Source organism: Dromaius novaehollandiae, chromosome 3 (genome assembly GCF_036370855.1).
Source record: "Dromaius novaehollandiae isolate bDroNov1 chromosome 3, bDroNov1.hap1, whole genome shotgun sequence".
Classification (NCBI taxonomy): domain Eukaryota; kingdom Metazoa; phylum Chordata; class Aves; order Casuariiformes; family Dromaiidae; genus Dromaius; species Dromaius novaehollandiae.
In genome coordinates, this window is record NC_088100.1 from 84,502,921 (window position 1) to 84,619,271 (window position 116,351).

The following is a 116,351-nucleotide window of genomic DNA, read 5'->3' on the forward strand; positions in this document are numbered from 1 at the left end:
GGGAGGCTGCACCAAGAGCCCTCCCACGACTCCTTGTGGATCTGGGCCAGACATGGCTCTGGGGGGCTCCAGGAGTGGCCGCACCAGAGATTAGCACTAGGGTTCGGGTTAGGGTGAGGGTTAGGGTGAGGGTTAGGAGATGGAGAAACCCTTGAGGAGCAAGTGGAGTGGGGATGCAAGGGGCATGCCAAAGGAGATGGGAGGCTGCAGCAAGAGCCCTCCCACAACTCCTTTTCCTTGTCAGCCAGACAGGGCTCAGGTGGGCTCCATGTGTGGCCATGCCAGAGCTTAGGGCTAAGGCTAGGGCTAGGGTTAGGGTTAGGGTTAAGAAATCGAGAAATCCTTGACGGACAAGGGGAGTGGGATTGTGAAGGGTATGCCAAAGGAGATGTGAGGCTGCACCAAGAGCCCTCCCACGACTCCTTGTTGATGTGGGCCAAACATGGCTCTCGTGGCCTCCGCGTGTGGCCCCACCAGACATTAGGGCTAGGGTTACGGTTAGGAGATGGAGAAATCCTGGACTGCCAAGTGGAGTGGGGTTGCAAAGGGCATGCCAAAGGAGATGGGAGGCTGCACCAAGAGCCCTCCCACGACTCCTTCTTGAGCTGGGCCAGATATGGCTATGGTGACGGGCTACTGTTGCCTCCGCCAGAGCTTACGGCTTGGGTTAGGGTTAGGGTGAGGGTTAGGGTTAGGAGATGGAGAACTCCCGGACTGTCAAGTGGAGCGGGGATGCAAGGGGCTTGCCAAAGGAGTTGTGAGGCTGCACCAAGAGCCCTCCCACGACTCTTTGTGGATCTGGGCCAGACATGGCTGTGGTGAACTCCAGGAGTGACCCCGCCAGATATTAGCAGTAGGGTTAGGGTTAGGGTTAGGGTTAGGGTTAGGAGATGGAGAAATCCTGGACTGTCAAGTGGAGAGGCAATGCAAGGGGCATGCCAAAGGAGATGGGAGGCTGAACCAAGAGCCCTCCCACGACTCCTTCTTCAGCTGGGCCAAACACGGCTCTGGTGGACTCCGGGTGTGGCCCCACCAGACATTAGGGCTAGGGTTAGGGTTAGGAGATGGAGAAATCCTGGACTGCCAAGTGGAGTGGGGTTGCAAAGGGCATGCCAAAGGAGACGTGAGGCCGCACCAAGAGCCCTCCCATGACTCCTTTTTCTTCTGGGCCACACATGGCTTTGGGGGGCTGCGAGTGTGGCCTCACCAGATATTAGGGCTAGGGTTAGGGTTCGGGTTAGGGTTAGGAGATGGAGAAAACCTGGTGGCGCAAGTGGAGTGGGGTTGCAAAGGGCATGCCAAAGGAGATGCGAGGCTGCACCAAGAGCCCTCCCACGACTCTTTGTGGATCTGGGCCAGACATGGCTCTGGTGGCTGCCAGCTGTGGCCTGCCAGAGATTAGGTTTAGGGTTCAGGTTAGGTTTACGGTTAAGGTTAGGAGATTGAGAAATCCTGGAGGGGCGAGTGGAGTGGGGTTGCAAAGGGCATGCCAAAGGAGTTGTGAGAATGCACCAAGAGCCCTCCCACGACTCCTTTTCCTTCTGAGCCAGACATGGCTCTGGTGGACTCCGGGTGTGGCCCCACCAGACATTAGGGCTAGGGTTAGGGTTAGGAGATGGAGAAATCCTGGACTGCCAAGTGGAGTGGGGTTTCAAAGGCCATGCCAAAGGAGTTCTGAGGCTGCACCGAGAGCCCTCCCACGTCCCCTTGTGGATCTGGGCCAGACATGGCTCTGGTGGCTGCCAGCTGTGGCCTGCCAGAGATAAGGGCTAGGGTTAGGGTTAGGATGAGCGTTAGGGTTAGGAGTTCGAGAAATCCTTGACGGACAAGGGGAGTGGGGTTGCAAAGGCCACATCAAAGGACATGTGAGGCTGCACCAAGAGCCCTCCCACGACTCCCTTTCCTTCTGAGCCGAACATGGCTGTGGTGGACTCCGGGTGTGGCCCCACCAGACATTAGGGCTAGGGTTAGGGTTAGGAGATGGAGAAATCCTGGAGGGGCAAGGGGAGTGGGGATGCAAGGGGCATGCCAAAGGAGATGGGAGGCTGCACCAAGAGCCCTCCCACAACTCCTTTTCCTTGTCAGCCAGACAGGGCTCAGGTGGGCTCCATGTGTGGCCATGCCAGAGCTTAGGGCTAAGGCTAGGGCTAAGGCTAGGGTTAGGGTTAGGGTTAGGGTTAGGGTTAGGGTTAAGAAATCGAGAAATCCTTGACGGACAAGGGGAGTGGGGTTGCGAAGGGTATGCCAAAGGAGATGGGAGGCTGCACCAAGAGCCCTCCCATGACTTGTTGTTGATCTGGGCCAAACATGGCTCTGGGGGGCTCCAGGTGTGGCCCCACCAGACATTAGGGCTAGGGTTAGGGCTAGGAGATGGAGAAATCCTGGACTGTCAAGTGGAGTGGGGTTGCAAAGGGCATGCCAAAGGAGATGTGAGGCTGCACCAAGAGCCCTCCCACGACTCCTTGTGGATCTGGGCCAGACATGGCTCTCATGGCCTCCGCGTGTGGCCTGCCATAGATTAGGGTTCAGGTTCGGGTTCGGAGATGGAGAAATCCTGGACTGTCAAGTGGAGTGGGGTTGCAAAGGGCATGCCGAAGGAGATGTGAGGCTGCACCAAGAGCCCTCCCACGACTCTTTGTGGATCTGGGCCAGACATGGCTCTGGTGGCTGCCATCTGTGGCCTGCCAGATATTAGGTTTAGGGTTCAGGTTAGGTTTACGGTTAAGGTTAGGAGATTGAGAAACCCTTGTGGGGCAAGTGGAGTGGGGTTGCAAAGAGCATGCCAAAGGAGATGTGAGGCTGCGCCAAGAGCCCTCCCACGACTCCTTTTTCTTCTGGGCCACACATGGCTCTGGCAGACTCCGCATGTGGCCTGCCATAGATTAGGGTTCAGGTTCGGGTTCGGGTTAGGAGATGGAGAAATCCTGGACTGTCAAGTGGAGTGGGCTTGCAAAGGGCATGCCAAAGGAGATGGGAGGCTGCACCAAGAGCCCTCCCACGACTCCTTGTGGATCTGGGCCAGACATGGCTCTGGGGGGCTCCAGGAGTGGCCACACCAGATATTAGCACTAGGCTTCGGGTTAGGGTGAGGGTTAGGGTGAGGGTTAGGAGATGGAGAAACCCTTGAGGAGCAAGTGGAGTGGGGATGCAAGGGGCATGCCAAAGGAGACGTGAGGCCGCACCAAGAGCCCTCCCATGACTCCTTTTTCTTCTGGGCCACACATGGCTTTGGGGGGCTGCGAGTGTGGCCTCACCAGATATTAGGGCTAGGGTTAGGGTTAGGGTTAGGGTTAGGAGATGGAGAAAACCTGGTGGGGCAAGTGGAGGGGGGATGCAAGGGGCATGCCAAAGGAGATGCGAGGCTGCACCAAGAGCCCTCCCACGACTCCTTTTTCTTCTGGGCCACACATGGCTCTCATGGCCTCCGCGTGTGGCCTGCCATACATTAGGGTTCGGGTTCGGGTTAGGAGATGGAGAAATCCTGGACTGCCGAGTGGGGTTGCAAAGGGCATGCCAAAGGAGATGTGAGGCTGCACCAAGAGCCCTCCCACGACTTTGTGGATCTGGGCCAGACATGGCTCAGGTGGGCTCCAGGGGTGGCCGCACCAGAGATTAGCACTAGGGTTCGGGTTAAGGTGAGGGTTAGGGTGAGGGTTAGGAGATGGAGAAATCTCGCAGGGGCAAGTGGAGTGGGGATGCAAGGGCATGCCGAAGGAGATGTGAGGCTGCACCAAGAGCCCTCCCACGACTCTTTGTGGATCTGGGCCAGACATGGCTCCGGTGGCTGCCAGCTGTGGCCTGCCAGAGATAAGGGCTAGGGTTAGGGTTAGGGTGAGCGTTAGGGTTAGGAGTTCGAGAAATCCTTGACGGACAAGGGGAGTGGGGTTGCAAAGGCCACGCCAAAGGAGATGGGAGGCTGCACCAAGAGCCCTCCCACGACTCCTTGTGGATCTGGGCCAGACATGGCTCTGGGGGGCTCCAGGAGTGGCCGCACCAGAGATTAGCACTAGGGTTCGGGTTAGGGTTCGGGTTAGGGTCAGGGTTAGGAGATGGAGAAACCCTTGAGGAGCAAGTGGAGTGGGGATGCAAGGGGCATGCCAAAGGAGATGTGAGGCTGCACCAAGAGCCCTCCCACAACTCCTTTTCCTTGTCAGCCAGACAGGGCTCAGGTGGGCTCCATGTGTGGCCATGCCAGAGCTTAGGGCTAAGGCTAGGGCTAGGGTTAGGGTTAGGGTTAAGAAATCGAGAAATCCTTGACGGACAAGGGGAGTGGGATTGTGAAGGGTATGCCAAAGGAGATGGGAGGCTGCACCAAGAGCCCTCCCATGACTTGTTGTTGATCTGGGCCAAACATGGCTCTGGGGGGCTCTGGGTGTGGCCCCACCAGACATTAGGGCTAGGGTTAGGGTTAGGAGATGGAGAAATCCTGGAGGGAGAAGGGGAGTGGGGTTGCAAAGGCCACGCCAAAGGAGATGGGAGGCTGCACCAAGAGCCCTCCCAGGACTCCTTTTTCTTCTGGGCCAAACATGGCTCTGGTGGCCGCTGGGTGTGGTCCCACCAGAGATTAGTGCTAGGGCTAGGGCTAGGGTCAGGGTTAGGAGATGGAGAAATCCTGGAGGGGCAAGTGGAGTGGGGATGCAAGGGGCATGCCAAAGGAGATGGGAGGCTGCACCAAGAGCCCTCCCACAACTCCTTTTCCTTGTCAGCCAGACAGGGCTCAGGTGGGCTCCATGTGTGGCCATGCCAGAGCTTAGGGCTAAGGCTAGGGCTAGGGTTAGGGTTAGGGTTAAGAAATCGAGAAATCCTTGACGGACAAGGGGAGTGGGATTGTGAAGGGTATGCCAAAGGAGATGGGAGGCTGCACCAAGAGCCCTCCCATGACTTGTTGTTGATCTGGGCCAAACATGGCTCTGGGGGGCTCCAGGTGTGGCCCCACCAGACATTAGGGCTAGGGTTAGGGTTAGGAGATGGAGAAATCCTGGACTGCCAAGTGGAGTGGGGTTGCAAAGGGCATGCCAAAGGAGACGTGAGGCCGCACCAAGAGCCCTCCCATGACTCCTTTTTCTTCTGGGCCACACATGGCTTTGGGGGGCTGCGAGTGTGGCCTCACCAGATATTAGGGCTAGGGTTAGGGTTCGGGTTAGGGTTAGGAGATGGAGAAAACCTGGTGGCGCAAGTGGAGTGGGGTTGCAAAGGGCATGCCAAAGGAGATGCGAGGCTGCACCAAGAGCCCTCCCACGACTCTTTGTGGATCTGGGCCAGACATGGCTCTGGTGGCTGCCAGCTGTGGCCTGCCAGAGATTAGGTTTAGGGTTCAGGTTAGGTTTACGGTTAAGGTTAGGAGATTGAGAAATCCTGGAGGGGCGAGTGGAGTGGGGTTGCAAAGGGCATGCCAAAGGAGTTGTGAGAATGCACCAAGAGCCCTCCCACGACTCCTTTTCCTTCTGAGCCAGACATGGCTCTGGTGGACTCCGGGTGTGGCCCCACCAGACATTAGGGCTAGGGTTAGGGTTAGGAGATGGAGAAATCCTGGACTGCCAAGTGGAGTGGGGTTTCAAAGGCCATGCCAAAGGAGTTCTGAGGCTGCACCGAGAGCCCTCCCACGTCCCCTTGTGGATCTGGGCCAGACATGGCTCTGGTGGCCGCTGGCTTTGGCCTGCCAGAGATTAGGTTTAGGGTTCAGGTTAGGTTTTCGGTTAAGGTTAGGAGATTGAGAAATCCTGGACTGTCAAGTGGAGTGGGGTTGCAAAGGGCATGCCGAAGGAGATGTGAGGCTGCACCAAGAGCCCTCCCACGACTCTTTGTGGATCTGGGCCAGACATGGCTCTGGTGGCTGCCAGCTGTGGCCTGCCAGAGATAAGGGCTAGGGTTAGGGTTAGGATGAGCGTTAGGGTTAGGAGTTCGAGAAATCCTTGACGGACAAGGGGAGTGGGGTTGCAAAGGCCACATCAAAGGACATGTGAGGCTGCACCAAGAGCCCTCCCACGACTCCCTTTCCTTCTGAGCCGAACATGGCTCTGGTGGACTCCGGGTGTGGCCCCACCAGACATTAGGGCTAGGGTTAGGGTTAGGAGATGGAGAAATCCTGGAGGGGCAAGGGGAGTGGGGATGCAAGGGGCATGCCAAAGGAGATGGGAGGCTGCACCAAGAGCCCTCCCACAACTCCTTTTCCTTGTCAGCCAGACAGGGCTCAGGTGGGCTCCATGTGTGGCCATGCCAGAGCTTAGGGCTAAGGCTAGGGCTAAGGCTAGGGTTAGGGTTAGGGTTAGGGTTAGGGTTAGGGTTAAGAAATCGAGAAATCCTTGACGGACAAGGGGAGTGGGGTTGCGAAGGGTATGCCAAAGGAGATGGGAGGCTGCACCAAGAGCCCTCCCATGACTTGTTGTTGATCTGGGCCAAACATGGCTCTGGGGGGCTCCAGGTGTGGCCCCACCAGACATTAGGGCTAGGGTTAGGGCTAGGGTTAGGGTTAGGAGATGGAGAAATCCTGGACTGTCAAGTGGAGTGGGGTTGCAAAGGGCATGCCAAAGGAGATGTGAGGCTGCACCAAGAGCCCTCCCACGACTCCTTGTGGATCTGGGCCAGACATGGCTCTCATGGCCTCCGCGTGTGGCCTGCCATAGATTAGGGTTCAGGTTCGGGTTAGGAGATGGAGAAATCCTGGACTGTCAAGTGGAGTGGGGTTGCAAAGGGCATGCCAAAGGAGATGGGAGGCTGCACCAAGAGCCCTCCCACGACTCCTTGTGGATCTGGGCCAGACATGGCTCTGGGGGGCTCCAGGAGTGGCCACACCAGATATTAGCACTAGGCTTCGGGTTAGGGTGAGGGTTAGGGTGAGGGTTAGGAGATGGAGAAACCCTTGAGGAGCAAGTGGAGTGGGGATGCAAGGGGCATGCCAAAGGAGACGTGAGGCCGCACCAAGAGCCCTCCCATGACTCCTTTTTCTTCTGGGCCACACATGGCTTTGGGGGGCTGCGAGTGTGGCCTCACCAGATATTAGGGCTAGGGTTAGGGTTAGGGTTAGGGTTAGGAGATGGAGAAAACCTGGTGGGGCAAGTGGAGGGGGGATGCAAAGGGCATGCCAAAGGAGACTTGAGGCTGCACCAAGAGCCCTCCCACGACTCCTTTTTCTTCTGGGCCACACATGGCTCTCATGGCCTCCGCGTGTGGCCTGCCATACATTAGGGTTCGGGTTCGGGTTAGGAGATGGAGAAATCCTGGACTGTCGAGTGGGGTTGCAAAGGGCATGCCAAAGGAGATGTGAGGCTGCACCAAGAGCCCTCCCACGACTTTGTGGATCTGGGCCAGACATGGCTCAGGTGGGCTCCAGGGGTGGCCGCACCAGAGATTAGCACTAGGGTTCGGGTTAAGGTGAGGGTTAGGGTGAGGGTTAGGAGATGGAGAAATCTCGCAGGGGCAAGTGGAGTGGGGATGCAAGGGCATGCCGAAGGAGATGTGAGGCTGCACCAAGAGCCCTCCCACGACTCTTTGTGGATCTGGGCCAGACATGGCTCCGGTGGCTGCCAGCTGTGGCCTGCCAGAGATAAGGGCTAGGGTTAGGGTTAGGGTGAGCGTTAGGGTTAGGAGTTCGAGAAATCCTTGACGGACAAGGGGAGTGGGGTTGCAAAGGCCACGCCAAAGGAGATGGGAGGCTGCACCAAGAGCCCTCCCACGACTCCTTGTGGATCTGGGCCAGACATGGCTCTGGGGGGCTCCAGGAGTGGCCGCACCAGAGATTAGCACTAGGGTTCGGGTTAGGGTGAGGGTTAGGGTGAGGGTTAGGAGATGGAGAAACCCTTGAGGAGCAAGTGGAGTGGGGATGCAAGGGGCATGCCAAAGGAGATGGGAGGCTGCAGCAAGAGCCCTCCCACAACTCCTTTTCCTTGTCAGCCAGACAGGGCTCAGGTGGGCTCCATGTGTGGCCATGCCAGAGCTTAGGGCTAAGGCTAGGGCTAGGGTTAGGGTTAGGGTTAAGAAATCGAGAAATCCTTGACGGACAAGGGGAGTGGGATTGTGAAGGGTATGCCAAAGGAGATGGGAGGCTGCACCAAGAGCCCTCCCATGACTTGTTGTTGATCTGGGCCAAACATGGCTCTGGGGGGCTCTGGGTGTGGCCCCACCAGACATTAGGGCTAGGGTTAGGGTTAGGAGATGGAGAAATCCTGGAGGGAGAAGGGGAGTGGGGTTGCAAAGGCCACGCCAAAGGAGATGGGAGGCTGCACCAAGAGCCCTCCCAGGACTCCTTTTTCTTCTGGGCCAAACATGGCTCTGGTGGCCGCTGGGTGTGGTCCCACCAGAGATTAGTGCTAGGGCTAGGGCTAGGGTCAGGGTTAGGAGATGGAGAAATCCTGGAGGGGCAAGTGGAGTGGGGATGCAAGGGGCATGCCAAAGGAGATGGGAGGCTGCACCAAGAGCCCTCCCACAACTCCTTTTCCTTGTCAGCCAGACAGGGCTCAGGTGGGCTCCATGTGTGGCCATGCCAGAGCTTAGGGCTAAGGCTAGGGCTAGGGTTAGGGTTAGGGTTAAGAAATCGAGAAATCCTTGACGGACAAGGGGAGTGGGATTGTGAAGGGTATGCCAAAGGAGATGGGAGGCTGCACCAAGAGCCCTCCCATGACTTGTTGTTGATCTGGGCCAAACATGGCTCTGGGGGGCTCCAGGTGTGGCCCCACCAGACATTAGGGCTAGGGTTAGGGTTAGGAGATGGAGAAATCCTGGAGGGACAAGTGGAGTGGGGTTGCAAAGGGCATGCCAAAGGAGATGGGAGGCTGCACCAAGAGCCCTCCCACGACTCCTTGTTGATGTGGGCCAAACATGGCTCTCGTGGCCTCCGCGTGTGGCCCCACCAGACATTAGGGCTAGGGTTACGGTTAGGAGATGGAGAAATCCTGGACTGCCAAGTGGAGTGGGGTTGCAAAGGGCATGCCAAAGGAGATGGGAGGCTGCACCAAGAGCCCTCCCACGACTCCTTCTTGAGCTGGGCCAGATATGGCTATGGTGACGGGCTACTGTTGCCTCCGCCAGAGCTTACGGCTTGGGTTAGGGTTAGGGTGAGGGTTAGGGTTAGGAGATGGAGAACTCCCGGACTGTCAAGTGGAGCGGGGATGCAAGGGGCTTGCCAAAGGAGTTGTGAGGCTGCACCAAGAGCCCTCCCACGACTCTTTGTGGATCTGGGCCAGACATGGCTGTGGTGAACTCCAGGAGTGACCCCGCCAGATATTAGCAGTAGGGTTAGGGTTAGGGTTAGGGTTAGGGTTAGGAGATGGAGAAATCCTGGACTGTCAAGTGGAGAGGCAATGCAAGGGGCATGCCAAAGGAGATGGGAGGCTGAACCAAGAGCCCTCCCACGACTCCTTCTTCAGCTGGGCCAAACACGGCTCTGGTGGACTCCGGGTGTGGCCCCACCAGACATTAGGGCTAGGGTTAGGGTTAGGAGATGGAGAAATCCTGGACTGCCAAGTGGAGTGGGGTTGCAAAGGGCATGCCAAAGGAGACGTGAGGCCGCACCAAGAGCCCTCCCATGACTCCTTTTTCTTCTGGGCCACACATGGCTTTGGGGGGCTGCGAGTGTGGCCTCACCAGATATTAGGGCTAGGGTTAGGGTTCGGGTTAGGGTTAGGAGATGGAGAAATCCTGGAGGGGCGAGTGGAGTGGGGTTGCAAAGGGCATGCCAAAGGAGTTGTGAGAATGCACCAAGAGCCCTCCCACGACTCCTTTTCCTTCTGAGCCAGACATGGCTCTGGTGGACTCCGGGTGTGGCCCCACCAGACATTAGGGCTAGGGTTAGGGTTAGGAGATGGAGAAATCCTGGACTGCCAAGTGGAGTGGGGTTTCAAAGGCCATGCCAAAGGAGTTCTGAGGCTGCACCGAGAGCCCTCCCACGTCCCCTTGTGGATCTGGGCCAGACATGGCTCTGGTGGCCGCTGGCTTTGGCCTGCCAGAGATTAGGTTTAGGGTTCAGGTTAGGTTTTCGGTTAAGGTTAGGAGATTGAGAAATCCTGGACTGTCAAGTGGAGTGGGGTTGCAAAGGGCATGCCGAAGGAGATGTGAGGCTGCACTGAGAGCCCTCCCACGACTCTTTGTGGATCTGGGCCAGACATGGCTCTGGTGGCTGCCAGCTGTGGCCTGCCAGAGATAAGGGCTAGGGTTAGGGTTAGGATGAGCGTTAGGGTTAGGAGTTCGAGAAATCCTTGACGGACAAGGGGAGTGGGGTTGCAAAGGCCACGCCAAAGGACATGTGAGGCTGCACCAAGAGCCCTCCCACGACTCCCTTTCCTTCTGAGCCGAACATGGCTGTGGTGGACTCCGGGTGTGGCCCCACCAGACATTAGGGCTAGGGTTAGGGTTAGGAGATGGAGAAATCCTGGAGGGGCAAGGGGAGTGGGGATGCAAGGGGCATGCCAAAGGAGATGGGAGGCTGCACCAAGAGCCCTCCCACAACTCCTTTTCCTTGTCAGCCAGACAGGGCTCAGGTGGGCTCCATGTGTGGCCATGCCAGAGCTTAGGGCTAAGGCTAGGGCTAAGGCTAGGGTTAGGGTTAGGGTTAGGGTTAGGGTTAGGGTTAAGAAATCGAGAAATCCTTGACGGACAAGGGGAGTGGGGTTGCGAAGGGTATGCCAAAGGAGATGGGAGGCTGCACCAAGAGCCCTCCCATGACTTGTTGTTGATCTGGGCCAAACATGGCTCTGGGGGGCTCCAGGTGTGGCCCCACCAGACATTAGGGCTAGGGTTAGGGTTAGGAGATGGAGAAATCCTGGACTGTCAAGTGGAGTGGGGTTGCAAAGGGCATGCCAAAGGAGATGTGAGGCTGCACCAAGAGCCCTCCCATGACTCCTTGTGGATCTGGGCCAGACATGGCTCTCATGGCCTCCGCGTGTGGCCTGCCATAGATTAGGGTTCAGGTTCGGGTTCGGAGATGGAGAAATCCTGGACTGTCAAGTGGAGTGGGGTTGCAAAGGGCATGCCGAAGGAGATGTGAGGCTGCACCAAGAGCCCTCCCACGACTCTTTGTGGATCTGGGCCAGACATGGCTCTGGTGGCTGCCATCTGTGGCCTGCCAGATATTAGGTTTAGGGTTCAGGTTAGGTTTACGGTTAAGGTTAGGAGATTGAGAAACCCTTGTGGGGCAAGTGGAGTGGGGTTGCAAAGAGCATGCCAAAGGAGATGTGAGGCTGCGCCAAGAGCCCTCCCACGACTCCTTTTTCTTCTGGGCCACACATGGCTCTGGCAGACTCCGCATGTGGCCTGCCATAGATTAGGGTTCAGGTTCGGGTTCGGGTTAGGAGATGGAGAAATCCTGGACTGTCAAGTGGAGTGGGGTTGCAAAGGGCATGCCAAAGGAGATGGGAGGCTGCACCAAGAGCCCTCCCACGACTCCTTGTGGATCTGGGCCAGACATGGCTCTGGGGGGCTCCAGGAGTGGCCACACCAGAGATTAGCACTAGGCTTCGGGTTAGGGTGAGGGTTAGGGTGAGGGTTAGGAGATGGAGAAACCCTTGAGGAGCCAGTGGAGTGGGGATGCAAGGGGCATGCCAAAGGAGACGTGAGGCCGCACCAAGAGCCCTCCCATGACTCCTTTTTCTTCTGGGCCACACATGGCTCTCATGGCCTCCGCGTGTGGCCTGCCATACATTAGGGTTCGGGTTCGGGTTAGGAGATGGAGAAAACCTGGACTGTCGAGTGGGGTTGCAAAGGGCATGCCAAAGGAGATGTGAGGCTGCACCAAGAGCCCTCCCACGACTTTGTGGATCTGGGCCAGACATGGCTCAGGTGGGCTCCAGGGGTGGCCGCACCAGAGATTAGCACTAGGGTTCGGGTTAAGGTGAGGGTTAGGGTGAGGGTTAGGAGATGGAGAAATCTCGCAGGGGCAAGTGGAGTGGGGATGCAAGGGCATGCCGAAGGAGATGTGAGGCTGCACCAAGAGCCCTCCCACGACTCTTTGTGGATCTGGGCCAGACATGGCTCCGGTGGCTGCCAGCTGTGGCCTGCCAGAGATAAGGGCTAGGGTTAGGGTTAGGGTGAGCGTTAGGGTTAGGAGTTCGAGAAATCCTTGACGGACAAGGGGAGTGGGGTTGCAAAGGCCACGCCAAAGGAGATGGGAGGCTGCACCAAGAGCCCTCCCACGACTCCTTGTGGATCTGGGCCAGACATGGCTCTGGGGGGCTCCAGGAGTGGCCGCACCAGAGATTAGCACTAGGGTTCGGGTTAGGGTGAGGGTTAGGGTGAGGGTTAGGAGATGGAGAAACCCTTGAGGAGCAAGTGGAGTGGGGATGCAAGGGGCATGCCAAAGGAGACGGGAGGCTGCACCAAGAGCCCTCCCACAACTCCTTTTCCTTGTCAGCCAGACAGGGCTCAGGTGGGCTCCATGTGTGGCCATGCCAGAGCTTAGGGCTAAGGCTAGGGCTAGGGTTAGGGTTAGGGTTAAGAAATCGAGAAATCCTTGACGGACAAGGGGAGTGGGATTGTGAAGGGTATGCCAAAGGAGATGGGAGGCTGCACCAAGAGCCCTCCCATGACTTGTTGTTGATCTGGGCCAAACATGGCTCTGGGGGGCTCCGGGTGTGGCCCCACCAGACATTAGGGCTAGGGTTAGGGTTAGGAGATGGAGAAATCCTGGAGGGAGAAGGGGAGTGGGGTTGCAAAGGCCACGCCAAAGGAGATGGGAGGCTGCACCAACAGCCCTCCCAGGACTCCTTTTTCTTCTGGGCCAAACATGGCTCTGGTGGCCGCTGGGTGTGGTCCCACCAGAGATTAGTGCTAGGGCTAGGGCTAGGGTCAGGGTTAGGAGATGGAGAAATCCTGGAGGGGCAAGTGGAGTGGGGATGCAAGGGGCATGCCAAAGGAGATGGGAGGCTGCACCAAGAGCCCTCCCACAACTCCTTTTCCTTGTCAGCCAGACAGGGCTCAGGTGGGCTCCATGTGTGGCCATGCCAGAGCTTAGGGCTAAGGCTAGGGCTAGGGTTAGGGTTAGGGTTAAGAAATCGAGAAATCCTTGACGGACAAGGGGAGTGGGATTGTGAAGGGTATGCCAAAGGAGATGGGAGGCTGCACCAAGAGCCCTCCCATGACTTGTTGTTGATCTGGGCCAAACATGGCTCTGGGGGGCTCCAGGTGTGGCCCCACCAGACATTAGGGCTAGGGTTAGGGTTAGGAGATGGAGAAATCCTGGAGGGACAAGTGGAGTGGGGTTGCAAAGGGCATGCCAAAGGAGATGTGAGGCTGCACCAAGAGCCCTCCCACGACTCCTTTTTCTTCTGGGCCAAACATGGTTCTCGTGGCCTCCGCGTGTGGCCCCACCAGACATTAGGGCTAGGGTTACGGTTAGGAGATGGAGAAATCCTGGACTGCCAAGTGGAGTGGGGTTGCAAAGGGCATGCCAAAGGAGATGGGAGGCTGCACCAAGAGCCCTCCCACGACTCCTTCTTGAGCTGGGCCAGATATGGCTATGGTGACGGGCTACTGTTGCCTCCGCCAGAGCTTACGGCTTGGGTTAGGGTTAGGGTGAGGGTTAGGGTTAGGAGATGGAGAACTCCCGGACTGTCAAGTGGAGCGGGGATGCAAGGGGCTTGCCAAAGGAGTTGTGAGGCTGCACCAAGAGCCCTCCCACGACTCTTTGTGGATCTGGGCCAGACATGGCTGTGGTGAACTCCAGGAGTGACCCCGCCAGATATTAGCAGTAGGGTTAGGGTTAGGGTTAGGGTTAGGGTTAGGAGATGGAGAAATCCTGGACTGTCAAGTGGAGAGGCAATGCAAGGGGCATGCCAAAGGAGATGGGAGGCTGAACCAAGAGCCCTCCCACGACTCCTTCTTCAGCTGGGCCAAACACGGCTCTGGTGGACTCCGGGTGTGGCCCCACCAGACATTAGGGCTAGGGTTAGGGTTAGGAGATGGAGAAATCCTGGACTGCCAAGTGGAGTGGGGTTGCAAAGGGCATGCCAAAGGAGACGTGAGGCCGCACCAAGAGCCCTCCCATGACTCCTTTTTCTTCTGGGCCACACATGGCTTTGGGGGGCTGCGAGTGTGGCCTCACCAGATATTAGGGCTAGGGTTAGGGTTCGGGTTAGGGTTAGGAGATGGAGAAAACCTGGTGGCGCAAGTGGAGTGGGGTTGCAAAGGGCATGCCAAAGGAGACTTGAGGCTGCACCAAGAGCCCTCCCACGACTCCTTTTTCTTCTGGGCCACACATGGCTCTCATGGCCTCCGCGTGTGGCCTGCCATACATTAGGGTTCGGGTTCGGGTTAGGAGATGGAGAAATCCTGGACTGTTGAGTGGGGTTGCAAAGGGCATGCCGAAGGAGATGTGAGGCTGCACCAAGAGCCCTCCCACGACTTTGTGGATCTGGGCCAGACATGGCTCTGGTGGCTGCCAGCTGTGGCCTGCCAGAGGTAAGGGCTAGGGTTAGGGTTAGGGCTAGCGTTAGCGTTAGCGTTAGGGTTAGGAGTTCGAGAAATTCTTGACGGACAAGGGGAGTGGGGTTGCAAAGGCCACACCAAAGGAGATGGGAGGCTGCACCAAGAGCCCTCCCACGACTCCTTCTTGAGCTGGGCCAGATATGGCTCTGGTGACCGGCTACTGTTGCCTCCGCCAGAGCTTACAGCTTCGGTTAGGGTGAGGGTGAGGGTGAGGGTTAGGAGATGGAGAAATCCTGGATTGTCAAGTGGTGTGTGGATGCAAGGGGCTTGCCAAAGGAGTTGTGAGGCTGCACCAAGAGCCCTCCCACGTCCCCTTGTGGATCTGCGCCGGACATGGCTCTGGGGGGCTGCGCTTGTGGCCTGACGAGACATTAGGGCTAGGGTTAGCGTTAGGGTTAGAAGAGGGAGAAATCCTGGAGGGACAAGTGGAGTGGGGTTGCAAAGGCCATGGCAAAGGAGATGGGAGGCTGCACCAAGAGCCCTCCCATGACTCCTTGTTGATGTGGGCCAAACATGGCTCTGGTGGACTCCGGGTGTGGCCCCACCAGACATTAGGGCTAGGGTTAGGGTTAGGGTTAGGGTTAGGAGATGGAGAAATCCTGGTGGGGCAAGTGGAGTGGGGATGCAAGGGGCATGCCAAAGGAGATGGGAGGCTGCACCAAGAGCCCTCCCACGACTCTTTGTGGATCTGGGCCAGACATGGCTGTGGTGGCTGCCAGCTGTGGCCTGCCAGAGATTAGGTTTAGGGTTCAGGTTAGGGTTACGGTTAAGGTTAGGAGATGGAGAAACCCTTGAGGGGCAAGTGGAGCGGGGTTGCAAAGGACATGCCAAAGGAGATGGGAGGCTGCACCAAGAGCCCTCCCACGACTCCTTCTTGAGCTGGGCCAGATATGGCTATGGTGACGGGCTACTGTTGCCTCCGCCAGAGCTTACGGCTTGGGTTAGGGTTAGACTGAGGGTGAGGGTTAGGAGATGGAGAACTCCCGGACTGTCAAGTGGAGCGGGGATGCAAGGGGCTTGCCAAAGGAGATGTGAGGCTGCACCAAGAGCCCTCCCATGTCCCCTTGTAGATCTGGGCCAGACATGGCTCTGGTGGCTGCCAGCTGTGGCCTGCCAGAGATTAGGTTTAGGGTTCAGGTTAGGTTTACGGTTAAGGTTAGGAGATTGAGAAATCCTGGAGGGGCGAGTGGAGTGGGGTTGCAAAGGGCATGCCAAAGGAGTTGTGAGAATGCACCAAGAGCCCTCCCACGACTCCTTTTCCTTCTGAGCCAGACATGGCTCTGGTGGACTCCGGGTGTGGCCCCACCAGACATTAGGGCTAGGGTTAGGGTTAGGAGATGGAGAAATCCTGGACTGCCAAGTGGAGTGGGGTTTCAAAGGCCATGCCAAAGGAGATGGGAGGCTGCACTGAGAGGCCTCCCACGACTCCTTGTGGATCTGGGCCAGACATGGCTCTCATGGCCTCCGCGTGTGGCCTGCCATAGATTAGGGTTCAGGTTCGGGTTCGGGTTAGGAGATGGAAAAATCCTGGACTGTCAAGTGGAGTGGGGTTGCAAAGGGCATGCCGAAGGAGATGTGAGGCTGCACCAAGAGCCCTCCCACGACTCTTTGTGGATCTGGGCCAGACATGGCTCTGGTGGCTGCCAGCTGTGGCCTGCCAGAGATAAGGGCTAGGGTTAGGGTTAGGGTGAGCGTTAGGGTTAGGAGTTCGAGAAATCCTTGACGGACAAGGGGAGTGGGGTTGCAAAGGCCACATCAAAGGAGATGTGAGGCTGCACCAAGAGCCCTCCCACGACTCCCTTTCCTTCTGAGCCGAACATGGCTGTGGTGGACTCCGGGTGTGGTCCCACCAGAGATTAGCGCTAGGGCTAGGGCTAGGGTCAAGGTTCGGAGATGGAGAAATCCTTGACGGACAAGGGGAGTGGGGTTGCGAAGGGTATGCCAAAGGAGATGGGAGGCTGAACCAAGAGCCCTCCCATGACTTGTTGTTGATCTGGGCCAAACATGGCTCTAGGGGGCTCTGGGTGTGGCCCCACCAGACATTAGGGCTAGGGTTAGGGTTAGGAGATGGAGAAATCCTGGAGGGACAAGTGGAGTGGGGTTGCAAAGGGCATGCCAAAGGAGATGTGAGGCTGCACCAAGAGCCCTCCCACGACTCCTTTTTCTTCTGGGCCAAACATGGCTCTGGTGGCCGCTGGGTGTGGTCCCACCAGAGATTAGCGCTAGGGCTAGGGCTAGGGTCAAGGTTCGGAGATGGAGAAATCCTGGAGGGACAAGTGGAATGGGGATGCAAAGGGCATGCCAAAGGAGATGGGAGGCTGCACCAAGAGCCCTCCCACGACTCCTTGTGGATCTGGGCCAGACATGGCTCTCATGGCCTCCGCGTGTGGCCTGCCATAGATTAGGGTTCAGGTTCGGGTTAGGAGATGGAGAAATCCTGGACTGTCAAGTGGAGTGGGGTTGCAAAGGGCATGCCGAAGGAGATGTGAGGCTGCACCAAGAGCCCTCCCATGACTCTTTGTGGATCTGGGCCAGACATGGCTCTGGTGGCTGCCATCTGTGGCCTGCCAGATATTAGGTTTAGGGTTCAGGTTAGGTTTACGGTTAAGGTTAGGAGATTGAGAAACCCTTGTGGGGCAAGTGGAGTGGGGTTGCAAAGAGCATGCCAAAGGAGATGTGAGGCTGCGCCAAGAGCCCTCCCACGACTCCTTTTTCTTCTGGGCCAAACATGGCTCTGGTGGCCCCCGCGTGTGGCCTGCCACAGATTAGGGTTCAGGTTCGGGTTCGGAGATGGAGAAATCCTGGACTGTCAAGTGGAGTGGGCTTGCAAAGGGCATGCCAAAGGAGATGGGAGGCTGCACCAAGAGCCCTCCCACGACTCTTTGTGGATCTGGGCCAGACATGGCTCTGGTGGCCACCGACTGTGTCCCCCGCCAGAGATTATTGTTAGGGTTACAGTTAGGGTTAGAAGAGGGAGAAATCCTGCAGGGCAAGTGGAGTGGGGTTGCAAGAGGCATGCCAAAGGAAATGTGAGGCTGCTCCAAGACCCCTCCCACAACTCCATATTGATATGGGCCAAACATGGCTCAGGTGGGCTCTGGCTGTGGCCTGCCAGAGCTTAGGGCTAGGGTTAGGGTTAGGAGATGGAGAAATCCTGGACTGCCAAGTGGAGTGGGGTTGCAAAGGCCACACCAAAGGAGATATGAAACTGCACCAAGAGCCCTCCCACAACTCCTTGTGGATCTGGGCCAGACATGGCTCTGGTGGGCTCAAGGTGTGGCCCTTACAGATATTAGCACTAGGGTTAGGGTTAGGGTGAGTGTTAGGAGATGGAGAAATCCTGGAGGGGCAAGTGGAGTGGGGTTGCAAGGGGCATGCCAAAGGAGATGTGAGGCTGCACCAAGAGCCCTCCCACGACTCCTTTTTCTTCTGGGCCACACATGGCTCTGGTGGGCTCCAGCTGTGGCTCCGCCTGACCTTAGGGCTATGGTTAGGCTTAGAATTAGGAGATGGAGAAATCCTGGAGGGGCAAGTGGAGTGGGGTTGCAAAGGGCATGCCAAAGGATTTGCTGACTCCCCCCCTCTATTCATCCACAAGTCAATACTACTTTCAGTAGAATTAATTAGTTTGCCACTTATTACATTATTGATAGAAGTTACTAATTTCCTTATATATATTTGTTTGCTGGAAGGTCTCAGTGTAAACATTTCTGAAAACATTCTACTTATGTATATAGTAAATCTGACAAATAGGTTTGGGGTTTTTTTTTTAAGCATTGAACCAACTGCTTCCCTTTCCTGCAAAACTTAAAAAACTATTTTGCTTCTGTGAAAACAAAGTGAACTGTAGTTAGACTGCATCATTTCTTCACACACCACAGCGCCAGAGACGGTGATAACTGCCAGTCCCAGCCTAGTATAATGATGAAATATATTAATTTTAGTAATGAAATAAAGCATATTATTTTCCATTACACCTTTTTAGCACCATGCACAGTGTAAAAGTATATCTGAAATTCAGCTGCTCCTGTGCAAGACTGCAATAGTCAAGACAGTCATAAGCAACAGTCAGGAAAGGCATTGGGTATATGAATTAGACAGGACAGCATGGGAAAACCCTGTGTTACGAGGGAAAAAAATATATTAACTCTCTAGGGTTAGAGGAAAGAAAACAGAAAATCCACATTTTTAATGTCTCATTCAAAATACTGCTGAACATTTAAGTGAAAAAATAGAACAGGTTGAGACAGACACCCTGGAATGGCTAATGCCAAATCTCATCAAAGGACAAGATCCCTCCCCAGACCGTGATTAAAATATGGAATTCAACACACAGGATGCTTTAGAAACCAAAAGATGTAGCAAGATTCAAAGAGAAGGCAGATGTTTTCAGAATAATAAATCTCTCAAGTGTCAGGGCCTGGAGCACACTACCCCTTCACTAGCAGCTTAGCTGGTTGTTCAAGGCCAGCTGGTTGATAGGAAGTGTGAACAAAGCTAAAAGGAGCCTCAGAGAGAGCAACCCTCCTTTCCCTGAGGGCTGCTATAAAACTGAGACTTTCACCCTGGGCCTGCTTGAGCTGCACCGTAGCTTGTGCCTGGTGATGTACTCCACTGATCCAGACCCTGACTCATGGACTTTCTCCTTGCCTTGACCTCAGACCTGCCTCATCACTATGGACTTGCCCGGCAACCACTGGGCTGTGTCTGACACTGGTCACTGTCTCCAGACCTCATCCTCACCCTGACTCAACTTACCAGCTGACTTTAGACCTGGTCCCTCACTTCCGACTTGCCTGGTCACATCTGGTCTCATGGCTGAACCTGACTACCCTCACTTGCTCCCCTCACATGGACACTGGGGGATTGGTCCCTTGCTGGTCAGGCCACTACCTCTGCTGGCCTTGTTATTATGCTCCATACCTGCCTCCCTTTCCATGAGGGAACAACCTGCCCTTGCTGCACCCTGACAGAGTGACAACAGCTGAAGCTAACAATGAGCATTTGCTGAGAAACAAAACCTGATGTTCCAGCTTTAAAAAAAGCTTCTCATTTTTAGCGCCTGGAACCCTGAAGGTTTTTTCAGAGCTAGGTGGTCTGCCACATCTATACTGTTGGCACGGATCTTCTGAAGCTTCTAATCTCTAATCTAGTACTCTAGTGCTAGCTACTGTCAGATGTGATACTGGACTTAACAGATAGCCATTCAGTCTAGAAACTCAGTTCATACTAATATTGTTTCTCTCTACTTTACAGACTAAGTCAGAACTCACATATTAACACTAAAAGTTCTGTATACTGAGGTGCATTGTCTTTGATGTCTTTGTCATTGCTCATTGCTTTGCATAAATTAACCAGGGTTTAGTAAATAGTAATTTTCATAATGCACAAGGAGGAATACTGTACTGGTTCAAACACAAAGCAGGCAATTATCAATTTTAAAGGATCAGAATTAAAAAAAACAAAAAGCATTTAGTAAAGAACAAGCCCCATGCACACTCTAAAGGCCAGACACCCTGCAGCTCCCTGTGTAGCCCCCAGCATGGCTCAGCACCAATCTTCTCCTGCAACTCCACACAACCCCTTAGATCCCAGCAGCCCTGCTTGCTGTCTCACTGCCCCTCCTCCCCCACAGTTCACTTGCCAGGCATGCTGTTCTCTAGCTGTCAACCTTAGTAGTAGTAAGTCCATCTGCTCAGTACTAACATACAGCCTTTTGCTATCCCCACTGAGACACTGACTCACTGTAGCAGTAAAGGTGCAGGAGCTTAACCCTCAGCATCACCATCTCCAACAGGCCATACTGCAGCTAGCTTGCAGTTGTCCTGCAGGCACAGCAAACCTGCAGCCACACCGTGCCGTGGTGTCAGGCAGCAAAGCAACCCCATCATTAAGCTCTAGCTGCATGATGATGCTGGTGGGGCATCAAAAAAACAAACTCAGCACTCAGAGCATCTCTGAGCAGAGTAACAGATTCTGCTCCCCACCCAATCTAATCCTCCCCATATATTTGCACTAATGTAGAAGTTTAAAGTACATATAACTGAACTAGGTTTACTTGACAATGTTAAGTAGCAGTTAACGACTAATAAGAAGTTTGTGTCATCCAGGTCACAGAACAGAGGAAGCTGCATGTTCTTTAGGTACTCCCACATATTTCTTTGAATAAAAGTATCCTACTGATTTTAAAATACAGCAGTTTTTCCCTATACTGCTGTGTCTTAGAAAAGAAGTATCATCACTGGCTATGAGAGTTAGCTGAAAACCAGAACTGTACAGGAAGCGGAGACACCACATATCACTTCCTTCTGCAGGTAGTTTGTTTTTTTTTTTAATATAGAAAATAAAAAACCAAAAATCTTTATTGGCTGTACTGTAGATACCTGTACAGAGTGTAAACTTTAATATTTCACCAGATATGCAAATAATTCTGGAGAAAGAGTTATCAAGCACCTTCATTTCAATGCATTTTTGATATTTACACTAAGACATACCTGATTAAGTGTGTGAGTAAAATGAATTAACAGGTATAAAAAGTTATACAAAAGAACTTAAAATATTTTATATAGATTGTTACTTTTATGATAAATATATAATTAAAGAGGAAGTTGTCACATAGTTAAGACTCAGAATTGTCTCTGCTTAATCTGTTAAGACCTGGAGGAGAATTGCCCAGGGACTGTAGTGTTTGAAGAAGAAGTGGGGAAACGGGGATGTTAATAGCTTACTGCTCAGATCACCAGACTGTGAAGGGTAGTGTTCTGACAGAAGGCTCCCAAGCCCCGTTTTGTTCTGCTGTTGCAGGTAAGCTGCCCTCCCAACACACAGTGTGGAAGCTAAACTTCACTCCCAGATACATAGCACTACTTTAACATAAGAACGTGCATTTTCATTTTCCCTCCCCACTCCAAACTGATAACTGGTGATAATAAAAAGATTTCACCTTTGCTTTCATTTCCAGTATAGCTTTTTGCTGTTACTGAACACTGGCACATGAATGGAGCATCACCATCACTTATTTTCTAAAGCCCCAAGACACAGGTGACCTTTCTGAAAATCAGGTTTTTAACTGTCATGGTTTCTCATGGTCTATGAAAAGGCATGTCAAGTCTGCTAAAGAAGAAAGATGGCTAGCATGAGATTCAAAGATCATTTTCTGGCTTATAATATAGGATCAAACATAGAAACATTATTAAAAAATCCTCAGGAAACAAACAGATGTGACTGTCTCTTTGAAAAACAAAGACCTTTAAATGAATCAACACCCATTACTTTGATGAACAATCAACAATTGAGATCCATATCTAAAGCCTGTTTTGTGGATTTTAGGAAACTACTCCGGAACCCACATCAACCAGATGAAAAATATCTCTCTTGAAAACCAGTGAAAATATTAAAAACAGACAGGGTAAGAACTACCCTGTCAGCAAATGGATAAGGCATTTCTGTAGCGCTTACAAGAGTCAGAAGGTAAATTTCAATTTTTGAAAATGGGAGGATGCTGGCAGTGGAGGGAATGCAGTTAGGTGTTAGATGTGTGTTATTACTAGGTGTTCTGCCCCACATCTGTTCATCCTTGGGACCCCATAGTTGCTTCTCAGCTAAAGCTGTGGCCCAGATGCACTTGTGCTGAACTAAGCATGCCACTATGCAGATGAACTGCCACATGCTCCAAGGTACAATCCAGTCTCAGGATTGAGTCACATCATCCTCTCTCTATTCTGTAGTTTAATTTTGCCAAGAGACACTACCTCCTAGCCCAGTACAGGTGCAACTAGATCCCCACATTCATTCTTAAAAGCAAGAAGACAGTATCACAAGGAACAAGCAGCTGGACCCAACCTGGGCAGCCCAGTCTTGCCTAACTGGTACGAAGTGGTTATTGCTAGTGTGTGTGGCTGCAGGTGTCTGTTGTGGCCTGCCGTTGGCAGCATAGAGCACTTATCTTTATGGTGTGATTGTGCTGACAGGAGTGAAGTATTTACAGTACATTTCCAAAAGGAGCCTGCTGCTCTAGCTTGTTTTAATGCTCAGTTTCTTTCTATACAATCCACTCCAACTACGTTGTCAGGGCAGCGGCAAGAACGGCCTCCTGGGGTAGCGAGGCAAAGGTGAGTACAACCACCATTATTCACCATACAGTAGTTATGTCCTGAAAAAGAACAGAGATGTAAAATGTTAAAGAAAAAAAAGAATAAAACCACAAAACATCTCCCAAAAGTGCAGATTTCATGACTACACTAAGACGACAAGCCACACTGAGGATCAGAGTGAAACTCTGGGGAGATGGGAGTCATCCTATCCTTTGTATCAACTTCTGATACTTACCTCAAACAAAGATCCAGATATCTGTGACAGAGCAGGAGAAGCAAACTGAAGAAACTGGGCTGTCCCTGAAATGCGCTTTATAAATTGGCTGAGTGGTCACACATGCGTTAGAATGAACAGATAGTGAGTGAAGAAATATGGAAGTGAAACAGAAGAGGACTGAGCCCAAAATTCTACAGGATATCACCCCTGGATAACAGCCACTAAAAAAAACACGGAGGAATGATCCATTAAAACAAAAAACTAGAGGCATGGGAGAAAAACATTGATGTTCAGGGATAAAACAAAAAAGAAGACAGTGTCGCGGAAAGAAGGTGACAGGAAATCAGTCCGAGAGAAACACTTAATAGACATATGACGAGACAGCAATGATGCTAAGGTTCTGAATAATATAAACATAAGCATTTACTCAGAGCACACAATGTTGTTTTGTCATACTCATACAGTGCCTACTACAATTGAACTGTGATTAACTAGTAGTAGCAAAGTTTCTCAAGTATGATATTATATGCATCTTTTTATACTCTGAACAAAACATTCCCTTACATTATTCAATATGTATAATAAAAAACATATACAATTTGAACACAAGTTATCTTAGGGTTTTTTTTTGGGGGGGGGGGGGCGGGGGGGTTGAAGTAAAAGACCAGAACCACTACAAGTCTAGCAGCACTGTAATAATAAAAATGCAAACTCTTCTCCTAACTGCAATTTGCTAAAAACAACATAAGTGAGCAGCGGTATTGCTTCCCAAAGAACAAGCTGTTATTTCAAGACTATCAACCTCCTCTCTAAGCTTCACATGAGGCTTTTCAATAATACATCTGAGAAGCTTAACATTCACAGAGCAGAAGGATCAGTCCACGCACCCTACCACCTGCTGTTTTCTGAAAGTTCCTTTTTAAAAACACTGGATCTCATTAAGGACATCTGGAAGACCAAGATGTTTCTATAGTTTTAAGAATAAGTAAATAAAAGGCCCTAGCCATGAATATAGCATTTAGTTTAGACGAAGGCAGTGTAACAGCTTTTGTTATATCAGATCTTTTTCTTGTTCAAAATCCTCATCTTGATCTTTCCCTAAAGGACAAGGGAGGCCCCTTTTCCCCTCCCCGTTCTGGTTCCATATGGCAACTACAACAACTGCTTTTATGGAACAAATTTTAAGTGGTTTTTAATTTCTCAGCAAACAGAAATCTAAGCAATAACCAGTTCTTCACCAACTACCTAGACTGGCCTGCAGGCCCCCAGTGGGAGCTGCTGGTAAATTCATCTACATGCTGAGGTGCTGCACAGCTAGAGAAACTTGAGGAACATCTGGATTACCTCCTGGGCACTGAGCAAAGGCTGTAGTGATTCCATAGAGACGAGAACGCTTGTGAGGCTGGAAGTTATCATTTTCTATTGAAATTGAGCGATCCACAGCTACAACAGCATCCCTTCAGTATGCAGGAGAGAATACACAGAAGTGAGATGAACTTGGAAGTACAGGCAGTAAAAAAAAAGGGGGGGGGGAATCTGCAGCTGCTTTTTTTTCATGATTAGGCAGTTACTTCAGAAACAGAAATCCCTCAAGACTCCATCTTTCCTGGACAACTCCAACACATTACAACCCTCACTCTAGGCAGCAAAGAGATCTCGCAGCAGGGAGCCACTTCCAACATAGAGTTATGTCCCTCTAAAGGAACATAACTGTTGGTAATTTTGACGAACTTCTCCGTATTCTGCCTCTCCAGTATTTTCAGTGGCACAGCTGACATTAGTTATTATGCATAATGATTATGAACAATGTTGTATTTCAGCTGGAGCCTGATATCCAGAAGGCAGGAATACAGCTATTCAGAAGCAATCATTTCTTTCTAGAAACAAAAGTGCAGTCAACTGACAGAACTGTAACACTGTTTCCCATTTATACAAGACTATTCTAGAACAGTATTTCAGAGCTATTACATTCTAGCTTGGAAATTCTTACACTTATTAATAGCTCTTCCTGCTGCAATTGATGGAATCATTTGTGTAACAGGTTTGCAGACACAGCCCCTATCACTATTAACCTCAAGTAAAAATACAGATTTAAAAATACATGATCTGTAATTTTTTCTGGGAATTCTAATAAACTCTAATGTCTAAATGTTTTAAATTGTTTGCAACAAAGACAGTGTTGTCGAGACAGTAAAAGTGTCTTTTCCTTATTTCTTTTTGAACATGCAGTTAATACTGAGGATAGAAAGCCTCAAATGACTAATTTCTGCCCTCTACATCACAGTAAGTACAGCCATAAGGCAAACAGGTTTACTCCCACTCCTTTTCCAAAAATCTTCAGGGTTAAAATCATTTTATTAGGGGACAAACTATTAGGTTGACAGCCCCTCCCCCCAGTTAACTGGCAACATCAACAGGTCAACTCTACATATCCACTCCGCCCTGCATCAGCTATCGCCAGGAAAGAAAAAAAAGGAATGCGCAAGTGGTCAAAAATTAGAAACACAGTATTTACTTCAGTTTTTGCCAGAGGGAAGAACAGATTAAAGCACTCCATAATTTCTTTAGCAGATAACATACCTTCTCCAGTCTGTGTAGTATAAATTCTTCCCATAGCTTGTAACACTAAAAGGATACTGAATTCCTTCAACGATCTTTCGTCGACCAAGCTGATTAGGGTTCATGCATTCCAGTCTCTTGGTGCCTGAGTACAGTGAAACAATAAAGTCTTTGTACAAAACCAAAAGAGCCCTCATGGGGGATGAAGGATAAGCATAAGCACACAGGCACGAACAGAGTAAAACTTCCTGGAAGTCTTCTAGCATCCTACTTGGCCAAAGCCCTGCCCATGCCACATATCTGTATGTGCCAAAGATGGGATGGGAAAGTACTTTGGTGTGACAACGTTCAGCACAACACCTAAGTTACAGGTTCTCACACGTGCAATATAGCCATGGCCATCACTCACAAGATGACTCTCTTGGTACAGATACAAGCATCCTACTACACACCCGGAGAAAACCACCAGTGAGCATAAACAGCCATAGGTTTCTCTTAAGTAGGGGACTTCAAGATTAGGGAAAATATAAAAAGAGACAAATGCAACTTTGTAATGACAGGATGATATTCTGTAGGGCTGGATTAGATGAGCCAATGTATTTTTCTGGTCTTAAACTCTTATCTGTGAAGACAAAGCTTCCTACACGAAGGGCTAAATACTATCTAAAAATATATCTGCATATAAGAAACATAAATGTAAACCTGTTACATTTCTAGAAAGTTACCTGGTCAGAATTTAAATCTTTCAGTTTGCACATCTTCTCATGGGAATTCTACAGTGCTAATAACAAAGTGTGACTATTAAAGCCAAAGAGCAAGGTGTGAAGTCTAAGACGTAGCCCAAAGAACTATAAACATTAATTAGCTGTCTAACTTTTCAGGACTGGACATACTTAAGTCTTCTATTATTATGAAGATACGTTTCATCATCTCTTTACCTGCATCTACCCAGCACAGCATTGAGGAGTAAATATCAAATGTCAGCCCATTTGGTAACCCCAGATCATCTTTAACAAGAATTCTTCTGTTCGTGCCATCCATGTAGGAGGTTTCAATTTTGGGAGCTTCTCTGTTCCAGTCAGTCCAATACAAGTTTCTTAAGAGGAAGAAAAAGGCAAGAATTAAAGCCGTAAGAAGGACCATATGGCACTTGAATACAGAAGTAAGAGTAGTAAAGATGCATCAAATGTTATAACTCCCATTACAAAACAGAGAAGTGAAGCACACGCACGTGCGCACACACACACGCAAAATGCTTTCCCTACATTGTGTATATTATTTGCAAGATGCCAGGCAAAAACATCTCTATTTCAACAGTTCTGAGTATTATTCAGAATGTACACCTAGAGCTTCCTTCCTCACTGCCCATAACGTCTGCTCAGGTTAAGCAGGAGGAGCATTTGGCAGGCATTTATAGGATTCATTCAAAATTACATTTTCCTTTTCATTTCCTTTTCACCAAATAAGCAATTCACAACAGAACTGATCAGAGTAGCTTATGGTCATGAGAAAAACCCAGACAGGGTGATTAGTTCATTAATGCTTTATTATTAATGGTGATTTGTTAGTGACCATTTTTTCTTTAGATGCACTTTCTGTGGCTGTGAATTAACATGGCCCCTAAAAGCAAGCACCTTTGTTGTTCATTCTCTAATATTAAAAAATAAATCTACTGGGAAACTGAGAAGTCTGTATCACTTGACCTGAACCCAGAGCTATGCCAGAGTCAGTGAGGTTGTGCATGGAATAGAGGTCTCCCCTCAGTCTGATTATGCTTGTGCCTTCCCCTTCCCTTCACACGATTAAGTGCATTTGTCTTCTCTACCCTGCTGTCACTTATGTTCATCCACAGATGTTTTCACCTTACAATTATCTGACTTAGGTGAAAGGTTTATATTATGCTATGTAAATGAAAGAAGTCAGTACCATTACTTTTTCATTTTTCAACCACCTGCGATTTCAAGTACTGTAGGCATTGTTTTTTCACTACAAATCTTGTTTGCAAACATCTGGAATGAGGATGCATCTTCCAAAAATCTCTCACTGAACAATACACTACATGTGTTCACAAATGAATTCTCACATAACAGCATTCCAAATGCCTCACATCAACTGAGTAATCATTTATTAAAGCTTTCCAGCAATTCATGGCCAAAAAGAAAGCCTCTCTGCTTCTGTGCTTCTGAGTATTTTTGACTGAAATGTCTTTTCTCAACAGTGGCCTTGCTGCAGAAAGTTGCACCAGGATGATAGCAGACAAGCTCAGAAATTAATGAACACCCATTCAGCATTACCATGGGCGCCCTATTTGTTTAAATTTCCCCTGTATTTCTTCCAATATTCAGGGAAAATAACACATCAAAGACTACATAAAAGTATGTCTGCTTCTGTTTTTGCAGACTGGGGCCATAGCCTGAAAAAATTTAAACTCTCCTGCTGAAACCCCACAGGACTATTTCTGTGACTGCATTTTACAAGCCCAATTTTAAAGTATATAGTTATCTGTATCTTCAGATAAAAGCTTAATAGGACCTTCTCCAGCAATTGAATGACAGGAATGAAAATGATGACAGGAAAGACACTATGAAGTTTTTGAAGAGGAGACACTGTACAGGAAAAATGTCTGTCACTAGGGAAATGAAAATATCAAATTGCTTAATCTAGTATTTTAGTCCAGTAATCTTGGAAAAATAAATTCTTTCACATAGGGGAAATGCTTTTCATCTTGCAAACAATGTACTGATAGCAAGGTACAAACAAGCATTTGATAGTCCTCTCAATAAAATATCATGGGATTATGTAGTTGCATTTTAAACAAATTTTATTTCCAATATACTACTCAGATACAGGACACTCAAGTAGTTTACTCAGTTTTTGTTTGTTAGTTGTTTTAGGAAAACACAGTCCTATCATTGTCTGAACACAGTCTAAAAACATGGACATAGAGTATATGCTCATGATAAATAAAATAAAAAACTCAAGCTTTGCATGCGTATCTTGAAAACATATCCGTACCCTCTCACGGGATCTGCTACAATTGCTCTAGGGTTCACCAGGCCAGTGTCAAAGAGGACACGACGTTGGCGCCCATCCAGCTTAGCCACTTCTATCCTATCAAGTTGAGAGTCTGTCCAGAAGATGTTGCGACCTAGATGATCTAGAGCTATCCCTTCAGGGCTTCCCAAGTCTGCAAGAGAACAGAGAAAGCAACATTAGCCATCGCATTTATTCCCAATATACAGTATCAGCCTCATAAGCATTCCCAGCTTTTAACTGAGAAGAGTCTTCTTTCAGTTTTCTGACCGTGGTCCAACAAAAGCCACTTCATATGGAATATGGTAGCACGTCAGAAGAGGAGTATGTATTTTGCCCTATGAAGTTTAAATACATAGAACTCTTGGAGATGTCTCTGATGCATAAATAAGAGATCTATAGTCAGGAAAAGACAGCAAATCCTAGTGCTAATACTTACGTCACTACTGAACACATCAGAATTTTGTCTGGAATTCCAACACACCTTTAAGTGGTTGGAGCACTGGAGTGCCTCGTGAGCTCAAGGATAGCAAAATGGCAGGACAGCAACCAGGCAGCAGCCTCCTCAGCTCTTCGCTTCTTGTACTACATGGGCATTGATTTACTAAGATGCAATAACCAAAGCAGGTACATGACACTGACAGAGCTGCACATCTCTCTACTTAGGGTCACACTGCCCAGATGCAAGCCAACAGAAACTGCTGTTTAACATAAAGGGCTTGCATCAGTCAGTCTTCTGTTCAGTATAACAGGGTTTCATCAGTGTCTAACCCAATTTACACATAGACTGCTCTGCTACACCCTGATCCTAAGAGAGTTGATGGCAGAGAAAACAGACTAGAGTTTATCAGAATCTTTCTTTACCCTCTTTAGCAATCCAAGACATAGAATGGATTTTATAATCTTTAATGTTAATCCTTCTTTGCTACTGATATACACGGCACCCCTCTGAAAACTCGATTTATTCTAATTTTAGCTAATGCAATACTTAAAAGATAATCAAGCTCCAAAGCACTAGAGATAATGACATTAGCTAACTGATGGAATTTAGATCCATTTCTTTGTTTTTTCAGAGCAATTTTTTTGGACCATGTTTTGGTACTGTATGTGCACAGCTTTCCTTGGACAGTTAGCTGTTCCAAAAGCAACAGGAAATAACAAATAATGACCATACTGCTTTAGCCTTAGTAGTTTCTAACTCAGATGAAGGATGCAGAACAAATATATAGCATGTAAAGGTTTAATTTAGCCAATGCAAAAATTGTTCTATCCTTTTCAAGGTCCATATATCCATTGACAGAGAACTACTAGGCTGTGTGGGATATCAGGGAGGTAGGTACAAATAGACTTTTAACTCCAATTCCAGTTCCAAAAGAAATAGAAAAGACTGCATGTGGTCATTTCCAAAAGAGGCAAAATGACCCTTCGTACCAGTTAGCTGTCAAGGAAACTTTTTTTCAAATGCAGATCCACACAGCATGTAAACATCCAAGAATGAGGGAAATGTGGCATGTTGGCCTTCTACTAATTCTCAAGTTTATGCATTGATAGCCATTAAACAAACAATGTGTGACACAAACTGCATTTCTGGAGAAGACATTTGGGCCAGAACACTGGATGGAGCTCGTTTAAATTTGCTACTGCAACTTTGTTGTGATTAAGTTGCATAATACTCTGAATAGCCTCTGCTCTCTCATCTGGATAGATTAAACTTGTCCTGGACACAGATCATTTTGAATGTATGTCCATTGTTGAAGAGGTGGAAATGAACAAATAAAACGTGGGCAAGTATCCCACTGCTTCTGACTCACAGCTCACACAGAAGGGGGCTCCCAACAAAGTAAATACTAATCAGCCCTCTCTTTACTCCTCTCAAGGGCACTTAGACATACTTTAACGTAGGTGCACTGACCTCACACCACTGCTTTTACTTCTGCAAGTGCCCACGTGGAGCTAAACCTGTCATCTGCAAGGAACCACATCACATGCAAATCAGACCCAAAAATGTTCCTACCTCCTTTTTGCTAAAGGCAGGAGCTGCTGAGGGTGGCCTCATTGTGAGGTGTTAGGGACAATCCCCAACTAGCCTCTGGGGTGAGGAAAAGATCACTGAGTGAATGGTAGCAAAAGAGTTCCCAGTCTCTTTTAGAAAACAGAAGAAGGCAGCAGTTAAGAGATCTACTGCCACTGGTTCCCAGGAGCCCCCGTTCCCTGGCCAACTTCCTTTTTCAGCTATGAGCCAGGACAGTTAAAATAATCTAAAGTGAATTTTTTTCCTGTCTGGTTGACAATCAGCCAGAAGAAACTGGCCTCCACGAAGAGGTAAGGAAATATACAGACTTCATATATCAAGCCTCCACCTCAATGTATTTCCAGGAGCACAACTGCGTTCCTGCTGTATCACCGTAAGGCCAGGTCCTGTCACAGGCTCTGTCCCTGGGAAACAGACAGGCTTGTACAGATTATGTGTGTCTGATAAGATTTAAGCAATTATGACAAAGGGGAAAGCTCTCCTTCCAGACCTGTCTCCACAGCTGCAGAGCTCAGAAAGCCTCCACAGACTATACAGCTGCCGAAGCAGATGAGAACTGGATGGGGCCCCACAATAAAACATGTCTCTGCAAAGCAACTCAACTTGAATCACAAGAGCTTAAACAAAAAAAAAAAAGTGCATTCCACAAATATACATGTGAACTGAAGCAAGCAGCTGCAGCTCATGGGGGAAAAAGGCAAAGATCAGAACAAAGTCAGAAATTCTCATGGGTCTTCTGAGAGAGAGAGGTTTTCCTAGTTCCCAAAATTTTTAAAGTTTCAGTTTTGGCCAGCCATGCTCAGCAAAGATGACATCCATTCAAATACTGAGTACTCAGCCTTGTTTTGCTCTGACTCCTTATTGAAGGGCCAGTTAACTTTCCATACAGAAAGTAAAAAGCAGCATTGTTTAACGTGTCTCCAGGAATGCCATCCACATCTTATACAAGCAACAGGACAACAGAAGTCATGAGATGCCTTTACATATATAATGTTTTTGCAGATGATGCAAACCACAACATTATTATTTCCATATGGCATTGCTATGTTGTAAGCACCTTGCATAACCTAAAATAATCAAATTTAGTTGAAAGTTTTCATAAATATTTCTAAAATATATTATACACTATATATATACACACACACACACACACACACTATAAAATATATTGTACCCATGAAAGATTTTCAGTGCACTCACACACACTCTCTCCCAATCAATAGTGGAAATTAGAAACCCTTCCCCCACTGAATTCATAGTTAGAGGCATACACTCGCACTAGGAGTTAGTCTCTTTTAGATTAAACATGTCAGGCTGAAAAGAAAGTCTCACAAGTATCTCAGCCATCAAGTTGGACAGAACGACCAAGTTCCATAGCTGCTGCAATAGTTAGGGATGGCTTTAAGCTCTCCCTTTTCCCTTCCTGGGGCAATGGTAGGATCCAGCCTGCTCCCATCTCTCTACTACCCCTGAAAGCCTACATGCAGTCATAGCAAACAATGGCTATTCTGAAACACAAACTCCAAATGCAGATACTTAACATACCTAAAACAAAACAAAGGTAAATTTGTTGCAGAATTTTAAAATTGCTTGATTGTTTTGCTAAAATAATTTCCTAAGTTTTTGTGACAACAGCTGCAAAGGATCAAAACCAAGGGCAACCTACTCCAGTATCTTGCTTTTACTGTTCCAGTATCCTGAGGACTCTAGTACTCGGAAAGTTCCTCCCGCTACATTTGCTGTTGTTTTTTTTAAGGCCTTCACATTCACTTGGTTCCCCACCTGTCCTTCTGCTCACTCCACTCCACTTACAAAAGGTTTTTATGTTCAAGATGGGTGTATACCTATCCATCTAATGAAAATGAACATAGACTGCAGTCAGCAACAAAGGCTTTGAGGAAACAGAAATAAGAACAACACATGAACTGTAAAAGCACAATACCCTCTAGCCTAACTCGTGAAGCCTTGAGCAACTTCAAGGGTCAGAAATGAGCAAGATGGGTTTACTCACTTTTCTTTTACAACTTTAATGATAAGCAAGGAAAATCACAGCTGAAACAGTTTCTAACCACTTTTCAGCTGTTTGATCCTCAAGCCCAGGAACAGAGAAGAGTTTTCCTCTTCATCCTCCCTTCTTACCAGTCCTTTCTCAGCAGAACAGACAGCTGTCAGAGGCAGAGCACAGGAGAGAAAAGGTCTATATATAACCAAACCTCACCTGGCCACTGGATTACCTTCTTCACTTGTCAGAACAAAAATCTAAGAGTCACACACACGTATGGTATTCTGTGTGAACATATCAAAATATGAGACCTTTCTGCAACTCTTTAGTCAGCTTTGGTTTTAATTATATTCAATACCTGTCCAACAGCAAACTGACAACTCACCATTCATCCCCTTTTCCAGATCACAAATACACTGAACAACATGGGTGGGCCCCAGCATATGACCTAGGATTTAATGATAACTTACTTCCATTGTGAACATCAGCTATTTACTGCTACTCTTTGTCACTTATCTTTTAATCAGGCAATAAATAGCTGTTAGTCCACCATAGGATCATCCCCCTAATCTCAAGACAACTTAGTCTATTCAAAGGCCCTTTGCGAAGAACTTCACTGAAGCCTTTTCAAAATCCAGGTACACTGTACTTACTGCATCACCCTTACCTGCACACTCACTGATTCTGCTGAAAAGCTCTCACAGATAAGGCGTGATTTTCCTCCATAAAAAACTAACCTAAACTATTAACTCTTCCCAACTTCATGTTTATTTATGCTTTTTTCCCTTCTTCACATAATTACATCTTGGAGCCATTAAATCATTGTAACTAGGAATGATGTCTCCATCTACAGCAGTCGCAGCTTAGGCTAAATATATGTTCCACTCCTCATGGCCAGGGACACTGGAGCCTTTCAGAAAAGATGCTGGACCACCCTTTCCAATCAGTATGGTTGACATAACATTACTATAAAATAGGTGGGCTACACAGAAGCTGTCAGGCTGGGCATAGCATAGCATAGCATGGCCAAACATCACAGGAAAGTGAGGTCCTGAGCGTGTGTCATGACCTGGGGAATTTGCCTTGGAAGTACTAGTCGTCCTGCCCTTGCCCCACCTTGGTGGCACCCCAAAGGTTGCCACCACAGGTGGACAGTGCTAAAGGGTGGTGAGTAAGACCTCGAGCCTGCCTCAAGACCCCTTCCCAGAAGTGTCAAATCATCCAAAGGAGGCTTTTTTTTTTTTTTTTTTTTTTTTTGCTCTGTTCAATGCAGCAAGAACGTGAGCGTAGTCTAGGACCGTAAAATGGTAAGAAACCCTCTAAACATTTGTGGGAGGGTCAGCTGGGGCACACTCAAAAGCCCAAACTGCGAGGCTCTGAACCCCGCACCTGTTAGTACCTTCACATGTGCTTTAAAAACACCACAGCAACTTGATTCACCCTTCAAATCCCCCAACCTTCCTTTAAAATATTCCCAGTGATGTTCACAAAACATGCAATGGTTAGATAGGTACAGTATCCTGCAACAGCAACTGTAAGAAAGCATAGAAACATATCACTGATGAGCTGCTCCTGTTCCTGGCCTTAAACTTAGGTTATATAAAAAGAACAGACTTCTTGCCCATCTCAGGAGGGAAAAGCCGATGAAGTACTATTGCAGAGGAAATAGATTTTATTTAGGTTATCCACACTTTTTTGTTCTTGATTATCCAACTAGTACCAACTTGTAATGCTAGAGCTCAGGCAAAACCTGGAAAGTGTCTGTTACTAAATTCAAGTCCCTACTGCCATTCCTATGGTGGAGCAAGGTGGAGCAAGATGAAGAAACTTATGTTGCTACCTGTTTTGATGATGGTTGTTGGCTCTCCACCATGCAGGCTAGCTCTGCTGATTGAAGGGCCACTGATGTCTGTCCAGTAAACCATCTTGTCCATGCAATCATATGCAATTCCAATAATAACTTTGTCCTGTTGGTCAACAAGCAAATTAGCAGAGCTCATACTAAATAACAATTATTTGCCAGCAGTACTAGCTTATGGGTCTAAGTCTCAAGCCTGAAACAACATTCTTGGACAGGGTTGGGGGGAAAGGAGGGCAGAGAAAAGGGTAGGCTTAGAATAATATTTTCAGTTATAAGTCCCTTTTAACTAGCAGACACCATTTACAATTCTTTTATTTCAAAGAGGTATTGTACCTATTAGTGCTGAACTGCAGATCTCACTTCTACAATTTCATCTGCATGTCCTTTTAAAGAAGGTTCATGCTGTTATTTTACTGTGTTACTCCTCATCTGCTTTTACCTCTCAATCATTTTTAACCTTCAAGGAGGGATAATGACTTCATAAAGTCTCACTGCTGTTCTGTGTTCACCAATCCACGCACAATGGCTGCATTTCAGCAGTGCTACCTATGTACCATCATTAGGCTCAAAAAAACTCTAGCAAAGTAAGTTTTAACATAAAAAAAAACCAGTTTATCCAGTAAAATAAATACTCCATAAACCATTCTGCTGCAGGGAATACGCTCAGGAACATGGAACATATATATGTAATAGTTTAGGCAGAAGAAAATGGGACTAAAGGTTGAATTTAGAGTTGAAACTCTTTCCTCCAAGCAAATGAGAAAGACTTTCTGAGCAAAACACTAATTTCACATTGATTTCTCAGCCTGTGTCTTTTGATGCTTTTGTAACTTAAGATTCTCGTTCACTGGATGAAAAATGGAAGATCAGTACCTTCTTAGAAAGTTGCTGACTTTCTAAGCACGCTTCTTCCCTAAACATGCATTAAAACAGAGATTTGCTTATTTCTGAGCCTACATTAAAATTGTACACTATAAAACAATCTGAACATCTCCTCGCTGCTATGCACTGTCACTTCCCAAATACACAATGCTCTAAAATTTACAGAAATGTATATTTTCTGAAAAAGAAAACTAAAAATAGAGACAGCACTGTTAGCAGAAAAAAAACCCAAAAGTTTAATTTTAGTTGAAAGTTTTAACTAACAGTTGCATCTTATCTTTTGGAAGCTCTTTCCTGAAGGTACTCTTAATTAATTTATTTAAGCTAGATCAGGTAGGTAATGAGACTAGCTGACAAGGATTCAGAATTATACCTCTGTATCAGTGTAATTACCCTATTTACACATCATATTTTACTGAAAACATGACTGTAGCAGTGCTTTAGACAAGGGACAGAGCTTGATTTTTCCCTTACATCACAGCACAGTTCATAGTACTATTCACTGAACTGACGCTGTATAATTTAGTCAGTATTTAGTTTAGCAAATAGTCACAGCAACACACAGAAGATGCCAGGCCCACTACCTGGTAACTATTATAAATACAGTAACACTGGAATGAAAACAGAAATCCCATGCTTCAGACAGAACAAATGCATGTGATGAAGCTGGAGGTGGAAAGAGTTAGTGTGTCACCAGTGATGGAAAAAATAGGTTCTCAGTATCAGGGGTTCATTTTCAAGGAAGAAGATTTTCAAGACAGTGGTGAGAAGTGTGGGAAAAGGATTTATCACCCACTGGGCCTACAAATGGAGACAGAAACAGGAAAAAAAAAATCTATATATCTATAGCCAAGAAGTGCAGGGTACTAACTGAAGAAAACAAAGAGATTAGGACTTAGGACAGAATTTTGAGGGAGTGTGAGAAAAAAAATGCCTCTCCTATTGCTTTTCTAGGTCTCTTGGGGTTTTATACCAGAGTCAGAAATGAACAGAAAGCCAATGAAAGTGGGAGTGCTGCAATGTTCGTATGATAAGCTTTTGGAGGCACGTAAGATCACAAACATTAGATTTTTGCTATGTGATCCATTCCTTTAAAGGCAAATAGTTTTTTCTGTAGTTCAGTTTTGTGGTCCTTCACTAATCAGGTCAAGAATTTTCAATGACAAAGTGACAGGATACTGAAATTTTAATGAAGAGTAAAAACTGAGTTTGGAACTTAAATAATCAAATGGCATAGAAAACAAAACCTCTCACTTTCATCTTTGTTGCAGTGCTTTCCAGCGCACAAGGCCCTTTATAGAGGAGTACTTACTGGAATATGCAAGAGTGCTTTTGCTCCGTTTTTCTTCATGTTGTTTCCCTCTAGAGGAACATGTTCAATTTTCCCACTTTGGGCAAAGAGCAAGTGTGTTCCAGGTGGGAGAGGTATTGTATCTGGTCGAACAGAGGGCCCAATAACAACAGGAGGAGCAGCTGTGCTCAAACCTTGTTGAACAAAAAAGAAACAGATGGAAATAAAGTTAGCTTATACAACATAACAAGGCTCCATGTTATTTACAGGGACACAATTATAGCTAGGCTTCTTAGAAGGAAACAGCCCTCTAAGTGGAAACTAATAACTACAATCAGGTGCAGAAAGCTTCTCAGTTTTTCTCCTTAGATGACAGAAAAGGAGCAGCTGACATAATACTCTTTCCATGTTTAGCTCTTTAATTGTTTTCCTTCAAATGTCTGAAAAAGCTTATTTGAACATTCCTGCCATTTTGCAGCTGAAGTGAGGATGCTGTAGGAAGGAACATCCTTCGTATCCTGAGGCCACAGTCAGTTGCCACACATTCAGATTTGCCACAGCTCCCAGAAGGCAGGAACTACAGAGAACCCAGCGGTTTCAAGGCAGGGAAGAACAGAGACAACCATCTTATTCAGAGCTCACCACAGCTGTCCAAATGCGCTGGCTGGAGGAACAGTGTATGTTGGAGTTACCAAAGGGCTGCAGCGCAAGGCATATGATCACTGGGATAACAGAGGCCTGCATTGCTCCAAGTCAGCACTGTAACTCAGGAGTGTGACCAAGCCCTGGGAAACAATGCACTCCAACAGAGACATCCCCACAAGAAACAAGTGCTTTAACCACTTACATGGCGGTTGAACTCCTGGGCCACTTCTGGTGCCATCAATTTCATTTCCATCCCTATCCACACACCAGCAATATCCTGTGCTGGAATGGCACTGAGTGGGTAGGTAATTCCCATGCTCATCACACTGGGGAATGAACTGACCAACTCTCATTTCTCTTGGGAAGAAAGTGCCTCCACTTCCAAGAGCTCGTTCTTGTTCATGCTGACATTTGGTCTTTTCCACTTCTGTAAAAAGACACAGTTCAGTGAATACTCTTCTTTTTAACTAATAACCTTGTTCCATTCACAGTTAATGTACACTGACCAGTTACAACGTAAGCATTCTCATCTTCAGAGGACCATGGCACTGTTACAACCCTTGAAGGCGTATGCTTTCAGGGCACCTTCAGGAACAGTCTGCCCTATGTAAATGTGACACGTTTGCCTTAAATTTATGTCATTTTCAGCGTCGCCCCCTGCAGCTTCCTACCCAATAGAGCCCTAAACAAAAGCTGGAAATCCCTGTCTTTTTCTCTCGGGGCACATCAGCAAGAAATATGTGAATGGAGGTGAACTAAGCTTATCCCAATGTCTAATCAGTTTGCATTTATCCTGGGTCCTAAAATCTGACTAATTAGCCAGGCCAATACAGTGGATAAAGCTTTTCTGTGTAGTTAAAAGGAGAGTCTCCATTCAGAGTCACAAGAGAAAATCATGCCGAGTTCTCTATAGGACTTGAGAGTGTGACAACTCATTGCTCTGACGCATGTTAGGATTTTGAAAGTTTGGGCATCAAATTTGAGCATCCATTTCAGACTTTTGGACCAAAGAAAGGAAAGGCAAGGACATACTGTCCAGTGCCTGCTATGCATAGAAACACACATACACAGAGAAACATATGCTACACAATGGCTACATCACCTGCATATGTGTTATTGTAGTGATTACAGAGGACAGATTATCTTTCAAGATCCTAAGGAAATTCAGGCATAATCAGTTCTCTTGGTTTTAATTTTAGAACAGTCTGGATATGCTATTATTTCTCATGCAATAGGGAACATGATTTTAGATCAATACATCCTTACAGATGCCAAACAGCCTAATGAAATTAAAACATTTATTAAAGTAACCTTTTCCCATCTCCAGATAAACAAATCTGCGTCAGTTCTACCTTACACTGGAGACCCTTGAAGCGCTCTATGCATTGGGAGAGAAAGAGCTGTAATTATGGAGCCTATCTTCTTCCTATCAATGGTTTCCATAGACAGTCAGAAATACTTACTGCAAACTGCCTGCTGAAGAGGCTTAAACACCACAGTTCCATTTATTCCTTTCATGCTTTTATACATGGACTGCATTGATGGACAGCATTAGTTATGTGTGGCTCAGGCCAACCTCAGGCCTGTTAAACACAAAGCTAATCCCATGTGCCTGCAGACTACTGTGGTGTAACAGTCACACAAATACAAAACAGCATAGTTGGGTTTTTTATTATTTATTTACACTAGTTATGCAAGCAAAAGCTTTGGACAAGTTTCATGCACCTGGACACAATTAGAGAAATATAAATGTCTGGAGAACAGCTCACTCTAAACAACTGAAATATTTGGCCTCAGCTTTAATGTGGGTGGTGGAGAGCCTTGAGATAGCCTGCACAACCAGACCCCAAAGGAAGGCATTCATTATCTACCTCATACTTTATTTGCATGCATTCAATGAAACTTATAGATAAAAAGTACTGAATTCCAATAATAGATAGTTTTGCCACGCTGCTCTTTTAGAGGCCATATTATGTGCACCATTACAAGAGAAAGCAGCGGGGTATGCAGTATTGGTAAATTGACCCCATCCTGTTTTTGTTTTGCAATCCATCTGTGTTATCTTTGAGATGCACTATTAGCTTCTCCTAAGCAGGGATATAAAAATAATTCTAGAAGCTGGCCATTTGTCCTTCCTGTCCCCAAATCCCAGAATTAGAAAATCTCAAACATCTTATGAATGGCTTGCAATTTTTCAAAGACTCGATAAATTTTATGAAAAAGGAGTTAACAAATACAAACTATGCAAACAAATGTATTAACTGCCAGCTGGGACCCAGCTACGATACACAGAATATACTCCTACAATTGGGAACTTGAAATACTGATGCTTGTTCAAATTTCAAGACAACTCACATTTATATCTGCAGATTCGAAACAGGAATACTGATAGCAGTTTTGAAGAGTACCTATATTGCAATGATCAAACCTACCTCACAAATATCCTGCTTATGCAATTAGCCCTACTAAAGTCAAGAGACTAGTCAAAAACTAGTTTTCAAAGTCAGAACTATGTTTCTAGAAGACTGCATATTATATGTTTTCTTTTTTAAAAGCCTATCAACACAGATTTTCCACTGCATAAAGACATGCTAAATACCCATTTCCACTCACTTTCAGTGATAACTAGATCTCTTACTACCTCTGCTGCTGACAGTCTTTCTTATAGCTATTTATGATAAACATTATTAATAGTATAAAGTACAATATGTTGTCTACCTTAAAGAAATATTCTGAAAGGAAATAAAAGCAGTGTCATCATTTCCATTCAGCGAAGACTCAATCATTTTAACTAGTCCTCCAAGGTTGTTTTCCACCAATTTCAACTCATAACCATGAATTTAACTAACATTACAATCTATAAATGGAAAAAAAACCTGAACAAGTTACGTCAGTCCAAACCAGTCAGTTAGTATCCATACTGCACTTTTTTTTCCTCTTTCTCTCTGAATCATGGGAAGAATTACTATGCTCCATGCTACAGCTCACTAACTTGCAGGAAGGCATCTTTGCTAATCTTCCCTCAAAACACATTCAGAAGAAGGGAAAAGTTAGTCCTACTTAAACACTTTTTACCCAAGAGATCAGCAGTGAGAGTATCTACCCTTCCTTGTTTAGCATTTGCCTGGTAAAGATCTCACACATCCTATAGCAGCACCTTCCCTGTACCTCTAGGCACACTGTGGGGTGACTGTTTTACCCCCTCCTACTGCAGCCATTCCCTTGAGCATGTGTTAGTCAGATATCACTGGGCCAGCAAACACAAGAAAAAGTCTTCTTAACCTAAGAGTTAGGGTTCCCAACTAGGAGTGGGGAGTCTGACTAAGTGTGGGTACCTAGATCATAGCGACAGTATCCTTTGAAGTGGAGAGAAATCCAGCCAACATAGTCGAGTGGATTATCCAGAGGGTAATTCATGTTATCCTGCGGTAGGCACCAACATCTGGTTAGCTAAATTAAGCCCTGAACTAATTGCTGCTTAGATTTCCACTCACTATAAAGACAGTCTCAACAGCTAGCTTAACTAGAGACACTTAAAGGAAAGCAAGCTGAACCCCAGCCCAGCATTGTAGCCTATGCAGCAATGAAAGCACAATAAACTTACATACAGGTGACAGCTGGTTGTGATAAACAGTCTGCTTATACACATTTTCTCAGTGTTCTTAAGACAAGATGGTCTGATTTTGCAAACCTTAAATTGTTTAATTAACTGTCTGAAATGAGGCTAGCTATGACTGAGTTTGGAAGATGAGATTCACACAGTAAACAGAGTACACTCCTACCCTTGATGAGTTAACAATACAATTTAGACAAAACATACAGCAAGAGTTGGCATGTATTTAGGTAGCACAGGGGCTACTTTAAGTCAGCTTCCAGACAAACATTATGGCTAGCAACTTTTCCTTCCTTCAGCACACCCATCTGAAATAGGTTCTTAGTGCTTCTCTTTTAATATAAGTATAGCAATATTTCATCTAATCGAAGTTCTTCAGAGATACAGAACAATTAACATTAGGACAGTTTTCTGATCTCTTTGACTCTTGCATGATGAAAACTTCCACTAACTACAACAGGAATTAAGAGCAAATAATATTTACCTGGTATAACTGTGTTGTTGCATCTACTGCTATTCCTGATTCTAGAAAATGGAAAATAAGTCATGCCTATTTCAAGGCTCCATTTGTATTTCTATATGGCATTCTACTTGGGCCTACAAGACAGTGTTATTTTTTAAATAGAACACTATACTGTAAGTTATCTTAATTTGATAAATGATTAAAACCTGAAAAACACCTGAGTCAATGGGCAAATATTATGAAGTACTGGTATCTTTAGTAAGTTCCCACCTTATTTTAGTCTTGGTTTTAAATTTCCTTATTAAGAAATTTAATTTCTTCATTAGGATTCTGGAGGAAAATACGCAACCATAGGTTGCATGATTTGTGGAAGACAAATAAGCTGCAAAAGATGAGAACGACAGGACCTGGTGACTAGATAAACTGAGCTCATTAAATTAACAGGTCATTTCACACAGTCAAATGGAAAGTTATACTTTTAGCAATACATTGCACAGATCAGCTTCTAAAGATGGAGACTTATCTTGGAAAATGATGGCTAAGAAAAGCTATCAGAAGATAGTCAATTCAATGTGACCACCCAGCTGAATGCCATAGGGAGTGTGAGGGGATGTAAAAAAGAATTCAGCGTATACACAGGGAACACTGCACAGGTATAGAGAAGCAATACTATTGCTGTACATGGGATTCATGAGATAATTCATGGATTACTGTGTCCAGTTCCGGTATCCAAAGTTCAAGATATCAGTGAAAACTTGAAATGGTGTACAGAAAATTGCTCCTAACAGAGAAGCTGTAGCTCAGAACAAGGATCATAAGCCAGACAAAGTAGTAATGTTTCATGGACGACATTACACACACGTTGGACTAGATACATAAAGTGGTGCATTTTGAATTCAAGCAAAATAAATTACTTTCCTCAGAACATTAAATTTGCACTCTATGTTTTAGACATATTTTTGCATTTGCTTTATAAACCACAATTAGCAATCTAGAATTTAAAAGTCACTAAAACATATCATGGAACTTGAAAAAATGAACTGAAAATAGCATTGATACTGAAGGTGGGTCAGACTAAAAATACGTATATACACATTCCCCACATAAGCAAAAAACAAACAGAATGTGGAAAAAATAAAAGCCATACATGAACATTCAAAGTCTTTCTGGTCATGAAGGAAAGCTCTTGCAGCAGCACTGCACAAGATAGTTTATGAATTTTTCCAGAAAGATTGAGGCTGAGAATAAAGGGTGAGAAACAGGAATGTATAGGACATCTTCCCTTCCACTTTGCAGAAGGAATTAGAGCCTGATACATTATACCAAATTCAATTATTTAGTTTTGCGATATCATTCAAAAATTTGTAAAGATCTGATATAGCTAATCAAACGGTTTACATTGAAAAGCTAAAGCTACAGAAGTGCTTTAAAACTGAATCCAGAATCAAAGAGTATTTTTAAATTTATTTGTATCACTTCATTCCTCACATATCACAAGGAGCTATACTAGAATTTTAATTGCTGTTCTCAGACATGGCCAAAAAAACAAGAGGTAAAAACAAAAGAACACACTTCCCTTTGTCCATTCATTTTGGTTTGCAATCCTTTACTTACAGTGTTGCTCTCTAAGTGCATTTCTCATGTGAAATGCATTGTATATAGACTAACAGGACTAGTGTATGGCTCTTAATGATCATACCCCCAAGTCCAGGAATCTGGATTTGTTTCTGTTTAGTAAACAGTGTCTGGGGTCTGCAGGGGTAGAAACACTCAGACATCTGGTTTTTTGAAATGGAAAAATGAAGCGTGAGGAAATAATGAAGCACAGACATTCTTAATAGCTGCAAGCAGTGGGACATTCCAACATCATTAACTCTTTCATTAACACAATGGTTTACTGTGGAACAATTACAATGCTACCGACATTTTCCTGCTTTGCCTACAAGACTTGAAAAGTGATTTCTAAAGCCAAAACTGATAGTTTTTTGTAAAGTTCTGATGCAAGTTCTAAATGTGCAACTCAAACTCATTTTACTTCTCAGGTCTACTTGTTTTAAGAGTTCCTGTTCAGCAGTGGCTATATTCAACAGTATGTTTGATAAAATAAAGACACCAAACAAACAGCAATTGTACACATGGTTTAGAAAAAGATACAGCAAAAAGAATTGAGTATTTGGATGAATGAAATTTTCCATGCTGTTAACAACCAGGATTTCAGTGACTTAGCTGAGCCTAATTAGAGCAAAACCTTAGTGGATAAAAAGGAGAAGAAAGAGCCTCTAATTAAAGCTGAATACAACAGATTCTCATGTGTAAGTCTTGGAACAACTTGCTTTGCAAATTAGGTGCTAAAATAAACTAAGCCACTTTTTGTTAGGCTTCAGAAAGTGTACTTTGAGTTTAACTATAGGAAATGATTTAGCTGTTGGATTGTTGGATATATGCTTGTAAAAGTACATATTGCTTTAGCAATACATGACATCCCAAGGGCAGCTATTGTTCCATTACCTCTCCTCTGAGGAAAAAGCAGCTAACTTTATCATGAACATTGCCATTGATGCAGACTAGCAAGGCGAAAGCAAGAGTCTCCTGTGCAGGATTCAGCAAAAGTGAGATTTCTCATCTATCAAGTTCTTCTGCTCACAGCATTTCATGAACAGAACCAACTGATCTAAGTGTTTCTAAAGCATGTTCCAATGGTAGTGCAAAACAGCATTAAAAAAATAGGCAGGCACAAATGAATATTAACAAAACCTGGCAGATCCCCTCCCATTGAAACAATAGATACAAAGCCGTCCAAAATAATTTGTTATTACCATTAACACCATTTTGGGAGAGATCCCCACTCAAGATACAATTGCAAAGAGTATGGAAAGTCAAGAAATCTACAGCAAAAATAATACAAAGCTACTACTAAATAGTAGACTGTACTTAGCAGTTTAATAGATACACTAACTACTATATGCAAAAAGATGTTGCTTTCAATGAAAAAGTTTAAATATACCATCATGTATACGCAGAAGAAATTAAATATGACCTGGTAATAAAGCTAATTTGTTAAATTCAAGTATCACAGCCTTCCAAACCACCTGTTTCAGCTACAAGAAAGGGGATGTGCCACACATGAAATATTTCTGCCTCTGCAAATCTTACTGAAGAACTGTAAGCTTTACAGTTTGATTTTGCTTCAAGCTACCCACATGAAGCTTCTCCTCTAGGAAGAATAACCCTGCAGGTTTATCTGCAGCTTGGTTGGAGAAATATTTTAACAGAGGCCAGAAATACTAGGTAATTCTCCATTCATTTGGCATTAAAATGAAAATACAAATGGGCATTCATGCATAAAAAAATAAGTTAAAATAACACTGAAAGACTGGCATAAACTGACAAAACCTATAGCTTCAAAGCTAAATGCTGCAAAACCTCCTACAGCCTACTATGAAAGAAAAATCTACAGACACTGGATGATTTGACATACCAATGTGTTCCTCAGCACATAAGGAAGTGTCATATAAATATGACCTATAAACAGAAATCACCTTGCAATTTTTTTTTTTTTTTTTGCCTTTCCAATGAATGCTCCTTTGCCTTTTTGGTTCAAGGCATTTGTACCCAATTGTGCAAAAAAGTAAAAGCCTCAGAATTAGGGATGATGGTGGCAGGCAGAGGGCCAAAGAAAGAATGTATGTTCCAGCTACAGAGCAGGTAGTGATGTTGTGTCATGCAGACAAGCACGTTTAGGGAAGCATTTCAATTATATATTAAAAAAATCCTATGTTAAAAGAAAAAGAAATCACAGCTTTGAATTATCAAAGACTTTGGACATCAGTAAGACCACGGTGCAGAAGTAGATTTATAAAGACAGCCTACTCAGTCACACTGCTTCTTGCTTTCTTTCCTTCTGGTCCTATGACTTTTGTACTCTTGGCTGCATAGTTTAGAGTAGCAATCTGTGTATAGAGGTACAGGCTCTCTTGCCTGATAGCAAGAATCTTAGGCAGCAGGAAAAGTGGGTTTGAATATGCTCAGAAATTAGGCCTTATTTCCTGAATAAGAGTATGCACCGTTTCACAAAACTTGAGTGCCGTCTACTGGTTTTGCCACGCTTTTGAATGAAAATAACCACAGCAATGCTACTTCGTGCTTCAGTGTTCCTTATTTCTTATTTTTAGCATGCCTTCAAGAGCAGGAGTTTAGTATTTCAAGGCCCAAACTACAGGGCATACACGCAGGAGCAGAAGTGCAGTGGAGTGAAGAACCTTCTGCTGAACAGGGAACAAGCTGGGTGAAAACAGAAACATCTAAGTGTTAGTCAGAAACTGGAGTTAGGCTTTCTGGACTCTTATTGGCTATACAGTGGAAATCAGGCATCCAGGTCCCAGTGAAGACATCAGTGCAGGTACTCTGGTCTTATCCTTCACTTTCCTCTTGTAATTCTTCCGCATACACAGTAACCATTTACCATAAAACACCTGGAATTGTTGATAATGTAAATGAAATGCAACAAAGCAGTCAAAAAATCAGTCTGCTGCCAAATGTTTACGTAATGCAACCAAAAAATACCACCAGCTTGGGACTAAGGACTGCTGCAAATAGAACAGTTAAAACATAATACAGAGGATATTGAGCAGGAAGAGGGATAGTAGCTAAGAAACACATTTTAACACAAGCTTGGTGAAGTTCAAAACTTGAGAGACTGTGGGAGAAAGAATAAAGACCGCAACAAGAAAATACACAATTTGTTCCAGAGATGAACCAAATTAACATATGTCATCCAATTCCCAAATTATATTTCTGGTCCTACTTTCAAGAACTATAAAATTTTACCTCCTAACACACACCGGAAACCATCCCCACGATAACCTGCCTTACACTGGCAACTGAAGGACCCAGGTGTGTTGTAGCAGAAAGCATCTGGATGACAGCGGCCCTGTTGACATTCATCTACATCTGTAAGACAGCAGATCAGTTTCAGATAACTGTTCTTCCTGATGAACAATAACTTACAAATCAGAGTGATGAATTAAAGTACAAATCTGTTTCATGACTTTCAGGCACCTATTTGAGGATATCTGATTAGAATTATACACTTACTTAGAATTATTAGAATTTGAAATAACGTCTGTACAGAAATGCTAAGAAAAGAAAGGTATGCATGTATTTTAGACTCTGGCTCTTAACAAATCCCTGCACCCTCCTATTCTTAAATCAACAATGTTGATGGGTAACTAGCACTGTTAACTCAAAGTATTCTAGAATAACATGCCCATGTTTTGCAAGGAACAGATATACAGATAAACACAGTAAGAGGGGTAGGATTTGGCCAGAAAGATTTCCAAAATGTCAGCTGAAGTTTAGTGGGGAAGTAGCCTTACCCAAAGAAATGAAACACAGTACAGCATTTCTACAAATTCAGAATTCTAAGCATCGTGTGTCACCACCTTAATAATATAAAGCAGTATAGTGCAAACAGTTCCAGCAGATGACAATCTACTAACTGCAACTATTGCAATTTTTATACCTACCTCATCTCTGACCAACTGTAGCACAAATATTGAAGAGTGAATTCTAACATGGGGGGGAGGAAAGGACAAGAGCTTAATGAAGTGCATGCCTGGAGGGCTTAAGCTATGATATTTCCTACTTTAAATCAGAAGTAACTACAGGACATTGCAATAACAAGACATGTTGCACAATAAAGAGTATTTAAAAAAAAAAAAACACCACATAACAAATAGTGCTACCCACCCTCACAGGCACGCCCATCACCAGAGAAGCCAGGGAGGCACGAGCAGATGTAGGCAGACCCTCCGGTGTATACACACTGGGCGCGCTGAGGAATGTCGCAGTTGTGTGTGCCTGTCTGACAATGGTTTATGCTATATTCGACAGCTGCAGGTAATATGTAAAAAAAAAATGAGATGAAAATTTGAATTTCTCTCTTCAAAGTCTAAAGCTTTTAATACATTTGTAGAGACAGAACAGCTGTGAAAGAAGCATACAAAAGGGAAAGGAAAGGGTTTTTTTGCTGAGATCTCCCTTTTCACTGATGTTACATGTTTAACAATGTTTTACAAAGAAAGGGCCTGACTCCTCTCAGCATCTCACAAATGTTTGTTAATATGCAATATGGCGGAAAGGCTACCATAGTCACAGACTAACATCCAAGATACTTTCGTTTATAGAAGAGAGTCCTGGATGAAATGTAAGGAATCTCACAGAGACACCTTACATACTAGCTAAGTGGCCAGTTCACTGCACTGGGAATTATTAGAGATCCTGCTACACTAACCTAGCATTGACCCAGGGTTGTTGTCACTTGGCAACAAATAGAAACTGTGACTCACTCAATAGGAGATAAACACATTTGTCAACTAATGGAGTGATTTTGACTAATTGTGGCAGCTGGGGCCAGTCCTGCAGCTTTTCATAACTTACTTTCTCAGTGTTGACAGCAGTGACTCTGAAGGCATTTCATTGTTTTACACACAAATATATTTCAACCAGTCTCCAGAGCTCTCCCCATGCTTACCTGATATGCCAAAGAAGAGTAAAGGAGACCATGATATTTAAAAAAGAAAGAGGCAAAATACTACAAAATTCTTGATCCCAGAAATACACAAGTCTGCAGCATGCGCATCGAGGAATAGACTTCCAACTGCTATAGCAAGGAGTCACCGAGGCTTTCTTTACACAGTTCTTACTAAGAGCTGTCAGGGTGCTGAGAGCAGACTCTACAATTTTCCTTTCACCACATACACAGATGGAAACTACCACAGTATCAGCATGAAAATAAGAAAATCTTGCAATCATAGCAAGATCTGGAAACCACCATTTTCTCCATTTCTCTGGGGGAGATGACATTGTTAGAATCATTTAGGAGATCTGTTCTATTTGATGAAATAAGTTTTAGACTGCAAAACTACCTATTTAGAACTGCATTCTAGTGCACTCATTTTAGACTTGGAGTTCCTGGTAAGTCCCCAAGTCCTTCTACTCTTCAGTCTACAAATAGCAGAACAGCATTTATTTACAACTCTCTTATGCCATTTGGTGAGTCACAGGGCTGGTATGAAAAAGCTGCAGTTCTAGAAAAGCTGAGTCAGAGCTGGTATCCCAGAGCAAGCAGCAAAAGCACAAAGAGGGTGACTGCTGTCTCTTCAAGAGTTCAAGTTGTCTACGGGCTGTAAACCCCTCCCCTGTGGGAAGGGGAACAAGAACAACATAATATTTATTTTCATCCTGCTGGGAAAATACATTTCATCTTCTGCCTGCTCAGTCTTACGGATGTAAAGTTTGGTTTTGATTGAAGAAAGAGATCAAACTGAAATCATTCAAACTAAGCAAGGAATTACATAGCATTTGGAACAAGTGTGTCACATCAGCTTCATGGGAAAGTGGTAGAATGATGCCAGTGGGGTCATGCCTGGAGAGAAGAAGGCTTCCTGTCAGGTTGAAGTGTCAAAAGGGCAGTGGTGGATAAAATGGAAATAATATAAAGCTCCTCTTCCACATCGCACCCTATCCTTTCCAGTATCTCGGCAGAAGTTTTTTTTTTCCAACTGTTCTGCAATAAAGGGGACGGTCAGGGTGCACTGTGAGCAGATGCAAATGGTAATTCCTACTGGACCAGAGAGATGGACTTGTGTTGCAATGTTAATACCCAGCTTGCAAGGTCACACACCTAGGGGAAGTAATGCAACTCTCTGATGTAAGATGGAGGCTCTTCAGTTGGCAACAGCTATGATGAGCAGAGACCCAAACAGACTAGCTGATCACAGGGTAACTCAGCTGCCACCATGAAGCAGTCACAAAAAAAGCAAAGGTGACCCTGTTTCAGTTATTTCCAAAAGAGAGAGGAACTGGTCCAATCACACTGTGTACAGGTCTTGTCATCCAGGTGCAAGAAATATGAACTCAAACTTAAGCATGCAACATTACTAAGCTAAACAGAGAAGTAAGAAAAAAAGTAAAAGGAAAGGAAAACGAAAAAAAAGCCTATTTTAAAAGATGAGGCTAAAAGGGCTTGGCATGTTTGTAATAGTAAAACCAAGGCTGTGAAAGCATGTAATTGTTTTTTGCCCTTTAAACTTGTTGACTTGTCCCTTGATATCAGTTATGGAGAGTATGGTGCAAAAATAGGTGTCAATGAAAACTGTCAGGCTGCAAAATTAGGACAAAAATTCTAATTAAAAAAGCTAATCTATAGCCTATCCTCTCTGCCCAGAGAAATTTCCCCACTAAGAAGACTTCCAAATTGGAAGCAGATAAGATATCCTGCCTTAAATATTATTCAACATTCAAACAGCAAAAACAGACAGTTGAAGCTCTAGCAAAAGAATCATAACCCCTTTTCCATCTGCCATTTGTATATTTTGGGGATTTATAGCCTTTGATATTTGCAATGTAACTGACACCCAGAAGAACCCACTTAATGTTCACTAGGGTAAAGCTCATGGGCTTTCCCTCTATAAGGAAAATTCGCTTTCAATACACATCCCGCATGAACACCTTCAAACTCTGCAGCTACCACATGAAATGTTTATAATTTTAGTGAAAAAACAGAACAAATACGAAAAAAAAAGAGCTCTTGGTAAGAGAATCTAGTCCAGCAAGTACAGGTTAACTCCGGCTTCCTCTAGGGAAATTTTTTAAAAACATTAAATAAACATAATTCACTGACAACTACTGAATTTGGAGTTTTAATGATCCATTATCACACCAGTCAGACTTCCTCAGAATCTCAAAGATTTTAACAGTGAAATGATCTGTAGTTATAATTTCTTTTCAGCATGGTTAACAATCACTTCAGGATAAGCCTGCAAATAGCTTAGACACGCTTGTTTTGACCTGGGCACTGCCTTACGTAAGTGACGAATCAGAAACATTTATTTCAGATTAAGATGAACAAAGGGGAAAAAAAAAAAAAAAAACCAAAAAGCCAAAGCTCAGGACTACAGAAAATGATTTAAGTGATGGTGTAATAAATGTAATACCTAGTCTTGAGAGTGAGATGCTGTAAAATAAGGGCAAATTAATAATGGCTCCCATTCAATTTTTTCTTCTACAAATTTGAATTTCGCTTCTGTGTGAAATCTGCAGCTAAATAACAGTACAGCAAAGGTAGAAGCAATCAATAAACAATTCCATTTTATATTTGGATAAAATATGAATGGGCAATTTTTATGAGAGGAAAACAAAAGTACTTTAGGCACCTTCTTTGGTTACCTAATGGATTGTAATCAGTAACTACGGCACAAACTCCTAAATTCAACTCAAGTTAGAAGTAGCACAGCTCCTAGAAGCTCTGTCTCCTGGTTCTGTGAGATGAAGCACAACCCAAAATCATCCAGGCAGTGCTTTGAGAAATCTGAAACTCACCAACACACGTCCGCCCATCTGCTGCAAACTGGTATCCATCAACACACTCACATCGGTAGGTTCCCCGCTGGTTACTGCACACTGCATTACTGCCACATAATGCTGGTTGCTCTGAGCATTCATCGACATCTAGATTATTGTAACGATTCCAGTTATTACAATGCTGCATTTAATATAGATGTCAGAAAAAGAGAAATGTGCAACTGTTGAGTAACAGCAGCTTTCTGTATTCAATCCACACCTTGGATAGATCACACCTCTTACGTTAGTAACCTGAAAATAAGTTTTCAAGTAACTGTGCCCTCAGTTAATCTGCACAAAAATCAGAAGAGGTGCTACAGTGGGGTACTAAGGACAAGAGACAGGAAATCAGAGGGGGAAGAGGAGGAAGCACTGAGAAAGAAAATGCAGGCTACAAAGTGATTAGAAGTAGCGATGGCTACTGGGAGAACAGGAACATTAGGGAAAAGTTCCCTTTTTGTTATCCGCATATATCTCTAATCCACTGCGATTCAGCTCACAGGTCTGGAAGACTGGGAGGGACAGTTTGGCACTGTTTTCATTTGTGATTTTTTTTTTTTTTAACTTTGTTAATTCAAAGGGATGCATATCTCATTAACATACTCATTTTGAAGAGGTGAAAATGTATTTGTGCTGTGGTCTGATTGCGAGACAAAAAACAAACACCTTAAAAAACACATGCTCCACAAATAACCTGCAAATTCTTTTTAAGGACAGGAGACAACACACACAGAGAAATAATCTGTATTATTAAGTTAAGATATGGACTAAACTAACACTGGAGATAAAACCTTTAAACGTGGTTTAAAAGTACATATTTTTGATCTTACATGCAATAACCACGTTTATTCCAAAAGGTTACTGTCTGCTAATAAATCTGCACACACATGTAAGAGGTAGAGATCTCGTGTTCAGAGACTAAAATGATCTAAGTTTTTACTAAATAGTGCTACATAACAATCACCAACTGGAAGTTAGCTAAACTTAACATATGGAAGACATTTGCTCACGTGGAAATTTTGTTTCATTACCTTCTGCTGCAAGCTGTGTACCTCATATCTTGAATAATCAGATTTTAAAAGCCTCCAGTAAGCAGGGGGCCTTTCTTAAGTTTCTAATATGATCTGGGCATGCAGAACAGATTAAAATATGGAAGAGAGGGAAACTTCACACTGCAAAGCAATCCTGGTTTTGTCAACCTAACAACACATTTCATGATAATCAAATGAAGAAGCGGAGCTTAAACTTTTTCTCTAACTCTGACAAAGCATCTCAAAATCTTGTCATATACTACAGAGAAGATTTTAGGCAACAGGAATGCTGAACAGAGCTGGAGAATACAAGATTTCTTGAAAGGAAGTTTCAATTTAGAGCTTGAAAAAGATGTTTTCAAGGGGTTCCATCACAGCCCTATATCCTATGCACCTGTGCTCTGTATGCATGGGTATATGCCATTCCTCCTCTTCCTCAAAAACTTTTAATGTAGCAGACTGATTTTAACCAGATTTTACAGAACAGTAAGATTCTCACAGGTTAAGTTCCTACAAGTTTTATGAAAACTGGAATTAGGTAGGAAAGATGACTTGTAAACTAGCAAGAAATACTCAAGTTTGACCCTTCACAGGAGTCAAATTTGCTTAATTTGGTTATTCAGATATGCCACCTGTTCCAGCATCCCTCTAAACTCTCTCTCCCAAAACCAATCTCTTAGGACAGTTCATTTTACTGGAATAACTAGTCCTGAAGGTCAATACATTCCAAAGAAAGCAGATTCTGTGTTAGCTGTATTTTGTAATGAAAGGCTTCTCATACCATAACAAACACGTCCATCTCCACGGAAGCCAACTGAACATTCGCAGAAGAAACGATTCCCTGTTCCTGGACGACATATTGCATTGGTGTCACAGTTATGGGTACCAGTGTAGCAAGGATTCCGGTTAATATCAGCAGAACCATCTGACAAGAGAGACCATGTTTAACCATAATGACTCTGTCCACATAGAAGGACCAAGATACAGCCCAGAAGATTGCTTGTAGTGTGCATCAAATAAGGAAAGAGAACATGTTTTGCACCAGGAAGAGGTGGCCCCTCCAGGTGATATGCAGGACATGAGTCCCAAATACGACAACAGCACCTGTATTCTTCGTTACTTCTGCAAAGAATTGTTGAGCTAAAAACAAACAAACAAACAAACAACTGAAAAACTGACAAAGATAAAAACTGACCCTAGGCCCCAAACATGATTCTTAATGCCCGTTTTGTTCATTGTAATTCGTGGAACTTTATCTTTGGAATAAAAATAGATAGATAGATAGATAGATAAAAAAGGAAGAGCACAGTGCTTCCTGCATTTTCATGAATGCATGCATTTTCAAGTTGTTCCTTTGCTTTCTTCTGATTTTAGTGCATTTGGAAAAAACTGGAGACAGGCTCACAAGCAACCTTCTTGGGGGAGGGAAAAGAAAAAATGAAAACTAAGGAAATACACTGACAAAATGCTAGCAAGTTTTCAGCTAGTCTCAATAAGACATTTCATAACCTGCCTAACTTCCAAAGATATAGTGTCATGTTTCAAGATGAACTATAAAAACTAGTCTTTCCAATGGCAGATCTTATTCCCCTGTTTTATCCTTTGTTCTGTCAATACAAAAAAAAAATAAAAGAAAATAAAAGAACTATAATTTAGGTAAAGATCAATGCTACATTCCATGCATCTAAGCAGCAATAGACTCAAGCTGATATGTGGACGGTATTTCAATGAATGCAGCACACAAACTCCACTGGATTTCAAGAGGAGATAATCGCTTAATTCTTCTCCCTCAAGTAAAAATACACCCCTCAACAGTGTTATTTTTCTTCTTAACAGATGGAGCCAGACTTTCGGTGACCTATGCAACTAATTAATTTAATTCATTAGCACCGAGCTAAGTTAGGCTAGAAGAATATAAAAGCTTAGCTCTTAACTATTCTCAAAAGAGAAAAAGAAAGATTTCCAGTTCATACATACCACTGATTGGGCCTATGGAATTACTCATAGCATATCGCAGAATCTGCTCATCTTTGTTATACAGGACAAATATACTGTCTACTGAGAGCTGCTGAGTAGCAGAAGCAGCATGGTGAGAGTCATCATGAATGCACTCATCAAAGGAGATGGTTTGTCGCCACTGATAGGCAGCCGTGTACGAGGAAGCAATCCCATCCTTTTCTGGCTCTGTCACTGTGTACTCCCTGGTGGACGATGACGTGATCACTGCAGAATGGCAACAAACAGCAAGAACCTATTAAAGCAGACCTATTTCCAGGCAAAGGAATAAAATGTCACTTGACTAGGCTTCTCAGATACCAAAGCCTTGAAAAAATAAGCCATATAATATACCTAGACAAAATTTAAAAATTGAACTTTACTCTGTGGGGTGACACTTCCCCCAGAGCGGACAGCCTTTCTGCAGGGCAAGCAGATGTTCAACACAGCATACACTGCCTACACAACTCCTCCGAAACAGTGAAGTAGTTTCACACAAAGTGGAAGCTTCGTCTTGCCTCCAAGACATCACAATTCACAACAACAGGCAAAATAAGAAGAGGGGTTCAAAACTGGCTACTGAGGCCAGACCCTAGTGGAAGTAGAGCAGCAACAATGCAGCCACACCACTTTGAGTTGTCTCTAGCAATCAGAGCATGCCCTTGGAGCAAAGCGTATTCTCCCAAGTATCCAAACGCACTCGGGTGCTCGGGTACACCCCAGGCTGCTGCATCTTTATTGCTCTTTGACAGCAGGGCTGGCTGGCTGGCAGCAACACTCCAGCCACACTTTGATTTTGTTGTGTTGGAACACCCATGATTTTATCCAAGAAGATTGCTCTTATCAAATCTCAGACTTTGAAAGAAGGAACTGAGAGAAGCACTGAAAAGATGGTGGGAAAAAACTGGTAATGAAATTAAGATCGTCTTAATTTTCCAGTCAGTCATTCAAATTAAATTGAAATGATATCAACAAATCTTGTTACCAGCACAAGGCACGGTCATTGCTGTGCAGCTTACGTAACATGTACTGGTGCATAAACAGTCTGTACGCTTTCGCTGGACAAGACCAAAGCCTGCTTAATGACAAAATCCCTACAGATAGATATATCCCACTCTAGCTCCTACTGAAGAGCTGTGGACACCACAGAAAGTTTTGTAACTTGTATAACTGCCATCAGCAGTGTCAGAATAAGAGCAATGGAAAGGGAATCTGGTATGTTTTGCAAACATTGGTTCAGAGATAGTTAAACTCAGAAACTCTTCAAAGATTAGAAGTACTTGCATTGTCTCTGTTACAATTCACCTTTTCCAGGACCTGCTCCAAAGAGACAAAAAGCAACTTTGTATCAACTGAAGGGTCAAAAATACACCTGTGAAGAATGTAATAAAATAACATTTTTTCAGATTGTCTTACATTCCACTCTGAGAAATGTGTACTCTCATATCATTTCCTAGGGCATTCTTAAGGCACCTTACCAGAACTAGAAGTGTGATAGAGCTCAGTGTACGGTTCTATATGGACAGATGAACCAGAGAGGATCTCAGGTATTCTGCCCTCCATTTCTGTGCTGATGGTAAGGTGACCATGCTCATCAATTCCACTGAATTTCTGTTTGATAACCAGCTTCTCGTTGTTGCCAAGAAAGGTTACTTCAGTTTGCCGTGTAAACTCACCACCTAAAGAAACAGTATTAGTTAAACCACTTAATAGTAACTTCTGAATCCTTCTATCAAGCTATTGTTTCTAGCAGCTAAAATACAAACGAGTATTTTCTGCAAGCTTTTATGCAGTGTAATTGCTAATGTTTTGGGTTCCTACAGAAATAACTTCCAGAGGTGTATAGATAATACCCTTGGATACTGTAAGTAAACTATCTTAAGTACTGAACATGCTGAACCGCACATAAGCCTGAAGAAGTAGTTGAAAACAAAAAATCACCAAAACTTTAGATTTTATCATATTAGTTAAAATGGGAAAGGAGTTGTACATTTTAGATAAAATATCTCAATTGAAAATACAGCCAGTTAAAGAGATTCAATACACTTATTTCCAAATCAAAATCAAGTGAAATGCATGTTGTAAATTCCAGGAAAAACGTCAAACACATAAAATCAAAAAAAAAAAAAAAAAAAAAAAAAAGATGTTATGCTCAGCTAACACAATGACAACATTGATCTAAATTCACACTACAGTACTGTAAAGGAGAAAAAAGAAAGCACATGTTCTCCTAAAACAGGCTGGACCTACAGCTTAAATTCATATGCTCGAGTCCAGGCCCATATCTACCTATGAAGAGCCTTAATTCTGAAATGGTGCTTCCATCAAAAAAGTTAAAAGAATCATTAGCATCTCATGCAGAAATGGCTTGTTTAGAATTTCGGACTTTCATGAGGTCAGACTTTCATTGTGTTTTTCACCCTTGGCACAATCTAAACCAGACCTAATTAGATATTAATTCCCTGAAAAGAAGTCTGTCAGGAGAATGAAGTCAGCAGCAGAGATGGCAGGCAGCAAGGAGGTAAAAACGCTGCTAGGGTGCAGCTCTAGAAGACCACTGGCAATTAACATGTTACACCTCTTGTAGATTACAGGCATGTTATTGCAGTACTTCTGTATGCTTTGATATGAAAAAAATCAGATAATTTCTAACAATCTGTTTCTTATACGGGAACTGGCCAATTCACTCTCCTTGGCCAATCCGTTATCCTTCTCTGTAAGAGACTTTCATGCTTGTACACTGATTGTAGAATAAAAATCCCAATATCTATACAATGTAAAACCGGAAAAATGATAAGTTTTATGACAAAGCAATCTATTTTCAACTCAGAACAAGTAAGTTTTTCACCCTGTATTGCTTCTAGATAAACACTTCTTTTTTCTCAAGCCAGACAAAAGAATAACACCATTTTTAAACACTGTTTTAATTAAAAAGTTACCAGTAACACTGAATCCATTTTTATATCCTTCCTGTTCCACAGCAAACATCCATCCTATGATTCCTCCAATAGAGGCAAGAGGCAGTAAAGAATACCCCAAAGTCTCTGGGATTGTGCTGATGGCAGTGTAGGCACGCCCCTGGTTCATCACAACGTAGGAGTGGAGGTCAGTATTCTCAAATATAACTGGAACTGGGTTATTTCCTACAAAGATTCTTCCTTTGACTTTCCCATTGACCCTCTGAGGAGATCCTGGCAAATCAATACAATGAATCAGAATAAAATGACAGTTCTCACACACTCTCCAAGAAACATGTTCAGAGCCTTTGCTATGTTCAAACAAAGATATTAACATCAACATGAAGAGCAAAAAAAAACAAACAAGCAAAAAACTAAATAGACAGGCTAGACAGGAAACTGCCTACAAGTAGTGTGTGAATTTGGTTGTATATGTTTTTGTCATTGCACAGTGACTGAGTGGCTATAACTGCCTAAAGAGATGTTTGTCATCCTTATTAACAATTTTTTGTCTGTGGATAACTCAATGAACAGACTAAGTTGTGACAGTATCTCTGACCATAAGTGGCATACAGTAATTTCAGTGGAAGACCACACTGCACATCAATACCTCCTGAATGCAAATTTGTCATCCCCTAGTAGAAGGTTACCACCATTAGACATTCAGAATAACTTGATTTTTACCTGAAGATGTGGAAAATAAACCCACTTAGGAGAAAAAATGTTTTAAGAAGAAGTACAGAGGTAGTTACTTTGGATTACTAAATTTCTTCTGTATGTAATTTCCTAAGTACCTAAAATAAGTTCAAGTTGCATTATCATCAGAGGCTTTGTTTCCTTCTTTGGAAAATCCATTAACTGAATGCTAAGCAGTAGATTTTGCTTTCCTGCCTTATAAAACAAAGTCTGCAGTCAGCTATTTCAGTTGTTGAAACGCATCTATAGTCTGAGTCAAGTCACCATAAGGATTACAAGTGTATACATAAGAAATTCCTTCATGGATCTTACACATGAACGAAGTTTAAATGGATATCTAACAAAAATCTAGCAGATCAGCCCTTTAGTAAAGCAGCTTAAGAATCAGATAAAGAAAAGCCATGCTTTTTACTTTGATGATCAAAGTTAATTTGTTCATCCCTTTTAAACTGTCCATTTCTAGAGTGGGGACCAGATCAGATTATACAACACATTGGAACTTCATGACTGTAATTCCAGCGATAAACACTGGACGTTATGCTATCGATTAAATTCTGTCTGTTATATGGAGTTTATTTGTTCTAAAAAGTCATGCTAAAATATAATGCATTTAATTGATCACCCAAATTAATCTGCTCCATTTAAAAGCCCAATCCTTTTTTTAAAGTATAGTTCACTTCTTAACACACCTTTCAAAACATCTCTATTGATAAATCTTTTAAGAAGTATTTACCACATATCCTTTTTTCACTCTTGAAAATAGGTCATCTCATTCAAAAATGTCATGTGTAATTGCTGCATGTTTGTCTAATTTTCAAAAAGTTACCTTCTGCTACACATTGTCTGCCATTTCCTTTGTAACCAGCAATACAACTGCAACAAAATCCATTGGAATAATCTTTGCAAATAGCATGAACGGAGCACTGGTGACGGCTGTTAGCACAAGTCTGTTGGACATCCGTGTGGTAGCGGAATACTGCAGAAAATAAGATCAGCCATTTAAACTATGAGTAGCTACTATAGTATTCACGCATCCCAGGTGCGGTTTCAAAGTCCCTGTAGACTCCCTGGATCAGGGTTTTCATTTTGTCTTTACAGAAAACAAACAACTGCAATCGACTTTTGCTAACACTGCAATACGCAAATAACAGTCCACTATTTTCCAGAAAACATCAGGGCTTCAGATGTTAGAAGTCTGTGTAGTTCTATTGACTTCAGTGGATCTATATTAATATACAGTGGTTTACAAAACTGTCTTGGTGAAACTAAACACATAGACAGTTTAACATGTTCTGGTTTCAAACCAAAGCAAAAAGCAACCTCTCTAAATTCAGAACAAACCCCATCGATACAGTACTTCGGAGCCTGAACTAACTGATGAACTCTGCCATCTCTATGAATTAATGGGGTAAGCCAACCAGAATTACAATCTTCTCATCTGGTTCAAGGAACATTTAACATCTGGGCAATCAGTCATACTGTTTTGAATTTTCTGCAAACACTCCCTCAGAAGTTACATTTGCCAATCCTGTCCTTGTAAAACATGAGGCCACAAAACCCTAAGCTGACAATTTTTACAGCAGATGCTGTTCTCAGCCTGTATTAAATCACTTGTACTCAGTAGCATGTCTACGAACGGCAAAAAACTAGGTTTCAATAGAACTGATCGTAAAATCCTTACCAGGAACAGCCAGTTAATGCAGCTACTGCAGTTCAGATCATACCTTTAACAACAGTCCTGGGCAAAAGACATGGATAAAGTAGTTTTTTTACCAAGAATGTGTTGGCTTTAGAAATACCAGTATCCCTTCGGGAAGTTTGCCTTAGGACAGATTCAGCTCTCACAGACACTTTGCAGACTTGCTCTCCTGTAAGCCTGACTAGTAGGATTAGTTGACTAAACTGGCAGGATCTGAATCAGAGGTAACATCCAACTTAACTGCCTCCACGAATAACACAAACTCATTAAATATGCACAGATATTCAAATACGAAGGTAGTGAGAAGGAAACAGATTACTCCTTTAATAATTCAATCTCATGTGCAACTCTGATTTTTTCCAACCTATCCCCGATACAAGGACCCAAGCACTATAAGAGATATTACCTATCCCAGTTTCATCAAATTCTTCCACATCTATGACCTGGGGTTGCTGTGGGGGGAACTGCTGGACTTGGAACTGGCGAGGTGGAGCTTTTGCTGTTGGGAAATCTTGCTGACCATAAAAAGACTCAGTTGAAGGTATTTCTGTTACATCTTGGTATGAAGTCATAAAGTCTTCTGCAGCTAGGTGAGGAACACTATACGTGATGTGGTGCTGATCCCCTTCTGTACTGTCCATAGCGCTGGTTACATGTTCCAGTCTTATTTCAGTGGAGCCATAATCTGACATAAATGCTTTTGAAGTCATCTCTTGGTCTTGTTCACTGGACTCTAGGCTCTCCAAAACACTGCTGATCTTGGCAGGCACAACACTCTCAGACGAGCTACCAATCTCAAACACCCAGACACCTTGCCTGCCAGCATTGCTACTTCTGTCAAAGAGAAGCATATGCCAAATCAAATCAATCAAGTACAAATTCTGTGAGATTCACATCCTACACATAAAATGTTATACTCTGCTAAGAAATACCAAGACAAAATTCCTGAGTTATCTTTCTCTATATAGTACTAAATAGGTACAGTTTATTAAGCTATAAGACACCCCTGAGAGTTTGGGCAGTATTTCCCTTCCACAGCCAGAGCTCTCCTTGAGAATTTCTACCCTCCTTGTCTCCAAAGAGATGGGAACAAAAAAAGGAGACATTTGAGCCACAGAGATCTTGTTAACAGTTGTTAGAACTTTCTAACACATTCCCTTTTCTTCTTGCCCATATTTTTGCAGGAAAGACTGTGCAAGTAAAAATATTAAGTTCTAAACAAGTGGTCCAATCTTTAGAAAGGCTAACTATACAGCAGCTACCAGTGACACTAGGACTATGGATTTCTGACAAATTAGATCACAGTTCTTGTATTCTTTGACAGGGTGTATATTTAACACTGGCAGGCAGACTTTGCAATTTCTCATGCAATCACTAATGGCATCTTGTTATTTCCCATTGTCTCATGCTGCAATTATTAAAACAGAATGTGGAACTCCTTGGTGTTTCTTGGGAAGTTTAAACAAACAAAAGAAGCATACTTCTGTAGGTTTCTGATGGTGTCTTCATCATTAGCAATGACATTGTAGGATCCTGGTTTTTCCCAAAAGTAGTAATTTGTAGAGGCTTGACTAAAGCCAACCATAGCAGGAATCCTTCCATCATCATTCTTGGAATATGTACTATAGAACTGCAAACTATCTTCTGGATAAAGGAAAATAGCATAGGAACTGGAGTCAGAAGAGGCTAAAACAGCCTGGAATGTGTTTCTCTGCGAAGAAAATTTAAAATCCACTTACTCATGGAAAAACAGTCAAGATAGACAACAGGACGATATTTTATAAACACAGAGTCAAAATCTGAGTTTCCATAAGCGGTAATGTATCATGTACTTATTATAGATTGGTCAATCAACTTTTCAGATAAATCAACATTAAGTAAGCTTACATTTTGCTATGGTAGTTTTTTATTAAATATGTATAAATATTAAAAGGTAAGTTGAAGGTGTTACAGAATAGTCATAGAGGCTGCCTAAAACACAACAATCCTACATTTTATAACATGCAGAGCATGCTAGACAGTCTCCTTAAGATAGAGTGATGTGCTAGACTAATTAGAAAGATGTATAAAATTGATATGAGTATATTTATAAACAGAATATTTAAAGAAAACTTCAAGTTTTATGCTGTTGCAACTCTGTCATTCTCTGCAGGAATACTCCTACATACTATAGGAACTATCAAGACAGTACCTCATGCATCAGCTATTCATCACTACCACAGTGTGGAACCATTAATCAAGTCAGGCACAAGAAATTATGTTAGGCGAAACAAGATATGCTAAGTCACAGTGATGGTATCAACATACTGTGAGCAGATTCATCAGCTGGGATTATTACAGTGCATAGTTACACATGTTCTGAAGTCTTTGCAGGATGGTACCTAACATGTTTCAAAAAGGGAAAATGAAATACAAGTATTACAAAGAATAAACTTCTTCCAAATAAGCTACCTACTTCTTCGTTGAAGGAAGATAAATAGTCTCCTACCAAAATAGTAGCCACAATATATGAGCTTTTTGTGAATGCAATGTCATTCATCAAAAGTGAGTTCACAGTTTAGTATAATTAAAGTTTCTATTAGTCCATATACCTATCACATTTTGGATAGTTTGATGTCAAATAAAATGACATAAAAGTCGTTGTACATTGCAAGCCAACTGGATTATACTGCACAGATATAGGGCAGGACATCCTAGTATTTTCGGTTATTGCCACGTCCCAACTAACAGATTCAAAATAAGGACTGTCAGGCAATTCAAGGAAATTCATCTATTTAGACTTAAGCATTTTCTTCTAAATGACTAAAATACTATAAAATAAAAGTCAAGTAAAGCTCTGGAAACTCCCATCTCGCTACATCCTTTTCAACAACAAAAGAATATGTTCTTAATCGTACAGGATTTATTTACATATAAAGGAATTCAAGCCTTCAGAACAATAAACTTCTTCTGAAGTTAAACTTCTGCTGAACTTGCTGTCCAACATGTACTAAAACTCTGCTTAACATTCACCTTTTCTTTCAAAGTAACATCTCCTCCAGGTGCCTGGTAAGGAGCCACAAGCTTCCATGTAACAATCACAACACTGCTGGGATCAAATGTGGTCTCAGGAAAACATCTTTTGATGTAGTCTGAAGCAAGTTGTAAGACATCTGGGGATGAATCTTCTCTGTAATACACATTTCCACGTCCATCCGTTGTATCCAGATCAGCCATAAAGGGAGCGATAGCCCCAAAACTGACTGGGAATCGACCAAGATATTCTTCTTCATTTGAAGGTTCATTCACTGCAATAATCCCATTAGTGGCAACCTAATAAAAAAGTGGAAATTGTAAGATAAATACTGTTCATATGGCTGTCTCCCACATCCATGTGCTTGAGATCATGGTGTTTTCATTGCATTTCTAAAATAAATTAAGCCAAAAGTCAGTCTGGTATTTGTGAAGTAACTGGAATTTTACAAGTTTTGTTTTGTTTTTATATCCCAAGTCAGGAGTCTTGGGATTTCAGCTCCCCCAAAAGAGTCATCTACTTTAGGGATAAACCAACCTTCTTCTCCCAGAACAAGATTTTAAGTATTTAAATTTTGAATATTTATTGCCTCTTCTAACAAAGATGTACAAAACCCCCACCTTTCACGTTTCCAGTTGTCTCACAGACGAAGACTCACTGCATCCCTTCAGTGAGTCTGTCAACAATTGCGCACAGACCCACTTGGATAATTATAAACTTGTCTCACTTTTTCGCTGTTACTCTTTCGCCAAATAGTTTTAGAACAGCATGACTGGGGATGGTGGGGAGGGAATCATTGAAGATACAGAGCAAGTTGTGCACAGACTAATGCTTAATATTCCTGAAGAGATGATGCAAAAACATCTGTATCCAAGATGACATCAATAGTGACAGAAATGAAGACGGAGGCCCCCCCCCACACACACACACACACGCACACACCCTTACCTCTTCTGCAAAATTGCTCCTGCAGCAAAACAGGAAAGAGACGAGTCTTTCAATATGTCTCACAGAAAGCGAAGTGAGACTGCAGCACATTTCGACATACCTGCTGTAGGCTTATTTAGCACAGGTAACAACAGTAAGTGACCAGTGAGTGTGGGGTGTGCAAGTCTGTCAAGGATCTTGGCTGCATACGTCTTGGCAACATCCTTTAAAATGCAGACCTCCATTACTACTGCTATATACAGCAAATCACAAAAAGGGTGGTGTGGGTACTTAAGCTACAAATTACTCCTTCATATATTGCTCACACCTACCCCTTTAGCTCTCCTTTGACCACCCAGGGTCAGAATATGTGCCCTGCGAAAGGCCAGTGGTCAGTCATCTTGATATAGGATAATGGTTAACATGAACCATTGCCTCAACTTTGCAAATAGCTATCATGGTATATCAGAAGTGATTGAAAAATGATTAACTATATGGACTATGTCATCACCAGATGCATAAGTAATTCAGTTGTAAGTTATAAATCAGTACTTAGATGCTACAGTGAAAAATATTACAGCAAAAGTTAAGATCATGTAAAAAACAGGAAGTTGCCTTTATTTATAAACAGTATATACAAGGTATTTAAGCACTATGTAATCTGCACAAGCAGGATGGGAATGCAGGTCATGTTAGAAAAGGGGAGAAGAAGCAAATAAAATGATCATTTTTCTTCTATTCTGTTTGTGACTTACAGTGGCCAAAGACCCTAAAGCGAACTATGAACGTTAGGAACACAGAACTAGAGAGACAATGTGGGTTAACCCAGTGTAGACGCTCCAACTTCAGGCAGCCACGCAACAGAAAGCTAGTTCAGAATGGTTCCCAGGACATCTGTTACACCTCCACACCATAAAATACCTTTCATCACTGTAAAACAAAGCTAAGTCTTATCCTAAAAATTAAAAGCCACCAGCTGTATTGTACCACTGGAAGACAGTAGGAAAGATGGTGAGCATTACAGTGGGCTTGCTAAGGCAATTTTACCACAGAGGTGGACTCCACCTTTAAAACTGGCATTTAAGAGTACCTGTTGCAGGCAGAGAGTTAGAATTTATAGTGTCAGGTCTAAGTTTTTCGCTTCTTTCTCCTTGCTTATACTTTTTGTAAACAAGCAGCCCAAATCCCACTCTAAATCTTCTTGTGAGAGACAACTGGTGTTTCAAAGAGCAGAGAATTAGTATAAGATATTTATCAGAGTTAAAGTGCGCAGACTTTGTGTCTATACGGCCCCCCATTTATGGCACAGATTAAAATAACATGAAGAGAAAATTCAATCAGGACTACTAAATATTACAAAATCGGGAGTCGAGATCAGAAGGAGCCATCTAACACCTTTTTTTCACCTATTAGGGGCATGCTTCTGGCTATTCATTTCTTAGACTGCTAAAAAACTAACTGTACCAAGTAATTTTATTAAGGAGATACAAAAATGCCAGCCATTTTCATTCTATGCTTGTAGCTTATAAATGAGACAGTTCAGATCCAATGTTAAGGCAATACTCAATTGAAAACCTTGCAGGTTCTCTACCACCTAGAAAACATTTGCAAGCCATTAAATGAGAATAAATAAAAAACTGAGCATTTTGTAAAGAGATTCTAGTGTAGAGAATGAACATTCATCATTATTGAAAAAATCTTTTTATTTTTCATATTTAACAATACATTTATATTGACACAGATAGTGAATAGTATGATTTAACTTCACCCTGTTCCTTTTAAGCTCACATTGATAAGTTAAAGTGTGAACCCCAAAATAAAGATAAGTAATTCAGAAGTAACTCAGTAAGCACTGGGTTTCATTAAAGTAGCATTCCTGCCAAAAGGGAAAGAAAAGAAAAGTAAAAGGCCTTAGGGGAGCGTTGTCTCAAGACCAGCTCTACTGTACATCTTTCCTTTTAGGGTATAATTCTATTTAAATTGGCAGGAACTAAAACAGACGTATTTTTAGCATGTTAAACTTCGGGATGACACACATAGTTAAGATACATTCATGGTTTGTACCAGAACAAATCACACACACACACTCTATAGATAGTCCTATCTCAACTAAGTAAGTGAGGAAAAGGAGGCAGAAAAAAAAGCAACAAAATACTTCGGGGAAAAAGAGGGGGCGAGAGAAAGAGAGAGAGAAAAAAGCATGTCTATGCATGTATAATACAAAATCAAATATTCAGACAAATGAGAGATTTTTCCCCGACCAGTTACCAGGCATTTGAGGACGTGAACTTTTCTAGGTAAGAGAGTTTAGAACAATTGAATTTGTTTGTATAACCAAGTGCCAGCTGAGTTAAAGCAGTAAAACTTTCTAATATAAACATAGCAAGTTAATACTCATTTAGCAAGTTAATAAAAGTAGCAATTAACGAATTGATCCAAGCTTGACTTATAGGACTCTCGTTCTTCCCTAAAAGGAAGCAATCCCAAATCCTTCAGCTTTTCCTCCTCAGTGAGCCCTACTGTAAACAAGATAAAACTTTACTAAATGTGTCCTACTAAAACAAATAGATCAACACAGGTTAGGGATAGGATTCAATATTATAAATTTTGTTTCATTTTTGCATAGGAAAACACCACATTTTCCTTGAAAATACTCTGTGTGAAAGCCTCATGTTTCAATTTATATTAAAAAGTTACTATCTCTTCTGGCTATAAAAAGAAAAAAGTTTTGTTGCCAGGGACTTTAAGACAAGTCAGTACTAAACAATCCTTCCTTAGAACTCCCTGCCTTATTTATTCATATGTAGAGCTAACTCAAACAACTAAGCTTCTTAACTGTTTGAGAAACAGAGGCAGAACGCCAAGCAAATTTTGAGCTGATCAAAGGTGAAAGCTGCAAAAAGTCAAGCACTCAATAATTAAGACAAGCTTTTCACATTATTCTGATCAACCATACAGAACCATGTATTTCACCACAACAACTCAAAACCTAATCTACGAATTTCTGGAATAACTGCATGTTAATAAACTGTAATATCTACTATCCAATAATTGCTAATATTTACTATCAACTAGCAATACTTCAGTAAATTCTGCTTACAAAATAATACCATGTAGCTTAATAAGTACTTACAATCAATATACAACAAAACTGTATATTGTGACCATGCATTTAGGACTGTTCAATACATTTCTGTAACAGATATGCATCTCCTTTCCCTATCCCCCTACTTATTGTACTGTGCTTCTATTTTGTAATACTTCTGACAGATTAAATGCAAAATAAAGTCTCTGGGTATTATATAGACTGATACTGAAATATCATCATCAGACTCTGCCTATATGAAAACCAACCATCCTTACTATTCAGTAATTATGCTGAAATATCCCGAAAAGTGATTCTGGAGTAGCCTTACACAGGCTTTCTTCCAGATCCAAAAAAAAAACCAAAAAAACAAAAAAACAAAAAAACCTAAAAGCATTCCTCTGCTTTACAGCATGAGCAAGTAACAAGATCATTAAACTAAAGAAACCCTGTGCTGTTAGCCAATTCAATCCTCTTTGAAAAAACTCTGTCCCCTTTCAACCCTTATTCTACACATTACTTGTTATCTGTGCTTCTCAGTGACAGGATACACAGCCCACTATCTTTCAAGATGTCCGTATAGCCAAAAGTGTATTTTTTTACTTGGGTTGGCTAATCAGTTACCAAACTTAGAGAAGTGAAGACATGATAATGAACCAATGGTCAAACTGCAGTCTGAACTCCAGTTAATACTTGCAAACTACTTCACCTTCACCACTAGTGTCAGTAGTTACAAACATCCCTTTTCGACAGAGGCATAACTTGAATACCTCTGGATCCTGGATTTCAGACATGATTTCAGAGCTTATCTAGGTAGGGACAGTGTAGAAAGTGAAAAGGGCGCAACTTAAGGGGTAATGATAGTGTAATTCAATGTAATTTAAGCATGTTGAATCCTCATGTGAATACCTTCATACGGTAGTAAAGACAGACTCAAATACATGTGAACTGCACCAAACTTGGAATGGCAGCGGCCATGTGAAGGGTCTTGCATTCCTTACAGCAAAGGAATTAAGAGCTGTGAAGTTACATTTCTTGAGTGTCTCCATATAGATGAGCCCCAAAAGTCGTATCTTAGACCCATGATGATAAAGCATGTTGGCTTATCTGGACAGGGAGGTGGGTTTTAACTTGATCAGATTAGCATGTTAAATACATTGGGCCTTCCCTACTAAGACTCTTCTAAATATGCTAGTTAGCAGCTTGTCTTCAGAGCTTTACTAGAGTCCTGGCTTGTGGCTCTGTCTGTTTTATCACTGCTTCTTCCTTTCCCCTGAGGCCTCATCTTGGCTGGCAGACGAAGATGCTATCTTCAGCATTTTCTTCTGGTTACCTTTGAGCAGTTCTGCTCCAGGCAATGTTTCCAATACCCCCCATGAGCTGTAAACACACACACACAACTCCAGGATGCAGATTCTGCTACGAGGCACACACGTCAGAGGTCGGTCTGCAGCATGAAGCCTGCAGTTGCTCTAGCTGTGCATTCCCACACGCCAGCAGACCTTCAAGCAATGAACATCACGCTGAGAGCCCCCAAGACATTAAGAAAAGGGACAGAACAACACTCACAGTGCTAAGAGATGCCAGTGTTGGACACGTCAGGCTGCTGATTACACACCCAACGTTGAAGTTGTGTGACTTGGGCACAATCGAGCAAACACAGACCATGACAAGGACACTTCTTAGCTGTTAACGTATCCCATGCAGAAGGCATAGAAGTTACCTGGGGATGGCGTTCGTTCTGGGTAACTGGTTAAATGCTCCTTTCCTTTTTACCACCTGTTGCATCGCCTCCCAGACAGACTGCATGTACCACAAAGAATCAGCAACAACTACAGTGCTGAGAAGTGAATGTGCACAGACCCAATACAACTCAACCGGAACCCGCAAGCTCTTTCGACCAGAACCACCACCTGACTGTGCCGCTAACGCAACCAACGCAAAACCCAACAGGCACCACCACACATCGACCCAACGCCAGGCAGGGCCACAGCGAATCCCTGCCAGCCTGTCCAGCCCGCCGAAACCTCCCAGCCGCGCCCGCACTCACGTAGAGGGAGCGGACGGCAGCACCGTAGAAGCGCAGCACCGTGCGCAGCCCCAGCGCCGCCGAGCGTGCATCGTCGCCAGGATCCAGCACAGCGTCGCCCCGCTCCACACCGTGCGGCAGCAGCAGCCGCTCCGCGGGTGCGGCCAGTGCCAGGCGCAGCGCCAGGGCCAGGAGCGCCCAGCGCGGGCAGCCGGACACGGCGTGCATGCTGGCAGCTCCCGGCTCGGCGGCGCCGCCGCGCAGCGCCACCGCTATAAGTGCGGGCAGCGGGGCCGGCGGGCGGGGGCCCGGCGCCACCGCCAATGGCGGTCAGGGGGCGGCCCAGCCCCGCTGCAGGGCGCTGCTCCCCGGGAAGCCGCAGGCTCCCGGAGGTGGCGGGGGGAGCGAGGCCGAGCCCGACCCCAGCGCAGGGCTTCCCTCACGGCCGTGCGGGCTGGCAGACTAAAGCTGCGGGGGGAAGGCCCGTGCGTCGCCTCTGCGCAGCACCGACCCGACAAAGGCTTCTGCGCTCTCACGGCTGCAGCATGTCATGCTGGAGCGAGGAGCTTCGGGCTGAAGTCAGTTCAGTTCTTTGGGAATCTGGCAGGCGTTTCCAAAGCTATGGCTCTGACCCAGCACTGGCGGGTTTTTGCATTAGTTCTGGAAATGCAAACTCTTCTAGTGGTAGCCGCACTGAAAGTTTTTCCAACAGCTGCAGTATATTAAATAAAGCATGAAACAAAAATCAATACAATACAAATATGAATTCTTATATTGTTTTCTGAAATCTTTTCAACACCAGCTGCTTATTACTGGAAGAAACAGGAGAAATACACTGAAATGTGTTTCATAATTAACTCCATCAATGTCAGAGCTGTATTTAATTGTAAAATAAAATTCAAAAACCATCTGTAAATGAAAATTTATTAATGATACAAGATATATACAAAAGAAATACGGAATATCTATATAGGACCTTTCTGACTCTGTCTTCCTGTCTCACAGTCTTGGTCCTACTCCCAAGAAACGCTCAGGATCAGCTGAAAAATGAGTGCATTTGATATCTTTTCCTAAGCTCCCAAGTAAAGATATTTCTAGAAAAGAGCAGTGTTTAAGGAGTCAGTCTTGTCCAGTAAAGCATACACCATGGTATTTCAACAGAATGGTTATAGCAGAAAAGCACCGGAGGGAAAGCAGCTGACGCTACTCATACACGCTTTTTACATAGTCAGATGCAACACCACTTTTCTTTAAACACCTGCCCATTCCATTTCTCTCATTTGTCCCATTAGTATTTGCCTTTCACTCATTTGGTTCTTTTTCCTAAAATCTTATAGAAGTTTTTTTTGGTAGGAAAACACAGTTTTGCATTTGGTAAGTTACAAGAGCACAGGACACTCCAAGGTAGTGTTGTAACTACGCCTAAGTAGAGGGAAACCCACTTATATATCACAAACATTGTTATCACTAGCAACCACTTACAGTTGACTTTTGTATTTCAGGGAAGACAGCCACAGAGGCAAGTAGCACAGTGGTCTGGGAAGAGAAGCCTTCTCTGCACACAACGCAGAGCTATCTGTAGCTTCTCCTCCAACTTCTCTGTATTTTCACAGCTCAGAAGACAGTAACTGGTAGATTCAGGGGTATCTGGCCGATCAGTGCTAGGCAAGTAGACTCTTGGCTGGATCACCACCATACCTGAGCGTAGTCATTGGTTTATCCTCAGAAGATCCATGTGAGGTCTTTCCCCTCATTTGACAAAACAGATACCTAAACTACAAGCAATTAAGCAGTCTGTATCTCCTCACCCATGTAAGCATTTACCCTGTAATACCTTCTTGTAGTAAATTTGAAATTGATTTGAATGCTAGAGAGTTAAATGTATACAGCTCTGTATTTAAATCACTAACAGTTTTGTAAATCCTCTGTCCATGAGTCAGTATATTGTGATTGTTTAGTCTATTTTTCTACTTAGAGGATCGCATTGTTTCTGTCATAATTGAGTAAGGTTACCTCATATGCAGCTCCCACTGTGATGAGTAATGAGAATCACTAGTTCCAAGACTCAAAAACATATTTTATTTAAGCTGTCCCTTCTAGCATCTTCATTGATGGTTTGGAAAAGGGGTGGAAAAGCATGCTCACAGATGTTGTAATTAACTTGGGAGACATTAATTGCAAACACCAATCAGAACGGAGAATGCAAAAGACTTTAGTGAGATTAAAGATGAAAAGAAATGTATTCAGATACAAACTGGAATAACGCCAGCTAATATACTTGGAGCAAAATCTTTCAAAACATAGATATTAAATGCCAAAGGAACATCACATTTTTGGTGGATAACAAATTAGGTGTGACAGCAGTTTACAAAGCAACACCATGTCCAGAACAGCCAATTAGATCCTGTGCTACAAATAAGCAGGTTTTATTGTGTTATAAGGAGGCGAATGACCTTTTCTAAAGGGACAATAATGGCACTGCTTTTCCAGAGATTGTTTGTGAGATGAGAGATCTCACAAAAAAATGCACCACTGGAGAGAATTCAGAGTGAAATAATGAAAAAGTTTAGAGGACCAGAGGGAGTGACTATACAAAGACTTACTAAAGAACAGAGCATGTGTACTTAGCTAAATGATAACAGGGAGGAAATTTAATTACCATCTCATATTAAAGATATGAACTGTCTTCAACTCAAATATCTGAAGGGTGTTACCAAACAGAGGGAGGAATTGTACGTACAAGTTTGAGAAGTACAGATAACTAGGGGATCAAAGTAACTAAAAGAAACCACTAAACCAAGCATCAGAAAATGCTTCCTAACCATGGGGTCTATTTTCAGAAAACCGTAAATTTAGCATAGTAGAAGCAGAATGACAAAAACCTTTGAGTTGCCCAACACTAGGTTGATTGGATTACTAAAGAACAAACCTTGAGAAATAACCCTGTATTGGATCCTGGGATGAGATAACTCATCAGATTTTTCACTTGAGTTTCTATGTTGATATGCTACTTAAATAGTTCAGAGATACACATGCATATCTTCGAAAATTTCCATTGCCTAGATGTGAGGAGATGCAGAAAAGGTGACTGCAGATATGGCTTCAGATGTCACCCTCTTGACCTTCTCAACCTCCTCCCCAGGTTCTATTAACAGAGAAAGAGAGCTAAAATGTTCCCTTTGCTGGCATGATTGGAGGAAGGAAAACAATGACATGGGCCTCTCATGAGGATCTTCAGCTGTCCAAAGATGATGAAGCATTCTAGTGGATGGATCATCAAAAGTAATCATGTGGTAATAAACTGGAAAGAATTGGACAGTTGGGATAATGACAGGAAAGAATAGGACCGAGGTCTGCTGAGAAGGAAAATTTTTTAGAGACACAAGGTCATGGGAATCAGAGGGTCACAAGCAAAGGCAAAGCTTGCAGGAAGATCATGGAGTGAGCTTCATAAATTTAAATCAGTCTGGCTTGGCACTTAATGTTTGTTGTTCATTAGAGTGGAACACTACGAGATTCCCTCTTTAACTCTAAATGAGCCCTAAATGATCATTAAGGAGGTCACAGAATTTAGGAACAACACCAAAAAAAGGATATTTTGCAGCTGTACTCTCTACAGAGAGAGATTAATTTTTGAAGCACAGTTAGATGCGTAAGAGATATGGATGAAGGCAATACTGTATCATGCCCTCTGCATTAGTACAGGTATAAAAGATTGTAAAGTGCCTTCTTTTTCTCTCGTGTGGAAATATTACAAAGCAACAAAAGGACAACTTCCTTGGGACCTCATATCCTGTTCTGGAGAACAGCTGGACAGGCATGGGGATGTGTAACACTTGGCTGATGACCTGGTCAGTACAGAAGAGATATACTACTGGGATATAATGGTACAGAGCAGCAACCCATTATTTACTGCCTGAAGCAGGGGAAGAAGCATGGGAGAAACAATAGTTCTCAGGCCTTTGTTAGGTCTACTGCTAGGAGAAACTATTTACATTTCTAAGGTTACCTTCAATTATTTCTGTGCCCCATTACTAGAACTGATAACTGTATCAAGGGACAGAAAAAAATTATCACAGACGAAGCTATGCAGTGAAATTATGCTTGTACAGAAGCATGAACACTTTCATTCATGACAGTTTATAATCTCAGAAAAATGAGATGGAAAATGGAACAGAAAAATAACAGCTTCACAGCAACTGGCTACTTAAAAAAAGCAGTCTTACAATTCTCCCATCTGTGATTTAGCTACATGACAAATATGAGGCTTTCTGTCAAACATAAAAAGATATCCTTCTTACATCCTAATGCCTGCTGTCTCTCAAGAATGGAGTCTCTAACCCAGGAAGAGTAACTGGACTTCTTTTGAAGTAAAAGAGAGTTGGAATAGGGCAAGAAGAATATAGTTAGCCTTCTATTCAAAAATTCAGCACAGCACAAAACTACTATACCTGTTCTGAGTCTTACTGTTTTGTCATTATCTAAAAGTTTAAGCTCTATGCAACAACAGACTCCAAACAAAGTCACTAAGAACAGACTTCAGCCTTGTAAAAAGACTCACAGCAGACAGGAAGACAAAAGGTACAACCAGCTTCTCACATATGTAAAAAACTGACTACAATATGAAGGGTCATTGTTTCTAAACAATGGGAATGGGATGTGGAAAAGCAAATTGAACAGGACAGGGAGACAGATATGGAAAAGGTATCCTTTATGTCCTATCTACTTTGAGACTAAAAAAATAAGTACTCTGTCTCTCTGATATCTTACTGTATCAGACAGAACAGAAATACTAAACACAGGGAAAATATATCTCCCTGTATTCTGGTGACAAGATGGTATTTAACGCATCTCATGTTAAACCATCACTTCAGAATAAACATGCACCCAAACCAAATATATTGCTAAATTTTGCTTTCTGTTTTTCTTGGGCATCCAGACTTTAACTGCTATGAAAATCAATGTGAATTTCAGCTGCACAGGGAGTGCAGGTTTTTTGCAGGAGTCCCAGCAGTAAAGCCTCTAGATGGTAATGAACAAGAAAAAAAAATAAGCCAGGTGCTGGTCTGATGTTAGTGGTGGCTAGAAATTCAACTACAAATGATACTACAGAAGCTCAGCCTCAACTATTCCATGAAGGTAAATTCAAAAAGGGCTAATAAAGCCTGAAACATTGGCACAGATTTTCACGTGACATCCAAGCTATTATCTCACAGTTTACTGTTTGCAGTATGTGCCTTTACAGCACAGTCTCATGGAGCCTAACTCTGACTAAATTCTCTGACTGCTAAAATAACACAAGCTAAAACACTTGTAATTTAGAAAGGGAGCACATGGTTTCTCAGATGAGTCTGAATAACCATGACAAGTTATAAAAGGCACTTACTACTTTTTCCCCATCCATAATTTGATGGTCGCTTTTAGAAGGAAAAGGACTTTTTCTCTGAAACCAATTTTCTGAAGTGGAATCCATTGCCTAAGCTGGTGAAATTCATCAAGAAGAATATATCATTAACTTGGGCAGCTGTGAGTAAAGCAGAGAAACAGATTTTCAATCAGGGTAAATGATGCTGTGGAGCAACAAAGGCCAACAATCTTAATTACCGTTTTTCACAACAGGATTGGATAAGGTAAGAGATCTTTAGTAATCAGCTGTTCTTATGATGTGATCTCAAAATTATCTGGTGGCTCATCTTTACATGTAGAGACAGTTGTGAAAGCCCTGCATAGATGGAGGACAGAATTCCTTATCTGAGTCTATCCTTGGCCAGACTGAACACTAGGTGTTAATATTGCCTACAGTGAGATTGCTTGTAAATGTTTTCTTTGTTGGACAAGATCTACTAAGAAAGAAGGAACTTCCTCCATTAAGAAAAAGAAGATATTTGTGTTTCCTGACGTCTCCTGGTCAACTGTTCATTTATCTATATTGAAAGTTTGTCTTTGAATGATAAAAGTAAAGCAGCTGTTTCACATGTTGTAACTCTAGAAGCAGTGGAACTTATGAAGTCTATTTTTATGTCCCTTGATGTTTACTGATGAATGATTATGTATCTAATAATATGCAAGCTTTGACCAAATTTCTACACTCATTACATTGTGCATCTTCAGCAGTGCGATGAGCCTTCTCAGTGATGGACTTAGGCATGTGCTGAACAAAAACCTTTCTGTATTAAGGAATCCACTCAGCATATATCAAAGTTTTCACCAAGTTACTGAAATTTATTTGTGAGCTTAACATATTTTGCTGAAAGAGGATGGACTTAAGCATGTGCTTAAAGGCTAAAATACCCTCTCTCAAAAGCTTGCCTGAGGATGGTTGAATCATAACCTTAGTCTCCAGGAATAGGCAAAATATTGGAGAGACATACAAAATGTTAGTGAAAATTGGAGGATAACAATTTAGTATTTTCAGCAGTTTTTCATCCCTCTTTAATTTTTGTCCTCGTAAGATTTCTAGTCCTTGAAGTTAAAATTGAAGCTATGAGATGCTATAAACATAACCATTTCCTCTTAGATTAGACACACAAAAGCTTAAGAACTTACTGTACATTTTTAGCCTGAAGAGCTAATTTCTGTGCTTTGAGATAAACTACATTTAAAATTAGTTGGACACAATGCATATAGTTGTCTATAACATACTATGCATCTATAATGCTGAGTAAAGATCTCTCTCTCCTTTTTTTAAAAAAATTGTTTTGCATCAAGTTTGTGAATTTTCCCCTAGCCTGGAAGAATCCAGATCCAAGAACCAGAAGTAATTCAATGCATTACAGCTATTTATTCTCCCTGACCCAAGGACTTCATGTTGCCGTTCACTTCACTTGGAAACTGCAGACTAATATAAACAGTGGCCCATTCATTTCTTTCCAAACCTAGTTTAATGTTTTAGCTTAGCTCTCAACATAGTTTTGTCACAGAGCAACACTAAAACATTAAGATCTGCACTGTAGCAACTCTGCACAGAAATAATCACTGCCCCTGGGAAAAGAGGCATTATTTGCAAACACAAGGGCTGATGCAATAACTCTTATTCATTAATGAAGTTACAAGGCTGGTGCAAGAAGAGCAGGAACTCTCTTCCCTGCAAGAGTTTGCTGAGAGCAGACTCTGCGGGTAGTCTATACTCCTAATTAGAAGAGGGACAGACCGTGATCCCCGAAGCCAAGTAGCAAGGACTAGATTGTATCCCAACTGCTTCGTGCCATCTCCTAGAGCATTCTGGCTGTGTCCACACCACATAGCATTTGGCCCCAGATCTCTGCTGGGTCCTTGTAGCCCTAAGACACAAAAAAACCCCTTTTCTGGTATGCTCTTTCAGTTCAAAGTGACTAAAATAAAGTGAACCATTATGCAGTCCAGAAGTGGTTTAGTTACCAACAGGAAACTGAGGGTGCATGTCACATGCCAAAGGCTCTGACATGAGGGCATGTACAGGTATTTGAAGTTGCAAAGCTTTTGGGTTTGTTTTCAAAGATTGTGTAGGGTATAGACCAAGACCTGTCCTGGCCTGTGCACAGCTGCCTTTTGAGCATGGTCCTTGAAACGAACTGTCCCCAGACCGCTCCTGGGCTTTGTCTTGGAAACAGCCATTTGGAGCAAGCAGGAAATCAGCTAACACTTGAGCAGTTTGGATATTCAGGGGTCTAGTGCATGAAGGAGATCTCTGGCCCTCTTCTATTTAACATTACAGATGTACCTAATAAACTCAGGCTGCAGATATATCAGAGGCATATTTACAGGGAGTTTTTCAAGCAGGTGAGGCAGCAACTGAGAAGTTACACTTACAAAAGAAAAGGCTACCAAAGCCATTTTTAGGTAATTATTTCTTCTTGTTGCTCACCAGTCACTACTGGACTTCTGTCTAAGTGATTTTTCTTGTCATGTCTCCTCTCCTTTTAATGTTCCTTAAGGTCTTTGAACCATCTATAACATCCTCCTCCTTTTACCTTTTTCCCCACAAGAGCCCTTAATTCTGTACCACTATGATGTTCTTTGTTTCCTCCCTCCTCTCCGTCCAGTACAGGCTTTCTATTAACCCTTTGGGATCTTAAGGTTGACCTACTTTATGGCTCACTGACCAGTTCTCATTCCTGGAATTCTTTCTCAGAGAAATTCACGTCTGTTTTCCTTTAATTGCAAAATCTTTTATGATTCTCTCAAACTTCCTGCATGGAAAACATTTTAATGTCTTTCAACAGGACAGACCTTTAAAAGCCCAGTCTGCCAGCGCTGGCTTATTTACAAGACCACTAAACTTAAGGAAATTACTCATTTAATAATAAAATATTATTTAAAATAAGATTATCTTAATCTGGTCCTTAATTGTCTATTTTTTCTTGAAATACAGTAATTCTAATAAATGCTTAAAATGTATTTAATGCACTTGTCCCCTAAAATAAGGATCCAATCCAGTAATCCCCATCAACCTTCATAGCTATTAAACACGATACAAAATTGTCATTTAGAGACTCCTTTTCAGCATGTGTATACAGTTTATACAATCTGAAAATATTTGGACACACAATTATTGAAAACACACACTGTGGAAAATGTGCATTACATTAGACATAAGTTTTAATAAAAAGATTGATTTTGTGGATTTACTGATACTTACATTTTTATCGTCAGGGAATCTAAGTTCTGAAAAATGAGCCACGGCCTTTGAACAAACAAGACCATTGTGCTCTTACTGAAGGAAGTCTACTGTACTCTGCTTCTTCCATATTAGTAGTGTGGCGGACAGATGAGTGAACTTTTGCCTTAAACATTTCTTGGTACATAAGGTGCAAGCAAACCAAAACCCCGAACAAGCCATCTGTTCCCAGTGGAAACAGGACTGAGCTGCTGCGACCCCTGAAATGGTCTCCCTGCGACCATTCGGGACACACTGAGCCTGCGCTGAACCAGACCACGATCGGACAGAGACTCTGGGACCTGGACTGCAAATTACTGCCGCTTAGCACAACTTCTATAAAACTTGCTTAGCATGAGTAGCTAAATTTGCTGAAGCCTTAGGCCGCACTCCCTAGTTCAGTGAGAAAGGGCCCCAGAGCTGGTGCAGACTGGAAAGATAAGGGAGTTACAAGCAGTTTGCACGTCACACTCCAGGAGGGAGGATGTCAAGGCTTTGAAATAAGGCCTGCTTGGGCGCCAGGACCCTGGGAAACAAAGCCTCCCCTCACTGCTGAAACAGTGTTAATTTGGGGGGGGGGGGGGTGTCTGGATTATATCCTCTTCGTCGGGACCTTGGAAGATAACACCTACTGTCACTGCTGGGGCAGTGCTAATTGCTGGAACAACACCTGTTTGTCAGGGCCCTGAGAAAGCAAGGCAGAACCCGAGGAATCAAAACACGTTTGTCAGCAGAAACCGCAACAGTAAAGATAAGGGAGAAAAGCAGCCTGCCTGGGAACAACGATGAGACCCAATAGGGAGCAGGAGACCCCAGACCCAAAAATTACTATTGGTCTGAACTACCGCATGAGGGGTAGGAAACTTAATTTGAAAAAGCTGTAATTGCCCAGGGATTTCCTTGTTCAGAGTCCCTCTTCGGAGGCACCCAACTCGAGCTGTAACTACTGCACGCGTGTCATTACAATTTATTTATTTAATTTGCCTTGATTTGGCTCTGAACTTTTCAGCGGGAACCTAGGGTCAGACCCTGCTCAAGTTGTAATTACTGCACGCGCATCGCTAAAATTTACGCCCAGGGTGAAGAGGACCAACGGGACGCCACTGGATCCACGGGTGGTGATATCTCTTTCTCTCTCCCCCTTTTCTCTCTCTCTCTCTTTCTCTCTCTCCCCCCCTTTGCCTTTCCCTGCCTTTTCTCCCCACTCCATGGAAAATAAAGTTAAAAGGTTGTACGATATTTGACCGGTCTTAGTGTCTTAATCTCATCCTTGGGATCGTAACGAACCCCCCCCCCCCCCCCCCCGCGATATTGGATCAGGACAAGTAGCTACGATTTAGTACTCAGCACAGGACTTTGCCTCTTTCAAAATGTAACTGTTTTCTGCAACTTATTCCCTGCAGTAGCATAAAAGCACAAAGCAGATTTTCATACGACAATCACGGTATAATAGTCTCAGCACCCCTTCTCATTAATACTGGGTCAAGTCTCAGAATCTCCTCTGTTGACTTAAAAAACTGTCATTACCTTGCTTCACAAATAGAAAAATGAAGGCAGCAAAAGACTACAGCTTGTCCATCTAGTGAATCCGAAGATACACAGGAAACTCAGTGGAGATTTCCTGACAAACAGAAAGCTTTCTGAACTGCACTAGATCATGTTTCTTCCCAAGGCAAACACCATTTCAACTATTAACCATCTCTGCATGTATCCAGAGTGTGAAGCTGTGTTTTTACTCTTAATGCTCAGATACCTCAGGAAAGCTCACCCACTTCAGATAATTCAGGGGGCTACTACATGGCAGAAATAAATGAAAAAAATCACAAGGAAGATTTACAGTCTTTTTTTTTTCCCTTAAGATGAACATGTAATGAAGAATGCTGCTGCTGCCTGATAAATTCAGCCTTACTGGCAAGTAGAGAATTGATAAATACAATTGAGTATAGAAAGATCTAAAACTTTTGCAACAATTTCCATTTTGTGTGGTGGAGGCATTAAAAGGGTGGCCTTAAATAACTGCAAGCCAATTCTGATCTCCATAAATTCTGCCATACCTTTGAAAACAGGAAATATGCTTCAGAGTAAAGTACAACAAACAAGCTGATTTGACACAATAGCAGTAGCAAATCACCTCTGTCAGGACAGTATTTTTCCATAACCCTCTACCCAAAGACAGCAAAATATAAAAACATATGAATTAAAGAAGAACTTCTGCTTGGAACGAATCTGTGCTGAGTAACACCTTACCCTTCAAGTCTCCACGGCCCCAGATCCACTTGACACAGCAAACTGACCAAAACTAATTAACTTCTCTTGTTTACTGATGCCGACTTTCACATACATCGCTATGACACTGCTGATTTTCACATACATCGCTGTGACACCGAACCACTCACCAATGTGCCCTGCACATTTCATACACCTAAGTTTTTTCAAATACTTGGGAAGGGTCCTGGCCAAGCATTTGCAAGCTCAGGGCTTACATTCAGCATCATAACTATTACAAGTACAGAAAAATTTATAAGTACGTTACCCTTATTATTTCACTACCACTAACTCTGGTAGTTTTTCCTAGTTATTAAGATTTCTGAGCACTCCCTGCGGTTTCCTACAGTTTTCTCAGGCTCTTCAGACTGACAGAAATCCCCTCAAACTGGTCGGCCTTTTCTACAGACAAGACCTAGGAAAATGCTGTCATCTCCAAAGAGTCCACCCTCACTGAGCATGTTTTATCCCTCCTGGTACCAGATATAACCAGATGTTGCATGTGCTGTCTCAGCAGAGTAACTGAACTGTTATTCAGTTACTGTCCCATCATCTGAACCAGATGCTCTCAGCTGTTCCTAGCTGTGCCAGAGCCAGACTCAGAAAAGAGAAGAGGAAGCCTGCTGGACTTCCACTTGCCTCAGTGACCTCACCTACTTTGGAGGACATCTTCTTTAAATTGAGAAGAGACAAACCACGAGGGGAAAGGAGGAGATTTGGAAAAGGAGTCAAACAAGAGAAGGATGGTGGGAAATACAAAGAGAACCTGAGCCTTTTCAGTAACAGGAAAGAAAGATAAGCCCTGACATTGCTAGCATTTGTGCCTGCAAATTACCCCATTCACTTTGAGGAGGCTGATCACATCGCAATGACAAGCAGGAGAGGAAAACCTTTGTTATCCAATCTTGCAGGCAAACAAGCAAGGGGTGAACTGCTCCCTAATCATGCATACGCTCCCAGCCCAACGAAATGAAACCCAGCAAGGTCTGCTGATCCTGCTGGTATTGGCACCTGTACAAAAAACAGAAGTCTCTTCTCTGATTGAAGATCTCACTTATACTCTTGACTTACAATCAGTTAACAGGTGAATTCTGAAAATGAGAGCCTGCTGTGTTTGAAGTAAAGGAGGACTGCTCTTGCTTACTAACCAGGAAGGTTGCTTAGAGAAAGGAAAGGAACAGGCATCTCTGACTCTTTGGGCCCAAGAAAGGCACTGGTACTGGTCCAAAGAGCACAAACTGAGTGAAGTTAGTGCTAACCAAAAAGACAGAGTAGCACACAGGATGAACCAGAAGGCTTAAACTATGTATTTGAGAGTTGCTTCTTTTTGAAATTGACTCTTGTTGAGTCAATGTGCTTGCCATATCTAACCAACTCCTATCATCAGACTCCATTCAGTGATTGTTAAAGAGTTAATGGTATTTCAGGCTTTCTCTTTAGGACATCTCATAGACTGAAGATATAATGAAGCAGATGCTGAGGGCTCCAGCAGGGTTTTCCCAGTCAGATGTTCCAAATCTCTGAAGTCAATGAACAAAGCTCCAGGCGTATGCCATCCAACATACAAGGGCTGCAATACATGATACTTTTAGTACTGCATACCTTGCAAGCTTTAAAAGGTAAGTTTTGAAAGTTGGCAGTGGGATTGTTTGAAAGCAGCCAAGTAGCCACAACTACCACAAGGGAAGCAAAAGCTCACTACAAAGAAAGTTCCTTATGCAGCCAGTGCTGAAGGAGGTAAATTCCTATCTCTGCAGCTCTGCAGAGTTACTTCAAAATAGAAACAAAGCTCAAACAGTTAGCAAGGCAGAGAGAGAGTCCAGTGGCTGATGGGAACCTCTTGCCTGCCAATGTGTCAAGCCTCATACATTGAAAGTGAGACAAACAACTGCCTCCCACCACCATACACAGCTTTTTGCAGCGCTCCACCACAGACTCTCTAAATGATCCCACGTGCAAAAACCTATGTATGGTGGTGGGAGGCAGCTGCTCAGCCATATCTGTGATCTCCTGACCTGCTGGGATGGGCTTAGCCTCTCCAGGCTTGGTGTTTCAGGACACAGACTCATCTGTGGCGATCACAGTGCCCCATGTGGTGTGCATGATAGCTGCCTCCTGGCTCACCTTTCTTGGAAAAGACCTCCAGGATTCCCTGTGCTTCCTTGTACATCAGACCTGAGATATCTTCCACGCTGCCATGGCCAGTCCTGCAGCAGGTAGCTGGCTTACTTATACCCTACATGTTGCTTTGCAGAACCTTTCGGTGGCACTTGGCACCCCTTGTCTGAGCCCCCCGTCCATCCTTTCTATCACCAGGCCTGCATTCAGACTAACCTGAAGCAAGTGGCTGACAAGAGGGGGAGAAGTGGCAACATACTACGGCTGTAGGACTATGTGTTACTTGTGCAACTCCACGCTCACAGCCTAGAAATCCCTTCCCCTCCTGCTCCATGACTCCCCCACCTCTCCCTGTCACACCACAGCTAACACACTGTATCTTTCAGACTAGAGATGGTGCTCACTGACAACCATTTCTAGTTAGTTCGTAGACTTTTAAGGCTGTGGCGGGTGGGAGTCTGCACAGGCCATGCTTGGAGAACAGCAAGACACACACACACACACTACACTTCTCCCAGGACAAGACTACCTTCAGCCTTTTTTCACCATACTTTACTACAGAAAAGTACCAACAGTGCCCTCTGATGGTCCCTGCTGTAAAGTCATTTGCAGTAAACAGGCTTCCTGGAGACACTACTAGATCTGTTAAGTCTAGAGGAAAACATACCTTTTTACTAACCATACTAATATAGAAGAAACGATCTAAGTGGCCTGCAGCTGCCTCCAGTTACTATGCTCATACCTTTTAAAAGCAGGGGCAGTGACTTTAAAGCTCATGAACAGAACATGCACTTAACAATAGTGCTAATAGTAAGTATTATGACTCCATATATCAAAAGGTACCTTTCCCAAACAGACAAATGTTAATTAACACTTTAACTATTGTACTGACCTTATTTTGGGGGTGGTAATGAAAACGTAAATGTAAGGTTAGGTATTATTATCAGTGTTTTTTCTTCCTCCAGGACTTCTGGTAGTTGGATATGTGCAAAATTCAAACCTGAAAGGAAAAATAGACAATCTAAACCACTACTCTCCCTGCTGTATGTGAAGAAGATGGGGTGTCTGTGTGCATGAGAGTTTATAAAAAAATTTCTTTCATTTGATCCAGAAGAAGTAAACAGTGACATTCTGATGAGGCACATTTAGCACATTCTAAGTTATTTTTCTTTGAAGATCACCTGTAAATTACCAACTGACAGATCATTTCTTTGTGTAGCTGTGGAAAACGTTTTTCTAGTCATATTGAGGTATCCAACAATACAGACACATGCAGATGCAGAAAATAGACCTGGTAACCGTTGATGCTCTGTATTCTTGGAAGAGCTGTGTAACAGCAAAGACATACTCAAGTCTACATATGTTCCCAAGTTTGGAAAAAAGACAGTAGTAATGCAAGGATTTAAAAAGATGTTGGTAGATTCTTCTTTGATACAACTCCTCCACAGTCTGAGCATCTTCCAGAAATGAATGCATTTGTCTTTCCCAGAGGACACTTGCCAGAAGGGCCATATTGAAAATAATGGTATATTTAAACCAGTTCATGATCTGATCACTCTTTTTTGGTATTTTCTTTCCTTTTAGCATATGTGCATCCATGCATATTAATACAGCTTATTTTTATTTTAGCGGCTGCTCCTGCAGAGCAGAAGTCATTGCAAGAACTGACTGAAATGTATATTTGGTTCTGCTTATTCTTACCAGTTAGACAACCAAGAATACTTAGACTGAAACTGGGAAACGTCACTTATAGTCATTACATGGGCTTACTGTAATTGCATGGAATTTGGAGGTTTATGTGGAATTCAAATGACAATATGAAATATATTCTCCATGATCAGGTTAGTGGATGGACACAGAATATATATGCAATGACTAGATTAATTCTTATTACAAATTCCTGGACAAATTTTGCCTTGACTATGTTCAGGAATTCATACTGGATCAGACCTTCAGCCAGTATGTTGTCGTAATTTGAGTGAAAACAATATATACACAGTGACTTCCAAGACAGAAATATGGCCCTGAACTGGGACATTAAAAATCAACATCATATCCTCCTGCCCAAAAAGACAAGTTGTCGCATTGTTGGTAAATTCACCTGCTTGATTTCTAGTGATGCTCAAGCTTCTTTCTAACATTCAGGCAGTATGTAGAGTCTCAGAGAATTTAGAAATGCCCAGCTTGCATATTAGAAAAGCTAACAAAAAATTACCTTATAAGAAAAGCTTAAAAGTAAAAATCATGAAAAATGTGGTTGAATCTAATAAAAACAGAAAAAGGAAAGATAATTCACTAAGTCAGACTGTTGCATCTTTACTAGTAGAATCCTCCTGAATAACAGGCAGTCTATTATGCTCTGAAAAAATGGCATTTGGGCCTGCATCTGAGTTTCCGGGCTCGTTAACCACTTTGCATACACAGGCATAATATTTTCCTTATAAAAAACAAAGTGTGTTAGAAACATTTTTATCTTCTCTTCATTAATCACTGCATTTTACAGTGAATTACTGTGTTTTTAATAGAAAGCATAAAAGGAGACATGGTTGCATTATTTTTTAATGAAAAGTTACTTTTTTCCAAAGTAAATCTTATGTCTTCTAACATTAAAATCACTTTTGATATGCCATTATTATAATGTTTTTATAAAGAGAGCATATTGCACAAATAACTACCTTTCTTTTTTCATATCATTTGATAAGAACTACTTTATTTCTACAAAGTTCTACAACCTAAACAAATGAAATTTATCTACATTTAGTATGTCTCAATGAAAACATCTGGAAGGCTAAACTTTGCTTATGCAACTAATTTTTTATACAAATTATACATGAGACTGACTCCCAAACTCACTTCTGACTACTAGGTCACACTGTTTTTTACTGCAGCCTCTCTCTCACATGACTATTTTGCCTCTCAATTCAAATTTATTGATAAACATAAACACAGTAAAACAGGTAAGCTGTTGGAATAGATTTGGGAGGATCCTAACTAAATCAGAATCACAGCTGTCTGAAGATACAGACAAAGGTCTGCATACTCTACCTTCAAAGATACAGTCCCAGAAAATTTTTCTCCTTCATATCTTTATACTTATGTCATACCTTTGAACACAGGAAACACTGTTTTAGCCAGGTGCAATACAGGGCCTGGTGCTGCAGAGCTCTTAAGACTAAAATTTTATTATATTCTTGATTCTCTACAGTCTGTAGTCTCTTTTCAAAAAACAATACTTAGCATGACATGTGTAATGGGCATGTGATATCAGTGACCTGAGAAATAACTGAGACAAGTCCCAAAATATGACAATCTCAACAAGCATTATCACTAAGCGCTTTTGATCTTAGCTTTGTTAGTGATCCCACTGACCAAAGTCTCTTTAATGCACAGAAATCAGATCATGCATATCTCAGTTCTTCCTACTGATTAATCAATAGACTCAAATTCAGCTGCTCATTTTCTTTCATTGAAGTACTTTGAAATTATATATATATTTTCTATTCATTACTCAAGTGGCTGTACTACCTTTGCCTGGTTGAGATTTAGACTTTTTCAACTCTAGGCCATCAAAATTTGAGAAATTAGGACAAAAGACAGCAGTGTCTGATAAAACATTCTCTGCAATGCCACAATTAAGAGAAAGCAAATATAGCTGCACAGAGGAACACATTTTGTGACACATCTTAATAGCAAAAATGACTGAAGTCTTTTTACTGCATGTTGTCTGTTCTATTTCTAGGATTGGAAATCTGCCATTGTATCATACAGGAGTTTGCTCCAAAATAAACTACAGCTAGCATGGCTGGAGGTGACAGAAGTATGTCCAGGATAAATACCTACTCCTAACCCTCCATTCCAGCTGTAAAATCATTCTGGTTTTTTTGCCTTTTACAGCATGTAGCACTGGCCAGCTGCTATCCTCTCTGCAAAGCTCCTCAGCTCTCCTTATCCTACGCTCACCAAAATACTCTACAGGATGCTCAGGACAAGCAGCCTGCCATTACAAAAACCTTTTGATGTGTCCTAAGACATGCCCTTATTTTGCCAAACACCAATTTTCATATACCTTATATCCTACAGACAAGTGCATCATGCCCTATTAACTCTGGTTCCTTCCCGAACATGTGTTGCACTGTCCACCCTGTTCTCCAACTGAAACAAAGGTCCTGGAGAAAAAAGTCACTAAAAACACCAAAAAGCATTTGCAAATGGAGTTCAAATTAAGCTTGCACTGACAATCTTAGTTCCACCATTTCCCAATTTTAAAATAATTTTCCCTATTACATTCCCAGTTTTTTCCCAATTTTTAAATAATTGACATAATACTTTTTATTATTATAATAAACTTGCATAGAGACAGGTTTCTGAACAGAAACAGACAAATGCTTTACTATCTGCATGATAATGTCTTCAAACTCTAATTTTTAATCTGAGAGTTTATGCAGGAATAATAGCCACTTGTTTTAAAGAATTTTACAGAAACTTCCCAAAGGTTAAGAGATCTGCATAGTACTTACTTTCTGCTAGCAGGCTTGATTTTCTTTTATCTAGTTCATATAATAACATCTGCAGCTTTATTTAACTTTCTCCTTTTTTCACACTTTCAGAGCTCTCTGCTGTGTTCCACCCACTCACCCAATTTATCCAGCTGGGCCATTTGAAGTCTAATGCATTCAAAGTTCTATCATAGCATTAAACAAACATGTGGTTCGCATGATCATTAAATTCATGGAATGACTATCTTTTGTTTTACTGTGTCAGAAGCAAAAGTAACTCAATTTAGAAATGTACAATATATTCTTGGAACTTTTCCACCAACAAAAACAACACTTTGCTAAATCAGCTACTATTAAATGTATTTTTCACAGAAATGCATTCTAATGATGTTAAGGAAGAGGAAATGAAGCACAACTTATTTTTGCCACTGAGTCACAATTTATGAACAAATAACTTGCTTTAGAAGGAATCAGAACAAAGAACAAGGCCATTCTGATTATTGCTTTGCTACAAAGTCAGGTAAATCTGGAAAAGCTGCTGGCTGGGACAGGAAGCTGCCTGTCTAAATGCAGCTGGCTCAAGGACATGAACCTACGTAACTTTTCTGTTTCTCCTCCAGAAGAGCTTCATGCAGAAAACAGGCATCTTCAGAGGCAGGCGATACGGAAAAACAGATGTCCTTAGGACAGTCAGGGGTACAAAAAAAAAAAAAAAAAAAAAAAAAAAAAAAAAAAAACCTGCAATCTCCTCTCAGTCCTTCTTAGGTGATCAACAGAAACAAGTCAACTGCTTGTGTAGACTCTTGGCTCCTGTATAACTCTGAATGTTTTATATACACCTGCGGGAGCCTGCAACTAAATGAAGACAAGAAATATACACACACTGAAGAGCTTAGAGTCTAACCCACAATGCTGTGAGTCAACCAGAAATTACCAAGAGGTCTGGGGAAACAGCTTAGGGAGTTAACAGAGCTGCGGTGGGAAACCTTACCATGCAGCTACAGCCGGACTGCAGGGAGAAGCAGGAGGGTTTCTTTGCTCCTGGCCTGGGGAGGAAGGTGGCCTAGCACAGCTTCTTTCACTCCATGAAATCAGGCTCAGCATCTGGCTCATTCTTGAAATGCTTATCTTTTTTTCTTTATAGTTTTAAAAATAACAAACTGCCCATAGAACATGGGTTAGTTTCCTTGTTCTCTTCAGGTTCAGACTTGCTAAGGCTAGATACAGAAAATAAACACATTTGTAGTATATGCTAGCATAACTACAGTGCCTTAGCCTGGCAAGCCAGCGTGCCACTGGTGCAAGGATCCAGCTGCAGGTACCTCAGTGCAAGCCGGGAACTGGAGCATGTCCCCAGACCTAGGAGACCTGGTGCTCTGCTGCCCTGTGCACCTAGCAGAGCTTCAGAGCTCTGCCTTAAAATTTTTCAGTGGAAACTATTAAGCCCACCACACAAGCCCTAGAGAATGAAAAAAACCCTGCAATTGTAAAACATCGAACAGCTGGTAGAGCCCCTCCCATTCCTCATCCTCTTGTCATAGAGCAGCACCTGAACAGCATTACAGGCAGTATTACCGGCAGCAGCCGTGGTCACAAACCAGCAACACGACAGCAAACTCGGCCATTTCCCCCCCCACCCTGCCGCGCTGCCGCCACCGCGGCCAACGCCGCGCACCGCCCGGCTCCGGTCGGTTCCAGCCGGTTCCGACCGGTACGGCGTCCGCGCGCCCCGCAGCGGCTGCGCTGCGCCACCAGGGGACGCCGCGCTGCCGGCAGACGGCGGAGGGCGCGGAGCCGGCCGCTCGGGACGCCCTCACTGCCCCTGCTGCCCTCAGGGCCCGGCGCAGGTTGAGAGCCCGCCCCGGTCGCGGGCGCCATGAGCGCGCCCTGCCCGCTGGGGCCCCGTACTGGCTGAGGGGGCCGGTGGCTCGAGGCGAGCTGCCGCCGAGCGTCCTCGCCTCCTCACTGCTGACAGGGAGCCGCCGCGGAGGGGGTGAGGACAGAGGTCAGTGCAGGGGGCTGTCGACGTCGCCCTCCCCTCACGCTAGGTGAGGTGCCAGCTCTCTGCGGGGGGGCTGGAGGAGCACCTGAATCCTCCAGCCGCAGGTGGAGCCAATGGCTTGTGGAAGTCAGCCAGCAGCAGCAAAATGATAGCCCAAATACATGCATAGAAACATACAATACGTGCATACAGATGCATGCATCAGGGGGGTGGGGATGGCCTGTTGGCTGAATCCTCTGTGTTAAATGTTGAGCATAAGTTTGCTGTAAAGCTTTGTTTGCCAATTTATTTTTAACCCTGGAGTTACAGTTGCCTTTCAGATCTTTGGTCTGCAGACATCTTAAATGCGGATTTGCTGATCAAAGAAACCTCATACTGCAGTGGTTCATCTCTGAGCAGCAGGTTTGATGTGGAGTTGAAGCATTCCCTATCCCTCTGCATAGCTGTATCACCTTGAAGCCCAAACTCCCAGCCACAGTCCTTCTTTGCTTCTAGCCATGCTGGCCACTCCTTTCCACCCTACTTTTTATATCCCAGAAAAAACAGGCTGTAGCTCTGTAGGCCCCTCACCAATGAGAACGTCTTCATCAATGCTCCAAGGACAGCCCTACCAAACAGTTTCCACAGCCATTCAGAAGGCAGCATTGCCAGACACAGCGTCTAAAAGAGAGAGAGCATCAAGTTCCTCTGGACGTCTGAGCCCGCTCCCTAACACGGCACAATCCTCTGAGCTCATCTGGATGTCAACGCTCCTTGGAGCAGATTTAGGATGCTGGAGTAAAAAGACCTTGTCAGGTATTGACTTGAGCGGGTTTCAGCAAGATTCAGGTATTTTTGCTTCCAGAGCTGATTTTTCAGCTGCTGGAAGTAGCGGACGATCAGGGCCGAAACAGATAAGTTAATGTCTAACATGTGGGACTTTATTGACTGTGAGCCAGACACTTCATAATGGCTAAGAATCAGAAGCCAAGGGAGGAGAATGAATTAATTAAACTCCCTTTACTGGATGTGGCTAAAACCATACCTATTCAAATGGGCTTTTATTCTGTATTCATCAAGGCTCTTTTAAAGAAAGACGCACTTCCTGCAAGAATGCATTATAGATTATATGAAACCCCAGACACTGGGCAAGTGATCCTAATCCACCTCCCTCTTTTGTGGATCTGCCTCTAGTCCACCTCTCTTTTTCAGTCAGCTCATACCCAGCTGACTGAGACATCTGAGGGAATCCCCACTGAAGGGAAATACCCAACAGCTTTAGTGCGGCTTTTAAGGTTTTTTCCCAGCAGAGAGGGTGGGGGGCAGAGTGCAAAGAAGGGGGTAAATCCTAAGTCAGAGACAGCAGAGAAGGCTATCAAAGGGGAAAATACATTCCACTTGAGCTAACATGGATTTAAAGTAGTCTCCCAAGTTACGGGGGTACCCAGGAAACTGAAGGCTGCGAAGAACTATTTAAGCAATGAAAAGCAACAAAGCCTTTTTGGCACTTTTCAATCTTAGATCTGCAGATTGCTGAGTCTTGTTTTAAACTCCAAGGAACATTGAATATGGACAGAAATTTCAGGTTTTTGAAGACTTCTGACCAGTCTGGAGTGCAGACGGCTTCTCCAAGTTCAAATCTGCTCCTATTGTGTGTTGTGCAATGGGGAAGTCTGCGGAAGAGCCTGAAATCAGTTTATAACCACCAGATAAAGGCAGAACTCTGAAATGGAACAAAGATGCTGACGTCCTGATGCTTCATGTGGTTCACAAAATCCATCTCTTTTAATCTTCCATTCACTGAGTAACGTATTTCCTTCTAGACAATTTTCTTCTGCCCAAATATATCAGCTGAAAATATCAAACCCCAATTTTCTTACTTTAAAGCTACTTTCATTACTCTGATTAATTTGTGAGGATTGCATCCTGCCCTTGACGCATAGGCATTACTTTATTTGAAACCAATGGAAGCTTTGGCTGCCTTAAGGATTATAGGTTAGGGCCCTACATTTGTACTGTTGTACACCACTGTATGCCCTAAATGGGATTAGAATAATAAATCCTGATTTACTATGAGGGCTTTATTTAGACATGGTTTGAGTATGAGGTCTGTGTCAGGATTAATAATGAAATCTAACATGCCCAGGCATAGGGAAAGCCCAACAATGAAAGAACATTTTTTCCCTTGAGAAAACTGGTTCCCAGCCCTCTGTTTGGCTTTTGTCAGAATTGCTAAATACCGAATGGCACAGAGACGGTGGATCCTGAAGATGATGACGTAGTCCATGACTTGGAGATGAGCCCACGCTAAGCAAAGGACGGAAGTATCCCATCAACAGTGTTTTGCAAGGCTCAGTACTCATGCTCTGCAATGCAATAGCGTTCAAAAAGCTTCCAGTATAAGCTTCTCAGAATCCAAACACAAATGAGAAATCATGCCTTCAGGATTTAATTCATCCATGGTGTTGAACAGGCACTAGCCTAGATACCTGTCCTGTATTTAAGCCACGTTCCTGAACCTGCTGTAAGGAAATGTCCATTCTTTTCTGCATCCTGGCCACCATTTCTCATCAAGATACCTGATGTCATTTAACACACCAAATTGCAATGGCCTAAGTAGTAGATACAGACATGTAGTTAAGTTCCTCCTCACTAACAGCCACATTAATAAAGGCTTCAGAGGAATTTGCCTTTCCAAAAAGCCCTAACCAGGCCAGGGAAAATGTTGTAACTAGTGAACTGGAAGGACATGATCTTGAGTTTTAAGCGTGGTCAGGTGAATGAAATCATCATGAATTCCACAGTGTCTTTACCTTTTGTCTAATCCAAATAGTCTCTATACTTCCACTTTCCACCAGCTAGTTGACTGATCTTGTTCAGTAGTGGGTTTCTATCTCACGTGTTTGTTCAGCAGAAATAGCAAGAGTTATTTCCTTTGAAATGTTGATGTTGAGTTCTGGTAATCACAGCCCTCACGGTGTTTGTGCAGAGGAAAAGGAAATGCTGAACCAGAACACTGTTTTCTTTTTCTTTTATTCAGCAAGAGGCCTGCCTGCCTGGCAGCCTGTCTTGGTATGCTTCAGCTGGGGTAGAACTAGATGGAGCAGCCTCAGACAATTTTTTCAGACAACTTTGGGGAAAAGCAACTTTTGAAAAGGACACATTTTTAGATCCTGCTGTGATTCTTTATGCAGCACTCAGGAGTTAAACCATGAGAACCAGGTATTTGTAAGAAACAGAATCCAAAAGAGCATGAAACCTCAAAAGGATGAAAAGCCTGCCAATATAACTGAGGACAGTTCTCCGGACTATCCGAGTATAAAATCAAATATGAAGATGTTTCAATATCTGACAAAATTTTTAACTATTTTTTCACTCCCTAGAAGTGCCACTTTCTGCAAAGCCCGTTCTAAAAAACCTTTTAAGCTGTACTCTAGATGGTGAGAATCATTAGGTGCAGAGTACTTTAACACACAGTGATTCATTAACAGTGTTGCCAGCAGACGCTTTAAGGTCAAGTGACATCAAAGATGCATATCCTAGACCTTTCTGCTCAGGAATAGGGCAGCATTTCAACTCTCAGAATCCAGATACTTCATGTTATCTACTTTTGATCATTTGAAGTCAAATAGCAGTGTGACAGCCTAGCTAAGCAACTTTTTGAACACTCAAACTCCACTCATGTTTATTCCCTTGGACGCTGACCCTTAGAAGGCAAACAGTAATAAACAAATCCTCTGGAATTGCCCAGCGTCTCTAGACAGCAGGAGTATGCTGAAGACCAAACTGTGGCTGAAGTCCTTAGGCACTGGAGATCTGAATGGGAAGTTTCATCTATTCAAAAGTTTTAATGCTGCAATGCAGGGTTTCCCAACCAACCTTGTCTACTGGCAAGAACATGAGTCTGTAATGTGGTGTGCATGCCTGCTATTCTTTGCTATCCCTGATAACACCTGATCAAGGGAACAGCAGCTTTTTGTGGCTTTTTACAACATACTGCCCTGAATGACAAGTTGGCAATCACATCCACAAGGACACTAAGGGAAATCAGCACTTCGTTGTGTAGAAATGGGTTCCTGCTTCTCTGTACATTTTATAGTATGTTTCAGGTGCATTGCAGTGTGAAAATCCTGGTATTTTTGCTGATGGCATATCATCGAAGCCTTTACCCTCATTTAGTAGGTTAAAGTCTTGTAGTGCAAGCTGTGAACAGTTGTTACAGGTCACTGATAAAAAGCAATAGAGGTTTCATGGGCCACCCTAGGTTAATGTTAGCCACAAGCAGAATGAGAATGAGAAGGTTTGTGCTGAGAGCAGAGAGGCAGTGTGTAACCCACTGAATCTCATTATCACTGTACTCTGGCCTCTAGATAGTGTGTGTATACACTGGGGTTGTGGAGACTCCACGGGATGTACAAGACAGGCCTATTAGTAGAACTGGGAAAGGCTAGGAAGATTTTCCTTGTCTGCTAGAAGGAAGTATGTATCAATCTAGGGGAGACGCTTTCCTGGTCTGGGGGACAAAGCCTTCTGTAGTATGTATTGAAATTATTTTTATTATATCTATTTTATTTATTGTACATATTGTCTAAACTCCTGTCCAGGCCCTTTACTTTCCCTGTCTTTGCCTAATGGAAGCACTAGCCTGAATGCTGCTCTGACAAACTTGCTTCGCTAACTGCTCAGTTCTCGGTGTTCTGCCCTGGTATTGAGTCACTTTTACTTTTTTTCCAGGAGATATACAAGAGCTAGGAGCAGGTGCTCATATAAAACTCAGGCCAAGATTATTTATATTGAAACCATAAAACTCTCTTTCCATGCCTGCTATATCTCTGGACAAGTACATGATTACTACTGTTTTGACATTTCTTATCCTCCTTCCTCTTTCTCATTATTCACTGTGTTCTATGTATTTCCAAAATTAGCCCAGTCAATGTGTAGGCCACTCAATGCTGTGCACCACCCTGCCTCAGTGGGCTTTTTATCCAAAATTCCCAAACCTGATTGTTCATGGTGAGGGTCTTCAATTCATATCTAGGCCCCTTAGTATAAGTGTTCTTATTTACAGAAGCACAGAAAACACATAGATCTGCTTCAGTGAATGGAAGCTGAGTTTGCATGTCACCTTTAAAATCAAGCCACTTATATTTTAGTATCTAAACATGGATTTTGGAGCATAGCTTTAAGTATTCAGTGTAGGTATTTTTAGGGCATGACAGGCATCTCAAAAAATCTTTTTAAAGTACTGTACAAACATATATACTATATGTATACTTAATCAGCGCTTAATCATCACAATTATCATAATAATTGTCGTTTTCAGCAAAATAATAATCATCAACTCCTTTCAGGATGAGGCATTATTAATACAAATCATTATCTCATTTAGCACTCAGGGCCAATATCGACATCTCCGTACCCTGTACTCTACACTGTGTTAGCCTTTCCTGTATGCATTCTTCTGCTAAAGGAATTTTCTCTCCCTGCTTACTAGAAATGTGGGGATCCTCCCTGGGAATCATTCCAGGTAAGAAGCACTTCTGGTATTCAGCTTGCTATAAATGATAGAACAAAACACAGCACTGCTCTAGCCACAACCAAGGTGCCTTTAAACAAGCTCGTTATTTGATGGTGCATGATGTTGTACATGACCTGGAGATACGTTAAGCATTTCCACCGTGCTACAAGTATCTAAACCACTGAGTTTCATTTCTCACTTCTCACCCCTGTAAGTCAAATCCAGCAGCCTGCAATAGCACCTATTAATTTATAGACTTAATCCCAAGGGCATATCTGCACACTTGCAAGAAGGCATGTTTGGTCAGCTGTTGCCACAGTGATGGCAGAAATAGACAACAACCAAGAAGAAAAGAACCTGTGGCTGCATGTACACTTTGGTGGATTTGGGCATTTAGGGGGGTTTATTTGTTCCTCTATGCAGCACATTTGGAGATGTTTATGTACCTTTTCTACCATTCTAGTGGAATGTAGGATGTTAGAAGAAAAAGAGGATGCTGTGCAAATTTTGTATTCCTTATACACATAAAAGATATAGACTATCCCTTACAGACACAAAGGTTTCTGCAATAAAGAGCTGAACTGTTACAGCTTATTGCAGTGTTTTGAATTTCATGAGTACATTAAGGTGTTTAAAATTATTTATAATGAAATGCAGCTAAATAAAGTGCTTGTTAAAGCAGAACAAAACAAAAAAATCCTGAGAAGATACAATGTGATTACCACCAGCAAAAATGTCAGGTAGCTGCTTATTACAGAAAACACAACATTACTGAACTAATTTAAAATCCAGATAATTTTCCTTAGGAAAATATTCTGCAGTAAACTGCTTAGGGGCTGGTGGATTTCTTTGTTTCTGAAGGATGGTAGAGATTCGTACACAAGCATCAGCAAAGGGCAGCTTTCTGAGCTGTTCCCTGCCAATTGCTGACAAAGGCAGTCCTAATGAATCATTCTGAATTGTGATCATGTGCTACCAGCCCACAGTGAGCTGCCAGAGAGGAAGTGCAGCTTGTTTTCTTTCATTTTCTTGATTCCTATGCTGTAGGAAGATGAAAGGAGAAGGAGGAGGAGGCAACAGCAGCAGCCAAACTTAATAAATAATTCTGACTATTCCTGATATCAAATGGAGGCCCCTGAGTGGGACCCGCTGAAAAATGACACCCTTCCGCCGACCCTGACGCCAGCTGTCCCTCCGTATGTGAAGTTGGGCCTGACCATTGTATATACTGTTTTTTATTCACTTCTTTTTGTGTTCATCTACGTCCAGCTCTGGCTGGTCCTTCACTACAGGCACAAGAGGTTCAGTTACCAAACTGTCTTTCTGTTTCTGTGCTTGTTTTGGGCCTCTCTTAGGACTGTGCTCTTTTCATTTTACTTCAAAGACTTTGTCACAGCAAATTCTTTCAGCCCCTTCATCTTCTGGCTTCTCTATTGCTTCCCAGTCTGCCTCCAGTTTTTCACCCTGACCCTGATGAATCTTTACTTCACGCAGGTAAGCAACAAAGATTTGGCTGATTAAATCTAACATAATGGTAAAGCATTATTTTTTTGAGGTTCATGAGAAAGATGTAATTTCCTAATGTACTTGGGCAGGACAAGAAGCACGTATCAAGTATTTGGTTGGGAATTTAACTTTTGATCTATATACAACCAATCAGTGTTACAATGAAAACCAGAGCCTGAAGTGATTGCTTCAGGAATGGCAAAAGAATATATCTACTGTCCATTAAAATGCTGTCATTTAATTTAAAGATTGGGAAAAAATTTTACAGGAGAGCTTGAAGGTTAGACCTCCAAAGTGCCTTTCTGTTGTTATTCTTTATTGTTGTTGTTGTTGTTGTTGTTGTTATTAGACCCCATTAGCTTCCTGGCTTAGCAAACCTGATCTCTGTGTGCAGTCAGAATTGTGATTTCTAATTTTGCTGACAGCCGCCCCCCGCCCCCTCAGATTTTGCGTAGATTGGTTAACATGTTTCTGAGCGAGTAGATTTCTCTTCTGTGTATCAATAGTCAAATTGTTGATACGGTCCTACTGCAGCCTCAAGTATCTATTACGATCTGTATTGCAAATAGCACTGAGTGCTATTTGTGTCTAGGCCCCTGTTAAGTGCTAGGTGCTGTACAGAGGTACACCTTCTGCATCAAGGGCACTGTGATGTAAAGGTAAATTAGCTGTATAGAGGGGGAAGGGAATAGTATCTGTGCTTTGGAAAGAGGCCTTGAGAGGGTATCTATGCTATGGACAGCTAAGAAGCCAGATGAATTAGGCTGCACAGCGTTCCATGTTGCTGCAGTTAGACTTGCTTGGAAGCACTTACCGTGGGCTTGGGTGTCTTAGCATTGGGCTGCAGGCTGGGATGTTAGCATGCTGGGAGGCAAAGAGAGGCTGCCTGGCTTGCCTGAGATCTCACAGGAAGCTTCCAGGAGGGCAGGGATTTGATTTGGTGTCTCCCGAATCCCACTCCAGTGCCTTGAGCGAGAGGCCAAGCCTGTCCTCAGATGACCTGTGGCAAAGGCTGCTTTCCCAGCGCAAGTGTAGCTGGGCCATGAGAGCACCAGCCAGCCCTGCAGCACCCACAACAGTGCTCAGGACTCTTTGGGCTTTGCCATGAGCCCTGCTAGGGACCAGCTCAGAGCCTGGATCTGGGTGCTTCTGTAGTGGTTGCAGCTACCACAGGACTGTAAATTCTGAACAGCCTGGCTGGAGAGATCAGGCTGCTTGTGAGAGCTGCCAACCCAGAGCTGTAAAAGCAGAGATGGTAAGCATGAAAGCTAGAAGAGGACTTTAGTAGAGAATATTAAATACTTAGAACCACATACACTTTTTTGCACGTTTATTTGCTTTTCTGGATTCAGTGTCTGAAACACCTACTAACACACTCTGCTCCACTCCTCTGGACTTAAGATATATCAGAGAGTTACAGGAACCTTTCATCTGTATGCTACTCAAATCCAGCTCAGGCATGTAGTGACCTATGCTTTATCCCACAGCTGTTGTGAGAGGCATTTGCTGATGGTGCAGTTCTCAAGGGGCAAATGTCCATCATCATGCAGAGTCCATCACCATCACAGCAGTTGGGAGTAAATCTTAGCCCTGGGCCAGATTCTTCCCTCGGACACATATGTAGAGCTCCCATTGAAGTCTGAAAGCAGAATGTAGTATCTTGGCTCTTGGGCGAGAGAAGCTGAGGATGAAATGAGCACAGAGAATGCATTGCAGTCTGCGCTCTGTGCATTAGAGTGCCAGCACTTAGGGGCTTAGTGTCGTAGTAACTGATTCCTTTTGTCTGAGGAAAAATCCAAGGAGAGAGCAAACAGAATGCACTCATACGTCCTTTTAACCTATTTTTGGCATTTCTGTCTGATATCGTTAAGGAAGTACGAGTCAGTGGTTGGAAACATGAAAAATGCTAAGGCTGTTGGTTCTGCCTTTAACACAGTTTCTGCTTTGTTCACCATGAGCCCTCACAATCTTCCTCTGAGCGCTTCTATAAGAGTGTAATGGTTACCTGTCTTACATAGCTGTTGTGAGGCTTTTGAAACAGTATTTAAAAGCACTTTAAGACTTTGTGATAAAGATTGTGAGCCACTGTAGACAAGCATATTATTAGTATTACTGTTTGTTTTGGAGCTGGTTGCTCCGGTGAAATCTCATCTCAAATATCTCCCCAGCCAAAACAAAGCCTTAAGAAATACAAGCACAGCCATTGTAAGAATATAATGTAAGACATGGAATCAATGCACAGACTTTTAATTCACTGTTATTAATTCTTTACTTCTAACCATTAAAAGGTGGCTTGGCTTGAAATTCAGCATCTTCTTGACACTGTATTTTTAATGTGCATCTAGCTTTCCACAGTAGACAAGCAAGAACTAGTGTGAAAGGGGTGGGCAGAGAGAATTTTGTTTTCAGTAATGGCTTATAACTTCACAGACCTGTTTAGAAGCAACTTTTATCCCTTTTTTTCTCCAGAAAGAAGGAAAGGGACTACAGCTGTGTCTCATTGCATGGGAACCATGCTAGTTAACTGATGCTAAGCTAGAGGAAAAGAAATTACCTAGGTATGGCATAGGAACAGAGGACTAGAAGAGACCTCATGAGTCTGGAGCTTGAGAGTGTTTATTATCTGTTGTATGGTACACAGCATTCCTACATGGGGCACTGCTAAGAACACTTTTAGATATGGATACGAGATGAAAAATTAGTTCCAGAAAGTTGGAGATCCTCCTAGCCAAAGAAAAAAACTCATTTGACAAGCGCCTGAAAGCATTTTTTAAAATAATAAGCAGCTTTGAATCTGACAGGAAGTTAGCCACAACTGTTGTCTTTATAATAGGTATCCCTAAGCAATGTGGTCACAAATTTGGACTGTATCTTTTTTGTAGCAGGACAAAAAAGCCACAATGGCGTCAGCATGGCAGGGGTTATTCCCAGATTTGTGCATCACCTGCAACAGAAAGAACAGAAGGAATTCTAATGCATTGGGGCAGGATGATAAACCAGGGGACCAATAGACAGCAGAGAAGTTACAATCAAAAGAGTTTTGACTCAGAACAGTTCCTTAGGGTTCATGAGGTTGAGTGCCTAATTCAGAGCCGTTTCTTACTGTCTTGATACCCTACTTATGGCAGAATAAAAAGGGTGCCGAAGGTAAGGCATAGATAATATTATCTCCTCTCAGAAATCATGTACTGCAGAAAATACACATGGTCTCTAGTAAGACAGCTGAAGAGAATTTATTAATCCTTTGTCTGTATTCATTCTCTTGTCTTATAAAGGAAAGAAATATGTGACCTACCTCTCAGGATAAGCCTCTGTTTACTTAGAAATCATTAAAGTAAGTCTTAAATAAAAATGAGATCCAGTGGCACTTTCATAAAACAACAGCCCAATGCCTGCGAATAACCACATAGTACCAAGCCAGAGAAACTCCCTGGTCCATTAGATAGTGAACAGAAGTGTGCATTTCCACCTACAGAGACTGAAAAGCCCATAGATGTCTTTGCCTCACACCTGTACCTCCCACAGTTTTATTTTGGCTGTTTGATAAAGACTGTAAATTGGCAATTAACATTTTCCACTTTAACCGAATCGGACAGTGAGAATCCCAGCACTCAAGCACTCTTTTGTTTGTGCCCTGCCTAGCTAAATCTTCCATTTTCCCCTGCCAGTGGCAAGGGGAGACTGAGATGAGTCCTCGTGCTTTGCAGTCAGTGCTGTGGGCAGAAGTTTAAAAAGGATCTGGGAAAGAAAATAAAAGAAAATAAAAACTTGCCTTTTATGGCGGTGGGGTGGGGGGAGGCGGAGAAGGGCTTGCTTCAATTTGTTCTGTTTCTTTCAGACTTTACATTTCCCTGGGGAACAGGATACAAATGAAGGAGGAGGAAGGCTAGGATGGAGGGTTACAGAGTCAAAAAACAAGGTCAAGGCAGAAGACTTTGAGTGGTAGGGGATGTTGGAAATCCCAGCCCCATTCTGTGGCCAGGCACAGCAAGCTATTTGTTGGGCTATAGATTTAGCCATTACGTTCTCAAGCACCTAGGGAAAGTGGTGCTGAGGTAAAGAACTGGGAGGCTGTATAGGTGGAGAGGGTCTGGTAGGTGGATTTACCTCTCCTTCCTCTTCCCTAACCATCTTCCCTTTCTCTGGCATCCGGATTGGGAAGTTTACCCTGCCTCCTAGGCAGGACTGATAAAAATCAGGGACTTTCAAATGAAGAGAGCCTGTGCAGGGTAAGACAGGTTCGAGAGGAGCTGGCCATGCTAGAAGTATTTTGAAGGGTGGGGTAAAGCCAGTGCAGCACTTTCAGAGAGGTTACGTATCTCAGTGGAATTCTAACTGAGGTACATGTTATCTCAGTGAAGAAAATTAAGAGAACTTATCCTCTAATTACTCTGGATAGAATTTTAAAAGTAATACCACCAGTGAGAGAACAGAAAGAGCTTTTTATTTAGTATTTATTTTTTAATAAAAAATAATATACCGTTTTTTACAGAGCTTTGTATTAATTTAAAGCATGCTCTAGATGTACGTAAGACTACACAGGAGTCAAAATACAGGTGGTAAAGCATCAGCAAATGTGTTGGGTCTATAGGAGAGAAGGTAGAACTGCGCACAGAGATGCTGTCTGCCAGCATCTGACAGAGGGAATAAGGTGATTTGAGTTAGCAAACGATTTGATGGGAAGGCTATACATGCAAGTTTACTGTGACCGCTAGACCCATGATGGTCCCTCTCCTACCTGTACTAGTTTTACGAAGTTACACAAGGCTGCATATGGTAGTGAGTCATGTTGTCCGTGTCAGTAGGCCTTGCAAAGCATGTAGAGTTTAGAGAGTAGAGAGAAGACTGGGCATATTTTGGGGGAATCTGATCCAAATGTAGGAATATTTAACATGAAAGAATGAACATGAGAGAAGGAGAGAAGGGAAACGTGGGCCTTGGACTGGAACATACACAATGGGGGAAAGGAGTACAAGCTGATGGGGGTGGTCTGGGCCCGCATGAGGCAGGTTTGCAAGGTGCAAAGAGAGATTTGCATGGAATGTGGCAGAGGAAGGGAGAGGGGCAGTGGTGAAAAGATCTGAGAGGGAAAAGCATGCTCTGAACTCTGCAATTTTTCTGACATGAGAACTGGTTAATAAAGGTAAACTTCATTCCTGTGCAAACAGCGACCTTGAGATACATGCAAACACTTAACACATACCTGAAGCTTTATGGTGAGCTGTGGTTCCTGTAAAAGTGAATTGATTAGCTAGACCTAGGGGTACGCTGGAGGTCTATGCCAACATTCATATCAGCTCAGCTACGTCAGAGCATGAGTTGAAAATTGCTCCAGTAAGATTTTTTTTTCTTTTGCTCTAGGCATATGTGACTTGGCTTTGACACCTGGTTGATTGCTGCTTACAGGGCCTGAGTGGCTCCTGATGTAACTTGCATAGCCACAGCAGGAGCCCCCTTAACTTGCATCTGCACTGCCCATGGGCCCTCCTGCCAACCCCACCATTGGTCTTCTGCTGGGCCCTGGTAGGAAATCCTGCAAGATTAGCTTGCAGCAGTTTGCATCAGGTCCTGCAAGAGAGGAATTTTCCTTGGCTCAGGGGCTTTTTGGAGCCCTTTTGTACTGCTGCAGTTCTGTATGCCAGACATACCTCAGGGGAGTGGAGGAGGGAGTGTGAGAATCTCATTTGAGGTTTCCAGTTCTTCAGTAAAAACAAGGAATCAAAACAGTATATTTCTACTTTAAAGAACAAGCAAAAGGGGAAATGCTTTTAGGAAGAAAAAGTAAGCTTTTAGACATTAGAAAATTAGCAAGGAATTTCACTGGCTGATTTTTTTCCTTGTTGCTATTCATCTTGGGGCTCTCTGAAAGATCTTTTTTTAAAAAAATCTGCCTTCTGCTTTCTCATTAGTCTATTCTTAGGAGTAGCCTGGTTTGCTCTGGTTTGCTGGAGGACTTGCTTAGATGACTCAGATATTGACTGGAAGCTTTCTCAACGCTTTTGCGGGGAGGGGCCATTGAGCAACCAGTCTTTTCTTGCAGGGTGCTTTCAGTTAAATGACTTAAAAGCAAAAAGCAGCACCCATGTGTGTAAGGTGTATTGAGATCAGCTTCTGACATCCTTAATCCCACTGAACAGCCCTTTTTTTGTGACAGTCACACTGCTTCCAGCAAGGGTGCTCATGGAATAAGACACTATCAGTGTAAGTGAAGGTAGTAGACTCTGGCCAGCTGTATTTCTGTCTAGTGATGAATTTGTAAGAGTGCCCATGCCTTACACTACAGCTTTCTCTCTGTGTAGTCTTCATTTTTTTTCTTAATGGTCATTTTGCTCTGATAAAATTCAGAAGCACATTGTCCACTGGGACAGTTCCACCAAATGTAGAGTCACAATAACACAGCCATTTTGGCGGTCTCACCTCTAGAGATGTTGTCCTGCAAATTACCTGTAATGGGAGCATGTCATGTCTGGTTTTAGCTAGGTTAGCCATGGAGCTTTTGCTGAGAAGGGCAGACTTGCACTGTGTCTTGTGACAGGAGTGCTCTGTGACATTAGAGAGGTGAGTGGGTCCTTGTTGGGGGACCACAGGAGATGGCATTCCAGAGCTTGTGAATCTCCTAGGTTTTGTGGACCCAGTCCACACTCATGGCCCACTGCAAATTGCTTGTCTTCTGCAGTTCTGCACACTAGCTTTGAACACTTGTGTTCAGCGCTGCTCTTGAAAGTTGTCAAAATTAATGGTACAATGTGTGAATAAGTGCTACTCAGAACAGGTGAGGATTGTGGAATGGCCCTAGAGACAAGTTTTACTTGCTCAGTTTAAGTGACATCAGAAACCTGCTTACTCCCCAGTTGACCACAGTGTTATCCAGAATAATCAAGGTAGGCAAAATGTCTCATACAAAAAGGGTACAGGAAGTATTTGGAACCCCATCCCTCCTCTAAAAACTGCCAGCCCCCAACTGCCCCACAGAAACATGAAACATTTACAAGCTTCTTATACCTTCCCTTCAAGTAGCAAGTAAATAATATAAAACTTGCTCCTGAATTCCTGTGAGAGTTCATGATCTAAGTATTTGGATAATGAATCACAAAAATCTTTTATAAGGGATGGTGCCAGAGGTGTTAACTATTTGAAAACAGTGTTGATGGTTGCAGAATATTTTTAGGGATTTTTTTCAATTTCTCAATTTTATTCTCAGCTATTATTTTTGAAAGACCTGCTAAAATGCTCTGTTCACCTAGTGGTAAGCAGACTGATGTACCACAGAAATAATTTCCATGTTAAGGCAGCTATTTATGGTGAATAGGAGTTAAATGACAAGTTGTTCCAGGAGCACTGGAACAAGTGAAGCCTGATTTTTCCAGATCTATGTCTCATGCTTGACTTTGAGCTGTGATTGAAGCTGTTTCTGTAACTGGGGCATTCCTTATGGTACTTTCGTATGCAGAGTTTTTCATCTAGGGTGACATGTAGGATCATTATGCAGTATTCTGCATATATGAGATGCATTTACAGGGTCCCTCACTTCTATCGAGTCACTGTTTTTTAAGAGGGTGATAGAAAGGTCATGTCTTTGACACTTCAAGAATTCTGTCTTCAATTCTCTGACCAGACCATTTAAAACTTAGTGGGGGACAGGTAGACAGGTTCACAGGCAGACACATGCGTACAAATACACAGTGATCATATACGTCCTGTTTCCTTGGGAGAGTATGGTAATCCTAGCAGTTATTATGCAAGATACAATAAAGTGCATGCAAAGCCAAATGAAATGGGTAAGGCAAGATAAGTTGAGAAGAAAACGATTAGGAAATAACCCTCAATAAATCATGCAGCATGATTTTTTTGTAATACTAGTAATCAGTATGTTTCAGTGTAGGCTGCTGAATTTAAATAAATGACCTTTATAAATTGAGTTTGCTTGGAGTTGTGTTAGCTTATGAAAAAGCCTTAGTGATGCTTTCCTTTAAGCTTTTTTTTTGAATCAAGATACAAAAATCTGTTAATATCTTTCTCTATAATTTCTCATGGTAGTTAAACACCTGGGACTGATATTACATAGCTACTGTGCAACGAAAGTGTCATTATTTTGTCTTTTCTGCTACAGCAAGATAATATTGTGCCTGAGCTATCTCACTGTAAAAATATGTACTGTTCCCTTAGTGAACGTATAGTCAGTGGAAGCCAAACACACCTCAGAGTAGAACAAGGAGTTTGGTTCTCACCGACATCCTTCTGGTAATATGACATGTTTAAACATATATATCCAGTTTCAGGCCAGCGTACTATGGGCAGGGTACTAAGGGCTCTTTATGTGAATAGAGCATCTGACCCAATATGCCACTGTGAGCTGATCTGCACGAGAGACATGAACTGATAGGTCACGTAAGGGCATAATTATTTACCGTTTTGATTGTACTGGCATTGGTCCTTTTGTGTATATTGGTATAAAGGACCTAATTCCCAAGCCAAAATAAGCAAAAATAATGATGCAGACAATTTGTATACAGGTATATCTTAATCTCCTGCTGAGTGGTTTTAATAGTTTGTTTATAGGTTGCCTGCCGTGGATAAGCCATAAATGCAAATTTATTGTGTAGTGAAACCTGTCATTACATTTCATGTGATGTGAGACAGGATTCCTGTGGATCACAGCGTCTTTCTTTACTTGCATGTATCCTATGTCTGATGCAATATTTTTCTGTTTTTCAGGTGATTTTCAAGGCTAAGTCAAAATATTCCCCGGAGCTACTCAAATACAGGTAAGAACTGTGGTAAAGAAAAATAGCCATGTACTCGGAGAAACATCTTTGATAATATGCAGTGGTCATAACTACTCATATTTATATACGAATGTTTTATAATGATGAATGATGGTTCTGACACCAACTTCTCTGCTGTGACATTTCGAAGTCTGTGTCATTTCCCAACACAAGCACCATTTTTAGACATTCAGATATTTCAAAGGCAAGTATTTCAATTGCAAGCAGGAAACACTGACCTTGGTGATCTGTTTACAGGTTCTTAAAGAAACTCTGTAAGTTGATGAATTCAGATCCAGTGCTTTGATAAAGGTAGCAGGGTGATGTATTCATTGTGACAGGAATGAGTGAGACTGAATATGTCTTAATTCAGAATTGAGGCCAGTGGTAATAAAAGAGAGACTCAAAAGCTTTGAGAAGGTGAGAGAAGAGTTGTGAAGGGAAGAAGGTAGAGAGATTCAACTTGATGATGTGTCTGGGAGCATGCAGATAACTTCCCATAACTCCAGAGAGTTGAGGTTATGGCAGCTTTGCATTTATGTAAGGGATTTGTTTGAGATCTTGTTTGAGATGGAGAAATTGTCAGAAACTACTCAAAAGCTCCCCAAAAGGTGGTAGATGTCCAGGAAGCTGAAGAAGAGTTCAATAAATTAATGTTTATTGTTGCAATACCTAGAAGCCTCAGTCAAAGGCAAAGTTGTTTAGTTAGGATAAGAGAGAGAGGCTATCTCTTCTTTAAAGAATTTACAATCTAAAGTCAGGATAGGAGAGCAGAATAATTTGCAACTGTAATCTGACCCGTTGCTTGCTGACTGTTCAGCAGGATATGATACTGTATCAACAGGTCAAATATTAAAATTGTTCTTGACCTGGAAAGCTTGTTATCAGGCTTGCTTTTGATACAGCTGGAGAGGCAGAGGTCTGCAGCAAGTGTTTCAGAAACCGTCTTTGGTATAATGTATGAGGAGAGCAGAGTTGGGGCAGGCTGTGCTGGGGCTGGTGACCAGTAAGGGTATGGGCCAGGCAGGGTTTGCTGCCTGACTGAGACATGAGGGGCTCCTTGCTGGAGAGCAGCTCACTTAGCAAATGTAAGGGTGAGAACAGAAAGGCTGCATTCTGTTTGGTGGGGCCAGGAATGCTTCCAAGTTAGTGGGTCTGTGCGCACACCTTGGCCACATCCCAAACCACAAGGGGCAAGAACTGGATGCTCCCTGGTCAGCACCATGGCACAAAAATTGGCATCCCCCTTTGGTTTCTATGGGAAGGAAACGCAGGAGCGTGGGCTGGCCGACAAACATGACACACACCAGCCAGGTCCCCAGCCAGCCCTCAGAGTGAGTGGCAGAGCATGCCTGCCTCTGACAATACACGTAGCCACAAGGAACAAAGAGGAAGGTTTTGCAGAAAGCCTGGGCCATAGGAGAGGGTGGTGCAAGGCAGATCTGTGAGCATGTTCCTGGCTGGCTTTAAAGGTGAGACAGGAGCTTTGAACCTCATTTGCTACTGATGTTTGTGGCAAGGCTTTGTTCTTGAAAAAATGCTTGAAAGTGTCTTTTTTGAAGCAAAGGGGGCTTGTGACTTTTAGTCAATGGGTATGGAATGAATACATCAGCACCCTGCACTTAGCTCTTGGAGCATTTCCATTCCTAAATACTTATGTATTGTGATCTGAGTTACTCTTGTACAGACTACCCACCCCACCACAGCTTCATGTCTACCCTGCCTCTTGTTTACTGCATTTCTAACAGAGCACTCTTGGGTCTGGCCTAGCCTTCTTCCTCTTGTGCAGCTCTGCTGGTGAAGGACCTGATTAGTATTTTGTTTTAATGTTTACCGCTCTTAGCATGGATGTGGTTCACCTGCATATAAGGGCCATATAAAGCTGACCTTTCGTGTATAGGGTAACCGAAGTGGTGTAAATACAAACACACTCAGGTAGTTAATATACCAATGTGTATTAGCTAGAATAGGCCAGTGAGAAATGAATGATTTTGGCCTAGAGACAGGGGCTGGAGTCTGTGCTTACTGAATTTGATATTTCTTCATTGCTGAATGTTCAGTTTTTGATTTTTTTTATTTTCTTTAGTAAATCTCAGGCCTTGTTGCCTGGTGTTGTCATTCCTGCAGTAGGTAACAACTACAGGAACTGGGCAGCAGTGAAGTAGGACTGCATCTGTGTATTGACACAGGTCTCAGAAATCAGGATCTTTCCAGATAATGAAAAAAACGATAAAATGCTGTCAGAGATACAGAATCTAAAGCGAACTTTACTCAGCACAGCCTTCATGTTGTTAGTCACTATAGCAAAAGAGCTCATCGTCAGGCCTGTGCCAACCGATCTTCATATTTAAACAGCCCTGCTGCACGTCTCCCTGGGCTTGGGGATTTCTTAAAATCACTGGGTTTGGGTGAGGCTTACAGTTCTGTGTGTGCATGCCTGGTTACACACAAGCCTCAGACCGTGTATGGTTTCTGAGGAAACCACACACAAAATGCAGTAGTTTCACACAGATTTTCCCATTAAGCCAGCCAAAACTCACTGCATTCAGCTGAAGTTTGATTTTAGATTCAAACAAAAACTTAGAGGGTGCATCCAGCCTGGCACAGCAAGAGCAGAACACTCTAGCACATGCCTTCCCCAGAGCTCCTTTTTATTGCACAGAGCTCCTTTTCAGGGACCAGCCCCAAAATGAGGAGTATGCAAAATAGGCTGGAAAATAGTCACTGGTGTAATGTGGGAGCACCTCCCTGCCCTGCCTTTCTGTTTTCTAAAAAAATGTTTATTCATCCCTTGTAGGTGCCCTGATAGCTGAGATTTAGTGACACATTTTGCCTTTAAGCGAGGCAGTAATGCTTTCTGCAGTTGCAGAGATCCTAAAACTGTCATGAGAGATGTAGCCTTCGTCTCCATCGGTGCTTATTCAGAGGCTCAGCAACAATGCCTCTGTTGTCAAAACAGGCAGCCCTTTCCCCAGCCACATCATGTTAATAAGGGGGATGGAAGATCATTATGTGAAGAGCTGAACAACTGACTGGCCATGACAGCTCACCCTGGCACATACAGGAGTGTGTGGGCATGACTGTGTTACAGTGCTTTTTTTTTTTTTTGCTAGACCCAGGCAAGGAGGAGCCTGGCCTGGAAGCCTCTAAGCCTCGCTGGTGGCAAGCCAGCATCAAGCACATGCAGGCTACACTGAAGCAGAAGGTCCCCCTGACTAAGCTGAGCAACAAGAGAGCATGTTCTTCCCACAAGCAGGCAAGGTGTAAGAGGCTACCTTTCCTCCTCAGCCTAACACCCATGAGAAATTTTACCTGCCTTGCAGTCAGGGAACAGAGATGAGTCCATTAAATGGGCTTTGGGAGAGGAGGGGAAGGAAGGCATATGACCATCACTTAAAGACTTTTGAAGTCTTAATAAATACAAGCTGTAAAGATACTATCACTACAATTGGGAACTGAGTTCTCCAGAGGAAGCCATGTGAGAGAGGAGCTTCAGGACTGCAATGATTCTAGCATTAGACTGTGAGGTTTATAAGAGTGATCTATAGCCACTTGCCCTAAAACCAGAGCCCTCCTCCAGAAAGTTAAGAATGAGCATAATCTCCCCCCCCGAGAGGGAATTTCCGTGGCTGACAAAGAAAAGACAGCGGCCCTGCTCACTGCCAGATATAACTGAGAACAAGGGCATTGATTCGTAAACACAAACAGAGTTTTTAGGCTTTCAGTTCTCCCAGCTACACATCTGAAGGGTCTCAAAGATATACCCCTTCCTTTCCTGTCCTCAAAAAAAAGCCAGCTGTTCTTCAGTTTTGTAGCTGGGTTGATACCATCCCAAAAGGATATGAGCATGCGGAAATAAAAGATCACCACTGGGTGAAAGTACTTTTAAACAATCAGATTTTGATTCCTCAGAGACAATCTGGGCATTTCCTATCAGCCAAATTCAAAATTCCCAGCAGACATGAAGGGCTGTGGACCAAAAGCTCTTGTTCAGTGACTGCAGTTCATGAGCCTTATCTGAAATTGCCTTGGTCAGCAGTGATAATGAAATAAGCAACACCAGAAATGGATACACACTTCATTTTTTTTTAATGAAAAGCTCTGCAGCTGTGTGTAGGAGTAAAGAGAAATTAAAAGCAGTCTTCCTTCAGTATATGGCATACTTGTATTGCAAGTATCAGTGCTGCGGAGATGGATAAAAGAGATGGGGGAAAACAGCCCAGCTCCTGGGCTTCTCTCTCACTCACATTTCTGTTCCAGCTCTGCTCCTGTGGTTGTGCAAATGAATCCTTTGCCTGGCATGGATGGCAAATGCCAATTCAGAATCAATGTGCATACTTAAAATTCTTGATTCTCCTTTCAAAAAGTTGCTCATGATCAAGGTGTTTAGGAAAAGGGACAGAGAAAGGAGCTGGGGAGCTAGTACCTGAGAGATTTTTCCTCCTATTAGACTCTTTGTTAATTTAATATGCAATCTGACTGCAGACATTGGCAGTCAGTGATGCTGTTCATGGGAATAATCATGTACTAAAACCAAGATCAAACCCAGTCCTTTTCAAGCAGCTCAGCCTTTTACAAGGTTTCTTATGCAAGTGAATAGTCACAGAAGAATAGGTCTGTGCTGTATGAAGTGCACACTCTAAGAAAACACATGCATTTTTAAAGTCATTTTTAAGAACTGTGCCATTGTGTTTCTGCTACAGACTTTCATGCTTTGTTGCTTGCCGTTAGTTTCTTATGGCGTATTGTAGAACTTTAAAAGCAGGTTTGAAATGAGCAGTGTTCATCTCTCCAGCAAGCTGGAGCACTTCGACTTGGGCTTGGGTAGCTGGTTTCTCTGTGAGCTCTCAGAGCCCCGAGATGTGTGCCTTCCATTGCTCAGAGTGCAGCACCAATCTCATGACTGCCACTTGCTGAACAATGTTGCTAAAACTCTGTTTTCTCCTCACCCTCCCAGGTTGCCCCTCTACCTGGCTTCTCTTTTCATAAGTCTCCTCTTCCTCTTGGTGAATTTAACATGTGCGGTATTGGTGAGAACAGAGAATTCAGAGAGAAAAGTCATTGTCTCTGTCCGGGTGGCAATTAATGACACATTGTTTGTGCTGTGCGCTGTTTCACTCTCCATCTGCCTGTATAAGATTTCCAAGATGTCTTTAGCCAACATTTACTTGGAGTCCAAGGTAAGGTACATTTTCAGTTCTTTTACAGTACCTCCTCGGAGACAACGGCAGTGCAAAGCAAAGGCCTACAATTCTTTAGATCCCCTGAGAGCTGGAGGCCTTAAACTTCACTGCTCGCACCTAGCTGTCCATCTTGCCCACAGAGATACTAAGTAGTAGGCTGTAGCAAAGGTGCTTTTGGCTAATACCAGAGACTTCAAAATAAAGTGTTGTGAGACAAAGAATTTACAGAAGGTAGTAGCTGGAGTTTCTCACAGCTGTTTGCCGGTTGGATACTGCTTTCTCCAGACCCCCATCTAAAAAACCACTTCATTTCAGTACTACTACATAAAGGTGGTCTGTACTTTAGGATCCTTCACCTTGTCAAATTACTGACTGATTATTTTAAATATTTAAGGTAGCAGTGTGCTGCAGATAAGCCAGAAAGAGGAATATCAACCTCCTTTTATGAATTTGTATACTGTCCTATAGATAGTGAGAGTGCATTTTAGAAGACTTAAGCATTATAAATTCAGTCCAGTGGACAGAAGCAGGGGAAAGTCTCTTTTATTACAAAATTTTTTTTAAAGAATTATTGTTAGGTTGACAGCTTTGGACACATTCTGTGATCAAACGGCTGGGTTTACTGATGGCATCACACAATTTGCAGTAAATGGTTAAATCTTAAAATAAATAGAGGTTAACCAATACTGATTACCATAGCAAACCTTTCCAAAAATTTACTTTTCAGCTAGTATTTAGAAAATCTTACAGTAAAATTCTTCTCTCCATTTGCTTAATCAGATAAAAGGAATATTTTTCCTGTTTAATCAAATCTGACCATACTGCACAACTGAAAGTTCATGGCTGAACGGAAGATTTAAAAATGCAGCTTAGTTTGTTTTGTTTCTTTCAAATCTGTCATTTGCTGACCAAAGGGCATGAGCAATGGATTATTTTTACTAGCAAGAAAAGTTTTTCTGCTCCTGCAAATCTCAGAAGCATAAATCTCTGTAACAAAGCAGTGTTAACCTAAGGGAGGCTTTGGTAGATTACTTTGTTCCGTTTCCTTCTCCTGCTGGAAACCTGGTCTTCTCTATTTCAAGCTGTTTCACAAACAAACAAACAAACTCTGACATTACTGCAGAAAGGAAAATACAGAACACTCACTTGATGAAAGTTTGAATGTGGAAATGAGAATTAATGAGAGCTTTACTTCTTTCTGCTTACCTGAAATTGGAGTTCCTCTGGGGACTTCCAGTAGGATTTGACTGCACATATTTATGGACACAGAAGGCTGGAGCCAGCAGTGAAAAAACATCCTGGTTTAATCTGCTACTGTTGTGCTGAAACACTAGGTAAAGAGAAAAATCTGTTCTCTGCAGTGGTGTTACAGAAGTAGAATTGGAGATAATGTGCGCTCTGGGTGTACGGAGATATGGATTGGTGAAAAGGTGAAAACTCATGCAGACTTACTGCATTCCCCTATGTGGTCTGGCCTAGAGGACAGATCTGGCTCTCTGAGCCAAGGTTAAGATAGCACAGAGGAGGTGCACAGCCCTCACTTTAGGTGCTGCCTTGGGCTGGCTCTGTGCTGGACGTGCTACCAGCACAGGGCTCCCCTCTTCTCTAGCGACCTGTGACTGGGAAAGGATTCCTCTGCCTTTACTTTACCCAGGCATTCTCCCTTCAGCAAGCCACCATGTACATGTGATTGACAGTGAAAGTAGGCCATGTTTCTTCTTTTTTTTTGTACTTGGTGGGATTAAAGTTTGTTAAACCTGCAGCATATTTAAATGTTAAAGTCCCTGCACCACAAGCTCCCTCCCAAGAATGACAGCTATATGGGGAAACACATATAGGGAAATACCCAGCCCCCTTCTGCTCTATAGTTCTGCTATCCCTGGTCTGTAAATGCCACTGAACTGGGATACAGTATGTGCCAGTCAGCAGCTTCTCTCTGCTTTTTCACCCTTGGTTTCCATGACAGCACCCTTGACTTGCTAATACAAAAGGAGAATAGAGAAGTGCCTAACAAACATTTCCTCTTTGTGGCATTTCCTGCTTGCTGGTCTTGCCACTGCTTTCACCACCCTATACTGTATTTCTGGTCTCAATTCACATATAACAGCAGGCTCTTGGCTCACTGCTGACATCACTGCAGGTTATAGCCCCTTTGACAGGGTAGTTCCAGTGGTGTTTTAAGCAGGGAATCAATCAGAGAGATCAGTGGCACTGTGGATTTTGTAATATTCCTGAGCCCGACTGTTCTCTGAATTCATGTGTTTTATTATTTTGGTGGGAAAGAAGGCAAACTAATTTTCTGCTAGCTTTTTTGACCAGTCCCTGAACTCCTCTTTAATGACATCAAGGCACACCCAGCCCACAGAGGGTGCACAGCAAGCAGCTGTAAAAAGATGCAAGGTTGCATCATACTAGCTAACCAGCATCTGATACAGGATGCTTTACAGCTAATGCAGAGCTGGAGGCTGAATTCTGTTGCTCCATCTGATACCACGTGTAATTCTTACATACTTCCATTGCTCTGAAAATAACACTCCTATGACATTAGCAGGAATGAGACACAACCCATTTTAGTGGGGGCTGGAGTTGCTACCATCAGCTGGAAAATGCTATAGTGATTAAAAAAAATAAAAGGAAAGAGAAAAAAAATCAGTCACATTAGGCAGAGTATCATGACACCCCCCCCCCCCAAAAGTCCAAGCAAAACAATGTTGTTGTCAGCTTCCCTTATGAATTATAACCTATGTTTAAATCTCTTCCAGGGCTCATCTGTCTGTCAGGTGACAAGTATAGGAGTGACTGTTATACTACTTTATACCTCACGAGCCTGTTACAACTTGTTCATCTTATCATTTTCTCAAACCAAGAAAGTCAATTCTTTTGATTACGATTGGTACAACGTGTCTGATCAGGCAAGTATGAAAATAAGTGCTGATGAGAAAAACTCATTCTGTATGTGATGGCTAATTTCCAAAATGCTATGACAAGAGGCACTTATATAATAAAATCCTATTGATTTTTCTTATTGAATGCACTAAGATGGCTTTGTTCCAGGAATATGCATTTCTGGTAACAGCAGCGTAAGAGGGGGGAGGAGAAATAGTGCTAAAATAGTGCATTAACCAAACAATTAAGAAAATCGGTCTTTTAGTTAATGTATTGTATTTACTATGAGTATAATGTTCAGAAAAAGAAATCCTGTTGTTTAGAAAAGAGTGTTTTGTCCATTAGAAAGAATGTATTGTATTTGGAGAGGAAGAAAAACAGTATTTGATTCCACTAAAATGTTAGATTCTGAAGCTGTTGTAAAATCTTCCATTGCCATCCAGTGCATTGGAGTTATTTACCTTAATTCTATCAGTCATAAAATCTATAAAATCTCAGACTGATTTTCGTCAGCTTTTAATTGCAAGTAACAATTCAGATGATTGAAAACTAACAGTGATAAAAGTACCTGAGAATATGAGCAGGTGATTCTTTGTTGAATTGTATGAAGTTTCGACATCCAACTCCTCTCTTACATTGAAACATGTAGATTTAGACTTTATTAAAAAAAAAAAAATTACCTTACAAATTGAGAGGATATTGTTCAGGTCTCAGTAGTTTTCCAACTCCTTCAAGGCTAGCCAGAATGGCAGGCTCTGGACCACGTGTAAATTTTGTTTGGTCTCAAAGCCCCAGTCACGTGGTGTTTCCCCACCCTCTCAGCAAGCATCTGCAGAGCACAAGCCATGTTCCCAGCCATCCAAGTGCCTCGTAGTGCCAGGGTGGCTGAGCGAAGCTGGAGCCTTTACAATTTCTGCTGAGCAGTAGATACATTTGCAAATAAGTAGGCAAGCAGTAGGGTAAGATTGCCTAGAGGACCTCATTAAGAGTTACTTAAGTAGAGTGTATCAAGGGATGGCTGATCTCCCCTGCTCCAGCGCAGCTGAGAGGAGTGCAGCTAGGCTGTGCCACTCCTTGTGATTAGAGGGCACTAATTTGAGGCAGAAGGGCCCTAGGCTGCGATTCCTCTCTGAATTTACCTCCTGTTGTTGGCGCCTGGAGTGTTGCAGTGGCTGCAACACTCTTAGGGACTTGCAGTGCAGGCAACTCTTGTGCTGATTGCTGCTGACCTGGAATACAGGTGCTGGGACTTTATGGCTGGGATATTTGGTTCAGTTTCCCACACAGAGCCCACCATTTTAGGGAACTTACTGGAGTGCTTTAGGACCTAGAAAACCACTGTCACTTTTTGAACATCCAGTCTGACATGAGACATCAAGGGCTGCCTTGATTTTGGGGCAAACAATTTGAGCCATGTGAAAAGGGCCTGGAACTGAAGGCTCATATTGGTACCAGAATAAAGAGTCACTTTTAATAGTACAGCTCCATTTTTGTACTGTGGTACTTCCTCAGGTCACCTGTCAGAAATATTACCCCACTTTCCCCTGCACAAAAGACATGAAAGGACAGGTTTTGTCCTCTGCAACAACAGTGAACGATAGAGAGAAAGGTAGCTAGGAGTTCAGAGATAACACTAGAATAACAGCACAGTTCAAGCTAACAACATGCACCAACTTGAAGGGATCCAACCCTTACATTTTAAAAGCCAGATTTCCAGCAATGCCCTTGGAGGCTTAGGCACTGTTTGTTCCTTCACATATTATTCCCACCTGGAAAGGGGCTAGAAGACTAGTTTTTCATTACCTTGTTTTTATCACTTTCTTCCCAGTCTGAAAACCTGGCAAGCAACGATTGCACTTAGATTTTTGTCAAAGGAGAAATAGGAGGAGGAGAAAGAGGGAGGAGGGAAGTTAAAAGCAAAGGGAAGCCATGTACCCAGAAACATGGAATATTTATTCTTTTTAATAGACCTTTAATCATTGGCCAGGTTAATCCAGCTTTACCAGATGGAGTTTCTGGCCATGCTGTCAAGCATTCCAGCTGCCTAAGTATAGGCCTTTATAATAAGACATGTTGCCTCCTGCACCTTTTAAACAAGCTGCCATTTTCATTTGTAAACATTTTTCTCTTTGACATTTCAACAGGCAGATCTGAAATGTCAGCTGGGAGACGCAGGTTACATTGTGTTTGGAGTGATCCTTTTCATCTGGGAGCTGTTGCCAACTTCCTTGGTTGTGTATTTCTTCCGTGTCCGAAACCCTACAAAAGATCTAGTGAGTGCAACTTGTTATATATTCTGGTAGTGTAATGTCCAGGCAGGTCTGAGGAGTGCAGCTTCTGAGGGAGCTTTTGCTTTACATTTTAACTTCTCTTTTTCGAAGTGTTTTCGGCGGAATAAAAACAACCCAAGCTTCCCACTTCTTCATACTAAGTCCTCATGGGAGAAATTCATCATACTTACCCAGAGGACAGACAAGTAGTTTACCTTAAAAATCAGGAATTGGTTTAAACTCAGGGTCATCTTTCTTTTGGGTTAATATGGTCGTTACTTGAGTCAGTGGAAAATAAGTGTGCTATATAAAATTAGGATCTTTTATCACATAGATAGATAGCAATGAAAACAATTGCCTGCTGTTTAATTGCATATGGACTGCATAGATTGGATTCTTTCAGCATTGTGCACATTGAATTATTTCCATGCCAAAGACCGATGACAAGCACTAGCTGACATTTTTGTTGGCTGTTTTACTGAAACAGAGATTAAGGTGAGAATTGTAAGGATACCTTTAAATGTCCTCACTATCTGTAACATAATTAATAGATGGACAAGCATCTTCTTATAGCTGCAGGCAACCTCTCTAGGTTAGCAGGTTAGCATGGGATATGTTGGCAGGCACATACAGAATATCAGCACTGCGCCAGGATTACCTGGGTAACATGTCTGTTTCTGTAGGACAAACCAAACCAAAGCTAATATTCCCCAAGGAGGATGCAAATGGCAAATTCATAAGTAAGTGAAGCAATTCATAGAATAACTTGGTAGATAAGGCCATGTCTTTATTCTCACATGCAAATTTCGGAGACAATAATAAAGCCAAACTTAACAAGGAAGTAACAACTCCCCACCTGAAAGGGTAACAGTAAGTTAACAGTAACAGTAAGCCCTTCTTACTCTTCACCTGTGTTTCATGACATCACACTAGGAAACCTACCCTTTACTCCAGTGTCCTTCCGAAAAATCTCCGAGTCACTCCTGCCAAGGAATTAGCCCTGGACAATTGTAAAGAAAAGAATCAGTATTTTTAAAAAAGACAGCCCAGTGGCACTGCTTTTCCAAAATGTGAGTACAAAGAGATCTCACTTTGTTTAAAGTCAATTTAGTAAGGCTAGACCTGGTGGTCAGTTTAGGACTGTGTGAAAGAGATTCACAAGAGAAGAAAAATAAGGGACGTCTGATCTTTATGAAACAGTGACCACATAAAGACTTGGAATCCTACTCAGATGAGAGCTCCAATGAAGTCAAACACGTAGTTTTCTCTCACAAGTCGGAGAGCACTGCAGTTAGCACAGACAATATTATATCTTTGTATTTTGATTTGCAGAAAGCCTTAAATCTCAAACTTATTAAGGATACCGTTCAGAAGAGTCAATCAGTGATACCACTTCTTTTATGGGTACCTTTTAGGGTGAACATTATCTGTCATAGCAGATCACTTATTGGTGAATTTTTTCTATACAGAACAAGAATATTTTTGGTAGAAAACATCATTGTAAGAAGAAAATTGAAAACAACAATGTTAAAAAGAAAGAAACAAACCCAAAAGATTCTGTAGCAAGACAAAACTGAACTTCAGTGCAAATTTGCCACAAGAGGGAGACCAAGGGCCACAGGACTGTAGTCTAATATGTTCAGTAAACTGTTACAGTTAAGTATGAAATGGCCCAGCGGTAGAAAACATTTGCCCAAAAAGCGTGAGGATAGAATTAAAACAAACCCTCTTTTAATTAAAAAAAAACAAAAACCCCCCAAAAAACACAACTCTGATTTAGTAAAAATCCAGAGTGTTCTTTATTTGTAGAAAGGAAAAAGCCCCAAGAAACAGTTGTGCTTTGCTTATACATTTTATTCAGGACTTCAGAAATGAAAAGTGTGAGTAGAGGCAACGTTTAGTGCTGTTTAGATGTAAAGCTCTACTCTTCAAAGAAGATTATAGTCTGGGACTTGCTGTCTGTGTGCTTCAGTGCTGACACAGGGTAACTGTAATGCTCGGTCCTTTGCCTTGCCAGACCTTCAAACAGACGAATATGGGAAACGGGGAGGAGACAGAGATGAATGCATTTTTAGTTCTTCTGTATCAAAGTCATTTACATATAAAAATAATAAGAGGTTAAACTTCTCTCCTGCTTAAGGCCAAGGAGAACATATCATCCAAGCTTACCAGGTGCAGGGAACACTGTTCCCTTGGGGGTACAAGCAGTGGATCAGTCGGAAAGGCTCAGCTGGGTCCTAGTGCATAGTCTCTATGCAGTGTTTCAAGAATCAAAGTGACCCTTTGAATCCTGTGTTTTCCACTTTCATTCCTAGGGAAATAAAAAGCAAAATGCTTTATAAATGAAGGAGTTTTGCATACCCCCTTTCTCTGTTTTGCCAAGGGATGTTTCCTTGGGATTTGACTCTTGAAACACTGTGTAGACATTGAAAATGCTGAGTGAGGTCCCAGCAGCCTTTCAGCCATAGTTTCTTAACTGGGTGCCAAGGTTCTGCATGATCAGTTCTCAAGATGAGGAAGGTAACATGCCAGCAGGAAGAGCTCCAAAACGTGGGAGATAAAACCAACTCTCTTTACATGCTTATTATCCTGCTTCCCTGCTGCTTACTTCAAGGCAACTGGCTAGAAGCATCAAGTGTCCAGGGCAGACAAGAATTCAGCAGACAGACTAGAACCATACTGGGGAGTGGTTTTGGAAGTGGGTCATAACTGTTAGCCATAAGGAGGGGAAAAGAAAAACTGTTAAGGTCAGTAGGCTATCATTATACTGGTAGAGAAACAGAGAATGCAA

At 43.0% G+C, this 116,351-nt stretch overlaps 2 protein-coding genes across 3 annotated transcripts in view; one reads left to right on the forward strand and one right to left on the reverse strand.

Moving 5' to 3' along the window:
• Window positions 1-18,569: 18,569 nt before the first annotated feature.
• NID1 (nidogen 1) lies at window positions 18,570-68,201 on the reverse strand. 2 transcript variants are annotated; one of them, XM_026108955.2, is made up of 20 exons: window positions 67,959-68,200; window positions 61,896-62,195; window positions 60,365-60,594; window positions 59,290-59,717; window positions 58,011-58,160; window positions 56,471-56,722; window positions 55,010-55,210; window positions 53,514-53,759; window positions 52,318-52,461; window positions 50,485-50,613; window positions 46,852-46,995; window positions 45,931-46,053; window positions 37,230-37,454; window positions 36,404-36,576; window positions 34,189-34,315; window positions 28,297-28,468; window positions 26,220-26,377; window positions 25,303-25,426; window positions 24,067-24,179; window positions 18,570-22,564 (listed from the first exon to the last, which is right to left on the reverse strand). In XM_026108955.2, exons 1-20 carry the CDS (start codon window positions 68,163-68,165, stop codon window positions 22,443-22,445), a joined length of 3,768 nt encoding a protein of 1,255 aa, XP_025964740.1. In that variant the 5' UTR covers window positions 68,166-68,200; the 3' UTR covers window positions 18,570-22,442. The 2 variants fall into 2 exon arrangements, with proteins under 2 accessions (XP_025964740.1, XP_025964741.1); XM_026108956.2 differs by lacking the exons at window positions 45,931-46,053; window positions 46,852-46,995 and having other exon boundaries at window positions 67,959-68,201.
• Window positions 68,202-93,891: 25,690 nt separating this feature from the next.
• Window positions 93,892-116,351, forward strand: part of GPR137B (G protein-coupled receptor 137B) — a 24,900-nt gene continuing 2,440 nt past the window's right edge. Inside the window, exons 1-5 of the mRNA XM_064509339.1 lie at window positions 93,892-94,444; window positions 103,172-103,221; window positions 108,179-108,401; window positions 111,167-111,320; window positions 113,439-113,563. Of these exons, the coding sequence (XP_064365409.1) occupies window positions 94,076-94,444; window positions 103,172-103,221; window positions 108,179-108,401; window positions 111,167-111,320; window positions 113,439-113,563 (921 nt within the window). The 5' untranslated portion in view covers window positions 93,892-94,075. The remainder of the gene's footprint in view (window positions 94,445-103,171; window positions 103,222-108,178; window positions 108,402-111,166; window positions 111,321-113,438; window positions 113,564-116,351) is intronic.

Excerpts from the sequence above, each read along its gene's own strand:
- NID1 (XM_026108955.2), bottom strand. The coding sequence starts at position 68,165 with ATGCACGCCGTGTCCGGCTGCCCGCGCTGGGCGCTCCTGGCCCTGGCG. Across the intron at positions 24,180-25,302 it reads TACTACACAGACTGGAGAAG|GGATGCTGTTGTAGCTGTGG; the intron begins GTATGTTATCTG and ends TGCATACTGAAG. Across the intron at positions 22,565-24,066 it reads CTTTGCTCAGTGCCCAGGAG|GACATAACTACTGTATGGTG; the intron begins GTAATCCAGATG and ends GTTCTTTTTCAG.